The sequence below is a fragment of the Canis aureus genome, chromosome 19, assembly GCF_053574225.1.
Source record: "Canis aureus isolate CA01 chromosome 19, VMU_Caureus_v.1.0, whole genome shotgun sequence".
NCBI lineage: Eukaryota > Metazoa > Chordata > Mammalia > Carnivora > Canidae > Canis > Canis aureus.
This window is the reverse complement of record NC_135629.1, coordinates 41,830,752-41,967,423: the sequence shown is the minus strand read 5'-3', so window position 1 is coordinate 41,967,423 and position 136,672 is coordinate 41,830,752. Positions and strand designations below refer to the sequence as shown.

The 136,672-nt window shown below is 44.9% G+C and overlaps 6 protein-coding genes and 2 long non-coding RNA genes across 23 annotated transcripts in view; 4 read left to right on the top strand and 4 right to left on the bottom strand.

Annotated features, from left to right (window-relative positions):
- The first annotated feature begins 14,066 nt into the window (after nt 1–14,066).
- Nucleotides 14,067–16,126, top strand: CAMP (cathelicidin antimicrobial peptide). The gene is made up of 4 exons (XM_077859037.1): nt 14,067–14,405; nt 15,033–15,140; nt 15,278–15,349; nt 15,925–16,126. The coding sequence occupies exons 1-4, from the start codon at nt 14,208–14,210 to the stop codon at nt 16,063–16,065; spliced, it is 519 nt and encodes a 172-aa protein (XP_077715163.1). The 5' UTR covers nt 14,067–14,207; the 3' UTR covers nt 16,066–16,126.
- Nucleotides 16,127–30,696: 14,570 nt separating this feature from the next.
- On the bottom strand, nt 30,697–38,159 carry NME6 (NME/NM23 nucleoside diphosphate kinase 6). Of its 4 annotated transcripts, none has more exons than XM_077859035.1 (6): nt 37,881–38,159; nt 35,601–35,697; nt 33,718–33,820; nt 32,531–32,570; nt 31,747–31,907; nt 30,697–31,469 (listed from the first exon to the last, which is right to left on the bottom strand). In XM_077859035.1, exons 2-6 carry the CDS (start codon nt 35,688–35,690, stop codon nt 31,303–31,305), a joined length of 561 nt encoding a protein of 186 aa, XP_077715161.1. In that variant the 5' UTR covers nt 35,691–35,697; nt 37,881–38,159; the 3' UTR covers nt 30,697–31,302. The 4 variants fall into 4 exon arrangements, with proteins under 4 accessions (XP_077715161.1, XP_077715160.1, XP_077715158.1 ...); XM_077859034.1 differs by having other exon boundaries at nt 37,937–38,154; XM_077859032.1 differs by lacking the exon at nt 37,881–38,159 and adding an exon at nt 36,653–37,576.
- On the top strand, nt 37,937–76,419 carry LOC144290132 (uncharacterized). Of its 8 annotated transcripts, none has more exons than XR_013357955.1 (5): nt 38,091–38,202; nt 38,369–38,520; nt 52,870–53,199; nt 54,133–54,308; nt 75,969–76,419. It is a non-coding gene; the product is annotated as an uncharacterized LOC144290132 (long non-coding RNA). The 8 variants fall into 8 exon arrangements; XR_013357956.1 differs by lacking the exon at nt 75,969–76,419 and adding an exon at nt 73,835–73,853; XR_013357957.1 differs by lacking the exon at nt 75,969–76,419 and adding an exon at nt 70,252–70,270.
- SPINK8 (serine peptidase inhibitor Kazal type 8 (putative)) lies at nt 52,797–69,258 on the bottom strand. Of its 2 annotated transcripts, XM_077859036.1 has the most exons (5): nt 69,066–69,258; nt 62,202–62,248; nt 61,273–61,394; nt 56,016–56,058; nt 52,797–52,983 (listed from the first exon to the last, which is right to left on the bottom strand). In XM_077859036.1, the coding sequence occupies exons 1-5, from the start codon at nt 69,190–69,192 to the stop codon at nt 52,972–52,974; spliced, it is 351 nt and encodes a 116-aa protein (XP_077715162.1). In that variant the 5' UTR covers nt 69,193–69,258; the 3' UTR covers nt 52,797–52,971. The 2 variants fall into 2 exon arrangements, 1 of the variants encoding a protein (XP_077715162.1); XR_013357950.1 differs by lacking the exon at nt 56,016–56,058 and having other exon boundaries at nt 69,066–69,254.
- Nucleotides 76,420–77,419: 1,000 nt separating the features above from the next.
- On the bottom strand, nt 77,420–78,837 carry LOC144290128 (transmembrane protein 106C). Its single transcript, XM_077859031.1, has one exon. It carries the CDS (start codon nt 78,689–78,691, stop codon nt 77,942–77,944), a length of 750 nt encoding a protein of 249 aa, XP_077715157.1. The 5' UTR covers nt 78,692–78,837; the 3' UTR covers nt 77,420–77,941.
- Nucleotides 78,838–81,563: 2,726 nt separating this feature from the next.
- FBXW12 (F-box and WD repeat domain containing 12) lies at nt 81,564–111,123 on the top strand. The gene is made up of 16 exons (XM_077860841.1): nt 81,564–82,641; nt 83,763–83,849; nt 84,851–84,888; nt 90,410–90,478; nt 94,199–94,244; nt 94,740–97,228; nt 97,846–97,883; nt 98,095–98,252; nt 99,286–99,404; nt 103,430–103,639; nt 104,221–104,379; nt 105,269–105,479; nt 105,931–106,109; nt 106,188–106,321; nt 110,023–110,098; nt 110,903–111,123. The coding sequence occupies exons 6-16, from the start codon at nt 97,139–97,141 to the stop codon at nt 111,092–111,094; spliced, it is 1,566 nt and encodes a 521-aa protein (XP_077716967.1). The 5' UTR covers nt 81,564–82,641; nt 83,763–83,849; nt 84,851–84,888; nt 90,410–90,478; nt 94,199–94,244; nt 94,740–97,138; the 3' UTR covers nt 111,095–111,123.
- A 1,201-nt stretch (nt 111,124–112,324) lies between these two features.
- On the top strand, nt 112,325–114,998 carry LOC144290127 (uncharacterized). Its single transcript, XR_013357949.1, has 2 exons — nt 112,325–113,329; nt 114,343–114,998. It is a non-coding gene; the product is annotated as an uncharacterized LOC144290127 (long non-coding RNA).
- Nucleotides 114,999–123,362: 8,364 nt separating this feature from the next.
- PLXNB1 (plexin B1) overlaps nt 123,363–136,672 on the bottom strand; it is a 25,501-nt gene continuing 12,191 nt past the window's right edge. For all 5 annotated transcript variants that reach the window (XM_077859028.1, XM_077859027.1, XM_077859029.1 and 2 more), the window contains 22 exons: nt 135,184–135,289; nt 134,905–135,041; nt 134,442–134,618; nt 134,089–134,260; nt 133,662–133,904; nt 132,748–132,924; nt 132,522–132,670; nt 131,932–132,032; nt 131,611–131,828; nt 131,266–131,444; nt 131,052–131,118; nt 130,673–130,819; nt 129,648–129,816; nt 129,281–129,384; nt 129,121–129,205; nt 128,706–128,878; nt 128,342–128,502; nt 128,097–128,244; nt 126,395–126,459; nt 126,178–126,253; nt 125,256–125,330; nt 123,363–124,112 (listed from right to left, as the gene is read on the bottom strand). In XM_077859028.1, coding sequence (XP_077715154.1) covers nt 124,008–124,112; nt 125,256–125,330; nt 126,178–126,253; nt 126,395–126,459; nt 128,097–128,244; nt 128,342–128,502; nt 128,706–128,878; nt 129,121–129,205; nt 129,281–129,384; nt 129,648–129,816; nt 130,673–130,819; nt 131,052–131,118; nt 131,266–131,444; nt 131,611–131,828; nt 131,932–132,032; nt 132,522–132,670; nt 132,748–132,924; nt 133,662–133,904; nt 134,089–134,260; nt 134,442–134,618; nt 134,905–135,041; nt 135,184–135,289 — 3,034 coding nt within the window. In that variant the 3' untranslated portion in view covers nt 123,363–124,007. The remainder of the gene's footprint in view (nt 124,113–125,255; nt 125,331–126,177; nt 126,254–126,394; nt 126,460–128,096; nt 128,245–128,341; nt 128,503–128,705; nt 128,879–129,120; nt 129,206–129,280; nt 129,385–129,647; nt 129,817–130,672; nt 130,820–131,051; nt 131,119–131,265; nt 131,445–131,610; nt 131,829–131,931; nt 132,033–132,521; nt 132,671–132,747; nt 132,925–133,661; nt 133,905–134,088; nt 134,261–134,441; nt 134,619–134,904; nt 135,042–135,183; nt 135,290–136,672) is intronic.

Here is a 136,672-nt window from a genome sequence, read left to right as displayed (position 1 = left end):
AACTGTGCCACCCAGGTGTCCCTCAGCTCAGGTCTCTGTTTTAGGGCCGTGAGTTTAAGCTCTGTGTTCAAACTCTACACCCAGCATGGAGCCCACTTATGAAAGAAAAGAAAAGAAATCAGTTGATGCTACACTAGCCACATTTCAAGCACTTAATAGTTATATGTGGTTAATGGCCACCATATATATATTTTTAAGATTTTATTTATTCATGATAGACACACAGAGAGAGAGGCAGAGACACAGGCAGAGGGAGAAGCAGGCTCCATGCAGGGAGCCTGACACGGATTCGATCCTGGGCCTCCAGGATCAGGCCCTGGGCTGAAAGCAGTGTTAAACTGTTGAGCCACCGGGCTGCCCATGGCTACCATATTGGATAGCACAGACTCAATATTTCCTTAATCACAACAAGTTCTATGGACAGCCTGATTGAGACCCCAAACCCTTTCCTTTGGGAGGGTCAGTATTGTTAGAACATATCGACTGGACTGGGGCAGGCTCCATAGAGGTCAGAGGGCTTATAGCAAAGGATCCCAGTAGCTCCAGTGGGTAGAGTTCATCGTGAGAGAGCTGACTGTGCAGGGACCCTGTGGTTGGGTTGACTGGTGGGGGAGATGGCCCCTGGGATGGACAGATGGACGTGGTGAGCACCTTGCGAGGTAGAGGGGTAAGATTGGGGCAGGATGGAGAAGGATGTTGCTGGGTGGAGTGGATGCTGGGGGGGAAGTTTTGCTCTTGGAAAGATGTGGTAGCTCCATTCTAGTAATAGGCAATGGGTTTTCAGCAGAGTATAAGGGGCTGGGAGTGTCAGATATTTCAGGAGAAATGAGCTAGGCCTCATGAGACCATATCCTTGGCTAATGCCCTGCAAGGAAAAATTGTGGCCACCTCCTGCTCCAAGTCCAGCTGTCTTCAGGATGGTAGCACTCTGTTGGGTGATCTCAGCAGGACTCTCAAGGGTCAGTGTTGTGTGCAGGTCTCAGCCTATCAAGAAACAATGTAGTGGCTGGACCAGGCCTGTGGTTCTTATCATAATAGCAAGAGGCCCTTAAGCAATAACCATCAGGAAACTTTGAGGGGAAAAGGGCTTATTACTTACAAGACCTGGAAATTACACAGCACACTTGGGGCCACACAGCAAGATTGCAGGGAGAGAGAGAGAAAGAGAGAGAGAGTGAGGGAGTGACCTAGCAAGGGCTTGGGGTTCTGCTTTTATTGGAGTCAATGGTGGGGGCCTAGGGTTTCTGAGGCTCATTCTTTATTGCTGAATTTAAAGAGTAGAGCAGGAATTTAAATGACCGAAAGGGGAAAAAACGTTTGACCCAAAAGGCCAGTTATAAAATCTACCAAGATCTCTAAAACAAAAAAGCCTGTGGGGAGGAGGGGAAGGGAACCTGATTTTTTATCTTTGGTGTAGCTGGCCCTGTGTTTTATTCTTTTTTAAAATTTATTTCTTATTTTTTTGACAAATAATTTTTTCAATTTTTTTCCTGTGTTTTACTCAAGGTAGCTATCTGGTGTGGATGCTTCTTTGAAGTAGATTCCTCGGTAATGGGTGGTAATCTGCTAATCAAAAGCTTAAATTGGGCACTTGCATTATAAAAAAGAAAAAAGGGACGCCTGGGTGGCTCAGTGGTTGAGCGTGTACCTTTGGCTTGGAGCGTGATTCTGGAGTCCTGGGATCAAGTCCCGCATCGGGCTCCTTGCGTGGAGCCTGCTTCTCCCTCTGCCTGTGTCTCTGCCTCTCTCTCTGTCTCTCATGAATAAATAAATAAAATCTTAAAAAAAAAAAAAAAAAAAAAGAGAGTTGTATGCTCTACTGACTGAGCCAGTCAGGTGACCCTGGAACCTCTCATAAGGAATCTCAGATTGACCTTTTATTTGTATTTTTTTATTTTTTTTTAAGCTTCATTCCTTTAAGCTGCCTCGTCATATCTGAGTCTATATATATTTCTCTCAAATACGACATTGCAGTCAAAGCCTGATAGTACCACCAGTGTGTCCTAACACAAGGAGAACAATTCTTTTTTTTTTTTTTTTTTTAAGATTTTATTTATTCATGAGAGACACACAGAGAGAGGCAGAGACGTAGGCAGAGGGAGAAGCAGAAGCAGGCTCCATGCAGGGAGCCTGATGTGGGACTCGATCCCAGGACAGTGAGATCACACCCTGAGCCAAAGGCAGGTGCTCAATCACTGAGCCACCCAGGCATCCCAGGAGAACAGATTCTTAATGAACTCATGTAAATAACTATATTGCCCTGGAAATAAGAATACTTGTTGAGTTTTATAATTTTGGAGTTAATGGGTATGGGGAATAAAGGACTTGTTTCCTTCCTCTTTGTTGACAAAGATATACTTTACCAAATTGTTGTAAGTCATAGGTAGCTTAAGAGAGGTTTCCAGGGCACCAGGGTGGCTCAGTCAGTTGAACATCTGCCTTTGGTTCAGGTCATCATCCCAGGGTCCTGTTGAGCTCTGCATCGGATTCCCTCCTCAATTGGTAGTCTGCTTCTCCCTCTGCCTCTGTCTGCTGCTCCCTGATTGTGCTCCCTCTCTCTCTGTCAAATGAATAAATAAAATCTTAAAAAAAAAGAAAAGAAAAAAGAGATTTCCTTAAATCTGGAAAAAACCCAAAATATTAAAGAACCAATAAATGTTTCGAGCAAAAAAGTCATAAAAATTATAATCATCCTTACCCGTTCATTCTGTTCCATTATAATTAATTCTTGTTGATCTCTTGATCAACGATTTATTTATTTATTTATTTATTTATTTATTTATTTATTTATGATAGTCACAGAGAGAGAGACTGAGGCAGAGACACAGGCAGAGGGAGAAGCAGGCTCCATGCACCGGGAGCCCGATGTGGGACTCGATCCCGGGTCTCCGGGATCGCACCCTGGGCCAAAGGCAGGCGCCAAACCGCTGCGCCACCCAGGGATCCCCGATGGATTCTCTTGATCTCTTGTTAGCAATTTTTTTTTTTAAGATTTTATTTATTTATTCATGAGAGACACAGAGAGAGAGGCAGAGACACAGGCAGAGGGAGAAGCAGGCTCCATGCAGGGAATCCTGACGTTCGGGACTCAACGTGGGCTCGATCCCAGGTCTCCAGGATCACGCCCTGGGCTGAAGTTGGCGCTAAACCGCTGAGCCACCCAGGCTGCCCTCTTGTTAGCAGTTTTTGTTTTTGTTTTTAAGATTTATTTATTTATTTATTATTATTATTATTTTTTTTTAAAGATTTTATTTATTCATGATAGTCACAGAGAGAGAGAGAGAGAGAGAGAGAGAGAGAGAGAGAGAGGCAGAGACACAGGCAGAGGGAGAAGCAGGCTCCACGCACCGGGAGCCCGACGTGGGATTCGATCCCGGGTCTCCAGGATCGCGCCCTGGGCCAAAGGCAGGCGCCAAACCACTGCGCCACCCAGGGATCCCCTGTTTTTAAGATTTATTTATTTATTCATGATAGAGAGAGAGAGAGAGAGAGAGAGGCAGAGACACAGGAGGAGGGAGAAGCAGGCCCCATGCCAGGAGCCCGACGTGGGACTCGATCCCGATCCCGGGGCTTCAGGATCACGTCCCTGGCCAAAGCCGGTGCCAAACCGCTGAGCCACCCAGGGATCCCCTCTTGTTAGCAGTTTTATGAAGCCATCAGTTTCTCCATTAGAGCTGTGTACACTCTTATCTGTTCAACGGTATGACCTAAAAGTCATCAGAAACTTGTACATCAGAAAGAGCCTTTTCCATGAATCTCACCGAAGATGAAGCACTTTTGCAAAAGTTTCAGAATAAAACAATAACTGTAGATAACAAAAGACTTAAAAATAGTCATGGTTAAAGATCTTATCAGAGTTCATTAAATGCGATTGACTAAGAAATTTGGTTATTTCTGCGACACACATTTCAAGATAATAACTAGAATTATGACTGAATTTCATACAATTTCTCAAGCACTTATATACTTATACAAATATAATATCTTACAATGTTTCCCATATAATTTAACATATCAAATAAGCCTAATTAGTTTAATGTCTCTCTTTCTATAAGGAGAGAGAACAAATCTTTTGAGATGGTTCAAGGTAATCTCAGCTTAAAGTCTGTAAGTCTTCATTTGGAATTTGTAAAAAATACCAAAAATTTTGGATGCTCGATTAAATAGGATTGTAAGTCACTGTGAAACTATACTTATGGTTATACGTTTAACCAAAGTGACAATAAAAGATTTTGTAGGCAAATATAAAAAGTTACATTACTGTAAAAAGAAACAACACTTTACCTCTTTTTTTATCATTTAAATTTTATTTTAATTTTTTTAGAGAGAGAGACAGTAAGAGCATGTGTGAGTGGGCAGTGGAGTGGGGCAGAGGGAGAGAATCCCAAGCAGCCTCCACGCCCAGAGTGGAGCTCCACATGGGGCTCAGTCTCACCGCTCTGAGATCATGATTTTTTTTTTTAATTTTTTTTTTTCATTTATTTATGGTAGTCACACACAGAGAGAGATTGAGAGGCAGAAACATAGGCAGAGGGAGAAGCAGGCTCCATGCACCGGGAGCCCGACGTGGGATTTGATCCCGGGTCTCCAGGATCGCGCCCTGGGCCAAAGGCAGGCGCCAAACCGCTGCGCCACCCAGGGATCCTCTCTGAGATCATGATTTGAACTGAAATCAAGAGTCTGATGCTCAACTAACTGAGCCACCCAGGTGCCCTGAGTTTAGCTCTTTTTTTTTGTTTGTTTTGTTTTGAGTTTAGCTCTTAATAGGGAAGATTCAACTGTCTTAGATAACCAAAGATGGGATAAAGACAACGTGAAGCACAGAAAATTGTTTTGAGAAAAAACAAATTCCTTGCTTTCTAGTCAGATTATTCAAAAGATAAAGAAAAACCTTTCACGATCTCTTATTAGGAGCAGACTGGTACTCAAAACTTTGTCCTTTTAGCAATCAAAGAAAATTTCAGGGGTACCTGGGTGGCTCAGTCAGTTAAGTTTCTGCGTTTGGCTCAGATCATGATCTCAGGGTCTTGACATTGATCCCTGCATCAGGCTCCTTTCTCAGTGGGGAGCCTGCTTTTCCCTCTACCTCTGTCACTCCACTTGGCTATCTCAGTCACTATCTTTGTCTTTCTCAAATAAAATCTTTTTAAAAAACAAGAAAATTTCATAAGTATACTATTGATATTAATGCTTATTTAAAAAATCCTTATAATAGTAAATCTTTTTAAAAAAATGGCAGGGGGATGCCTGGGTGGCTCAGCGGTTAAGCATCTGCCTTTGGCTCAGGGAATGATCCCACAGTCCCAGGACTGAGTCCCACATCCGGCTCCCTGCATGGAGCCTACTTCTCTCTCTGTCTCTGTCTCTGCTTCTGTCTCTGTCTCTCATGAATAAATAAATAAAATCTTTAAAAAATCCTTATAAGAGCAAGTCAGTTTTAGCCAACTTGCCCACACAAAGTAAAATTCTTTTTCTCTCTTTTCTCAAATTTCTACTTTTTAATTTATTTTTAAAAGATTTTATTTATTTGGAAGAGTGTGGGCACACAAGTCAGCGGAGGAGCAGAGGGAGGAGAAGCAAGCTCCCCGCTGAGTAGGGACCCCCAACTCTGGGCTCAATCCCAGTACTCTGAGATTATGACCTGAGCCAAAGGCAGGTAGTTAACTAAGGAGCCACCTAGGACACCCCTCTCTCTTCCCAAATTTCTATACCATTTTGTTCTTTATTCTCCTTTTTCCCATTCTGAAATAACTAGCTTGATGACAAAATTAATTTCCCTTAAAAATTCATCTCCATACCTCATATCTTTTTTTTACCTCATATCTTTCTTACCCAAAAACATATCCTACTTTCTTTGTATACAGAAATTTTAGTTACATATATTAATTGAAATTCTTTTTTAAAAAGATTTATTTATTTATTTATTTATTTATTTATTTATTTATTTATTTATGATAGACATAGAGAGAGAGAGAGGCAGAGACAGGAGGAGGGAGAAGCAGGCTCCATGCTGGGAGCCCGACGTGGGACTCGATCCCGGGACTCCAGGATCACGCCCTGGGCCAAAGGCAGGCGCTAAACCGCTGAGCCACCCAGGGATCCCCTATTAAATGAAATTCTTAACCCTTAGGGGCACCAGGGTGGCTCAGTGGTTGAGCATCTGCCTTTGTTTGTTGTTGTTGTTGTTGTTGTTGTTTTGACCATCTGCCTTTGGTTCAGGTCATGATCCCAGAGTCCTGGGATCGAGTCCCAGATCAAGGTCCTCGCAGGGAGCCAGCTTCTCCCTCTGTGTATGTCTCTGCCTCTCTCTCTTCTCTCTCAAGAATAAATAAATAAAATCTTAAAAAACAAAAACCAAAAATATTGATATGCCCTAGCTGACCAACGGGTTACTTACACCCAGACACAGGTACAAAAAAAGGGAAATTCCGTATGTTCCCATTCCTCTTCATCTTCCCTCTTAACTACAGCCCCCTACCCCTGTCCTGTCCCAGGATCCCTTGGAGTATATTCAATTAACTTCTATCTCCTTTGTTCTGCCTTGGATGAATTCTTTCACCTCCTGCACCACTGGCCTCCACCCAATAGGGTCGCCCCACCTTTGGTGGCCCCCATCTGATCAGAGTGCACCACATTACCAACATTTTTAAAAAGTTTTATTTATTTATTTATTCATGAGAGACACAGAGAGAGAGAGGCAGACAGAGAAGTAGGCTCCCCATGCGGAGCCCATGCAGGACTTGATCCCGGGATCCCGGGATCATGACCCGAGCAAAAGGCAGATGCTCAACCACTGAGCCACCCAGGCGCCCCCCACCCCCCAACATTTTTTTTTTCAACATTTTGTTTTAATGACCCTTCATTCCTAATATATTCTTATGAATATTTTTTTTTTTAAGATTTTATTTATTTTTTCGGGATCCCTGGGTGGCGCAGCGGTTTGGCGCCTGCCTTTGGCCCAGGGCGCGATCCCGGAGACCCGGGATCGAATCCCACATCGGGCTCCCGGTGCATGGAGCCTGCTTCTCCCTCTGCCTGTGTCTCTGCCTCTCTATCTGTGTCTCTCATGAAAAAATAAATAAAATCTTTTTTTTTTAATTTTTTATTTATTTATGATAGTCACAGAGAGAGAGAGAGAGAGAGAGAGAGGCAGAGACACAGGCAGAGGGACAAGCAGGCTCCATGCAGGAAGCCCGATGCGGGACTCGATCCTAGGACCACAGAAACATGCCCTGAGCCGAAGGCAGATGCTCAACCGCTGAGCCACCCAGGTGTCCCTGAACATGGTTTTTGTAGTGACATTTTTCAGATATGTTAAAGAGATTGAATGCTGAGCTTGGGGAATTTATTCTTCTTACAGATTTGTCTTTTTAATATAGACCATAGTCTTTTTTGTGATACAACAAAAACTAGCTCTTTATAAATGAACATTTTAGTTCATTTGATGTCTCTTAAAAGTTGAGTAATTTTCCGATGTACCTTCTTTTAGTATCTTAAGAATATCTTGAGGCTGAGCAATTCACAGAATCTAGCAAGTTTAAGAATTATTCAAAGGTCTTCAAACATTTTATACCATTTACAGTAATTCATATTATAGGAGATTGGCTTGAACATTTTGAAGATTTACATGCAATTCGACTAGATCTGCTTTTATTTTCTCTTCATAATCAATTTGAGCAGACATGGAAACATAATCTGGGATGGGGAACCTGAAAGTGGGAGACCGAGATGTGGAGGCTGAGGACACAGTGAGGGTAGGGGTCCCTGGAACACTGGAGGCCAGGCCCCTCTAATACTCTCAGGCCCTGTGACTCCACTCCTTGCCTTTTTTTTTTTATTTTTTATTTATTTATGATAGTCACACAGAGAGAGAGCGAGAGGAATAGACATAGGCAGAGGGAGAAGCAGGCTCCATGCACCGGGAGCCCGACGTGGGATTCGATTCCGGGTCTCCAGGATTGTGCCCTGGGCCAAAGGCAGGCACTAAACCGCTGCGCCACCCAGGGATGCCAACACTCCTTGCCTTATCCTATATAAATCCATGATACACTTTTTGGACAAATCAGTAAATTTAGTCAACTGTATGAATGAGCCACTTGGAAAAATAATGTTTGGTCTTTGACTCTAAGAGATTTTTTTCTCCATTTGATTTTCTTCAAGCATCCCTGATACCTCTTGTGCTGGGTAATGTCCTAGCTAGGTTGGTTTTGTCCCAGGCTACCCCAGAGCTTAGGAGTCCCAGCCTCTGCAGCCTTCTGACCCACCTGCCTCCCCAAAATCCTGCTCAGATTTTGAACAAGCCGTTTCCTGCCTTGGGCCCCCACTGAATCTCTTGGGGACCACTGTTCTTTCCCCTCTGTCAGTGCTTCCAACACTCCCCATTCCCCTCTTATCTCTTCATATGGCCCTGGCTGACCGCTGTGCCTTTGCTCAGGCTGTACCTCTGGCCTTGGAGCTCTTTTTCAGTTCTGGGTTACTCTTTCCCAGGTTCTTCCTCTGATACTATGGTCTCTTTCACTCTCCGGGGTAAAGGATAAAAGATAAAGTATCACCAGTGAGACCATTTAGGGACAGTATGTATACTTTGGGCCCCCAGGGAGTGGCTGGAGGAATTCCCTCTGGGCCATTGACAATTAGGGAGGGCATCTTGGGGAGGTGTGGTTTGGGCTGACCTTGACAGTTGGGTTGGGTTCAAGTATGCCATGAGATGAACCTAGGACACCCAGGAGGGGCAAAGGGGAGGCCTTAGCAAGGTTTATAGGCAGAAGCCAGTGTGGTGTTCCAAAGTTTAAGGTGTTTGTTCCTCCTCAGGAAGTGAGGAAGGTGGACAGGTTGGCAGATGATGGACAACCTTGAATGCCCGGCTAGAGGGCTACACTCGGCCCCTGTGGTCCTGGGCTGGAGATATGGTATGCATGGTTCCACTTCAACACTGTGCTGTTGGCAAACATGAAGAGTTAATTAGAGGGGGACCTGGGTGACTCAGTTAAATGACTCTTTTTTTTATTTTTATTTTTTTAAAAATTTATTTATTTATTCATGAGAGACACACACACACACACACAGAGGCAGAGACACAGGCAGAGGAAGAAGCAGGCTCCATGCAGGGTTCCTGATGCGAGACTCAATCCCGGGACTCCAGGATCACGCTTTGGACTGAAGGTGGCGCTAAACCGCTGAGCCACCTGGGCTACCCAGGTGTCTGACTCTTGATTTCAGCTCAGGTCATGATCTTGGGGTTGTGGGATCAAGTCAGGTAACAGGCTCTGCACTCCTAGTGGGATCTACTCCAGAATCTCTCTCCCTTTTCCCCTCCCTCTCCCTCTACCCCTCTGCCTGCTCGTGCTCTCTCTCTCAAAATAAATAAATAAATAAAATCTTAACCTAAAAAGAGTCAATTAGAATTACTTGTAATAACCAAAATGTAGAAACAAGTCAAATGTCCACCCATTGATATGTGGGTCAACAAAATGTGGGATGACTGTACAATGGAATATTATTTGGCTATAGAAATGAAATAACCAATATATCCTGCATCATGGATAAATATTTAAAACATTATGCTAAGTGAAAGAAGTCGAACTGTTTATACGAAATGTTCAGAATAGAAAAATTCATAGAGACAGAAATTAAATTAGTGGTTGTCTAGGGCTAGGGGTGCAGCTTGGTGGGGGGGAGTGGCTGCTAACAGGAGGTTTCTTTTTTTTAAGATTTCTTTATTGGGAATCCCTGGTGGCTCAGCAGTTTAGCACCGCCTTCAGCCCAGGGTGTGATCATGGTGACCCAGGATCGAGTCCCACGTTGGGCTCCCTGCATGTAGCCTGCTTCTTCCTCTGCCTGTATCTCTGCCTCTCTCTCTGTGTCTGTCATGAATAAATAAATAAAATCTTTAAAAAAAATAAGATTTCTTTATTTATTTTAGGGTGAGAGAGAGCGTGCACATGTGTGAGCAGGAGGAGGGGCAGAGGGAGAGGGAGAGGGAGAGAGAATTTCTTTTTTTTTAAAGGCTGTGGAGCATTTAGATGACCACAACTTTTTTTTTTTTAAGATTTTATTTATTTATTCATGAGAGACACAGAGAGAGAAAGAGAGAGAGAGAGGCAGAGGGAGAAGCAGGCTCCATGCAGGGAGTGTGATGTGGGACTCGATCCGAGGACCCCAGAACCACACCCTGAGCCGAAGGCAGACGCGCAACCACTGAGCCACCCAGGCATCCCAAGAGAGAGAATTTCAAACAGACTCTGCTGAGTGCAAAGCCCAAGATGGGGCTCAATCTCAGGACCCTGAGATCCATGACCTGAGCCAAACCTAGGAGTTGGATGCTTCACTGACTGAGCCACCCAGGTGCACCTAATGGAGAGTTTCTTTTGGGGATGATGAAAATGTTCTAAAACCAACTGTGGTGCTGGTTGTACAACTCTGTGAATATACTAAAAATCATTGACTTGACACTTTAAATGGGTGACCTGTGTGGCATGTCAGTCGTATCTCAGTAAAGCTGTTACAACAGAAAAGAGTTGATTTGGGAGTAGACACCTGCTTCCCAATCCCTCAGCCACAGGCAATGAATATGAGTTACAGGCACATGCTGCCCTGCCTGTATGAAAGAAGGGAACACTGAGGTCATGGGCCAGTCCTGACTTGGGTCACATCATTCTGGGGACTCCCTGGGGTGCCAGGTGGCTGGAAGGGAAGGCTGAAAGAGGGAGGCTCATCAGGGGGCTGGCTTCTCTCCTGCGGCACCACCCCCAGCCATGTGGAAGTGCAGAAATGTTGGAGTTGCACAGGGCTTATGGATTGCTGCCACAGGAGAGGCTGGGAATGGGGAATGGAGCAGGACAAGGTCACCTGGCAAGCAGGAAGGGCTGCCCAGGTTAGGAAGCTGGAGGTTTCATCTTTCTCATGGGAGGCAATGTGGAGATGGGAAATCTGATTTTGCAATGTATCCCTGGCCCAGGGTGGGTATTCTTGCACAGGACAAGGTGTGATTGCTGACAGCTGCCTTGGCCTTTCCCAGAATGACACATACTTCAGTTTGACACTTCCTGCTTTAGCCCCCACCTTGCAACCACAACCAGAGGAAGACAGATGGGCCCTGGGAGCTGACAGCTGGGCAATATCTGGGTTTCCCCTTCCTGGCCGGACAGAGCTTCCATCTCCCTGGACACCATGTTCCAGGACCCTCTTGGGAATCACCCCAGGAAACAAAGTCATATTGCTAGAAATTACCCATCATCACCCCCATGATGTATAGTTTTTCTTTCAACAGATGTTTTCTTCTGGCTCTGTACCTGCTGGCTGCTGAGCCCCTTGGAGGGCAGAGTCCAGTGCTGGGTCCTGAGAGGGACCCAAAGATGAAACAGGTCCTGTCCCCTAGAGACTCTAGGGGATGAAGGAATGCAGAGTATTGTCCTCAGAAGCCTCTGTCTGTAGGACAAACTTCTCACATTTGGAAAGCCCTTGGTCAGGCAGAGGTTGGATAGAAAGGATGGCTTGGTGAGTCCCAGACTAAGGGGGCAGCTCAGGTCTTCATGACTCTTGCCTAAGGAGATAGGTAGTCCTATCCTGGGGACCAGTCTGAGATTAAAGGTAAGGTCGGTGAGCTGCTTCCCATCCTGGTGTTGGATGTGGGGTATATCATAGAGGATGCCAACTGGGGGTGACACTGGGACAGATCTTCTGGAGAGGCTGACCCTGAGTAGAAATGTAACAGGGGCCTGGGGAAGTGGGTGGTGTTGTTGGCAAGGAGGGCACAGCTCCCAAACTTGCATGTGGGCACATATCTGTTGGGGAACAGTTGAGCTAGAGTCATTGTAGAGCAAGGAGACTTGCCCCTGACTTCACTCACAAAAATGACCCGGGAGTGCAAGACTTGACAAGAAACATGCACTCGCTGTCACACGGTCCCCATGCAGACATTGCAGGGCAGGTAATCTGCATCCTAAGGATGAGGAGATTGAGGCCCAGGAAAACAAAGCAACTTGCTCAAAATCACACAGCTAGGAAATGACGGTGCCCAGGACCCCCATTCCAGGTCTTCTGGCAGAACAATCCTGCAGGTGAGAGGAAGGCACACAGTGGCAATTGCAGAGTGGGCAAAACTGCTATAAAAGGCCCTGATGTGAAGCCCTGCTTGACAAGAGGCCACTGGGGCAACAGCTGGTCTGTGAAACTAGGTTGCACAGCATCCCACATTTCCTTCCTTTTCCCAAGGCTGAGTGCACAACCAGCAACATGCATCCAGGCTACACCTTCCGAGGTGCCCCACCAGAGCCCCCAAGAGTCCCAAGGGCCTTTGGAGCCAGGAGCTACCCCCAGCCTCACAGCCTCATAGCCATTTCACAGGAGAGCTGGGATGAGCATTTGCCTCATGGCCTCTGGACCCCCCTGTCACTGTCACCCCTTTGTCACTTCTCCCAGTGGTGTTCTCTCCACTCCCCAGAACCAGCCTTCCCAACCTGGCATCTCAACTAGAGCATTGGACTTAGAGTCATTTGGGGTCAATTCAGAGGAGACTTTCTGGAGGAAGCAAAGAGGAGCAAAGAGGAGGAGGGTGCTGTGTCGGTTTGGAAGTCAGGGAAGTCTTCACAAGGTGGAAGGGCATGCCAAACAGAGGGATCCGGTGCAGAAGGCTTTTTTTTTTTTTTTTTTTTTTTAAGATTTTATTCATTTATTCATGAGACACAGAGAGAGAGAGAGGCAGAGACAGAGGCAGAGGGAGAAGCAGGCTTATGTGTGACTTGATCCCAGGACTCTAGGATCATGCCCTGGACTGAAGGCAGACGCTCAACCAATGAGCCATTCTGGTGCAGAGGTTGAAAAAGAGAAGGAGGCTCTAGGAGTCTGAGCAGTTGGAGTATATATAACATCCTGGTGCCTGGGGTGTTCAGGACTGTGGGGGCAGGGAGGTGGTAATGGGAAGCAACAAGATACCAGCCCAGGAGGCATGTGGGCTCCTAAAGGCAGAGGTTTGAAAGAGCCCTTGGAAAGCTGGTGTGGATGGTAGATTGTGGTCTGGGGAGAGCCTGGAACTCAGAGAAAGTGGAGTCTGGAGAATATGGTCACACTTCAGGGGAGAGAAGATGGTGGTAGGAACCAGGACAGGGACATTGGGGGAGGTCAGAAGGGAGTATTCCCGGGAAAAAGGAGCAGATGGGGTACCCCCTAAGTTTTCATCTCAGGGTTCATGCAATGGCACTGAGCAAAACAGCAGGCCAACAGGCCCAGGGGGACAACCAGGGGTGTTTATAGGAGTCTTGAATTTAGAGATACAGACCATAACTGTCTCCAATAACTGGTATCCTAAAAGGGGATGTCCCCAGGGAGATGGGAAGAGAAGCAACTCAGGATACAATTCTGCAAGCCTCACATATTAAGAGGGGTCCTTGGAGGAGACTAAGGAGTACCTGGGAGATGAGAGGGAAACCAAGAGGGTAGCATCAGGGGACAATGAAACAGGTGTCATCATGCCTGCACAGGTAAAGACAAGGCTTCAGAGTGACCCTGCCATCTAATGAAGGCTGGCCAGCCTGTAGTGGCCTGTGTTTGAGAGAGCGAGGAAGTGGGTCAGTGAAGGTAGAGGACCTCAGGTTCAGAGGGTAGCAGGGAGCCAGTGCAATGAGCCACATCTGATGGTGGCTGGGGCCATTTTTAGACTGAGAAGGCAGTGGAGATGAACTCAGGAAAGGAGGACAGCCAGAGCTGAGGGCTGACTGAGTGCATCAGGCTCTAGACCAGAGGTGGTAACTGTTAATCATTCATCAAACATTTGCTGAGTGTGTATTGAGCACGAGGCAGTGCCTAGAGCTGAATATTGAGTGGTGAATACACTACGTTGCCATGATTCCTGAGGAGGCCATCTGGGGAGAAGGATGTAGGACACCCGTCTGCCTCTCTTTCTCTCCTGCGGAACTCAACTCTCTTGAGCAACCTTGGCAATAACACTCCCCTGTGGGGCCCAGGAGAGACCCAAACCTTGCCAGGGAGATGGAGAAACTATTTCTCTAGTTGCACATCAGGCAGACTTGCGCACTGCCCAGCAAGCTCGGTGGGGCAACAACAGCCCACTGAGGCAAGCCTCGGCCCACATCCTGGCAGACACCCAGGGATAGGTGGATCAGGAAGGCTCCTGACTGGGTCTTTGCATCAGGCCCAGGCTGGGCATAAAGGAGAGACTTGCAGGCTGAGAGGAGGGAGACTTGGGGACCATGGAGACCCAGAAGGACAGCCCCTCCCTGGGGCGGTGGTCACTGTTGCTACTGCTGCTGGGCCTGGTGATCACTCCGGCTGCCTCCCGGGCCCTTAGCTACAGGGAGGCTGTGCTCCGTGCTGTGAATGGCTTCAACCAGCGGTCCTCGGAGGAGAATCTCTACCGTCTCCTGCAGCTGAACTCACAGCCCAAGGGAGTGAGTCGAGGAGGGGGCAGTGAGGAAAGAGGCTCTGCTCCAGCCAGCAGGTCTTGGCCATACTGTCCCTCCCTTTGTTCATGCTTTGCTCACGTCCAGACGGCTTTTCTCCCTTTAAGTGTAGTCCCACCTCTTCCAGGAAAACTTCCCAGATCTGTGTGCCACTACCTGCCCCCCAGCATGAGTGCTTCTTGCCTTAGAATCTTTACTGTATAAAAAGGTGTCACTCCCCATCAGCCTTCTGGAAATTCCAGGGATAAGAGTGGGATTTCGGGCTCTGGGGTGTGACTTCCCTGCCCAGGGATGGGCTCTGCTTGGCCTTGAGATTCCAGTGGCAATATCTTTCCCTCCAGGAGGCCTCTGCTTTCCCTTGGTCCCCTGAGCGGGAGACGTTACGCATTAGAGCCTGTCTGAGGTCCCCTCATGCTCTCTCATCTTGGTGAGGGCAGGAATGGGCTCTGTCTTCCTCATCTCTGTGCCTTAGCACAAAGCCAGTGCCAGGCAGATAGCAGGGGTTGTTAAAAAGCTGTTCTCTTAGCTGGGAGGCAGGTGGGGTGGGCAGGGAGACATATTAGAGAAGGTAAGCATGAACCTGACTCTCGTCTTCTCATTTCCTCTTCTGCCCAGGATGAGGATCCAAACATCCCAAAGCCTGTGAGCTTCACAGTGAAGGAGACTGTGTGTCCCAAGACGACACAGCAGCCTCTGGAGCAGTGTGGTTTCAAGGACAATGGGGTGAGGCTGGGGGCGCTGGCAGATGCCCCCCAAGGAACTGAACAAGAGGCTTCCTGGGACTGTTTCCAGCCGTGGGGGTGAGGCTGGGAGGTTATGGCACGGGCGTTCCAATTTGACCTGGAGCCTCCTCTTCTTAGCTGGTGAAACAGTGTGAAGGGACAGTCATCCTGGACGAGGACACGGGCTACTTTGACCTCAACTGTGATTCAGTGAGTGATCCCTTCTGGGTTGTAGGGGTTGATGGGGTGGTGGTGCATGGCCAATTAGCCACCTTCACATCCAGGCAGAGAAAGCCTCATCTACCCTTGGCTTCTCCCTCAACCTGAACCTCAGGTCTCCAGGACTGGCTCTACAATCCCCTAGAACAGCAGGTTTTCAAAGTGTGGTCCTGAGAGCCTGGGAATTTGTTAGAAATGCAAATTCTCAGCTCCTACTCCGACCTACAGAATCAGATTCTGGGGTGGAGCCCAGCAACCTGGAGTTTAACAAATCCTCCAGGGGATTCTGACTCCTGTTGAAGCTTGAGAGCCACTTAGAGTAATGAGTTTTAAGCTGTGAGACTCTGGGAAGCCCTCTGCCATCTCTGGGACAGTTTCTTCATCTGTCTATGGGTGTAGGGATTCAATCAACCACATACTCTAAAGGTTATAGCCAGAGGATGAACTGGAGCCCCAAGGCTCCTAGGGTGGCCCAAGAAGGGGGTTGTCTAGGAGGGGAGGGGTCTTGTCTTGACCCTGGATCCAGCCCAGCCCCCATAAAGAAACTGCTTCTTTCTGATGCACAGATCCTGCAAGTCAAGAAAATTGACCGGCTGAAAGAGCTCATCACGACAGGGGGGCAGAAGATTGGCAAAAAGATTAGGAGAATTGGCCAGAGAATCAAGGATTTTTTAAAGAATCTTCAGCCCAGAGAGGAGAAGTCCTAAGGGCCTGCTTTGCCCTGGCTTAGGCTTCTGGACCCTGAAAAATAAATTTTTGTGAAAGCAACTTCCTCTTCCAAGATTCAATTTTACTTATCTTGCCTCCTCCCACTTACCATGACCGAAGCCTCAATTCTGGGAGGACTTATGCATGTGTGTGCATGTGTGCATGCACCTGCCCATGCAAAACACAAAGGTGGGGGCAGCTAAGGGGTGAGGCTGCAGGGCCAGGAGCGCCAGGACAGTGTCTCTATTCTCAGGATTCTTCCCCATGCCCTTTACATGCCTCCCACCATCTTCATTGAACACCCAGTAGTGATGGAGGAGATCTACCCTGTGTGTAGTGGTAGTGGAGGTGCTGTAGAGCTGTTCCTGCTCATATAGAGATGACAGCTGAGGGAGGGGCCAGACATTTTGTTAAACACAGAGACGCAGTTCAGTCTCCTGGCTGGCTGGGTTCTATGGTCAGCCTTCTGGTATAATTCCCATAAAGTTCCAATTCCCTTTGAAAATCTTAACTCTGGAAAATCCCACCACTCCTGGCGTCTCTTCTGGCATTGGAAAACATCACTGTTTCTTTAGCTGGGTAGCAGATTTAAGTTGGGAGCTTTAATGTTGGGAACATTTGGTACCATTAAAAACAAGAATCATGCTCAGTAGGCTGAAGAGCTCTGGCTAGGAGAGACATGGGTGTTTCAGACACTGTCAATGTCTTGCCCACTTGCCATTCAGTAGCTGACTAGAAGCTCCTGTGGCTCTGGGCTAGGGGCAGACTGGAAGTTCTGGGGAATTGGCACTCCAGAGAGCAGTCTCAACCAAAGATTGGTGGGAATTGGCAGACAAATATTTTCTCTTTCTCTTCCTTGTTCCTTGGGTGGGCCCACTCTAAGATGTGTTATACATCTCCCAGGTCCCCAGCTGGTTGTGCCCCTGTTGCTCACAGCAATGACCTATTCATTAACACATCCTGTTCTGGCTTCTGTTCCTGTTCCGTCTCACTTCCTTATGTTCCTGCTGTTGCTTTCTGTATTTGCCTGCCAAATAAACTACTTCCACTTGCATCCTTGTCTTAGGTCTGCTTCTGGGTCAGCCTAAAATAAGACATAGATGTCCTGCTCTGAGAGCAACAGGAAGCAGGATATCACATAGCATTTACTTTATTATCTGTCATGCTTGCTTCTTCCTAGTGAGCAGGTCATATTAAGGTTTTCTGCTTTTCATGGCTCTCACTTTCCAAAGTGGGCCCATAGTGAGTGGGCTCTAACTTGACCCTCCCTTCTGTGACAACCACTGTTCACTAATTACTGGATGCCCTATCCAGTCATGGGCCATCGTTGTAATTACCCTGGAAATCAGAGTTAATTGTCTTAGTGAAGGGATGTGGCTTTCTCTGATTACAAGGATCTGAAAAGGCTCTTGCTTTAGGAAATAGGTTTCCTCTTCCATCAAAGGTGTTCATATTTGTGTGTACTTTATTTAGTTTTTATACTTTTCTAACTGTCCCTTGGATCATGACCTGAACCAAAGGCAGATGCTCAACCGACTGATCCACCCAGGTGCCCCTGCTTAGATTATTTTTGTAGTTGCTTTAGATTCAGTCCTCTTAACTGCTCCTTAGATGGCCTTTGCTCCTTGTGGCTAGCTTGGGGGCAAAAGCATGAGCTCAGGAACCATGCTTTTAGCTTGGTCTTTTTAGGGCAGGATGGCCCACACAGATGTTTGTGATGAGAGGAACCACCCCAAACAGACAAGATCAGAGCATCTAGTGATGTTAATGTTGACCTGTATCAGTCACCAAAGCTGTGGGCTGCTGCCTCCAGAGCACATAATAGGTGGGCATCCAAGGAATGGTAGTCCCTCTCTTCCCTTTAGGGGAGAGGTTTTGATGTATAAAACTTGTATTTTCTGGTTTTTCCGAGAATGACTTTGGTGGCTCAAGACTGGAATGTCTTTAAACACAAGGTGGAGGAAGCGTATTGTCTAGCTGTGATCTCATGGTGTAAATCATTGCTAGGAACTCAAAGTTTGGGGCCACATTCACTGGAACAGCCCCAGAATGCATAGCAGGTCAGGTGAATTACTTGGTGCCTTGTAACCAGCCAGATGCCACCTGTGAGGAAGATGAGTGGAGTTTGGCCTTGTCAGCATCTGCTCACCTAGTGCTGAATGTCACTGTGTTGCACTAAAGATGAACAATATTTTCTACTTGTGATCTCAATGCCAGTTTTGGGATTTTTGTTTGTGTGTTTTTGTTTTTAAAGCTCTTGATTGGGGGCACCTGGGTGGCTCAATCAGTTCAGTTGATTTCAGCTTGGATCATGATCTCAGGGTCGAGAGATTGAGCCCCCTATCAGGCTCCACATTCAGCATGGAGCCTGCTTGAGTTTCTCTCCCTCTGTGCCCCCCATGTACACTCACACACACATACTCTCTCTCTCTCTCTCCAATAAATAAATACATCTTTAAAACTTTTTGATTGGTATAAAAGCCTCTAAATAAATCAGTGTGGTGGATATTGAAATGTTTCTATGGGTCTATGTCTATCTTTTTGCTGCCAAACTGCCCCGTAGTAAGAGCTTTAGCTTTAGAGCACATGGGTTCATGGATTTTACAAAATAAGCATGGTGGAGCTGTGCTCAGTTGAGTAGGAGGTGTTTTTCCCCTCTTCCACATGTTGGAGCCAGTCAGCCTAATGGTTTTTGTGACCACCAATGATCCTCCCTGTTCACAAAGGTCTTTGTAGCATTTGAAAGACACTGAGCACCTGCATCTAGTTTGGCCGGATCCTGTTTTCCAGGACGAGGATGTGTACATCAGTGTGGTTCTGACGGGAATCTGTGGTCTGGTTATAGTACTGTCACCTTGCAGTTGGTTCCGGGGCCCAAGGGCAGGTCTGGCTAACCACCTCAGGAGCTTGGGGTACTGCATCTTTTGTCTAGGGTGGAAAACCAAGTTAGGGGAGCTTATAGAATCCAGAAAAACTTGAGGTAAAAAAGCAATCCAAACGAACCATTAGTATGCAGGGGGGTAGACCAAGAGGAGAATCCTGAAGAAGGTCCAGGGTGGACTGGACAGCTGAACCAGACGTGGTGGTTTCACAAGGAGCCAGAGGAATTTCTCAAGCTGAACCTGTAGTCCCATGAGCTTTGTCAAGAGTAGGGGGTGGGGGACACTTAGAAGCCTCTGCCAAAGTTAGCCACTGGCAATGTCTGCTCTTTTCCTTCCCTACCTCCTCCTTGAGGAAGATAAAGGGTAACCTCCCCATGTTGTTTGGTTGGGTAAAGCCAAAACTAAAAAACAGGAAAAAAACCAAAAAAACAAAAAAAAAAAACCCTCACACACACAAGGTAGGAAAACGTCAAATAACTTCCCCAGGATAGACAGATTTATTTAAATTCCCTGAAAAAGAGTTTGGTGAGCTAAATACAGCACAGTCTCACCCAACCATGGCACAATCTTTTTATCTCATTACCCACACTGTGTGCTAGGGAATGGAAATTTCATATGACTAGTCTGCGAAATCTGAATAGTGTGCAACTTGGCAAGCCTCAGCTACAATTGGTAAAAGAGAAGACAGTTTTCTTGCCCATTGCCAAACTCCGGCGTCAGAGCCATCCTAGGTCTTGCTCACCCTTCCTGTCTACCAGCATAGCCCCACCCTCTGTCCTGCCTGCTCCTAGGATGCTGCTAATTTCACCCAAGGAGCACAGCAGAGCTCAGACCCATCAATAACCTCCCCCACCAGGAGTGTTCCTGGTTGATGGTGCCGGATTCAAAGTCCCAGGGATGCAGAGAGGGAAGGGCTTTGGGAGGGTTGGGTGCACAGGAGAGGTGGCCGTGGTTATCCTTGTCTGGATAGATGAAGGAGGCTTCTGGGTAAGGCTGCCTCAGGCCAGAGCTGTGGGGCGCACTTTCTCCCATAGACACACTTAGTCCATCCAGTCCCTAAATACATTATTCCATTACTTCCTAGAATAATAATTCCATAGCATTTTCACAATAATGACAGTGTAACATCTGTAATTACAATCTGATTTTGAATATGATCTCTTTACCTAATGAATATTTAAATCAGAACATAAGAATATGCTGAATTTGTTAGAACCAGCCTAGTTTTAAATACTCAGCTTTATTTACAAAGGAAATCCCAGTTAAACTGCCTGAGAAGTAGTGATTTTTAAGCCTCCTTCCCTGTATCTGAGAGGAGGTGTGTTGGGTGGACATAGGAACCCCTCATTTACATTTTGCTGATGGGGAAACTAGGATGCTAAAGCAAGGAAATGGTGGGTTTTAGATTTTCCATCAGTTCTTTTGGATTGCAAATTCAGTGTATTCAACCACGATATTATATTGCTCAAGATGAGATAATCTGAGAGGATCAAAGGTCACTAAAAAACACGGAGAGCATAAAGGAAAAATAAGTCCTTCACACTCTCTCCCCAACCTGGCTAACTGCTCCGGGATCCAAGACCCGCAGGAGCCTCTCCATCTCACAGCTCAGAGCTGGAGGCTGCGGCCTCGGTCCGGAGAGCCAGGCAGAGCCTCATCTCGGTGGGGAGAATGAAGGTCACGGCCTCGAGCATGGGGACATCATGGCCCTGATCAGGTGGGCCAGGGCTCTGGTCACCTGTGGTTATGGCTCAAGAAAGTGGCATTAAGGGGCACCTGGATGGCTCAGTCGAGCATCTGCCTTGGCTCTGGTGGGGAGGCCTGGGGGTCCTGGGGTCCTGGGATGGAGCCCGCTGTGGGGCTCCCTGCTCAGCGGGGAGTCTGCTTCTCCCTCTCCCTCTGCCCCTTCCCTCCGCTCCTGCATAGTCTCTCTTTCTCTCCAACAAATAAATAAAATCTTTTTTTTATTTTTATTTTTTTTAACATTTTATTTAGGGACGCCTGGGTGGCTTAGCGGTTGCGCTTCTGCCTTTGGCTTGGGGCATGATCCCGGGATCCAGGATCAAGTCCCCCATCGGGCTCCTTCTGGAAGCCTGCTTCTCCCTCTGCCTCTCTCTCTCTCTCTCTCACTCTCTCTCTCTCTCTCTCTCTCTCTCTCATGAATGAATAAATTTTACTTATTTACGCATGAAAGACACACAGAGGCAGAGACACAGGCAGAGGGAGAAGTGGGCTCTTCAAGCGGAGTCTGATGTGGTACTCGATCCTAGACCCCGGGATCACGCCCTGAGCTGAAGGCAGACGCTCAACTGCTGAGCCACCCAGGCGACCCAATAAATAAAATCTTTTTTTTTTTTTTTTTAAATTTTTTTTTTTATTTATTTATGATAGTCACACAGAGAGAGAGGCAGAGACACAGGCAGAGGGAGAAGCAGGCTCCATGCACTGGGAGCCCGACATGGGATTCGATCCAGGGTCTCCCGGATCGCGCCCTGGGCCAAAGGCAGGCGCCAAACCGCTGCGCCACCCAGGGATCCCTCAATAAATAAAATCTTAAAAAAAAAAAACAAAAAAAAAGTGGCATTAAAATCTCTCTCACCCCCCCCCCCCTTTTTAAGATTTTATTTATTTATTCATGAGAGACAGGCAGGCAGAGGAAGCCCAATTTGGGACTTGATCCCAGGACTCGGGGATCACAACCTGAGCCAAAGGCAGATGCTGGACCATTGAGCCACTCAGGTGCACCTGGAAGTTCAAGTTTAAAGTGTAATTAAATACAGCAGTTCTGTGTTTCATAGGTTTTTTGGTATCCCAAATCATATTTTTGTTCATTTATGTAAAACCTAAAACTGGGCAGCCTGGGTGGCTCAGCGGTTTAGCACCACCTTCAGCCCAAGGTGTGGTCTTGAAGACCAGGGATCCAGTCCAACGTCGGGCTCCCTGCATGGAGCCTACTACTCCCCGCCCCCCCCCCCCCCCCCCCGTCCCTCATGAGTGAATAAATAAAATATTTAAAAATAAATAAATAGGAAACCCTGGGTGGCTCAGCGGCAAACCCGGGATCGAGTCCCGCGTCAGGCTCCCTGCGTGGAGCCTGCTTCTCCCTCAGCCTTTGTCTCTGCCTCTTTGTGTCTCTCATGAATAAATAAATAAAATCTTTAAAAAATAAAAATAAAAAAATAAATCCTAAAACTGATTATTTATCTAGGTTGACAAATACAAAACTATCCAGGATATTCTTGAGTTCTTTTTTTTTTAATTTTTATTTATTCATGGTAGTCACACAGAGAGAGAGAGAGAGGCAGAGACACAGGCAGAGGGAAAAGCAGGCTCCATGCACCAGGAGCCTGACGTGGGATTCGATCCCGGGTCCCCAGGATCCCGCCCTGGGCCAAAGGCAGGCGCTAAACCTCTGCGCCACCCAGGGATCCCTATTCTTGAGTTCTTAAGAGCTATATTTTCAGAGTTGCACACAAATTTCTATCAGAAGATTTTTCAGGATTTCTCTTCCTTTGGCATAGCGAAGAATTAGATAGTTCTGGTTTGTTTTATTTCTATCTAATTGGATCTGTTTTGAACTCTTTTCATCTGACTTGAATTGGCCCCCTTTTACTCCATTTGGGTTTTGACCTAGTTTCTCCATCTCTTTCAATGTAGATTCACCCATTTAAATTTGCTTTCAACTGACTTAATTTGGCCTTGTTTTTATCTTGTTTCATCTGGTCTTTTTTTTTTTTTTTAAAGATTTTATTTATTTATTCATGAGAGACACAGAGAGAGAGAGGCAGAGACACAGACAGAGGGAGAAGCAGGCTCCATGCAGGGAGTCCAATGTGGGACTGGATCCTGGGACCCCAGGATCACAGCCTGAGCCGAAGGCAGACGCTTAACTGCTGAGCCACCCAGGCATCCCTCATCTGGTCTTCTTATTCTCTATGCTCATACATTTTGATGATTCTGAGACTATGTTAAAATTGCCTTAAAATAACCTGATTCAAATTAATCTTCACACTGAGATTTTGGATCCAATTGGATCCATTTCAGGATTTAAACTGTTTTGCTACTCTTGATTCATCCTTTCCTTCTTCTCCATATTTTTTTTCTCTTGTTGCTGAATTTTTATTTTTATTTTTATTTATTTATTTTTTTAAAGATTGTATTTATTTATGATAGACATGGAGAGAGAGAGAGAGACAGAGACAGAGACAGAGACAGAGACACAGGCAGAGGGAAAGGCAGGCTCCATGCCAGGAACCCGATGTGGGACTTGATCCCCAGGCTCCAGGATCACGCCCTGGGCCAAAGACAGGTGCTAAACCGCTGAGCAACCCAGGGATCCCCTGTTGCTGAATTTTTAAAAGCAAGTCCCATATAATGTGACATACCACTTCTAAAAATATCACAGTGCAACTCTACTAAATAAGGACATTTTGCTTTACATAACCACAGTATCATTATCACATCTCACAAAATTATCAGTAGTGCCTTCATATCATCTAACACTCAGTCCATGTTCAGATTTACCTGAACATCTCAAAAAAGTCTTTTTGCAAATTTGGATCAGGATCCAGACAAGATCCACAAATTCCTTTTTTTTTTTAAATGTCTCTCAAATCTGTAACAATTCTTCCTTCTTCTGCTGGTTTTTCCCCATAGGCCTTGGATCTGTTTGTAATGCTGTGAATCTAGAATATAAATCTGTTTTAGATAATATCATAAAGTAATTTTTACAAAGATTGTAAATCGAGGGAAAATACTTTCAAACTTTATCAAGAACTATTCACCAATATAAAAAAAAATCATACCACCAATTGCAGAGCTGGTTGTAGTCTTTGAATTACCACCTACATAGCACATTTGTGTCTATAACCAATAAAATATGTGCATGCCACTCATCAGTAAGACACATCCTTGTCTGTCTGCATTTGTAACTGTCATGTCCACAATGAACTGCCTATAGCATCTGATTGCTTTATTATGTCTCTTAATGCAGTCCTGACAAGAAATTCATATTGAAATGCATAATGTTTTATTATAAATTCCTTTTTAAAATTCCTTTTTGATATTTTAGATAGGGTAGCACATTATTTTAAAAATATTCTTTGTATGGGCACAACTTATTAAATATAAATTTCATTTCAGGACCATAAGTGAGATGTTAGAAAACATAGACTATAAAAAGGAGACTTTGAGGGTACCTGGCTGGCTCAGTTGGGGGAGCATGTGACTCTTGATCTCGGGGTTTTGAGTTCAAGCCCTGTGTTGGGTGTACAGTACAGATAACTTAAAAACAAAATCTTTGAAAAAAAAAGAAGGAGGCTTTGATTTTGACAGTGTTGTCAACCTTTTATCTATCTTCTATCTAACCCTTTAGTTCTTTCTTATTTTTTTTTAATTTTTATTTATTTATGATAGTCACAGAGAGAGAGAGAGAGAGAGAGAGAGAGAGAGAGAGAGGCAGAGACACAAGCAGGCTCCATGCACCGGGAGCCCGATGTGGGATTCGATCCCGGGTCTCCAGGATCGCGCCCTGGGCCAAAGGCAGGCACCAAACCGCTGCGCCACCCAGGGATCCCTAGTTCTTTCTTAATTAACTCTGCTCCTATCACTCATTCATTCAAAAATATTTATTAACTCTCAAATGTTAGGCCCAGTTTTGGGTTCTTGGAACATACCACTGATATGTCTGGGAGAAAGGAGTTCATTACATAGGAACCAGCCAGTGCTAGGCTTCAAGAGGGGAGGTCAGTGTGGCTCTGGTGAAGCAAATGAAGGGTGGAGAATAGATGGAGTCAGAAAGGCAGCAGATCACCAGAGAATGTGGAACCTAGCAGGCCCCTCTGAGGAGCTAGTTTGGCTTTTACTCAGAACATTATAGACTTAAAAAAATATGATAAATGAAGAGTCCTATTTATTAGAAATGTAGAACAAAGAAGGAAGAGGGGTGCCGGACTGGCTCAGTTGAGCATCTAACTCTTGATTTCAGCTCAAGTCATGATGTCAGGGTGGTGAGACTGACCCCTGCCTCAGGCTCCATGAAGTCTGCCTGGGATTCTCTCTCCCTTTTCCTCATGCCTGTCCCCCAACTCTCTCTACCTCTCGAAGAAGAAGAAGAAGAAGAAGAAGAAGAAGAAGAAGAAGAAGAAGAAGAAGAAGGAGGAGGAGGAGGAGGAGGAGGAGGAGGAGGAGGAGGAGGAGGAGGAGGAGGAGGAGGAGGAGGAGAAGGAGAAGAGAAGGAGAAGAGAAGGAGAAGAGAAGGAGAAGGAGAAGGAGAAGGAGAAGGAGAAGAAGGAGAAGAGAAGGAGGAGGAGGAGGAGGAAGAGGAAGAGGAGGAGGGGGAGGAGAAAGAGAATTGCCTTTAGTCACCCACTTCCACTCCTTTCTTCTATTCCTGATCTCAGAGCAGAGCTCTCCAGACTTCAGGGAATAGTATCTTTTGGTTGGGTGAGGGTCCTGGTAGGGTTGGATTCAGTAGCTCCTCTGGAGCAGCATGATTTAGCCACGCCTGATTTTGTCCTTAGAGAGTCATGCAGTTGGGTTGGGTGTCTGGAAATCTCCTGATCAGGATATCCTGGTGGTAGCTCTGCAGCCTTAGACTGCTTCCAGATTTAGTTTATATACTAAATTGGGTTAGCTTTTCCCCCAGAAGATATTGCATCTGTGTCAGGGGCTTAATTCTCATGGGCTTCTTTTCTCCAAAAACCTAGTCTTTGCTTGGAAGCTTTTTTTTTTTTTTTTCTTTAAGGACAGATTTAGTAGGATATAAACCTTTGCATCCTAATTAGTCAGCGTTATCTGTGGTTTGTTTAAGAGCATATCCTGTACCCTGTTTTGTTTCTTGTTTTGTGACTACGGATAAGTTACTTAACCTCTCCACCTCAGTTTCCCCATCTATGAAATGATAATAGCAGGATTAAATTTGATTTTCATGTGTAGCAAAGTCCTGGGCCCATAGGAAGTGCTATTTATTATGGCAAATACTAATGGTAATAACAATATTCTTAGAATCCAAATGTTAGGTCATAAAGCAAACACCACCAAAACTTAGTTTAAAAAAATTCTGAGTTTATTTAATTGTCAGTTAAAGATGTAAACCAGTAGACAAACTTTTACCGAATAGTTTGCAGAGAAATGTCAGGGATGTTTAAGGACTAGAAAGGCAGTTTTATGGCATTTGTGCTAATAAAAGATAAAAAATTAGCATTCCAAATGGGATGGAATGAATCTATGGTCTGTACATATATGGTGAAAGCAGTCCTCTTAATTTTTTTTTAAGATTTTATTTGTTTATTCATGAGAGACACAGAGGAGAGAGAGAGAGGCAGAGACACAGGTGGAGGGAGAAGCAGGCTTCATGCAGGGAGCTGGATGCAGGGCTCGATCCCAGGACTCCAGGATCATGCCCTGAGCCAAAGGCAGGCACTCAACTGCTGAGCCACCCAGGCGTCCCAAACATTCATTTTTATGAAAAATAGATTATACCTAACCTTGGAACTAGAACTTAGATCTGGATCTTGTAGCTGGAACTCAACATGGACTTTAGACATGGATTTAATCTGGATCTTAGATTCACCTTACACCTGGGAAATGGGCCTAGAATTGGACCTTGGATCTGGTCCTTGAACCTCTGCCTTGGATCTGACTGTGTGGATCCAGACTTTGGGTCTTGACCTGAACCTGCACTTTGGAAGTAGTTGAGTGTACCTCAACCTTGAACATGGGCCTTGAATCTAGACTGTGAATCTGGACCTAGATTTGACATTAAGCACTAACCTTGGACCTAAGCCTCAAATATGAACATAGATGTTGGACCTGGACCATGGATCTGGATCTTAGATATAGTCTTTGGAACTGAACACTGACCTGCTCCTGAACTTTGTTGTAGATATTGGATATGGAACTGGTCTGTAAGTTAGTCCTGACATTAAACCTGGTCCTTTGGGCAGCCCGGGTGGCTCAGCGGTTTAATGCCGCCTTCAACCCACGGCCTGATCCTGGAGACCCGGGATCGAGTCCCACATCAGACTACCTGCATGGAGCCTGCTTCTCCCTCTGCCTGTGTCTCTGCCTCTCTCTCTCACTCTGTATCTCTCATGAATAAATAAATAAAATCTTAAAAAAAAATAAACCTGGTCCTTGAACTTGGACTTCTATATTGATATAGAATAGTATCGTGGATCTCAGATTTGAACACTGAACATTTGAAACTTGGATCTGCCCTTTGGGCTTGAATGTAGGGTGTAGATCTGTGTTTGATCTTGGATACTTATATTGGTCTTAGGCTTTGGAAATGGGACATGGATCTTGAACCTGGCCCTTGACCTAAATGTAGACTTAGGGACCTTGTTCTCAAGCTCTGGACCTGGACCTTGACCTCAGATTTGGGCCTAGATCTTGGAGTTGGCCCTTAGATCTCAAACTGGCCCTTGGACATAGAACTGGACCTTGGACTTGAACATCAAATCTCATCTGTGGAACTCTCTTTGTCTGTGATGTTGGACCTGTCCTCAGTCTTCAGTGATGGATCTAGCCCTTGCAACTGTTACTTGAATGTCAACATCTAAACTGAGACTTTGACCTCATGTCAAGACCTCATACCTAGACATCAGACCTACACTAGGACATTGACCTTGGACCTGGAATGTTGATCTGAACCAGAACCCTAGATCTAGACTGGGGGACCTGGGTCTTAGACTGGAACCTTCGTTTGGGACTCAACTTGTCCTGGACATTGAACTCAGACATGGGATTGACTTGGATCTTGGAACTTACTTTTGACTTTGACTTAGATGTCTAACTTTGGTCACAGAACTTGGACTTTGGGCACTTGTTTTGGTCTCTTTTATGTTACTCCATCAGCTTATTATCTTTCCATGGGGGAGGGTAGCCGCAGACTTGGCTAGGAAGTAGAGTACTTCCCCTAGTTATTGATAGCTGGCACTCCTGATCAATCCTCCTGTCAGTTTGCCGGGTGTTTTGAGCTGGACTTTCTATTTAGTCTGTTTACTCATGGGAAAGAATAGGCCATATGGGCTGCCATCTATTGCTGGGTTAGGATTTGGGAAATGCCTAGTCTTGCTCACCTTGTTCTGTTGTGTGGGGAGACCTAAGATGCCCTGCTGCTGTGTTGTTCCTCTAGTCTGGAAGTCTCAAACCAGTTCTACTTCAGAGAACTTTTCAGAGTTCCCTTTGTTTTTTTGCATTCTTTTCAGGTTTATGGTTGTACTCAGCAGGGAGGAGCAAAGATAAATGGGTCTACACCATTTTGTCTATACTGAAAGTCATTGGTCATTGCTGTTCTAGGTTACTCTGTTGAGAGTTTTGCTAAAGGTGAGAAGAGATATGGGACAGTGGCATGAAGGAGATGTGGTGTGAAAATTTGCTTTTATTTATTTTTTATTTCTTAAATTTTAAGTAGACTCCATGCCCAAAGTGGGGCTTGAATTCATGACCCTGAGATTACAAGTCACATGCTTTACCAACGGAGCCATCCAGGAGCCCCTACTTATTTATTTTTTAATGAGAGGAACTGCAGCATGTTTGTAACATCTCTCTCCTGATGATGCAGGACGCATAGGCAATAATTACTGGAGCAATGCCTTGAATAGGTGGCAGACAATAAGATGTCCTGCACAAAATGGGGAAAGCTTTAAATAGGAGGTTGGAAGGTTTGTCTATTGTTTATTCTAACAGGAGTGATGCAGAGTACATGAGCACAGATGCAGGTAGGTGCTCAGTAAGGTCTTAGAAGTCTATGGAGTTTCTTTCCTGGCTGTTAACTTCCTGAAAGAGGAGGCAGGGTTAACAGTTGGGCAATGAGGAAGAAGAAAGAAGCTATTGGAGGTTTGGAGAGAGAATATATGAAAAAGTTACATAGGAGAGTGAATGAGCAAATAGTCTAGGTCTAGAAGACATGAGAGACGAATATAGAAGACTATGATTTAAAAATAGGATTTCAAGATTTTAAAGATGGAGGGATCCTAAGCAATGTCAAAGACCACACTATGGATAGCTTAGTGCTATTTACAAAGCAATGATACCTATGTCTGGTGCTGAACTGGGCAACAGTGATAAAAGCATGAGGAAACCAGTCTCCTCTGGAGTGGTTAGTGTGCAAGCCACACTGGAGTGGGCTGCTGGGAAAAGGGGGATGAGCCTGTTAGAGCAGACAACTGGTGTGGGTTTGTTTGTATAGAGATGAAGAAACAGAGGTAGCTGAAGAGGAAAGTGGAGTTAAAAAGATTTTGAAAGATGGGAGACACCAAAACATGTTTGAATTCAAAGGGAAGGGACCCAGCAGAGAAAGTGAAAGTGCAGTAGAGACTAGAAAATCAAAAGAACAAGGTGGGATTCAGAGCACATGGAAAGACTGGCTTAATGGGAAGCAGGACCCTTCCTGTATTGTAATAGGAAGAGAAGAGAAGGTGGGAGCATATGCAGATACATTTATAGATTTGGATGTGAGAAGATTCTCTAAGACACTTAGATATTTCACTCTAAGCCCAAAGGTAGTAGGACACTATAAATGCTTCAGCCCATCATCTTCCACGCAAGGTAACCCCCCTATTGGCACAGAGGACCTGCTCTCGCCAAGGTCACAGTGACCTCCATGCTGCCACATTTAGAGGGTATTTTTTTTTTTAATTTTTTTTTTTTTTAATTTATTTATGATAGTCACAGAGAGAGAGAGAGAGAGGCAGAGACACAGGCAGAGGGAGAAGCAGGCTCCATGCACCGGGAGCCTGAAGTGGGATTCGATCCCGGGTCTCCAGGAGCCTGACGTGGGATTCGATCCCGGGTCTCCAGGATCGCGCCCTGGGCCAAAGGCAGGCGCTAAACCGCTGCGCCACCCAGGGATCCCTAGAGGGTATTTTAAAAGCTTCATCTTTCTGGACTTCATAACAATATTCAACATTGCTTCATTCTCCAGAAAAACTCTTCTTTTGACTTTCCTGATCCACACATCCTTGTTTCTTTCCTTCCTTCTCTATTTCTTTATCTGCTTTGTTAGCTTGTGCAAATATTTTTCACAAATTCTATATAAATTCAAGGTTCCTCACTACTCCCTGTATGGTAAATTGTCATAGTTATGGCACCCCTCCTCCTTCCCAATGATTCACACCTCCCAGTATCCATGCCCCCCTTATAGTTTCGTCACACTTGGACCCTGGGCTTGGCCACATGACCTGCTTTGGCCAATGAGATATTAACAAACATGATACAAGCAGCAGCTTAATAAGCTTATGAATGGGGGCCTGTCCTCTTGGAACCCTGAAACAATCATGCTATGAAGCAGTTCAGGATAAAATACCACATTTGACCCACCTGTTGAATGCAGCCACATGAGTGAGTCCAAGTGACACCAGCAGAATCACCCAGCCAATCCAGAGACACATAAAAATAAACTACAGTTTTAAGTCACTAAATGTTGAGGTGATTTGTAATGTAGCAATGGTTAACTTTCATTCTCATCTATAACAGAGACATGGCTAACTTTAGTGGCTTTGTGCAAAACAGAAAAGTGAGTCATAAAAACATGCTTCTATTGGGCAGACACATCCTTGTTCAAATAAAAGTTGCCCCTTCCCCTAGGATGCAGCCCTACCCCTGGTGCACAACATGCATTTGGGCCCACACTCAACTTTGTCACTGGGTTCCTTTATGCACTAGACAAGCTACACACATGTGTGAACCTTCTGGGAGATTTCTACACAATCCTCTCCATTTAGCATAGACCAGAAACTTGGCTCCAGGACAGTTTTTTTCTTAAGTTTATTTGAGAGAGAGAGAGCAAGATGGGGGGCAGATGGAGGAGAGAAAGAATCTCAAGCAGACTGCACTAAGCACAGAGCCTGATGCAGGATTCAATCCCACGACCCAATCAATCATGACCTGAGCTAAAATCAAGAGTCTGATGCTTAACAGACTGAACCACCCAGGCATTCCTGGGACAGGTTTAATTATTCCACTTAAGGAGAAAGAGAGAAAGCACCTAGAATAGTGCTCCTAGTCTTGAAGATTCAGTAGAACACTGACTTTTATTGAGGAAGACAGGCCAAGTGGTGCTTATAGTCACTGCATTTTTCAGGCAAGTCAATTAGGCAAACTCCTCCTTGAAAAGGATGAATAGTTCTTAGAGAAAAGAGGAGCCATTACTGCTCTGAACCACCCATGAACATTCTGGAAAAGAGGTAGATAGCTAGATTCTAGAGCAGGTGGAAGTAAGGAGCTAGATCCTCAGGTATGTGTGGTGCCCAGCAAAGATGGTGCTACGATCCCCAGGCCTCCCTGGTCCTAGGTCTCTGAGAAAAGGCTGGGCAGTGCAGCCAGTCTTCACAGACCAACAGGCTTGCATCAGGCTGGTCCTGGGCCTCCTGGTCCGGCTGCACAGTGGATGCCTCCCTCTGGACTGTAGTGCACAGGGCCACAGCGCAGCTGGGGCTCCTCTTCCTCATACCAGCGCTGTTCACTGAAGTCAGGGAAGAAGGCTGCAATCTCTCTGCTGGCGGAAATCACAGAGTCTGCAAGGAGAGGTAAGAAAGAGAAGGAGTTCTCATAAGGAGTGCCAGTTGGAGGCAAGAGACAGTTATAATCAGATTCAGAAACCTGAGCCTCTAGTTCTGCCTCCTGACCCTAAGTCCTGAGGCCATGTCTGCGGAGATGGCCACAAAAGAAGAGAAATGTATTTGGGAGGAAAGTTTATGGCAGGGTTACCCCTTAACTCCAACATATGGCCTGACCACCAACCCCAAACCATCCTCTCTTATTGGTGGCCAAGGACAGGGGAGGCGGACTCACCAGAGCCATGGGTCGTGTTGCGGGTGTCAGTGAGGCCGAAACTTCCACGAATTGAATCTGGAGCCACATGACGTGCTCGAAACACTCTAGTGGGTCCCATCAGGGTCCTCCAGAGTTGGATGGCATCCTTGCGGGCAAGGATGTAGGCTCGGATTGGTCCGCTGTGTACAAAAGGAGCACATGTCAGGAATCTGGCTATGTGGTTGAGGAGGGCACACTGTGAGCAGGGCATGAATAAAGGCATACTATGTCCTGAGAGTTACCCTGCCTTTCTAGCTAAGGACTGATGCTGCTTCAAGTAGTAAGTGATGGAAGGCCACTCCGTGTATACATGAAAGGCCACAGAGGTCAGCATAGTGGCTCAGTAGCATTTAACAACACTCTTCTCTAGCCATTGGACCAATAACCATCATGGGACAAGTGGCTACCAGGTCAGTGTTGGCTTAGTCATAGCCTCAAGTCCATGTATCTTCAGACACTTAACACTGATTACAACTTTAAAGAGTGTCAAATGAAACTTAAAAATTTAGGGAGCAAGAGAGATAATTTTTTAAAAGATTTTATTTATTTATTCATGAGAGACACACACGCACACAGAGAGAGAGGTAGAGACACAGGCAGAGGGATAAGCAGGCTCCATGCAGGGAGACTGACGTGGGACTTGATCCCAGGTCTCCAGGATCACACTCTGGGCTGAAGGTGGCATTAAACCGCTGAGCCACCTGGGCTGCCCCGAGAGATAAATCTTGGTGGATAAAGATGCCAAAACGAAAATTAGAAGTACCTGGCCATGTACTCCACCAGCCGCTGATAGAAAAAACGCCCTGCAAGGAGAGAGTAACTTCATCAAGACATTGGTGCCCAAGAGAACGTTTGTACTTCTGCCTCCTTACTCAAAATAACAAAAATTGTTTTATTTTTAAAAAAGATTTGGTGTACCTGAGTGGCTCAGTCAGGGTCCTGGAATCGAGTCCCACATTGGGCTTCCTGCTTAGCAGGGAGTCTGCTTCTCTCTGCCTCTCTGGCCTTCTGCCCCTCGTCCCCTGCTCCTCTCTCTGCTCATGTTCTCTCTCTCTCAAATATTTTTGAAATAGATTTTATTTATTTATTCATCCACTTTAGAGAGAGAGTGCAAGGGAGAGGGGCAGAGAGAGAAAGGGAGAGAGTGGAGCCTGATGGGGGGCTCAATCCCATGACCTTGAGATCATGACCTGAGCCAAAACCAAGAGTCATATGTTCAACCGACTGCACCACCCAGGCACCCCAATAAAAACTGTTTTAGAGAAAAGAATAAGGACATACCTGGGTCTGAATCTAGGCACTGCCACTTACAACCTGTGCAATTTTGGGTAGGTCATTAATTTTCCTAACTCAGGCTCCTAATCTTTGTACTGGAGACATAACAATACCTACACCCCATAGGGCTCTAGGGAAAATTCAATGAAATCATGAGCACCAGGACAAGGTCTGAAATAGTAAACATGCACTAACTACTAACTACTGATATCATCAGGACATAAAACTAAATTTTTGGTTAGGACTACGAAGTGGAACCCTCCTAGAAAAAAAATTTTTTTTAAAGATTTAATGTATTTATTTATTTGAAAGAGAAAGAGAGAGTGCAAGTGGGGGGAGGACCAGAGGGAGAGGGAAAAGCAGACTCCAAACTGAGCATGAAGCCAACACAGGGCTCGATCCCATGGCTTGATCCCACGACACGGAGACCACGACCTGAGCCAAAATCAAGAATTGGACACTCAATTGACAGCCACTTAGACACCCCCTGGAAAATATTTTCCGAAGATTGATGATCATGAAAAGTTTGTGTATCAAGCGAGACTTCAGAAGAATGGCCACAGTATTACAGTTGGTAGGTCAGAGACAGCCTGCTATTGTGCATCCAGGTGAAAATCTCTCTTGCACACATCTTGAGACAGAGAAGTCTCCCATTCAAAGGACTGTTGATCCTACCTTCATGCTCTTGGTAAAACTTCTGGCATTCTTCTTTTCTCCACAGAAGTTCTTTCATTCGTACAATAAGGAACTTGTTGCTCAGAATCTGCTGATGAACAGCCTGGATAAACAACCACATCAAAGATAAAAATTGGTCAAAGGGACCTCTGGAATGAATAGGAGACACAGACTGATCAAAAGAACCATGAGGACCCACCAGAGCCCAGGACTTGAGAGTCTGTCCCATAGTTGGGTAGGAAGAGAAAGAAGGTGGAGTGAGGTAAAGACTTTCAGTCACATGGCCAGAGCATGAGCCTCGGGTGCAGGGGGCAGGAAGTGCCATCTCTGCCCTTCTGTTCCTACAGCCCACATGACCCGCTTCTCGAACCATCCTAAAAATATTTTGATAGTGGTCCTGCCTTGAGTTTGTCCCATTCTCTCCAAACTATCACACTCAACAGATTAAGAACACCATAAAAATATATGTCACACTCTGGTCAGAACCTTACTTATGGAATGAGGTACAACTACTCTAGCCCAGTGTTCAAGGCTGTACTGTCCTTGTCCTCCACCTCTTCCAATTCTCTAGTCCCATCACCCCAGCCTGCCTGTGGCCCTCAGATCCACCATATGTGTTCCTGTTTCAGTATCTCCCTCTAGGGAATACCTGCCCTCCTGAACACTAACTGAAGCCCATCCTTCCTTTGAGCCTGGCCAGGTCCCAACACTTGCAGGCCACCATTTCTGACTGCTCTGGTCTTCCTCTGCACCACAGTGTGCTTACCTAGCAGAATTGCTCAGCTAGTACTTATCCAACTATTGTAGGCAGAACCCTACAATGACCCTCCCCTAGTTCCACCCAGGTTCTGCACCCTACTCTCCAGGACTGTGAATATGATGCAATATGATTATATCATATGGCAAAAGGGATTTTCAGGTGTAATTAAGGTTGCTATCAATTGACTTTGGTGTATTTATTTTTAAAAATTCATTTTAGAGAGAGAGTGAGAGTATGTGGTAGGGAGGGGAGAGGAAGAGGGCAAGAGAAAGAATCTCAAGCAGACTCCCCACTGAGCACAGAGCCCAAAATGGTGCTCAGTCCAATGACCCTGAGATCATGACCTGAGTTGAAATCAGGAGTTGGATGCTCAACCAACTGAGCCACCCAGCCACTCCATCAGTTGTCTTTGCTTTAATCAAAAGGGAAGTTATCAGGATGAGCCTGATTAATCATATGAACTTTTTAAAAGCAGACTTTTATCTGGCTAGCAGCTAAACGAGAAGTCAGATTTAAGCATGAGAAGCACTGAACACACCACTGCTGTCTTGAAGATGGAGTGAGCCATGTGATGAGGAATGTGAGTGGTCTCTAAAATCTGGGAGCAGTCCTTGCCTGAAGGCAAGCAAGGACATGGGGACCTCAGTATTATAACCATAGGAATCAAACTCTGTCAACAACCCGAACAAATTTGGAAGTGGATTCTTTCCCAGATCCTCCAGCTAAGGAGCCAGTCAGCCAACACCTTAACTTTGGCTTTGTGAGACCCTAAGGAAAAATCCAGGAAAGCCTACTGAACTTCTAAATTCTAGAATTGTGAGATAAGAAATGTTGTCTTAAGCTGCTAAGTTTGTGGTAAGTTGTTACACAGCCAGAGAAAACTAATATACATACATTGTCTTGAGGTTTGGTTCTTCTTACTGTATTGGACCCTTATATTTTTTATCTGCCCCAATTCTCCAGTAGATTTTTGTCTTCTTAGAGTCAGAGTCCACAGGTCCTAGCTTTGCCTCCATAGCATCTTTCATAGGACTGTGCTGTCAGTCTTCACAAATGGCTCTGCAGCCCCAGAAACAGAAGCAGTGCCCAGGGCATACAGTAGAGGCTTAGGATTCCTTCTTACCTCCAGAATCAGGGGGTGAGCAACAGCATCAGGCTTGATCAGGGCCAGAGTAAGCTGGAGAGCCTGAGGGCTTCGCAAGATCGAGGTCATCTCACTCCTGCCATCAGAAAGCTGGATTAAGGACCCCTCCATGCTACGCTCCCCACCCTCCCTACTCTGGAGCCATGTAACCTTGAAAGCCAACAGCCATCTCACTTTCAAGGCCTATGGTGGTTACATACAAAGGAGTTACCTATTCAGGAGAAATTCAAGATTAAACATTACTTGTCTCTGCCAATGGTCCCTTCAATTTCTAACTTTTCATTGTGTTTTAGAGGATTTACAATTTACATTGCTAAACAGCCTGGCCCCAAATGTACAGTAACTGTTTCCATTCATAAGGCTTTCTATCCCATAGGGTGCTCCCATCAATTCTAGAAGTGGAAGATTGGATGGACAAGAATTGGGATGTTGCCAGGATACTCTTAAAGAAGTCTGCTGGATACATACCATCTCTTATCTAATCTTACATAGAGATCAGGATCTCCCCTGCCCAAATCAATTCTTTTTTTTTTTTTTAAAGATTTTATTTATTCAGGAGAGACTCAGAGAGAGAGGCAGAGACACAGGCAGAGAGAGAAGCAGGCCCCATGGAAGGAGCCCGATATGGGACTTGATCCTGGGACTCCAACCGTTGAGCCACCCAGGCGTCCCAATCAATTCTTTAATATACGCAGCTGTCCTCAATGGCAAGGCCTGTGGATATGCAACTCCAAGGTCAAGGACCACTTGTAACCATTTTGTATCTGAAGCAGCTGAAACAATGCCTAGGACAAAGGTCAGTTTAATTGACTAATGGAACCTATACAGTCTTGTTCTGTCTATCTTTGTATTTCTAGAGCCTAGCATAGCATAAGAGCTCAATAAATAATCATGGAAATGATATAAGGAACATAAAAGTATTTCTTAAACTGGACCAAGAGAATGTGGGGTATCTCTCAACTGTGAAATTCTATTCACATGTGAGAAACCGATCATCTGATCAGGACTAAGGACTAAGTATAAAAGATTACCTAGTGGAGCTCCTAAATTTGCCAACAAATATGGAGAAGACTTCCATGAAGACACACAGGAATAGTCTGGACAACACTTATTTCTTTTAGGCTGAAAGTAGCCTGACAATCATGTTAAAGGCAGTGCTAGGGTCTCCCCTACTCATGTCCTTTCTACAGCTTTCAGCTGGATGCTCCACTCAAACCACAAAATTAAGTCCAGCCAACCCACTCTCCCTAATATCCCAGGTTGTGAGTAACTGAAAGCAAAAGGAAGCTTCACCATAATCTAAGGAGAGACAGCCTTAACATCTCTCCCTCACCTTCCATATCCATGTTATCACCAAGTTCTGGCAATTTGACCTAAGCAGTGTCTCTCAAATCCATACAATCCTCTCCTCCAGGGCCACCACCCTAGCCCAAGACTTCATCAACCCTCATTGGATTTCTGCAACAGCCTCCTCGATGGCCTCTCAATTTCTACTCCTGCCAGCCTCTACAATTTCCACACAGCAGCCAGTGTACTAAAAATGTAAATCTCATCATGTGAGACATTTCCACAGTCCAAAATGTGCTTCCTCTGGTTACTGCCTATCCATCTACTAGATTTTAGTTCACTTCCCCTATTATGGCTTCTCGGACCTTTTCTTCAGTTATGTCTTCACTCATTAGGTAAGCTCCATGAAAGCATTAAAAGATGCTCACCTATGCAGAGTGTCTAGTACATAATTGAATCTCAACAGTATTTGTTGAATGAATGAATGAATGTGTCTCATCCAGCTATTGCAAGGCCAAGCTGCCAGGGGCCCTCTGGGGAAGGATGTGGCTCCTTTCCGAATGCCAGCCAAGTAATGATGGTCTTGGCCCTTGATTTACAACAAATGTTGACAGATCAAGAAACTCGCTCAACTTCAAAGTTGCTTTATCAGAGAATCACAAATTTCAGAAGTTGCCAGGGTATTCGCCCCCTCACCTGAGGTGCCCATTCCTCTGCTTCAGGGAGCGGGGTGGGGGTGGGGGTGGGGTGGGGCAAGCCCCTCATCCTCCCAGGCGCCACGGGGACCCGCAACCCCCTAACTCTGTCTCGGCTCCCCGTCCTCTACCCTCCCCCGACACCTGAGGCCCAGCTCCCCAACACCCCAGGCTCTCAGCCCCAGTTCTTGACACCAATCCATCTCCTTGCTGCCCCTCATTTCTCTAGGCTTGCAGCCGCGGGACTCCTGCCCCCTGCACCAGGGCCTCAGCGCACCCCGGATTCTGAGCTGTTCTGGCTCCCGCCCAGCAGGAGTTCAGGTCTGGATTCACCTGGTTCTCCACCGCGGCGCCCGGCCACCAGGCACCGCGGTAGCTAGCCTGCGCGGCCCAGGCGGGGTCTTTCGGGCGTTCGGCCGGGCAGCCCTTCCGGGGGTCCTTGCCGGGAAGCCGCGGACCCGGCCGGAAGTGGAGGCGTGGTGTGTGAGGTAAGGGGGAGACGGCGCAGTGGGAGTGGCCGGGCGGAGGCTAGACGGCCTGCGGGCCCAGCGCCGGTGCTGCGGGTGGCCCTTGTCTCTCCGCAGCGCCTGTCCCGGGCTGTACGAAGGGACGGGCCGTCTCGGGCGGGAACTGCCCCTCCGCGCCGGCTTGGGCGCCCTCAGGCGGGAGGGAGGCGGGCGTTCCTGGGCGGCCCTGCGCGGGGGAGGGGGCCGCCTGGCAATGGGACGGAGCTTGCTCGACTCGTTCTGTTACTTTTCTCTCTAGGGTAGTGCCTGGCTCGTGGTTGCTGCCCGGTACTTGTCGGAGCTACGTGGAGGGCGAAGAACTTGGGCGCTGCATCGCGAGGGCCGTGGCAGCCGTCCCAAGTCTCGCGCTCAGGCGATACCTAGACCCGAGGGAGCACAGCTGAGGTGGAGGTGGTGACCGAGGGTTCTTACCTGGGCTCTGGGTTTCCGTAGGCCGTGAGGGAAGCTAGTTGGAAGGGCCTTGGACATGTCGCTAAGGAACGTGGGGTAGGGTGGGTGGGTTCTCCAGCAGCCTGTAGAAGCAATGCAAAGTGAGGTGAGGACTGCGGGTATTCCTGGTGTGTGGTCTAAGTATGGAGATGGGATAGTGTGGCAGGTTGAAGAAGGGTGGTGACATTTTTTCTTGGAGTCACTGAATTTGAGAAGAGTGAAAATAAGCCATAACTGTCATCTATATCTTTATATCTACACACACACACACACACACACGCATATATATATATATATTAACTGATTCTAGTGCCAGGTATACAGGTGTTGCACTTCTGGAAAGTTGGAAGGGAGGTCTGTGATTCTGGTAGCTTGTTTCCACACGATGTCTTTCAGAAAGTCCAGTCCTGCTTGGCTGGTGAAGGCACATGTCCCTTTCTTCTTCTTCTTCCTTCTTCTTCCTTCTTCTTCCTCCTCCTCCCTCCTTCTCCCTCCTCCTTCGTCCTCCTTCTTCTTCCTCCTTCTTCCTTCCTCCTCCTTCTTCCTTCCTTCCTCCTCCTTCTTCCTTCCTCCTCCTTCCTTCTTCCCTCCTCCTCCTTCTTCCTTCCTCCTCCTTTCTTCCTTTCTCCTTCTTTCTTCCTCCCTCCTTCTTTCTTCCTTCCTCCTTTCTTTCTTTCTTTCTTCTTTTTTTTTCTTAAGATTTTATTTATTTATTCATGGAAGACACAGAGACACAGGCAGAGGGAGAAGCAGGCTCCATGCAGGGAGCCCAACGTGGGACTTGATCCTGGGTCTCCAGGATCACGCCCTGGGCAGAAGGCGGCGCTAAACCTCTGAGCTACACGGGCTGCCCCACATGTCCATTTCTGCCTTCACAGCATTAGAGTAAACTTAACCATATGCTACTGACCAGACATCAGGTTTTAGTCTTATTTTCCAGGTGTTTCAGGTCCAATTTTATTTTCTATTCCCTTTTTTTTTTAAGGTTTTATTTTTAAGTAATCTCTATACCCAACATGGGGCTTCAGCTTACAAGCCTGAGATAAAGAGTGACGTACTCCATTTTTTTTTTTTTAAAGATTTTATTTATTTATTCATAGAGACAGAGAGAGGCAGAGACACAGGCAGAGGAAAAGCAGGCATCATACAGAGAGCCTGATGTGGGACTCGATCCAGGGTCTCCAGGATCACGCCCTGGGCTGCAGGCGGCACTAAACCCCTGCGCCACCAGGGCTGCCCTACCTTTATCTTCATTAACATACGTTTGCACTATAGGGATTTTGCCGATTTTTAGACCATGGTCATTAGCTCACTTTTCTGTCTAACCCACACACACTGGCGAAGGCTTTAGTTCCATATTTTATAGTTGTTTTGACTACCCTGAGCAACAAGCCTATATAATGAAAGGAAGGGCAGATAGGATTTTAGGAGACTCAATAAATAACACCTTTTTTCTTTTCTTTTTTAAAGATCTTATTATTTTTTTTGAGAGAGAGTGCACTCGAGAGCACAAGCAGGGGGAGTGGCAGAGGGGAAGAGAGAGGGAGACACAGACTCCCCACTGAGCAGGGAGCCTGACTCAGGGCTTGATCCCAGGACCCTGAGATCATAACCTGTGCCGAAGACAGCCGCTTAACTGACTGAGCCACCCAGGTGCCCAACACCCTTTTTCTGAACTTGGGCTCAGAACCAACAGAAATAGAGTAATGGCAGGCAGGTAGAGACCAAATGTCAGCTTATTTAATACTGGTAGAGCTGTTGGAGAACATATTGTGAGAACCAGATTCGCCACCTTCTAATTCTGTGCTGCCAGACTTCAATGCCAGGTCTCCTAAAAGCCTTAAGTAACACCAAAAAGAATCTAAATCATTAATAGGACATACAAAGTTATGACAGCATTGCTTCACATTCACTGAATTTAGGAAGCAGATCACCTTGAGCTTGTAGTAGATTTTGTCCCTAGAAACCTTTTCAAAGACTCATACTCAATGTGAGGGAAGGTGAATAGGCTGAAAAGGTCTTGACTCAATGTCACTGTGGCTCTGGTAATTCTATAACAGTTATTGAGTCTCCTAACTTGTGAATCTAAACTCGGGAGAATCACCTATTATGAGATTAATTATGACCTGTGTTGATTATATTCTGAGGGGCCTCTACCTGCGTCTTGTCTAGTCTTTGTTTTTCAGCTAGTGGTATTTAAGACGATGCCACCTTCTTACAGTGTTAATTTACAATAGTAGCAGCCCCAAACCATGTCTTTGAGGTGTCTTTCTTTTTTGTCCAATATATTCAAATTTCTTAATACCGTTTCTCTTTTGGGTCCTGTGTTTCTGGCGTCCCCAAGCTGCATTGAGGGTAAGCTCTATGACATGGCTTACCCAGCCCCACTGTGAACAGCTCTCAGTTGGCCACTGTTTTCTTCTGTAGAGTTGGTCAGGCCCAGGACACATGGCTCCTATGCGTGGGGGACAGGAGGGTGGTCCTTTACCCCGTGAGTTTTAGTTGAGCATTACTGTGGCAGGTGTTTTTTTATTTTTTTATTTTTATTTTTTTTTACCTGAAGCTACTATTCTAAAATTTGTTGCCTCAGGGACCCAGTGAGAATTGAGACCTTTGCCATTCCTCCAGATCCTGTCTCAGCTTCTGAGCTTCTGGATGTGCCACGAGTAGTATTTCTTTCAGACACTTCTCTTTGGGCATTTTCTTTTTCTTTTTCTGTATTCCCCTACTCCTTTTCAGAAGGCTCATTGAATTTCTGACATTTTTATCGTTGGAGAGAAGGAAGACCCATGGAACCAGCTCTTTGCTAGGCTACAGAAAGTGGGGAAGGAATGAATTTACATAGCCATGCCCTAGAGATTTGTCTCTCAGTTGTTTTCCAAGATATCAACTTGCTTTTTAAAAAATCTCTCAAAAAAAAAAAAAAACCCCAAAACCTCTTTTCCTTTATTTTCGTTCTTGTACTGCTTCTGATCTTATGGAGCAGGTTTCTTTTTTTTTTTTTTTTTAATATTTTTTTTTAGGGATCCCTGGGTGGCGCAGTGGTTTAGCGCCTGCCTTCAGCCCGGGGTGTGATCCTGGAGACCCGGGATCGAGTCCCACACGGGGCTCCCTGCATGGAGCCTGCTTCTCCCTCTGCCTGTGTCTCTGCCTCTCTCTCTCTCTCTCTGTGACTATGATAAATAAATAAATAAAAATTAAAAAAAATATATATTTTTTAATTTATTTATGACAGTCACACAGAGAGAGAGAGAGAGGCAGAGACACAGGCAGAGGGAGAAGCAGGCTCCATGCAGGGAGCCCCGTGTGGGACTCGATCCCGGGTCTCCAGGATCACACCCCGGGCTGAAGGCAGGCGCTAAACCACTGCGCCACCAGGGCTGCCCTGTTTTGTTTTGTTTTTTTAATCTTATTTATTTATTCATGAGAGACACACACACATACACAGAGGCAGAGCCACAGGCAGAGGGAGAAGCAGGCTCCATGCAGGAGCCTGACGTGGGACTCGATCCCAGGTCTCCAGGATCAAGCCAAGGGCTGAAGGCGGTGCTAAACCACTAAGCCACCCAAGCTGCCCCATAGTCAGAGTTATTGACAGACCAGCAAGTGGGGAGTAAACCATGAAGGGGAAAAAAAACCACACATGAATTCTGGTTTTGTCCTTTGGCCTTGAGTCTAGCTCAGGATATAAGGGATGGAATTTGGGACAGCCCTTCCATTCTGTCCGCTGGGCTGGGCCTAACAAAGTCTGGAACTCATACACTTGTGCTCCTTAGCATATGTGGAATTTTTTTTTTTTAAGATTTTATTTATTCATGATAGACAGAAAGGCAGAGACACAGGCAGAGGGAGAAGCCGGCTCCATGCAGGGAACCCGATGGGGGACTCAATCCTGGGACTCCGGGACCACACCCTGGCCAAAGGCAGGTGCCAAACGGTTAAGCCACCCAGGTGTCCTGCATATGTAGAATTTAATTGCAGTTTAAAGGCCCTGGCCTCTCGAACTAGCTAAAAGACATAGTAAAGGACCAAATACTTGTTTTACCCCAGTATCTAAAAGGCGTGTATGGGGAAGGACTTCCCTGTAGTTAAATTTGTGGCTCAGTAGACCCTGTTCACCGAGGTCTTCCCTGCTGCTTAGGCTTTGCAGATGCCCCACAAGGGAAGGCAGTGGGTCTCTGCTAATAAGGCCAAGGTCAGTGCCCACACCTTAGCCCTTATGTGCTTCCACCACAGAGATTGTGTTAAGGACTGGCTTTACTGAACCATGTGACTGGCATTTTGCTAAGGTACTCCTTCATCCCAGCCTGTACATAAAATCAGTTAGAAAAACACTTGCCTGTGAACAAAGTGGCCTGCATTTCAACATGGCCAACTTGAAAAGTGAAATGCTTCAAGTGGTGGTCCCATTGTAGCCTCAACTTGTATGTGATATTTTACTCTCCACATTCCTCACCAGATCTCTCTTTTCTGTTCTTTGCCAAATCATGAGATCCTAACATTCCTTTGAATGAAACATCCCTCCACCTCTGTCAAAAGGCAGAGCCTATGCCTGTGAAACTTACAAAATAGAGCAACAGAACCTGTGGGCAGCTGGTTCCCAAAATAAGGGAAGAAAGGGTCAAGCTACCCTTAATCTGGCTCTATGTCCCTGAAGCTTCAGCCAAGGGAGAAGAGTTATGAGAAGAGATCAGGAGTATTTAGAGGAAATCTTCCTCTTGGACCCAAGAAACCAGTCCAAGAAACATTTGCTTTCTAGTAAAGTTGAGAATAACTTGGTTTCAACCTGTGTGTTTGGCAATTGGTTGAGAGGTTGGCTTAGAGAAAAAAGTGAATTCATTTGGGATGTGAGTTTGGAGTGATGGTAGGACATTCAAGCAGAAGTAGCTTGGTGGTAGTTGGATAAAGTTAGGTTTGGGAATTGTCAAAGGGGTGATAGAAATACGTCAGTGAAGAACTGACCATGGGAAAGAATGCAGAGAGAAGACAAGGTCAAAGACCAATCCTTTCCCTGTCTAAGAATAATTAAAGACTTGTTTATAAAGGGAATGCCTGGCTAGGTCAGTCGGAAAAGCAGTGACTTGATCTCAGGGTTGTGAGTTCAAGCCCAATGTTGGGTGTAGAGATTACTTAAGTAAATACATAAACATAAAAAAAAAAAACTTGTATATAAGGGAAAACAATGATTGATTAAATCTAGCAAAAGCAAAAACAGTATTTATATATGAGAAAGAGTAGAGAAGGAAGAAGGAAAAAACGGTTTTATGTAAATGGTGGCTTTTGTTTCCTGTGGGTAGACTGCTGATCAGCTGGCAGCCAACAAAAAGGCCAGTATTCTTTCCTGCAGCAACTGAATAGATTATAAAATAATACAACTTCACTTGCTTATGGGTTCCCCAGAAGACCTTTAGAGTTCAGGTGAGATTTAGGTGTCAGGCTGTCTCTGGATAAATAATGTCTATCACTATCCACCTTCAACTAGGCCAGGTCTGTTATTTCCCTTGTCAGAATCTCTGACCTCCCTTTTAATCAGACTCCGCTCTAGTCTAAATTAGCCCTGAAAGTTTCAGTCTCCTGAAGTAGCAACGTGAGTTGAATGTTGTTTTGGGGGCAATGTCTGTATAGTAGTATTTAGACTCCCAAATATTAGCAATGCCAAAAGAGTAAGTGAATCCTAGATACTGTTAAAAATACTTGAAACCCATTTCATATCCAGTTTACTCACTGGCCTGTTTAATCAGGAGAATAAGACCCAAGGATTGTTTAGTCACGTTTAGCTAATGAATATTCATAAACCAAGTGGATCATGACTGAGTGAGCATTTCCTTTTTTTTTTTTTTTTAAGATTTTATTTATTTATTCATGATAGTCACAGAGAGAGAGAGAGGCAGAGACACAGGCAGAGGGAGAAGCAGGCTCCATGCACCGGGAGCCCGACGTGGGATTCGATCCCGGGTCTCCAGGATCGTGCCCTGGGCCAAAGGCAGGCGCCAAACCGCTGCGCCACCCAGGGATCCCGGGCATTTACTTTAGAGAACAAAAATCCTGATAGAAGTTTCTAACTTTGAATTTTTTTTTTTTTAAATTTTATTTATTTATGATAGTCACAGAGAGAGAAAGAGAGAGAGGCAGAGACATAGGCAGAGGGAGAAGCAGGCTCCATGCACCGGGAGCCCGACGTGGGATTCGATCCCGGGTCTCCAGGATCGCGCCCTGGGCCAAAGGCAGGCGCCAAACCGCTGCGCCACCCAGGGATCCCAGAAGTTTCTAACTTTGAATCACCATCTCTGCTCACAACTGCTAAAACAAATATTTTCCATTAAAAAAAATACATTTAAATACCTTCACACTTGCTTTTTAGATGAAGTGTGTATTTTTTTCTTTTGCTGTAGATGTTATAAAGAACTTTTAATCTCCTGAGCTCCACTTCTGCCATTAGCTACCCAGTTTTCCAAAAACTCAGGCATGATTCTTGGTTTCATTTTTTGCAAGATTGCGCTCAACGATCCTTCAGCAAACCTCTGTCCATTTAACCTTCAGCTGTACCCTAAATTGGATCACCTCTGGCCATCTAGCCTGAGTCAGCCTCATCTCTTCATGTACTGTCATCTCTTCAAGCCTTCTGTGGCTTGTTTTTCATACAACCATTAGACTGATCTTTTTATTTTAATTTTACTTTTTAAAATAAATATATATTGGGATGCCTGGGTTGCTCAGTGGTTGAGCATCTGCCTTCAGCTCAGGTTGTGACCCCGGGTTCCTGGGATCAAGTCCCACATGAGGCTCACCACAGGGAGCCTGCTTCTCTCTCTGCCTATGTCTCTCTCATGAATAAATAAATAAAATATTTGAAATATATAATATATATATATATTTAAAAGTAATCTCTACACCCATCAGGGGCTCAGACTCCACCCTGAGATCAAGAGTTGCACGTTCCACTAACAGCCAGGTGTCCCCATATTGATCTTTTTAATGCATAAAGCAGGTCACATCACTCTACTGCCTGAAGCACTGCCATGTTTTGCTGCTTTACTAAGAACAAAAGCCAAACTCCTCACCATGGCCCTTAAAGCACCATGTGACTTGGCCTTTGCTGACCTCTGTTCTTCCCGAACCACTCTTCCCTCACTCCTACCATTCCACCATCTTGTTCCCACCTCAAGGCCTTCACAGGAGCTATTCCCTCTACCTAAAACCCCTTCTACCCAATATTTGCTCCAGTCACTCCACACTGAGTCACCTCCTCAGGCCTGGCCAGATTTCATGATCTAAAGCAACACCCTCTCCCAGCATTCTCTTTCTATTAACCTTCTCTGTTTTTCCTCAGTACCTGTACCTATCTTTGTTGCTCTAGCCTACCTTTTCTTCTGGCTTTATTAAAGAGAGGAAAATCTGGGCAGCCCAGGTGGCTCAGTGGTTTAGCGCTGCCTTCAGCCCAGGGCCTGACCCTGGAGACCCAGGATTGAGTCCCACGTGGGGGAGCCTGCTTCTCCCTCTGCCTGTGTCTCTGCCTCTCTCTCTCTCTCTCTCTCTCTCTGTCTCTCATGAATAAATAAAATCTTAAGGAAAAAAGAGGAAAATCTAGCTAACAGCTCTCCAGCTCCACTTGCCTCCTCCCTGCATGTGTGGGTACTTGAGAGTGTGTGTGTGTGTGTATTCCCCTGAACCAAGTGAAGGGGATTCCAGAGTCTGACTTTCAAATATGGGGAAGTACCTGCAGAAGGAGATTGGCCTCTCTCCTACTCATCCCTTGAACCTCAACCCAGTGTTTCCATGGTCAAATGGGGTGTGCAATGGAATAGTTAGTGTGAAACCTTGACATGTATCCCCTGGGATTTAGGGCGTACGTAACCATAGAACCTGATGCCTTCTGTCTTCCTGGAGAATCTGTCCACAGCAAGGAAAAAGAGGAAGTTACCCTTGCTCTGTTTCCTTAACCCTAACAAATTTTAACCCCTACTATCGAGCCTCTTATTCTAAATCCTATACCTTGGCCCCTAACCCCACCACTGATGGTGATCTAACTCTTAACTTGTAACCTAGCCTACCTTTTCTGATCCTGACTCATTCTCTTCTGACACTGACCTAACTCTGGCCCTTGATCCTTTTTTTTTTTTTTTAAGATTTTATTCATAGAAACACAGAGAATGAGAGGCAGGCTCCATGCAGAGAGAGCCTGACATGGGACTCGACCCAGGGTCTCCAGGATCACGCCCTGGGCTGCACCACCGGGGCTGCCCTGGCCCTTGATCCTTAAACTGAAGTGCTAGACCTTAGACTTTTGCCACAGCTCTAACATCTAACCCACCCTAGTTCCCTAATCACCACTTTAACCTTAACTTTCTAACCCTAGCCCAAGCCCTAGTCTCTAAACTTCTAACCCTTTAACCTTAGACCTGGTTTCTAGATCCTGAGATCCTGACATTTATCTTCTAACCTGGTAATCCTGCCCTAATCTCAACATTTAATCCTTAAATCCTGACCCATGGATTCTAACCTCTAAACCCTCACCCATACTGCTAACCTCCAGAACCCTGGAACCCCAGAACCCCAACCCCAACTCCACAAATGACAAGCCAGTACTTCACTCTACTGTGGACCATAGACAGGGGAATTGCAGCAACTCAAAGTGCATAGGTCAGAGGACATAGTGAATGCCAGCAAATTAATCCACCAGACACAGAACATGAAACAATAGGACTTCTAAAGAGCCAGGAGAAAAAAAGCCAGAAACACTTCCCTAAATAAAAGATGTGGTAGACCAGCAGCAAGCCTGAATAAGCCTTCAAATCTCTAAAGACAGGCAATGAAAGTCAGTCATTGTGACCATACCTCTCTGTCCCAACACAGTAGACTCAGCAGGTCATACTAGAGCCATGATGGAAGAGAATTGTCCTTCCTGGTAGAGCTCTCAGGCACAGATGGATGGCTCAGTAAAGCCCTTGCCCTAGGACACAGCAGAAGAAACCTTGGTAATACAATGGCTATCAACCCCAGGAGATAAGAGCCATAGCCAGCATTACCATTCCCCCAATTTCCCTAGCATAATCATTGGGACTCCAGGAGAAGCCCAGAAACCAGCTAACAATCTAGTTGAACAAAAGACAGGAACCCTATATGAAACCAGCTATTAAAAAGAAAAAAAAAAAAAACCAGCTATTTCCCCAAATTCCAGGCCCTGACCTGGATGGGATTCCCAGGATCCAGTGTTCCAACATGAACCAAACTTCAAGAAACAGCCACAAATCTCCCATGGAGAGGACAGAAGGGGAAAAAAAAAATTCCATGCTCGGAGTCCCTTCTCCCTTTTGTCTCATTCCCAACCTTTACCTCCACCACTAGGGTGCCCATACAAAAGAGACGAAGGGCAACAGACAGTAGTAATAGAAAACATTTGCTAACAGGACCGAGGAGGTGCTTTATCTTGCTTATGCTTATGTGACTTCTGTATATTCATTATACTTAGGTATAATTTGCTTTAAGTTGGAATACTGCTGAAACCTAAAATAAAATAAATCTTAAAAAAAAGTATCAAAATATGTTTATTTCAAAATTTCTTTTTTTTTTTTTTTTAAAGATTTTATTTATTTATTCATGAGAGACACAGAGACAGAGAGAGGCAGAGACACAGGCAGAGCGAGAAGCAGGCTCCATGCAGGGAGCCTGACGTGGGACTGGATTCCGGGTCTCTAGGATCACACCCTGGACTGAAGGCCGCACTAAACCCCTGAGCCACCTGGGCTGCCCATCCTTAGTGTTTATATTCCATTTTGAGTCCTCCACATCCTGGCTGATTTTAATTGTTTATTTTTGTGTATGTGAAACAACTCTGATTTTAAGGGAACTGTACAAAAATGCCCAGAGAAGTGCTGCTCCTCCCTCATTCTTACTATCTTGTTCCCATTACCCATTTCTTTCCATCATTTCCCCAAGTACTCCCTACAGGTAACCATTCTTTTTTGTTTCTGGTTTACCTTATGTTCCCTTTGTATAAATGAGCAGATACAGGTGTAGTTTATCGTATCCTCTTCTTTGTTACACAAATGTTACATTACACTCCTGGGCGTTTTGCCTTCTCCACTTTCAGAATGCCCTGGAAAACACTCTGTATCAGCTCATAGAGACCTTTCTACCTTTTTTTTTTTTTTTTTTTTTCTTTCTTTCTTTCTTTCTTTCTTTCTTTCTTTCTTTCTTTCTTTCTTTCTTTCTCTTTCTTTCTTTCTTTCTTTCTTTCTTTCTTTCTTTCTTTCTTTCTTTCTTTCTTTCTTTTACAGCTGCATTGTTCTTTATTGTGTATGTAACCATTCCCATATACATGGACATTTATTATTTTTTATTTTTTTATTTTTTTTATACATGGACATTTAGAGGGTTCTCAGTTATTTGCAATAGCAATGCTATAGTGAATAACCTTGCACTTACATACTTTTGTATAGAGGTGTGTCTTCAGAGTCCTAGATTCCTAGGAGTGAGATTACTGTCTTGAAAGTAAAGTATATACATAGGTTTGCTAGGTATTTGTCAATAGTTGTGTTAGGTCTGTCTTAGCTATTTCCTTCTGCTATTGGTTTCTAATTTTAGTCCGTTGTGGTCAAAGAAAATACGTGGGATGATTTCAGTCCTTTTAAATGTATTGAACGGTTTTTTTTAAGATTTATTTATTTATTTATTCATGAGAGACGCACACACACACAGGCAGAGACACAGGCAGAGGGAGAAGCAGGCTCCATGCAAGGAGCCCGACGTGGGACTTGATCCTGGGTCCCCAGGATCACATCCTGGGCTGCAGGCAGCGCTAAACTGCTGTGCCGCCAGGGCTTCCCGTATTGAACATTTTTAATGGTCCAGGATATGGTCTGTCCTGGAGAATATTTTACATGCATTTGAGGAATATATGTAATTCTGTTGTTGAATGGAATGTTCTATAGATACTTAGATCTGTGATGTTTGTGGAGATTTGATAATTCCAGCCTTCTGTTTACTTTGAATCTTCTGCTTAGTTGCTCTATCCAGGATTGAAAATGGGATGTTGAAACCTCCAGCTATTATTGTGGAATTGTCTATCTCTTTAATTTGCCTCATGTATTTTGAGGCTCTATTTTTAGCTGCAAAAAATGTTTATATGTCTTCTTGCTGGATTGACTCTTTGATCAATATAAACTATCCTCTATCTCTAGTAATAATTTTTGTCTAAATTCTACTTTTGATATCAGTATAGCCGCTTTAGGTTTCTTTTTGTTGCTATTTACGTGATTTTTTTTAATCCTTTTTTTTTTTTTTTTTAAAGATTTTATTTATTCATGAGAGAGAGAGAGAGAGGCAGGCAGAGACACAGGCAGAGGGAGAAGCAGGCTCCATGCAGGGAACCCGATGTAGGACTCGATCCTGGGTCCCCAGGATCATGCCCTGGGCCAAAGGCAGCGTGAAACCACTGAGCCACCTGGGCTGCCCTTTTTTCATCCTTTTATTTTCAGTCCATTTGTGTCTTAGAATTCAAAATGTGTCTCTTATAGATGGCATCTAATTGGGTCATGTTTTTATTCATTCTGTCAATTTCTGCTTTTGGTTTTAATGTGTAATCCATTTCTGTAGTTGTGGATAAAGTAGAATTGTCCTCTGGTCATTTTGCAATTTGTTTTCTTTTTTTTTTTTTTTAATTTTTATTTATTTATGATAGTCACACAGAGAGAGAGAGAGAGGCAGAGACATAGGCAGAGGGAGAAGCAGGCTCCATGCACCGGGAGCCCGATGTGGGATTCGATCCTGGGTCTCCAGGGTCACGCCCTAGGCCAAAGGCAGGCGCTAAACCGCTGCGCCATCCAGGGATCCCTCTTTTTTTTTTTAAAGTTCTTCCCTAACATATTTTTATTTTTATTATTTATTTATTTATTTTTAAAAATTGTATTTATTTATTCATGAGAGACACAGAGAGAGAGAGAGAGAGAGAGAGGCAGAGACACAGTCAGAGGGAGAAGCAGACTCCATGCAGGGAGGCTGATGCGGGACTTGATCTTGGGAGTCCAGGATTATGCTCTGGGCCGAAGGCAGGCGCTAAACCGCCGAGCCACCCAGGGATCCCCTGCAATTTGTTTTCTATTTGTCTTACGTCTTTTTTGTTCTTCTGTTCCACCATTGTTGCCTTTTCTTGTATGTTAAATATTTTTCAGAGTACTATTTTAATTCCCTTGTCTTATTTATTTATTTAGAGAGAGCATGTGCGAGTAGGAGGGGCAGAAGGAGAAAATCTCAAAAGCCAGATCCACACTCAGCATGGAGCCCAACATGGGGCTTAATCCCATGACCTTGAGATCATGACCTGAGCTGAAATCAAGAGTTGGATGCTCAACTGACCGGGCTACCTAGGCACCCCTCTTTGACTATATGTTTTAGTTATTTCCTTAGTGATCACCCTGGGGATTATAATTAACAACATATAACAATCTAGTTCATGTTAATTCCTTTTTTTTTTTAAGTTTTATTTATTTATTCATGAGAGACACAGAAAGAGAGAGAGAGGCAGAGACACAGGCAGAGGGAGAAACAGGCTCCTTACAGGGAGCCCAATGTGAGACTTGATCCCGAGACCACCATCACTACCTGAACCAAAGGCAGATGCTCAACCGCTGAGCCACCCAGGCATCCCTCTCTAGTTCATATTAATTCCAACTTAATTTTAATCTTGTACAAAACTCTGTTTCTATATAATACTCTGCCCACCTCCTCCTTTGTGGTATTATCGTCTTACAAATGTCATTTTATGCGTGTACGCAGGTCATGTAGGAACAGATTCAAGCCCACTAGCATGAGTTCAGTGGAGATTTCTACTTTGCCCCTTAATCTCATCTCCTCTTTGCCCCTTAAAAAATTTCATCCTTGGGCAGCCTGGGTGGCTCAGTGGTTTAGCACTGCCTTCAGCCCAGGGCATAATCCTGGAGACCCGGGATCGAGTCCAATGTCGGGCTCCTGCATGGAGCCTGCTTCTCCCTCTGCCTATGGCTCTGCCTTTCTCTCTTTCTGTGTCTCTCATGAATAAATAAATAAAATCTTAAAAAAAAAATTTCATCCTCATATTAAATCTCTGTCCACTTCTTTTATTTCTATAGACATTTTCAGATCTCTTATATCTGAGGAAAGGACATATTCACACTGACCAACCAGTGCCATCATATATAAACAGTTTTCTCCTTAGAACTGTAGGATCTCTTGTTGCATGGGACCTCAAGAAGATAATTGAGTCACATAGTTCCTAATTCTAGTTTCACATCAGAATTTCTGAGTTTGGGAGGCTTTTCTTTCTTACTGGGTGTTGCCTGGGGTTCATTTCAGAACTTCTGATAACAATCTCATTCTATTCTTTTTATTCTTTTTATGCTTTATCCTAAGAATTGAGGAGAAATTGGATTAAATGACTATAACTTCTAGATTGTGTTGAGTAAATGTTCTTAGTCCTAAATCCTACATGGTGTCATTAGTCTGCAGCTTATAATTTTGGGAAAGAAGAAAAGCATTAAAGCATGTTAAGAAATAAACATATTAACACAGGCATGTATTTCCTCATCCTTTCTCAGTTTAATGTGTGCATGTGTCTATATGTGTTTCCCTAGGACCATAAGTATGTTTATTCATGAGAGACACACAGAGAGAGGCAGAGACATAGGCAGAGGGAGAAGCAGGCTCCCCACAGAGAGCCTGAATGCAAGACTTGATCCCAGGATCCCAGGATCATGACCTGAAGGCAGATGCTCAATCGCTGAGCCACCCAGGTGTCCCATGTGTGCAACTTTCTAAGCCTCCATCCCTTTGTCTATAAACTGAGGATGTACTTCTTGAGTTTGTAGTGAGGCTTAAATAAGTTAGTGCTTGTAAACTATTTGGAAACCTTACCGTGGCCAGGCATTACTTCAAGTAATGTGCTTAACACATTTTCTTTGGATAAAATTCTCTCTTTTATGGTCTGATTGAAATTACTCAAATCAGATCCTGGTATATTGAAAACCGTGTTACTCACATGACACATATTCATCTCAATAATGACCAGAGCCCTCAGGTTGTAAATATAGCTGCTCTTAAGGCACCCATTGTCTTGTTTAGATTTCTGGGGTCATTTGCTCACAATCTGTATGAGAACAGATGGAATCTGTGGCATAAGTCATGTAGTTTTGGGATGAGAACACAGAATAGTTGATATTTTTAAGAGATTCTTAATAACCAAGAGAAATGTTTGCCAGCCAGAATTTCTACTGAGAATCATTTATTGAAGAAGCAAATCTCAAGGAGTTTGATCATCTAACCATTGGTTTCTTCCAGCATCAGCATTCTCCTCCACAGAATGATACTTGAAGTGACAACCATTATGTTTCCCTTAATCATCTGGGGATTCAGCAAGATCTATAATTCTTCATGGTAAATTCAGGAGTTTTCCTGCAAGGGAAGTATCTGCTTAGAGAAATCAAATTTGGGAAAATTCAGAGAAAACCCACCACATTGATAACCACACCCATAGTCCTGCTGGAGGAATGCTAAACAATTATTCTATGAATGAGAAGGCAAACTAGAGACGTTCTAATTTCAGTGAAGAACAAGAGCACAGAGTGGACTTGGGAAGAGAAGAGGAGAGCTAAAAATGCAGATGCCTATGTGAGTCTTTGAACCCCAGGAGAACCATGAGGCAGAAAAGGTGGAGGATAGAGGCACTGAAGTTGGTGTAAAACAGAGTCTGGTCAGAGGCATATGAGGTGCCATGGGCAGCATAGAAAGAGGTGATAAAGAACGGTCTGAAGGCTGACCAGCCAGGTCCAAGACTCAGCCCTGCCTGCTCCTAGCTGTGTGGTCTTGGGCAAGTCACATCCCTCTGTAGACCTCTCCATCTTTCAGTATGAAATGTAGCTAATAGCAACACCTTCCTCATGGTGGGGGCTGTAGAAACATGGCAGAGGAGATACAGGCAAAGCATGTGGCACAGTGCAAGGTACACATACCTTAATCAGTGTATTGATTGGCAGTCAATCAGTGATAATTGTTAGTCCTCCCATCAAGGATATTGTGTTTTTTGTTTTTTTAAGATTTTACTTATTTATTCATGAGAGACACAGAGAGGCCTCCCATCAAGGATATTGTGTTTTTTGTTTTTTTAAGATTTCACTTATTTATTCCTGAGAGACACAGAGAGAGAGACACAGACATAGGCAGAGGGCAAAGCAGGCTCCATTCCATGCAGGGAGCCCGACGTGGGACTCAATCCCCAGTCTCCAGGACCACACCCTGGGCCGAAGGCAGGGCTAAACCACTGAGCCACCCAGGCTGCCCCTAAGGTTATTGTTATTTTCTTTGCAGTCTTGTTGGAAACCATGTCCATTGTGCTTTGGTAAAGGGCTTCGGGAGGGGCCATTGTTCATTCATTCATTCATTCATTCATTCCCTTTCTCACACTATAGCCACCCATTTTAATGAGCTTAGCGTCTCTTTTTTGCTTATGTGTTTATATAAACTATGTATTGTTTGTGTTTATTTTTAATTTACGTAATGGTATTGAGTTACTTGAATTATTCTGTCTCTTGCTTTTTCTCTCAGTGCAGTATTTTGAGACCTACTCATGCTGCTGAATGTACATCTGATTTATTCTGAGAGCTGCATGGAACTCCATGAGGACACCTTCCACAGTTTACTAGTTGATTTCTGGACTAGTCTCACCCAGGCTGCCCCCGAAACCTGCCACTTGCCACCATGAATGACACTGCAGTAAACATGTATGTCACTTTACAAAGTTACGAGAGAATTGCTTTGTGATTTCCTAGGTTTGGAAATGCTGTCCCAGGAGATATGCATGTATCTAATTTCTTACTTTGCCTAAGAAGTGGTAGATTAGTCCTCAAGAGTGGCTATAACAGTCTTCTCTGTTAACACATGTTATGAAGCTATAGCATTGGACATGACCCAGCTTTCTGATGTTTGCTAATATAACAAGTACAAATTGTTCTCTTGTTTCAGTTTGAACTTGTTTGGTTACTCATGAGGTTTTGAACATCTTTCTTATGCTAATTAGTCTTTATCTTTCTTGTATAAAACCATAGCCTTTGCCTGTTTTCCTGTTGGTTTACCTTATATTTTCTTGCTGCTTATTTGCATACACATTCTCAATATTAACTTATTGTTGTTTTTGGGAATGGCAAATATCCTCCAGTTCTGTCAGCTGTTTACTAACTTACCATAATGTCCTTTACTTATCAGACATCATCAGTCCAACAAAATATATATATATATTTTTTTAGTCCAACAAAATATTGACTGGGAATGAAATGAATTTTTAGAATAGTTTAGAAAAAACCAAATCATATTACTTAAGTTATAACCTAGGAGTATGGACTGCCTCTCTGTTATTCATATGATTTCAAATATCCTTTGTCTGAGTTTTAAAGTTTTTTTCTTTGGAAGTCCCGAGTATTTTTATTCTTATATAGTTAATTTTCAGATATTTCATAGCTTTTGTTTCTATTTTGAGTGATGTGTTATTGTTGACTGATCTTGCATCCAGCACAATTGCAGGATCCCTTTAATAGTGTTAATAGTTTGTGATTAAGCCTGCCTTCGGATTGATGATTATAGTGCCTTCATTTTTGTCTTAGGCAGGCTCGAGTGCCATTTAGTAAACAGACAAACATGAAAAGACTTGAACAAAATAAAAAGTTCATTACTTATACACATAATGGTCCCTGGGGCAGGTGCTCTGTATTGGAGAACAGCTGTTTTCCAACCAGTGCCTCACAGACAGGCTTTGTGATGATTGATTTTATGTGTCAACTTAGCTGGGCCATGGTGCCCAGATACTTGATCAAACATTATTCTGAATATTTCTCGGAAAGTATTTTTGTGTATGGTCAACATTTAGTATTTAATCTCATGGCCAACAGACATATGGGAAGATGCTCAACATCACTCATCATCAGGGAAATGCAAACCAAAACTACAGTGAAATATCACCTCACACCTGTTGGAATGGCTAACATAAAAAACTCAAGAAACAACAAGTGTGGCAAGGATTCAAATAGGAACCCTTGTGCACTGTTGGTGGGAATCCAAACTGGTTCGGTCCCTGTGGAAAACAGAATGGAGGTTCCTCCATTTAAACGTGAAATACGTACTAGAAGATGACAGGGAACTAATTAGATGTGATAACAGCATTGTGGGCATGTAAGGAAATGTCCACACTTCTTAGTAATATGACATGATGTGCAAGACATGTGTTAATATACTTAGGAAAAGAAAAAAGAAATGAAGGAAATGTGGCAGACACTTTATACTTCATTGGTTTGATATGATAGACATATGATATTTTATTGTATCTAGTTTATAAATTTATAAACTAGAAATTTTTTATAACAAAGCATTTAAAACTCTATAACATCAGTATATCTGGTTTACTCCTAAAAATGAAAAATGAAAGTGACTTTACTTACACATGGTCCATCATACAGTTTAGTTATATTAAGCCCTTTGTATCTGAAAGAAATTATATTTTGAAATGATTATTTTTCTTTTAAGGCGTATTATAAATTATAACTAAATTTCACTTGATAGGGGTGCCTGGGTGGCCCAGATGGCTAAGCATCTGCCTTTGGCTCAGTTCATGATCTCCAGGTCCTGGGATTGAGCCCCACATCGGGTTCCCAGCTTGGTGGGAGTCTGCTTCTCCCCTTTCCTCTCCCTTTACCTCTCTTCCTGCTTGTGCTCGCTCTTTCTCTCTCAAATGAGTAAATAAAATCTTTATAAAAAAATAAATTTCACTTGATAATCTTTAATTAAATTTGAGAAGGAAACACTCTGCTTATGTATGGTGAGTTCTTTTTTTTTTCTTCAAGATTTTATTTATTTATTCATGAGAGACACAGATTGAGAAAGAGAGGCAGACATAGGCAGAGGGAGAAGCAGACTCCATGCAGGGAGCCTGATGCGGGACTCAATCCTGGGAATCCTGGAACTCGATCCTGGAACTCCAGGATCACACCCTGGGCCAAAGGCAGGTGCTAAACCACTGAGCCACCCAGGGATCCCCATATGGTGAGTTCTTACATAACAAATATTTTAAAATACCTATTGTTATAGATCTTTATTTGTCAAAGATATTGGATATATGAAATTATGTATTTTATAGAATATAAAAAATTTAAAAATAATCTTGAATATTTAAGTAGAAATGCAGAGTACATATAATACAATTAAATAATACAATAAAATGACAGTATAAATTTTATGAAAGATGAGGCATTACTATGACCTTATGGAAATAAAAAAATGATTAGGAATACTATGAACAGTTGTATGTGAACAATTAGATAACCTAGCTAAAATGGGCAAATTCCTAGAAATACACAAATTACCTACACTCTCTCAAGAAGAAAGAGGAAATCTCAACAGACATATCAAGTAAAGAAATTGAATCAGTAATAAAAAACCTCTTAATAAAAGTTTGACCTGGTATCTTCATTAGAATACTACCAAACATTAAAGAGTGCATACCAATGCTTTTCAAACTCTTCCAAATAATAGAAGAGGAAAAAACACTTTCTAATCATTCTGTAAAGCTAGAATTACCATGATAGGAAAGACAAAGACATCACACACACATGCACATGAAACAATAGACCAATATACCTTATGAATATAGATGTAAAAATTCTCAACTAAGTTATAGCAAACTGAATCCAACAGCATATTAAAAGATTTATACACTATGACCAAGCAGGATTTATCCCAAGAACTCAGGGTGGTTCAACCCCAAAATATCAACCAATGCAATACCATCACATTAATTGAATGAAGGAGGTAAAAAGTACATGTTAATCTCAATTGACATTAAAAAAAAAAACCCAACCCTCATTTGACACCTTTTCATAATAAAAACTCTCAGAAAACAAGGGATAGAAGGGAACTTCCTCGACATGATAAAGAACATTTATGAAAAACCCATAGCAAATATCATATTCAGTGGTGAAAGACTAAAATTTCTAAGATTAGGAACAAGACAAGGATACCCACTTTCACCACTAATATTCAACGTTATGCTAAAAGTTCTAGCCAGAGCAAGAATAAGAAAGGCATCCAAAATTTCATTTGTTAATTTTACCTCAATAAAACTGGAGTGGGGAGAGAGATCCAAATTGGAAAGGAAGAAGTAAAACTATTTGAAGGTGACATAATTCTACATATAGAAAATCCCAAAGAATTCATATAAAAGCTACTAAAGCTAGTTAATTCACTGTTTCAGGGTACAGTGAAAACATGAAACACAACATGAAAATCAGTTGTGTTTCTATTTAGCAGCAGTGAACAATCTGAAAATAAAATTAATAGGACAATTCCTTTTTTTTTTTTATTTATTTTTTATTGGTGTTCAATTTACTAACATACAGAATAACCCCCAGTGCCTGTCACCCATTCACTCCCACCCCCTAATAGGACAATTCCATTTATAGTGGTATCCGTTTGGCTCAGTTGGTAGAGAATGCAACTCTCGATCCTGAGGTCGTGAGTTCAAGCCCCACGTTGGGCATGGAGCCTACTTAAAAAACAATGACAATTCACTTTACAATAGCATCCAAAAAATAAAATACCTCTGAATAAATTTAGCTCAGGAAGTGAAAGACTCGTACATTGAAAACTACAAAACATTTCTGAAAGAAATTAATGAAGTCTTGATAAATAGAAAGCTCTCCCATGCTCATGGATTGGAAGACAGTATTGTTGAAATGTCCATACTACTCAAAGCAATCTACAGAGTCTATGTAATCCCTATCAAAATACCAATGGCTTTTTTTTTTTTTTTTTTTTCAGAAACAGAAAAGTTGTCTTTCAAATTCATATGGAGTTGCAAAAGGTCCTGAGTGGCCAGAACCATTGAAAAAAAAAGTTGGAGGACCTCCAAATCCCAATTTCAAAAATTTACTACTAAGATATAGTAACTATGTGGCATTGGAATTAGGATAGACATATAGAACAATGGAATGAAACTGAGAATGTGGGATAAATTCAAATATCTATGACAAATTGATTTTTGACAAGGGTGCCAAGGCCTTTCAGTGAGAGAAGGAATAGTCTTTTCAACAAATGGTGCTGGGACAAGTAGATAATCACATGCAAAAGAATGAAGTTGGACCTCTGCCTCACACCATAACAAAAATTAGCTCAAAAATTGATCTACAACCTAAATTTAATAGCCAAAACTATAAAACTCTTAGAAGAAAACGTATGGGTGAATTTTCCTGCCTTGGATTTTACAGTGGATCCTTAGGTATGACTCTAATAGCAAGAACAGTAGCAGCAGGGAAAAAAAAAGATACATTGACTTGATTAAAATTCAAAACTTTGTGCATTAAAGTACATTATCAGGAAAGTGGGAGACAATCTACAGAATGGGAGAATATATTTGCAAATTATATCTAGAATTCAGAATATATAGAGAACTTTTACAGCTCAAAACTAAAAAGACAAATAATGCAGTAAAAAAAAAAAAAAGGAGCAAAAGACTCAGACATGTCTCCAGAGAAAGTATACAGATGGCCACCAAGTACATGCAAAGATGCTTACATCATTAGTCATTAGGGAAAGTAGATTAAAACCATAATGAGATACCATTTCACAACCACAAGGATGGATATTTTAAAATGTTGGGGAGAAAGTAAAGAAATTGGAACCCTTAATGTTGCTGGCAAGAATGTAAAATGGTCCAGTCCCTGTGGAAAATATTTGGTAGTTTCTCAGTAAGTTACATATATAATTACTATAAGACCCAGAAAAATTCCACTCCAAGGTTTATACCCTAAACATTGAGAACAGGTACTCAAATGAATACCTTTACATAAATATTCACAACAGCTAAAATGAAGAAACAACCCAAATGAGGGAATGTGTTGCTTCAAAATACTGCAGACAGTCCTTCAGGCTGAAGTGAAAGGATACCAGACAGAACCTCAAATCCACATGAAGAAACAAAGAGAACCAACAAAGTTAACTATATAGGAAAATAGTATAAATGTGTTTTATCTGTAATTATTTTTTCCTATCTAAGAGATAACCACATAAAGTGATAATTATGAATCTATGTTGTTGGGCATACATATATTAAGGTATAATTTGCATGATAATAATATGCAAAGAAGGGTGAATAGGAGCTATTAGGATCAAAGTTTTTATTTTTAAAAAAATTATTTTTTTAAAAGATTTTATTTGAGAGAGAAAATGAGTGGAGGGAGGGAAGGGGCAGACACAGACTCCCTGCTGAGTAGGGAGCTCAATATGGGACTCCATCCAAGGACCCTGGGATCATGATCTGAGCTCAAGGCAAATGCTTAACCAACTGAGCCACCCAGGTGCCCCAGGAACAAAACTTGTAAAATACTTTTGTAATTAATGTGGTATCAATCCAAACTAAGTTATTATACATTAAAATCTTTTAATTCCATTATATTAACTACTAAGAAAATATTTCCAAAAATTTGGTCAATGTGAGTTCTTTGGAAGCTATCTCTCAAGGATCTCCTGGTTTTAGCATTCTATGAGTCTGATGTTTTTTGTTTTTTGTTTTTAAGATTTTATTTATTCATGAGAGACACAGAGAGAGAGGCAGAGACACAGGCAGAGGGAGAAGCAGGCTCCGTGCAGGGAGCCTGAAGCAGGACTCAATCCTGGGACCCCAAGGATCATGCCCTGGGCCAAAGGCAGGCGCTAAACTGCTGAGCCACCCAGGGATCCCGAGTCTGATGTTCTAAGTTCCCCAGACTGTGCATTCTGATTGTCAGCTGTCTGTAAGGGTGATTGAGGCTGACACTAAAGTTATTTAATTCTAGTGTAAATTTGTGAGTTCTAATGTAAATTTTGGTATTTATGCAGCAAGGCATTCAAGAAAATCCAATCTTGCCCAGCTTGACATCTCTTATTGTGACCAGAATTATCATTTCTTCTTTTAAGGAGAAGACCAGAGGAAGGACAGAAAGAAAGTTTTATCTACTCTCATGTCTTTGCTTTTCTCTCTCTTAAAATATTGGACTTAACCTCTAAATCTTAGTTACCCAAGGGTATTGCTTTTCTCCTTAAAGGAGAAAGCAGATGTCAGAGGAACCCTCCTCCAACCTCTGTAAGGCAGCCTCCTTGATAAAAAGCTCTGTGCCCCACTGTTCCTCTCAGACGAAGGGTTGGGCATTTCACGTGGGTGTCACTTAAATCTTCTAACATGTAATGGGCCCAAAGATTTAAGCATATTGCTAAAGCATGAAAGCTAAAAGAAAGCTGGAAGCTAAAGAAAGTTGCTTGAGAGAATAATACCCATTCAAGGATCAACAAGCCATCCGCTGGGAGGATTTTTCACCCAGTCCCTTCCTCCTCTTCCTCATCAGGCTTTTGTTCTTTGGCCTGAGGGTAACCCTCATCTGTGGTTATGTGATCTGAATGCTGTGGCTACTTGATACTGAGAACTTTCCACCTAATACTTGCCCAGGCCAGGAAGAACACTCTCCCCTCAGTGGGTTTCTGTTCTGCAATTGTGTGAATGGCATCACTTCTGGGAGTATAGGGAGGGATGGAAGAAATGGAGGAGCAAATAGTGGAGGAGTCCCTGGAGGGAAGATCTAACCAGGAGGAAGCATTCTGAGGAGGTTACTCCTATCTTGGCTACCTTCAGCCCCCTGACTGAGAGAAAGGAGAATAAAAATCAAGACTTACAGAATTTCGGAGCAGAGATGGCATTCACTGCTGTAAGTCATCTGGTCACTGCCACATATGGGTTCACTTGGCTTGATGTAAGAGAAAATCCAGCACTTATTTATATTCTCACTGCACTCCACCTGAAGGTGAGACACAGATTAAAGATGCCTTCCTCTAGATCCTCTGACCATTGTCACTGGTAGTGGGGTAGGGGAATTGAAGAAGGAATGCTAGATCAGGCATTCAGAGGACAGTCTTTAGCAGCTTCAGTGTTTGGCCCCTGGCACTTATGCAACAATATGAATATAATATATATCATCACCTAACATGTGAGCTGTGAACTCCCCAGTCTGAGCTCTAAGTTACTCATTAGGATGAAAATCTCTGCCCAAGCAACCACAAAATGCGATCGTTAGATTACAGAAAGGAGAATGTCTTTATGGTTAGACTTTTCTTATGAACATTACTGAGTGACTTGTATGTGGTGTTTCACACAACAGTGGCATCAAGCTTGTCACAGCAGAGGTGGGATGTAGAAGGAAGGGGACAGAGAGACTATTTGTGAAGCATTAGTATGTGGGAGGCAGGATGGACATATTGGCATATCTTGACTAAAAGAATGTCCACTGCCAGCATAGGACAGATATGAACTTGAGCCATGACTTCAACACCCATTTAATGATTCAAAATACTCAGCTTCAGAAAAAAAAAAAAAAAACTCGGCTTCTATCCCACAAGAGAGTATGAGCTGATTGGGATAATGCATGGGAAGAGGGCTCAGGAACATATGAAATGTGCTATGTAACTGATGACCCAACTTTTATTGTGGTGTTATTCCCATACAAGCCCCCTCTGCCTCCACCTCTCAAAAGAAAGATCTGGGGCTATCAAGGAAACTGGCTTTGCTCCCCATTCTTGTTCTTAGGAACCAAGGAGGTAGAGCTTACCTTCGTCTCTTGGAGGTGAGCTCCTGCGCCTGTAGGAAGAGGGAAATCTGGAAGACAAAAACACATTCACAAGAGTTGCTCCTCTGTCTTCTGACCTTAGCGGGGAAAGCTAGGGTGAGGGAAACCCTGGTTGGCACAGAGAAAGCATCACATCCCATCAGGAGGGGCTGTGGTTCCTCTGTGATGCATGCTGCCCTCTAAAGAAGTGAAGAAATGGGAAACTTCTGCCCTGTCCCTCATGTAAAAACGGAGATCTTAATCCCGGCCCTTCCACAGGTAAATAACAACTTCTATAATCCTTCTTAGTTGTTTTTAGAAAACACTCTCTAAATGACAAATTACCATGAAATAGTTAGATGGAAATACTTTAGAAGATGCTGAGTTTCATTAAGGCTTCCACATATTTTCTTTCTTTTCTTTCCTTTTTTCCTTCCTTCCTTCCTTCCTTCCTTCCTTCCTTCCTTCCTTCCTTCCTTCCTTTCTTTCTTTCTTTCTTTCTTTCTTTCTTTCTTTCTTTCTTTCTTTCTTTCTTTTTCTTTCTTTCTTTCTTTCTTTCTTTCTTTCTTTCTTTCTTTCTTTCTTTCTTTCTTTTCTTTCTTTCATTTTTAGATTTTATTTATTTATTCATGAGAGACACAGAGTGGCAGAGACATAGGCAGAGGGAGCCTGATGCGGGACTCGATCCTGGGACCCCCGGGGACCACGACCTAAGCCAAAGGCAGAGCCACCCAGCTGCCCCCATATATTTTCTTTCTTTTTTTAAATTGTAGTGTAGTTAACATACAATGTTATATTGATTTCAAGGGCATATATATTCTTGATCCAAAGCTGTCTTTGCAATTATTCATATACAGTTGACTCTTGAACAACACGTGTGAACTGTACAGGTCCACTTACGTGTGGATTTTTTCCCAATAAATACAGTACTGTACTATAAATGTATTTTCCTTATGATTTTCTTAATAACATTTTCTTTTCTCTAGCTTACTTTATTTTAAGAATATAACAGATAGGGGCACCTGGCTGGCTCAGTTGGTTAAACATCTGTCTTTGGCTCAGGTCAGGGGATCAAGCCCCGCATGGGGCTCCCTGCTCAGCCGGGAGCCTGCTTGTTCCTCTTCCTCTGCTCCCCACTGCCCATGCTCTTTCTCAAATAAATAAATAAAATCTTAAAAAAAGAATACAATACATAATACATATACAAAATATATATTATATTAATCGACTGTTTATGTTATTGGTAAGGCTTCCAGTCAACATTAGGCTATTGGTAGTCAAGTTTTGGGGAGCCAAAAGTTATACATAGACATTTGACTGTATGTGGGAGTGACCCTTGCCTCACATTATTCAAGGATCAACTGTATATGTATATAATACTTTATTATATATAATTACCTGATAACATGATTATTATATATAATATGTATGATACATTATCAGCTGTTTACATATAGCAGCCTTATTAAGATATAATTCACATACCAGAGAATTCACCCATTTGAAGTGTACAGTGGTTTCTAGTATATTCACAGAGTTGGGCAGGATTACCACAGTTTTAGATCATTTTCAGCACCCCAGAAAGAAACCCTGTACCCATCAGCAGTTACTTTTCATTCTTCCCTCAACAACCCCTCCATTCCCCTATCCCAGATAACCACTAATCTACTTTCCATCCTTTCTGGACACTTTATATAAATAGAATCATACAATACATAGTCTTCTGTATCTTTCACTTAGCACCATGTTTGAAAGGTTTATCCATGTTACAGTATGCATCAGTACTTCTTTTTTATGGCTAAATTTCATATTCCATTGGATGTATATACCATATTTCACTTCTTCATTAATCAATTCATAGACATTTAAACTGTTTTCACTTCTAGGCTATTATGGGTAGGGTTACTAGGAACATTTATACACATTCTTTGTGTGGTCATGTGTTTTTATTTCTCTTGGGTATACGCCTAAGTGTGGAATTCCTGGGTCATATGGTTACCTTTTTTTTTTTTTTTTTTTTTAATTTTTATTTATTTATGATAGTCACACAGAGAGAGAGAGGGAGGCAGAGACACAGGCAGAGGGAGAAGCAGGCTCATGCACCGGGAGCCTGATGTGGGATTCGATCCCGGGTCTCCAGGATCGCGCCCTGGGCCAAAGGCAGGCGCCAAACCGCTGCGCCACCCAGGGATCCCATATGGTTACCTTTTGAGAAACTACTAGACCATTTTCCAAAGAACCTGAGCCATTTTGCATTCCCAGGGGCAATGTACGAGGGTTCTAATTTTTCACATTCTTGCCAACCTTTGTTTTCTCCCTTTTTTATTATAGCCAGCACAGTGGGTATGAAGTGGTATCTCACTGTGGTTTTGAATAATATTCCCTAATGACCAATGATGTTGAACATCCTTCCGTGCACTTATTAACCATTATCTTGGAGAAATGTCTGTTCAGTTACTTTGGCTTTTTTTTTTTACTTTGCCTACTTAAAAAATTGGCTTATTTGTCTTTTTATTATTTTTTTTAAAGATTTTATTTATTTATTCATAGAGACAGAGAAAGAGAGAGGCAGAGACTCAGGCAGAGGGAGAAGCAGGCATCACACAGAGAGCCTGACGCGGGACTGGATCCCGGGTCTCCAGGATCACGCCCTGGGCTGCAGGCGGCGCTAAACCGCTGCGCCACCGGGGCTGCCCTTGTCTTTTTATTATTGCATTGTAAGAGTTCCTTATATATTTCTGGATACTAATGCATTAGCACTTGATGGGTCTCTCCAGCCACATTTCTGTCCCACTGCTGGACCAGGGACCATGCCTGCCATATATCCAGGGTCTAGCCCAGTTTCTGGCCCACTCTCAGCAGATGGTATGTAGTTATTGGATGTAAATAAGTGGCTGCTAATGTCATAGGCGGGTCCCTTCCCTAACTCAGCACCAACCTCAAGTCTTAAATTCAGCCTAGAGAGAATTCAGAGTCAAACTCGCAAGTAAGCAAGAGTAGAATGGCAGTTATGGTTAAATACGCTGTCAAAATACTAGAGCAGGAGAACCCAGATGTCGCAACTGCACCAGAGTTAGGGGTGTTTTTCTTCTTTTTTTATGTTTGCATAGGTTAGGGGTCAACTAGGGAGCACTCTGACAGAGGTTGTGTCCAATCACCTAAGGGACTCCTCCTACCAGTCAGCAGGGGGAGTTTTGGGTCCTATATAGTCCTTGTCAGATCTGTTCTGACAGCAATCCTCCACAAGGGGGGGGGGGGGAGGTCAAGCCTGCAATGTAAATAATAATGAAGCTACAGGTTACTGTAGTGCAGCGGTTTTAGGGAAGACTGCACGCGTATCCCTGGAGTCTTTTTCTAGCTGTTTGTGTTCTGGGGATGGTTGGTGGTTTCTTGATTTTTATCTTTTTACTGGTCAGAAAGTCTGGTTCCCTGCTCATGTATCACTAACTGCCTACTCTCTCATTAGGAAACCCAGCATAATGGTAAGGTTATTATCACAAAGGCTTTTGTGTTTATTATAGCAGAGTTAAGATAAGATTTGTGCTAAAAAAGGGCAAATTCTTAAGCAGTATGGATGACAGATTAAAGGAAGTCAAGGCAAAGGAAACAGGAAGAATATAAACATTCTTTCAGGGAACAATGATGAAAACCTTCACTAAGGAAGAGTCATTTCTGTGAGAAGGGCATGCATTTACGTGATGTATGAAGTGTTTTATCAATTGAACAATGGGTGAAATGGGTATGCAGGATAGAAACAGAGGGAAAATATAAGGCCATAAAAATGGGAGGGAATGGACAGAATGATTTTCAAGAAAGATGAAGTGATCTACCTTGGTTGAATAATGGTATGTTCCCCACAAAGGGTCGGCCCAACACTTAGCCAGAAGGTCACATGGTGTGCCTGCAGGAGGGCTGATGCCAGTGGGTGGTGTTCTCAGTAGCAGTGGGAATGAAGATGAAGTGAAAGATGAGAAAGTATAAGAATAAATCTGGATTTCTTTAGAGAGGATTAAGTGTAATAGGAAAGAGGAGATGTGATATAATAAGAAATAGATATTTGGTCTCAGTCTCCAATTCTTGGCACAAAACTCCAATAACTCTTGTAATTTCCTGAGTGATGGGGAGAGGAGTATCTTTTGTTATTCATAATAAGCCCCTTTCCACCACACCTGGGTTTATGATCATGAGGTGGCTCTTTTTTTTTTTTAATTTTTTATTTATGATAGTCACACAGAGAGAGAGGCAGAGACACAGGCAGAGGGAGAAGCAGGCTCCATGCACTGGGAGCCCAATGTGGGACTTGATCCCAGGTCTCCAGGATCGCACCCTGGGCCAAAGGCAGGCGCCAAACCGTTGCGCCACCCAGGGATCCCTCATGAGGTGGCTCTTGAAGATGGGGCTTGTTGCTAGAGAAGCAAACCACATGATTAGAGAATTGGAACCTTCAGCCCCACCCCTCAACCTTTGGAGACAAGAAGGGCTGGAGATTGAATTAATCACCAATGGCCATTGATTCAATCAGTCGAGCCTTCGTGGAATTATATAAAATTTCTAGACATGAGACACTCCATTTTGAAGCTCTCCTTTTCTTTCTAATTCCTGAACTCTTGAACTGGGCCAGAAGTGGTCATTGTATTGCAAATAGTTGCTTATAAAACCAACAGAATTAAAAAAAAAATAAATAAATAAAAAAAAATAAAACCAACAGAACAAACTGGTCCTTGGACCATAAAACTGTTTATATTACCTTTATGAAGACAAACGTTAACTAGTGCATCCCCAGAGGAAGTTTGTTTGATAACACCTATAAAATAATCAACTAGGTAGTAATCAAAGGCAGCTCAACCAGTTAGCACTGAATTAAGTTTTTTTTTTTCTTTTCTCGCCTGTATCTATGTCAAGTAGTTACCCTCCTTCTTTCTCACAATGACCTTTTATGTTCCCATGTGAGCAGGACACTTTTCTGGTCACTCTGGAAACCATGCTTGCCAAATTGCAATTCTGAGATCTCAGATGGAGGCCTTTGTTCTTTTTCAGTTTTCCCTCTTTTTCTCAGTTGACACCTTCATAATGGAACCTCCATAAAAATCCTAGACCAAGAGGTTTGGAGAGCATCCCATCCAGGTTGAACACACTGAGGTGCTGGGAGGGTGACCACCCAGAGGGCATGGAAGCTCTGTGCCCCTTCCCACACACCTTGCCCATTGCATCTCTTCCATTTGGCTGTTTCTGAGTTGTGTCCTTTATAATAAATTGGTGATAATAAGTAAAGCACTATCCTGAGTTTTGTGAGCCATTCTAGCAAATTAATGAACTTGAAGAGGAGGTCAAGGGAACTCCTGACTTATAGCTAGCTAGTTAGAAGTACTGGAGGTCCAGTCTTGTGACTGCTGTCTGAACTAGGGGCAATCTTGTAGGACTGAGTCTCTTAACCTGTGGTGTTTAGATGAATGCCAGGTAGTGGTGTCCTAATTGTATTAAATTTTGGAATACTCAATTGGTATCTACAGAAAATGGGAGGATTGCTTGGTGTGGAAAACCCACATATTTATATTTGGTGTCAAAAGTGTTGGCATAGAAGGAAATAGCTTTTCCTTCAATAGAAAAAGAAAAATATTTTCCCCCATAAGATATGAGAGGCATGAAGAATAGTTTTCAATTTGTTACAGAGCATCTTAAGATGTGAGAGGCTTGGGAGGCACCTGGGTGGCTCAGTGGTTGAGTGTCTGCCTTTGGCCTAGGTCATGATCTTAGGGTCCTGGGACCCAGTCTTGCATTGGGCTCCCCTCAGGGAACCTGCTTCTCCCTCTGCTTATTTCTCTGCCATTCTTTGTATCTCTCATAAATAAATAAATAAAATCTTAAAAAAAAAAAAAAAAGACGAGAGAGGCTTGAAAAAAATGTTTTAAGTGAGAGAAAGCACCAATAAAAAGTAAAAAATTGAAGGTAAATGAGAGTTTCAGAATCCAGATGGAAAAAGGACCTGTTGAGTGTATTGGAGTGTAGAGGCCACTCTTAGGCAACAGGCTTGAGCAATGGAAATCTGAAGAAGGCAAGAGGGCCCATAGTGACCACTGACCACCAAACTGACACAAACAGGCTCATTAAGCAATCCACCTGAAATAGCCATAGGCCCTAAGTGACCAATTACAACCAGACACAGTTCCTAAAATTACCAAAAAAGGGAGGGTATATCCCCATACCTCCTCATTCTGCCCTGTAACTATAGCCCCTCACCACCACCTCCTGGCAGTCTCTCCTTCACTGTCCTGCCTGATGCTTCCTTGAGGTGTATCTGATAAACTTTGATGTCTTTTTTTCTGCATTCGTTGAATTCTTTCACCACTTGTACCTCGCCCCTGACCCAATCAGAATGTACCACATTGAGGCCCTCAGAGATTCCCCACAGTTAAGCCTGAATACTGTTTACTCTGAGGCCCTCAGAGATTCCCCATAGTTATGGATGAACTGTTTACTCGAAAACCAGCCATTGACCAAAATAATATCTGACTCTATTTCTACAGAGCCTAATCAAATTCTTTTGGGGTTTGAGAAATGTAAATATACAGACTCTGGAAATGAATGTTCCAGAGTGACGACTGCCCTTTGGTTTAAATGCTTCCATAGTAATCAGGTATTGGAAAGTTCAGTGGTCCTGGGTCTGGAAGGTTTGGATTTGATTCCCAGCTTTGATACCAATGACATTGAGGGAATACTTTCTTCCTCTGGATTTCAGTTTGTACATGTGTAAAAGAAAGAGATTAGGATTAAACAAAACTGAACAGCACTTCCACAGATACCTCTGATTTTCCTGTAACCCTGGATATACCACAGAAAATGTGAGCAGAGCAAGGATATGTAACTCACCAACTGCAAAGGCAGCCCACACGGAGATGACCAAAACAAGGACGACCTCCTTCATGGTGGCAGAGGAGCTATGAAAATATGCAGCCTTAGATGGTAGGATAGAGAAAGTTCCGTGTGAAGGCCACATTCTCACAGAGATCCCTCACTGACCAGGAAGTGAAGTCTAAATCCTTCAAGTTTGTTCTTTCCTCAGGCCATTTGGAATGAATTTTGTCTGATGCAATTAAATTGCTTAATTTATTTCCCTAGAATGATTGGACATTAGAAGAAAATGATCTTAAAAAAAAAAAAAAGGAATTTTAGAAGATGCCAGAAAAAGAGCTAGTAAATGCTATCTGTAGAGGATCATTTGGTAAAGAATAGGCATCAAAAATGTTTAAAAGTTGATATTTATCTCTGAGGTAAGAAGGGCAGTCTCTAGGAAGTTCGGTGGCACGTGTTAATTCAACAAACAACAAAAGACAGGAAGGGACAAAACAATACTCACTTTCATTTCTTAATCTTCCATATTATTACTTTGGTGTTAATATTTAGTAATCAATAACAGTACTGAAAAGAAAACCATGGAGTATTTACCAACAGCTTACTTGCATTATTGAAAATATTATAAAACAAGGCAGTTGACATTATTTGTCTGCAGGTTTTTATACATTTTCCTATACATTTTCCAGGCAAATTATATATTTAGGTCATTTCTTCCCAAGACCCTCCTTGTGTAAAAACAAATAAGAACTGATATAATCTGTTTCCTACTCAAAAGGTTGCAAATTAGTATGTCCACTTTACCTGCTGTGACTCCCTTAGTTGCTGTGAAAAACAGGCTGGACGAGATATTTTTTATTTCCAGTTTGTTGATAATGAAATGATTTGTGTGGGGGTGGGTGGGTGAGGGAGTAAATGTCTTTTCAAGACTGAGATGCCTGGCAGTAGAAGAGAATGAACTTTTTTGTTTTTAAAGATTTTTTTAAAAAAGATTTATTTATTTATTCATGATAGACACACAGAGAGAGAGGCAGAGACACAGATGGGGTGGTGATGGTTGTGGGGGGTTGGGGAGTAGGCTCCCAGCAAGAAGCCCGATGTAGGACTCCATCCCGATCCAGGATCACGCTCTGAGCCAAAGGTGATCAACAGCTGAGACAGGCGTCCCTGTTTTTAAAGATTTTTTTATTTTATTTTATTTTAGAGTTAACTCTATGCCCAGTGTGAGGCTCACACCCACAGTCTGGAGATCAAGTCAACACACTCCACCGACTGAGCCAGCCAGGTGCCCTGAAGAGAGGGGACTCTGAAGTTAGGAATTGTGGTCACAACACATACCTATTTCTTCCAACTCCAAGTTCTGTAATGCCTAAATCTGGTCAGTTTCTGTTTTAATTTTTTGAGGGTGGTAAGTACTGTCCACTACCACTCCAGAATCTAGCTGTTCTTTTTTTTTTTTTTTTTTTTTAAGATTTTATTTATTTATTTGACAGAGGGAGAGAGAGAGAGAGCACAAGCAGGGGGAGCAGTAGGCAGAGAGAGGGAGAAAAAAGCTCCCTGCTGAATAGGGAGCCCAACAGGGGTTCGGGGCTCAATCTCAGGACCCTGGGATCATGACATGAGCGGAAGGCAGACGCTTAACCAACTGAGCCACCCAGGCACACCAAATCTAGTTTTTGCCAAACCTGGACCTAGGAGTGTAGAGAGATGTCCTGCCCAAATTTGAATTCCTGTATTTTTATCTGTAGGCAATCACTGTATTCAAGACAGCTTTGGATATGTACAGAGTACTATAAATGGCCACATCTGCATATGCAGTTACTTATTTTATCAGTAGTCAAAACTATGTATTCACTTTATTGAAACCTTTAATTTAGAATGTTTCTAATACTGACTCAGAATCTTAAAGTGGAAAGTTACCTTATATGGAATCTGCCATGTTCAGCCTTATTTAGTGGAGTTGAGGAATCTTAGGATGGAGTGCCAACTCTTTCTACCACTTGGAACAAAAGTCCCTCAAAACACCAGCTTTACAGGAAAAGTTCAGAGGTTACTGGTTATCATAAACTATTCTGTAGGTCCTAGTCCTGAATGAATGGCCTTAAGTAGGGACATGCCACCTAGTTCTGGGAGGTGGAGTATACTTTCTCAGTATTGGTTTTTTGTTTTGTTTTTTTAAGTAAGTGTGGAGCCCAACCTGGGATTTGAATTCACAACCCTGAGATCAAGACTCAAGCTGAAATCAAGAGCACTCAGGTGCCTCTACTTTCTCAGTACTGTTCTGATTGACCACAGTGTCTACCATGATAGTCTTCAAAATTTTTGCTTTCAATTCCTCTATATTTGGTGCCCACTTAGATTTTTAAAAAATATTTTATTTATTTTATTTGACAGAGGGAAGGAGCAGGGGGGGAGAGAAAAGGAAGGAGAAAGAACCCCAAACAGACTCTGCATTGAGCATAGAGTCTGACTTGGGGCTTGATCCCATAACGCTAAGACAACAACTTGAGCTGAAACCAAGAGCCTGATGCTCACCCACTGAGCCACCCAGGTGCCCTCACGTCACTTAGACTTTTTTTTTTTTTTAACTTTCTCTCTTTAAAAAAAAAAAAAAAAAAAGATTTGGGATGCCTGGGTGGCTCAGCAGTTGAGTGTCTGCCTTCAGCCCAGGGCGTGATCCTGGAGTTCCAGGATCGAGTCCCACGTCAGGTTCCCTGCATGGAGCCTGCTTCTCCCCCTCCCTGTGTCTCTGCCTCTCTCTCTTACTCTCTCTGTGTCTCTCTCTCTGTGTCTCTCATGAATAAATAAATAAAATATTTTTTAAAAATCTTTAAAAAAATAAAAGAGTAGTTTTTAAAAAAAGATTTTATTTTTCTTATTTGACAGAGAGCACAAGTAGGAGGAGCAGGAGGGGTAGAAGCAGGCTCCCCACTAAACAGGGAGTCCAATGTGGGTTTCTCTCCCAGGACCATGGGATCATGACCTGAGCTGAAGGCAGACACCTAATTGACTGAGACACCCAGGCACCCCACTTAGATATTTTTTAAGTGGCATGTAAAATTTTTCATCCTAAGTTTAAATGGTTGACTTACTTTAAATATGTTTTAAAATAAAAATGTTGAAAATTAAAGTCATTCTTTAAGATGTATCCGGTGGAGGGATCCCTGGGTGGCGCAGCGGTTTGGCGCCTGCCTTTGGCCCAGGGCGCGATCCTGGAGACCCGGGATCGAATCCCACATCGGGCTCCCGGTGCATGGAGCCTGCTTCTCCCTCTGCCTGTGTCTCTGCCTCTCTCTCTCTCACTGTGTGCCTATCATAAATTAAAAATAAATAAATAAAAAAAAGATGTATCCAGTGGAATCTACATTCTATAGTGATTTGAGGACACCATGATAATATGAAAAACACATGGATGAGCTCACAGTTTGAAATTTTACGTATTTTTTCTCCTTGAATGAGTAGAATTTTCATTTTACTTCCCTACAACTTTATATACAATGTTATGTTACAGATATTTTTTTTTTAAGATTTTATTTATTTATTCATAGAGATACAGAGAGAGAGAGGCAGAGACACAGGCAAAGGGAGAAGCAGGCTCCATGCAGAGAGCCCGACGTGGGACTTGATCCAGGGTCTCCAGGATCACGCCCTAGCAGGCGGCGCTAAACCACTGCGCCACCGGGGCTGCCCTATGATACAGATCTTTACTGGTCAGTCTTTTCTAATTTTCTTCAACAGAAATATGCAAATGAATTGATGCTTTCAATTTCTTGTGACCATAGGATATAAAGTGTTTACAATTCTTTTGGGTTGAGTTATCACAAACATTGGTAGTACACATTGATCAAAACAGCATACATTACAACTTTTTATAGTTATTTATCATAGAAGTTTCATTAAAAATATAGTTCTCTGTCTTTTTAAAACGTTTATTTATTTAAGTAATCTCTATACCCAATGTGGGGCTCAAACTCGTATGACTCCAAGATCAAAAGTCACACACTCCTCCAACTGAACCAGCCAGGCACCCCTAAGTATACACCTCTTAATGTGATGCATGGTGCTGATGTTTTCCAGTTATTTGTGTATGTACCCTTGAATATTACTTGTTGCTAGAATTACTCGGGATCCAGCATCAGTTCTGTATTTATCCTTTGTTTTCACAGTTACACACTGAAAAATCATGTTTACATGAAATAACTAGATGGGGGGTGTGCCTGGGTGGCACAGTCGGTTAAGCACCTGTTCGACTTAGATCATGACCCTGGAGTCCCAGAATCAAGCACTGCATCAGACTCCTTGCTCAGTGGAGTGTCAGCTTCTCCCTCTCCCTCTGCCCCTCCTCCTGCTTGTGTTCTCTCTCTCTCTTTCTCAAAGAAATAAATAAAATCTTATAAAAAGTTTTTTTTTTATTAGTGTCACTTACTTCTTGGAAGTCTTTCCTAATTATCTATGAAAAGTTACATCGTGATACTAAAAATAATTTTCATAATTTATAAGCCATAATCTTGATTATATTTTCCTTCAGTTTTGATGAAATAAGAAAATTGGAAGTCACCTGACTACAAAGGGAATTATGACTTAGTCTCAGAGTCATTTCCATGGTCAATTTTTAATAAATGCTCTGTCCAGATTTACCAAGTAAAACTATTAGTGGTCTCTGCCGCTTCTTCACTGAGATGCATCTTGTTCAACCTGCTATGCACAGAAAGGGTTGAGAGAATAAAAATGTCATTTTCTATATACCTTTGCCAACATAATATTTTAATAATGTGTTTACATTACAGGAGTACACGCTTTTATCAAAACCTTAAAGTGGCAGAATCAGTTTGGTTGGTTGACAAGAATGAACACTTATATTTTGCTTACTAGTTCCAGGTATTATTTTAAAACTTTATGCACATGATCTATTTTAACTTTCAAAACAAACTTACAAATTAGATATAGTGTTATCCTCATGTCACTGATCTGGAAAATGAAACATTGTCAGATTAAATAACTTTCCAATATTCACATATTTGATGAGTAGCAGAACTGAGATTTGAACTGGCTCTGAAAAGTTAAAAGTCTTTAACTTTTACATCTCACAGTCTCCCATATTAGTAGACTCATTATATTTTTTACTGAGTATATAAGAACCTAGATGTTTGCTTATTGCAGCTTTGCAACAAGCTTATTCTTGTTTCTTTTATTCTTATGGCAGATTCAGACTCATGGGAGTGGGATTATTTAGAGAAAGGAAGGAGAGACAGATGGAAGACAGGAAGAAAAAGGGGAAGGAGATGAGGGAAGAGGACGAGGATCATGAATTCCCAGGTAGGTAGGAGTGTGTTAGTCTCCTTAATTCCCAACAGCATTAGTAATTTCAGCATTTCCCCCAGTTTGGTAAGTCAAAAGTGATATGGCATTGTTACTTTATTATTATTATTTATTATTATTATTATTATTATTTATTATTATTATTATTAAAGATTTTATTTATTCATTCACGAGAGAGGCAGAGGGAGAAGCAGGCCCCATGCAAGGAGCCCGTTGTAGGACTCTGTCCTGGACCCTGGGATCACGCCCTGAGCCAAAGACAGACGCTCAATCACTGAGCCACCCAGGTGTCCCAGTTACTTTATTATTTTTAAAGGTTTTACTTATTTGAGAGAGAGAGCATGTGAGGGAAAGAGAGCATGAATGGAGGTTTGGTTTGGGGGAAAGGGTTCGGAAGAGGGAGAGGCAGGGGTTTGTGGCGGGGCTCAGCTGGGGCTCAGCCTGGGCTCCATGCAGGGCTCTATCCCAGGATCCTAATATCATGACCTGAGCCAAAGTCAGATGCCTAACTGACTGAGCTACCCAGGCACCCCTGCCAATGTTACTATAATTTGCCTTTCTTCACCCAAATGAATTTGAATATTTTTCTAAGAGGTTATATCTTTTGGATTCATCTTTGGGAACTGAAAATTTTATACCTTTTCCCCTAGTCTTTCCTCAGAAATTCATAAGAATTATTACTTTTGTGTGACTAGTCAAATGTTAGAATCTGCAAAGTACATTTTTACTAGATTGATTATTTTTGTGCTAATTGTATTAATTGTTTATAGAATATATTATCACACAAATATTTTTACATGATAGTCAACTAATCCCATTTTATTATTATATAGTTTCTGCTTCTTTGCTATGGTTGTCCCCACCCCTAAATTTTAGATGTAGTCACGTAGATTTTTTTTTGCAAAAATGTATTGCTTTATATTTTTAATCTAAATATTTAAGTTGTCTGGATATTTTATTTTACTTTAATATTTTTTAAATTTATTTATGACAGTCACAGAGAGAGAGAGAGAGAGAGGCAGAGACACAGGCAGAGGGAGAAGCAGGCTCCATGCACCGGGAGCCTGACATGGGATTCGATTCCGGGTCTCCAGGATCGCGCCCTGGGCCAAAGGCAGGCGCCAAACCACTGCGCCACCCAGGGATCCCTGTCTGGATATTTTATTTTATTTTATTTATTTTTTTATTTTTTTCCTGTCTGGATATTTTAAATTTAAATGTTTAAGCTCAGACTTAAATGGTGTAAAATGAGACTTTATTTATTTTATAAAGATTTTATTTATTCATTTGAGAGAGAGAGAGAGAGAGAGAGAACACAAACAGGACAGAGGGCCAGACGGAAAAGGAGAAGCAGACACTCCACTGAGCAGGGAGCCAGATGCGGGGCTCCATACCAGGATCCTGGGATCATGACCTGAGCCAATGGAAGATGCTTCACCTATTGAATCACCCAGGCGCCCCTGAAATGGGACTTTAAAAAAAATATTTTGCATATACAGAGAGCTACAATGAAGCTATTATCACCAGCTAGACCCCAAGACCTAACCTTTAACTGCTCACCTGCTTGTACCCAACAACCTTTGTCCCACCTTTTCTCTTAAGCTCTTCTTTCCAGCTTATCTCTTAACTCAGGCAAAAGACCCAAGGAGCATAGCATCCAGGATTGAAAATGAAACTACCTTTCAAGCAATCAGGACTGCCCTGATGAAGAGCTCTGGCAGCCAAGACCACCCAGACCAGTTTGAGCTTAACTCCTGACTTCCGCCTCTGCAGATAGACCATGGAGTGACACATGGAGTCGCTGACAGTTACCTTTACCTCATCATAATAGTATGATCTCCACCTATGGAGGAGCACAAGCCTCATTTACAATGTGTGCATAAGCATGACTCGGTAAGGTGTGTAAGGTGCATGTACAACCTTATGCCCTCCTCTTCATACGATGACAAGGCTCCCCTTTCTAAATAGTCAACATAACTTTAAATAAAAGAAACCCATTCACCCTTGCCCAGGGAGTCACTGCTTTGGAAGCTATTCTCCAGGATCTCCTTCTTTGCTGCAAATAAAGTTTCCTTTGTGCAACAACTCCACCTGGTGTAATTGCTCTCTGTGCCTCACCAAGAAGGGAAGTCACATTTGTTAGGTCATACTCTCTATCAAATTAAGTATCTTTTACTAGAAACTAAAACTCTGTATTTTTTATTTTATTAAAGATTTTAATTATTTATTCATGACAGAGAAAGAGAGAGAGAAGCAGAGAGAGAGAAGCAGTCTCCGTGCAGGGAGCCCGACGTGGGACTCGATCCCGGGTCTCCAGGATCATACCCTGGGCTGAGGGTGGTGCTAAACCCCTGGGCCACCAGGGCTGCTCAACACTCTATTTTTTAAATTGTTAGTTTCTTATGAGTATAGGGAAATGCTTGTTAATTTTTCATTTTTTAACTATTTTATTCTATTGTCTAAATTTATCTTGTATATTCAAGATTTACAATATAAACACATTTCACTATTAATCATGAGAGATTAAAACAGATATTATGGTGGAACCTGGGTGGCTCAGTCGGCTAAGCATCTGACTCTTGATTTCAGCTCAGGTCATGATCTCCTGGGTCCTGGGATGGAGTCTCATTTCAGCCCCGCACTCAGCGGGGAGTCTGCTTAAAGATTCTCTCTCTCTGCCCCTCCCCCTACTCATGCTGGATCTCTCCCTCTCTCTAAAATGGAAAAATGAATCTTTAGAAAAAATTAAAACAGATGTTATGAAATTATATTCAATTGAATATTAAAAGTACAATAACCCAAAACTAAACTATGTTTATTCCTAAACCACATAGGTCTTGTGATAATAGAATGATAAAGAAATAATTTACCTTTCAGGCAGAAACAAATCTTATATGACAATTATCACTGCAATTTTTTTTTTTTTTTTTTTTTTTTGAATCAAAAGCAGGATTTATTTTTCTACCAAATCCCCAATCCATGTTCCAGCCAATGGATGAAGGGTAAATCAAGCCTCACATAGACTCTATGTAAAAACAACTGTAATTTTCTACAGGAAAAAGGTTTCTGTTAAGTTCCTAGACATTTGCGAGATGAAAAAATTTCCCGTATTAGACAGTCTGTGCTTTCTTACGTATTCAAACATTCCCACCCGCTGCCTCTTCTGCACAGATGAGGGAGACCCGTTCTGGAGCTGCCCTAACAGTCCAACCTCCATGTCACTCTCCATGGTCTGATAACCTAGAACCGCGGTAGGATTTCAATGTGTAATGCCCAAGAACAGCTGAAAAGATGGGAATTCAATTCTTCAAACTTGCTCTGAGTGCCTACTATTTGCCAGGCACAAGCGAGGCACTGGGCAGTGATTCTGCTGGTTCTGAGAAATACAGATGGTGCTACACAGAGGAGCTCTCCCCACCCCCACCCCTAAATGGCAGGAGGATGTTTGCTGGGGATTAAGAGAACCAATTTCTCCTCTACTTCTACCACCTGGGATAGGTCTGTAACTCAGGCCCTGGGAACAGGTGCTGTGTCTCTTCTGGCAGGTGCTGCCATGGAAGAACCAAGAGCAGTTTCTAAACAGCTGTGGAATTAGCTCCACAGTCCACATAGTGATGGGTTTCCAAGGAGCTCTGGGTCATGTGGCCAATGTATGCAATCTTCACTGAAGTTCGCATGAAGATCACTATGTTGTGCACCAGGATATCGGGCAATGTGCAGAAGAAGTACACATAGGAAAATGGTCCTCCCATCTCAGCCTTCGCAGTAAAATTCACCAGTTGTTCGCTCCGAGGAGGAATGAGGGAGACGTTAGTGGTCACATATGTGCCCACCACTGTGTTCATGTACTGAACCTGGCTGGACAGGCTGGTCACTGCCACCGAGTAGAAGTTGGAGTTCCTGATTTTCAGGGTAGCCGTGATGGCAAGGATGACAAGGGAGTCCTGCTTATTAAATGTGACTTTCACCACTTTGATCCCGTCATCATCCACAAGGACTGAATGTGGAAACAGGAAGAAAACCACCAAACCAGATGCCAGGAGACAGAGCAGGACAGACAGGAGGACGTACTGCTTAGTTCTCTGAGGGCGCAACCTCTGATCACTGTGTGGGATCAAAGCCACCAACTCATTTACTTGTTCTGTTGGAATGTAGCCTGTCCCCTGGCACGTGAGACAGGTGATGCTATCTCGACCGGTGAACTCCACATATGGGAACTGAGCAATGGCTTCTTCTTGCTCCCTTTCTGCCAGCAAATCCTCCCTGTTCTCTTTCTTTCGCTTGCAGTAAGAGGGGCGAGCGGAGGTGGAATGCTGGGACCCCATGGCCGGGATGTGCCACTTGTGTCATGTCCTGCAGGGCGCCGACTCCCGGCAGCTCCGGTTCCGGCCGCACCCGCCGCCACCTGCCCGCTCCGCAGGTTGACCTGCCTCTCCGCTCCTCGCAGCTGCCGGCGCTCACTGCGCACGCGCCGAAGTATCACTGCAATTTTTAAAATTATTCTTCTGATCTAGCCAATGTGAGGAAAGAGAAAAAGAGAGGAATGAACAATGAGTAGATAAAAAAGATATGAGATATATATATGTATGTGTGTATGTATATATATAGATAGATATATATGGATATATCTATATATATCCAGATATTTATATATATCAGAATATATCTCAGAATATTATTCAGCCATGAAATCTTGCCATTTGCAATGACATGGATGGATCTATGTCTTATGTTGGAATCCCTGGGTGGCGCAGCGGTTTGGCGCCTGCCTTTGGCCCAGGGCGCGATCCTGGAGACCCGGGATCGAATCCCACGTCAGGCTCCCGGTGCATGGAGCCTGCTTCTCCCTCTGCCTGTGTCTCTGCCTCTCTCTCTGTGACTATCATAAATAAATAAAAATTTAAAAAAATAAATAAATAAAATGTCTTATGTTAATCAAAATAAGTCAGAAAAGACAAATACCATATGATTTCACTCATATGTGGAATTTAAGAAACAAAACAAATGAACAGTGAAGGGAAAAAAGGAGACAGAGGCAAACCATAAATCAGACTCTTAACTATAGAGACCAGGCTGAGGGTTGCTAGAGGGGTGGTGGGTCGGGGGTAGGCTAAATAAGTGACGGGGATTAAGAAGGGCATTTACTGTGATGAAGACTGGGTGTTGTACATAAGTGATGAATCACCAAATTCTATACTCGAAACTAAAATTACAATGTGTGTTAGCTAACTAGAATTTATTTATTTATTTTTTTGTTTTTTTTTTTTTTTGCTAACTAGAATTTAAATAAAAACTTGAAACTAAAAAGAAAAAGAAAGAAACCAAGTAAAACATTCACTAATGAGCGATAGTTGTCTTAAGACAAAATTAAACGAAAACTCCTAGAATTAATAGAGTCCAATAAGAGCATGAGTAAATATAAGGAAATAAATCAGGTCGCCTGGCCAGCTCGGTCCATAGAGCATGTGATTCTTGATCTTGGTATTGTGAGTTCGAGCCCCACGTAGGGTGTAGAGATTACTTAAAAATAAAATTCTTAAAAAGAAATAAATAGATCTTTATAAACCAACAAATAGTTTTGAAAATGAATTAAAGAATAGGAAAACACACCAATAAAACAAAGGTGAGAGGCCAATATTGGGAGTTTTATCTTCTAAGAAAAGGAAGCAATCAGATTGCTTAGTCTCCTCTGGAGATGGTGTCAGATGGTGCACATGTAAGTCCACTGGAGGGAAGCTGTTTCACCAGACCAGATGGCAAAACAGGGAACTCCAGACCAGAGCGAAGAGGATGGAAAAGCTGAATCACAGCACTTCCACGAAGTAGGGAGACATGAGTGATGTCCAAGCAAAGCACAGAAACAGGCTTTAACATATCCAGAAATGCAAAAAAACAGATATAACCATATGTGAGCTATTTCTAGTAAACCAAGCATTAGAGACCAATTCTCAGCTGAGTCACAAATAGCCTCTCCTTTCAGGCTTCTTTCCATGATAAGTGATTGTCACCATTAAATACTTCCTTGTACCACCCACCCACCAGCTACCCAACTCACCTCTTCACTTCCATTCAGCGGCTAACTCATTCAAACCACCCACACCCTGAAGAAATTGATGAAGAATAGGGAAGAGAGAATAAAAAAAAAAAAAAAGCAGGGGTGGGAAATTATATTTAGGGGCAGAAATAACAATTAAAAACTATCCAAAAGGATCATTTGAATCTCTGTTCCTCCAAACTTACATCATTACATGTTCAATTATATACTGAAGAAAAGAAAATGGGCGGATTCTCGCTGATCACAAGCACTTTGAGTGTGAGAGACACTTACTGTATCCTTAATTTATCGGGCTCTGAGACAGAGAGAACAAAAAAGAATCTCCCAGTACATGCTATCGAAGTATGAGAACGCAAAGATTTTATTCCTTTTAATATGAGCAGAAAAATTATAAAGTTTCTAATATTTGTACATAAAAGCAGACATTTTTGTAAAAGATGACACAGGAAAATTGTAGAATTCTAAAATACTTTTTTTTTTAAAGGTTTTATTTATTTATTCATGAGAGAGAGAGAGAGAGGCAGAGACGCAGGCAGAGGGAGAAGCAGTCTCCACGCAGGGAGCCCAACGTGGGACTCGATCCTGGGTCTCCAGGATCATGCCCTGAGCCGAAGGCGGTGCTAAACCCCTGAGCCACCCGGGCTGCCCCTAAAATACTTTTAAAATGGGTATCCCAGGGGGCCCTGGGTGGCTCAGCTGTTTAGCCCCGCCTTCGGCCCAGGGCGTGATCCTAGAGACCCGGGATCGAGTCCACGTCAGGTTCCCCACACCGGGCCTGCTTCTCCCTCTGCCTGTGTCTGCCTCTCTCTCTCTCTGTGTCTCTCATGAATTAATAAAATCTTAAAAAAAAAAAAAAAAGAATAAATAAAATCTTTTTTAAAAAATAAAAAATAAATAAAACAGGTATCCCTGGGGCACCTGGGTGGCTCAGTGGATTAAATGTCTACCTTTGGCTCAGATCATGTTCCCAGGGGCCTGGGATCAAGCCCGGAGTCAAGCTCCCTGTTCAGCAGGGAGTCTGCTTCTCCCTCTCCCTCTAACCCTCTCCCCTACTCATTCTCTCTCTCTTAAGCTTTCTCAAGTAAATTTATTTTTATCTTTATTTTTTTATTTTTTTAAATTTCTTTATTCATGAGAGACAGAGGGGGCGGGGGCAGAGACACAGGCAGAGAGACAAGCAGGCTCCATGCAGGGAGTTGTGGGACTGGATCCCAGGATCACCAACACCCCCCCCCTCCTCCAGCCAAAGGCAAATGCTCAACTGCTGAGCCACCCAGGCATCCCTAAAATCTTTAAAACAAAACAAAACAAACAAAACAGATATCCCTAGAAAAGTACCCCAAATGAAATCAAAGTAGTTAGGAGCAGAAGGGTCCAGCATATCTGAACCCCTTTCTGAGTATACCCATCCTGCAGAATATCCCATTCTCTCTGTGTTCTCAGAAAGTGATAGGACAGGAATGCCCAAATGTGTGTGCTTATTGATAGGAATTTATCCCAGTCCCAAAGCACACATTTAATGGAATATTTAACATGATGAGAGATTCTGAATCAGAAAATTGTTGAAGTTTGGGACATAGAACACAAGGCACAGAGCTAAGAAGCCTCGGTTTTGCCAAATGGTAGTATATTTTAAGATATTTGAAGACAGTGGGTATTCAAATATTTAAACTTTTCAAAGAAGTGGATGAGAGGTTGGGAGGAGAGAGAGAAGTGAGCAGATGGATGATGGTTAAAACTGCACAGGCTGCTAATAATAGAGACAATCAGAATATGAAGAGGTCTTGGTTTTCTGTCAAAGAGAGATACTTGTAATATGTGTCTGAAAGAGGATTTCAAGCACCTCCATTTTGACTTCAGTTGTACTTTCTAATTGATAAAATTCTTTCCAGCGTATCTTTTAATTCAGGCCAAAGATGCTGTGTGCAAAGCATCCCCCATGGGAACTGAAACTACCCCCGCAAGCAGTAAGAACTGCCCTGAGCCAGCAAAACAATGATGGTGACTGACCCCAAGATAGTGATCAACCTGATCTTCACTGGCCACCTGCAAGTACCCATTGACCCACATTTCCCTAATATAAACCTGGAAGTGTTTCCAGCACTTTAGAGATAGTCTCTGAGATGCTAATCTGCTGTCTTCCCCGTGTAGGTCTCACTGAAAGAAGTTCCTTTCTTGTTTCACCACCACCGGTCTCTCTGCCTTTGGATTTTGCCAGCAGTGAGTGTCCAAACCTGTTCTGTTTGAGACCCTAAAGCCAGGTGCTCTTGCATCCTGTGGCCCTGTTATGTTTCTATTGTAGGATGTTTTTTACAGTGAATCAGTGCTTCACTAACAGTACATGAAAGAGTAGGTAATAAATAATGACAAGGTAATAAATCATGATAAATAATGAAAGTGATAAGAATATCTCAAAAGTTTAAGAGAAGCCTACAGAAGTATCTATATTGAGGAGGGAAGGCAGGGTAGCAGCCCTGAATAAGAGAAAAGGAGCTGAAGATAAATAAATAAGCAAGAAAAATATAGAGCCAGGAATCCAAAACTGAGAAATTGAAATATAACAAAATATCAAATTATTATTAAATGAAAGACAATGACTCAGCATATAAGTTTAACTTCCAAAGGAATTGGTTTGGTAAAAGTGCTCCAGGAGAAATGACATGTGTGTGTTTATTATACAAAACATGTTATTTGTCTAAGGCAGTAAGTCATTGAATGCATGTTGAGCGCCAAGGTGATGGCAGATTGCTTGAAACAAAGCATGAACACACCAGCCTACGTGAAGTCTGGATGAATGTGTTGCTGTCCATATGGTCTTTGGACTTAATTAAAAATTGAGGATACAGGGCACCTGGGTGGCTCAGTGGTTGAGCATCTGCCTTTGGCTCAATTGTTATCTTGGGGTCCTGGGATCAAGTCCTGCGTCAGGCTCCCCATAGGGAGCCTGCTTCTCCTTCTGCCTATGTTTCTGCCTTTCTCTGTGTATCTCTCATTAATGAATAAATCAAATCTTTTTTAAAAATTGAGACAGTCTCTCTAAAATCTATATATACTGTCATTCTTCAAAACTTGACAAATCTCTTGTGTAAACAACACAGCACTGGCTGCCGTGATTGGCATGACTCTGATATGGCACTTCTAATGTTGCAATATCTGAGATCCCTTTGAGCTTAGAGAAGATGATGAGGGGATGATTTGGATGTGCGATGGGATAAGAGTGATTATAAAAGCCCAGGTACGAAGCCAGAAATTATCAGCTTTATAGCCAAAAGGGTGTGTGGTGAGGAGCAGCTAAACTCTGCATTGTAACTTCAGGAATCTCTGACCTCATCTCTTTCCAGAGCTGTGATTATCATGCCACCTGCAGCAGGAATGACAGTGGCTTCAAGGGAATATCATGCTAATTACCCAACAAAGATTTGTTCAAGGTATTATTGTAAATGATTAATAGCTGTTAATGAAAATGCCCAACAAGACAGTCAAAATTAACTAGAAGAGAAACTTTCCAGTGATTTCCAGAGTGATGGGAAGCAGATATCCTCAGACACAGTAAATCAGTGTAGAGAATCTAATTTCACTTTCCAGAGAGAATTATGGTTCCTTTGAGGAATCAATTTCCCTGAATGTGTAATTCCATATACTTTTCTTCACAAATTTTAGATACTCAGGCATTTATGATATAAAGAATGAAATAGAAACACCAAAAAAATAGTGCATAATGGGACTGCCAAGGAGGAAGAAGTAATAAGAACGCTTTTATCCCCCTCCTCATGTCAACTTAACAAAGATATAATGTTTGATGAAATCCAAAACTGTTTAGAGGAAAACTAATATTACTACATCAAAGTAGCTCCTGAAGGAAACACAAAGTTTTGGGGAGATTGCTAGTTCCAGCAGCCTCGGTGGAATTATGGTTCTGAAGAATCTAGGAATGAAGGCAAACTGTTGTGTAGACAGCCCTATTAAATATGTTAGATATGAAAAGAGGGATGGTTTATCCTATCCTCTGGTGCCCATTTGTCTTACCTGATTATCCAGAGAATTTTCTGTGTCTTGTTCCTGAGAACCAATTAACATGATGCCATCATGTCATGATAATCAAAATCCCTTCTGATTATATTGTGACATAGAACAGAAAAGTTGTTGTCATAGCCTCACGGAAAGAAAGTGAAGGTGAATGCTTTCTTATCCAGGCAATTGAAAATTGCTTTTACTCTTCTTTCCTGGTAGAGACAGGACAGACATACTGCTTCGACAGTGAGCTGCTCCTATTATATAGAATTCTATTGTCCCCACTGACACTAGGGAGCCCACTTTCTTGGTCACTTTCCTGTCCTCACCAGGACCTTCAGAGGACAAAAGCTCACCACTGAGTTTCTCAGTGATGTTGATACCTATTTTGCTAATGCATTCTGTATTGCTTTTGTAGAGGAGTGATCTCTGAACCCTCTCCAGGACCATACTCAGGTGGGTTATAGTAATCCTAATCAGCTCCAGGACCATTCTAGTGGGTTCTCTGGAATTACACAATAATTCAGTTCTTTTTGTAAAAAGAAGTTTTATTTATTTAAGTAATCTCTACACCCAATGTGGGGCTCAAACTCCCAACCTCAAGATCAAGAGTCACACACTCTTCTGTCTGAGCCACCTAGGCTCCTCTGATATTTCAATTCTTATACATCCCTTTGCAGAAACTCTGACTTTCACAATTTGCCAAGGCAATTCCAGCATTTCTGCCTCATTACTGTGGCAACATCATGTCAAATCTTCAAAGAGCTCTCCCAGTGGGGTCAAGGGCCAGTGTCATGTGTCTTTACAATGACTATCTTGAGTCATTGTGAGTACTCTCATATCCATAAACACTTCTGTGCCCAGCCATTTCCATGGCAAGTGAAAACCTTCACTATGCTCTTCTGCACCTGTTCCCCCAGTGCCCATCAATACAAATGAGACATAGCATACAGCTCATTTGGTAAATCAGCTATTTCCTCACCAAGGCTCTACTGAGATCTGAATCTAGTTACTGGGCTAGGGGTCATGAAGGGTGCAGAAGTGGAATTTGAGGTGGGCAGACATCATCTTGTGAGGCAGCCATTTCAGGAGGCCTTTGTATAGCCTCAGGATAATGAGAGCCTGGTCTCTTCTTATAAAGGTAAGGTGACTGCTTCTATAGACCTAGAAGTTTTTTTTTTGTTTTGTTTTGTTTTTGTTTTTGTTTTTGTTTTTGTTTTTAGACCTAGAAGTTTTTAAGGGGAATCTAGAATTCAGTGGTCTCAGGAAGATCCAAATATACGTTCCTATGCTTGGTATCAGGGTCTTACTCCTTCAGCTTTAGTGTCCTAATTTAGCAGAGAAGAACTGTAAGGTCTGTGCATTGACATCCTTTTAATTCCACTGCACTTATAATTAAATCCTGGCCTTAATTTTAGCAGTCTGCCTTCTTGCTACAAGAAAGAAGGGTCCAGGGGCACCTGGGTGGCTCAGTTGGTTAAGGGTCTGCCTTTGGCTCAGGTTGTAATCTCAGAGTCCTGGGATCAAGCCCTGTGTTGGGCTCCCCACTCAGTGGGGAGCCTGCTTCTCCGTCTCCCTCTGTTTCTCCCCACTGCTTGTGCTCTCTCTCTCTCAAAATAAATAAATTAAATCTTTTTAAATTTAATTTTATTTTTTTAAATATTTTTTTAAAAGAAAGAAAGAAAGAGAAAGAAAGAAAGAAAGAAAGAAAGAAAGAAAGAAAGAAAGAAAACAAAGGTCTGTTTAAATGCTGCCATGGTGGGATTCTTGTTCTCAGAGCATGTCCTTAGGTTGTGATTGGCCACTCTCTCAACTCTAGGGCCTTCCAATCATTTTCTTCATGTTACTGTTCAAAATCTAGAACTAATGCATAACTCAGTGCTTCACTTTCCATCTGTACCTCATCCCAGTTCACCACATATCTTTCTAACATTCCCAGCATGGCACTCCACACTAGCAAAACAGTCCTCACTATTATCTGGCCTATACTTGACCCGTTACTATACCAATGGTCTTAGAATTGGTTCCCCCAAAGGAGATCCCAAGACAAGGACTTAAACAACATGCTTGATTTTGAAGATGGCCCCCAGGGGGAAAAAAAGAGGAAGTGGGAAATGAGACAAGAAAGGTAGAAAAGCCATCCACTGTGGCATTAACTAACAGGTTTATGCTCACTCCCATTGAGGGAATCTCTGAGAAGCTGTGTGGAACAAACTCAGAATCATCCCAGTTCAGTATGTGAGGCTGCAGCATTTACCCACCAACTCCCATGTCCCAGCACTTCAGGGGTACCCTCAGAAACTCCTCCCATCTCCCTGCTACGTGTCTGTGCAGCCAAGCAAGTTCATGTGGTACTTCTCGAGTACCAGAAAGTCTTACTCAGAGAAAAGATGCCCATGCCTGGGATATGAAGATAACAGCACATTGGGAAGCCCTCTTGCTTTACAGTTGTAGGTGAACTTGGGTGGGCCACGGGGGTGTAGAGGGGGAGACAACAGTGTATGTATGATACACATCTCAATGCAGTCAGTAGACGAATCACAGGTTCCGTTTCCAAAAGGACTATCAATGGAGCTAATCTAGTCCTTTTATTGGGGACCTAAGAAACTTGCCAAATTGCTTAGGGCAAGTTCAGAGAGTCACGTTTTCTCCAAATCCTTATTAATTTTAGGATAGGTATTTGCCCATTGAAACGTGTTTAACAGGACTCTTTAAGGTTATGAGATCATACACATTAGCAGTGGGCATTTCCTCCCATATGGTGCAAGAATTGCTGATTTTCTTTCACCAGGAGGGTGAAACTAAGCAAATTGAGATAGATGGAAACATCTAATTATGGAGAGAAAATTATGAGTTCTCAAATTATTTTTTTATATGAAAGAAAGTATATCAATCATAAAGTACAATTATAATTTTTAAAGGCTGATATTAAGAAAAAAAGAATATCATAGGTAGCTCCAAAAAAGATTTAAAAAAAAGATTTTATTTATTCATGAGAAACATAGAGAGAGAGAGGCAGAGACAGAGGCAGAGGGAGAAGCAGGCTCCATGCAGGGAGCCCGATGTGGGACTCGATCCCGGGATCGGGATCACGCCCTGAGCCAAAGGCAGATGCTCACCGCTGAGCCACCCAGGCATCTCCAAAAGACAGTTTTTAAAAAAGATTTTATTGATTTATTTTGAGAGAGAGAGAGAAAGAGAGCACGCACATGAGGGGGGGGGGTGCAAAAGGAGAGGGAGACGCAGCTCCTCACTGAGCAGGGAGCCCGACGTGAGACTCCATCCCAGGACTCTGGGATCATAACCTGAGCCAAAGGCAGATGCTTAATCAACTGAGCCACCCAAGCGCTGCTCAAAAGACAGTTTAAACACCAGTTTGTTATGGGTTGTCAGAATTTCCCACCAGGAAAACAGTGACATTACATTTTCACAGCGGAGTAGGGCAGCCCGTGTGGCTCAGCGGTTTAGCACAGCCTTCAGCTCAGGTTGTGATCCTGGGGTCTCGGGATCGAATCCCACTTCGGGCTCCCTGCATGGAGCCTGCTTCTCCATCTGCCTGTGTCTCTGCCTCTCTCTTTCTGTCTCTCATAAATAAATAAAATCTTAAAACAACAACAACAACAACAGTGGAGTAGATGCCATATGGAGAAATATAGCAAAACCATCTTCCCCTTCCATAGCATAGAGGTATCACTTCCCTTTGCACCTAGGTAGGGTCATCTAAATGCCCATGGGCTGCCACACACACCACATCCTGTGTGTGACTGTGAACCAAAGGAAGTCACAAAGCCCAGAAAAACTGACCCATCTTGGTGGGCGGGGCTACCAAGTCTCACTGTACCCCCTTACACCAGGCATAAATAATCAGACTTGTTTTGCCAACCTTAGGCTTTTCCTTTCTCTCCCCAGAAACAACCACTCATTAACACTCAAATTTCTACCAGCTGTCTATAATTAAGCCCTTTCCTAATTTGCCCATCTTACCCCAGAATAGCAAAAGTCGATTTTCTTCATAGAGTTGTTAAGTAACTGGCAGTAGTCACTTGAGAAAGCCCTGTGGAGGCCTCATCTTGAACTCAATGTGCCATCAAATATTTTTCTGGAAAATGTAGATCTGTTCAGAAAGACAGGAAATAAGTAGGGATTGCACAGCAATACATATTATACATTCTTGGATATTTTGTCTAATTCTATCAAGAAAAAATATCTAATTCTACTGTGTTTTTCTCATGAAAGGATGGGAAAATATAAAACACAACTAAACCTCTTCCAACTTATAGATGGATCTCTGATTGTTACTTCATTCTTCATTTATGTTGGATGTGATTCATGTTTATCTTGCCTTTTGGCTGATTGCTTCTGAGACAAAATGAGCGTGTTTGGAATATGTCTAAAATTCACATACCCTCAAGAGGAGTAATTTTTCCCTAGCTTTGTCAGCATCAGAGAAATGTAATTAAAAACAAAATCTCCGGGGATCCTTGGGTGGCGCAGCGGTTTGGCGCCTGCCTTTGGCCCAGGGCGCGATCCTGGAGACCCGGGATCAAATCCCACATCGGGCTCCCGGTGCATGGAGCCTGCTTCTCCCTCTGCCTATGTCTCTGCCTCTCTCTCTCTCTCTCTCTCTGTGACTATCATAAATAAATAAAAAAAAAAATTAAAAAAAAATAAAAATAAAAATAAAAAATAAAAACAAAATCTCCCAGGGCGCTTGGCTGGCTGGGTCAGAAGAGCATATGACTCTTGATCTTGGGGTCATGGGTTTGAGCCCCATGTTGGGTGTAGAGATTTCTTAAAAATAAAATCTTAGAGAAAAAAAATCTCTCAACCCAGGAAACCTTTACACAAAGGTAGAAGAAAAAGAAATTTCATTATTGAATAAGCATCAAGCCAGAATGTGATAGGGATCACAGGCAGTTGCAGAGAGATTACAGACAGAAAGGAATCTCACTGTTTTAGATGATCAAGCAGCTACAACCCATTCTGTACATGTTCCCAAGATAGACAATAAATGATTAGTCATCCGGCAAGAAGAATTGACAGCATGATTTATTACATAGTTCTCCCTGAATTCATCTGATAATGGGGTGACCATCTGTGTCAGTTCATTGGTTTTATACAAAGGAAAAATAAACTCTTATCTTCATGAGAGGAGATGTTTTTTCAACCAGGAGCAAGGTACCCACTAAAGGTAGGTTCCTGCCCTCCCACAGAAACTGAGAGATAGGGGTGCTATCTCTCTGAATATTTACATTTTAAAGGGATGGCTCCCAGGTCTTTGAAAAAGACATTCCTGGGTCATAAAGCTGGCAAGAGTCTTATTTATTTGTTTGTTTGTTTCCCAGTATAGTTAACATACGGTGCTATATTAATTTCAAATGTACAATAGAGTGATTCAACAATTTTATACATTACTCAGTGCTCATCGCAGTACGTGTACTCTAGCAAGATTCTTATTTAGCTTCTAAAAAGATTTTATACACTTTGGAGAGACAGAGAAAGAACTTACAATTGCTAAATTTCTAAAGTTAATGCTCTAAAAGGAAAGGGAAGGAAATCTCTTCCTTTATCTTCAACAGGGAAAATTAAGCCTTGTTTTTCATTTGTATTTGTCCTTACATCAGGACATGTGTTAGCCATGGTTGTTAGCAACCGTGGCATTCAGAGTACTTGCAGTTCTCATCAGCTTAAAATGGATTCATCCATTCCTTCATTCATCGGGTTATAATTAAGTCTTATGTTTCCAGAAACAAGCCTGGACTTTGTTGGTTCAGAAGTGAGTTAGACAGATTCCTTTTATCAAAGAAATTATATTCCTTTGAGGGAGAGAGACAATAAAGAGATAAACAAATAAATATACTTAATTTATTTACAAGTGAATTATAGATGCTGTTAAGGGTATGGAAACAAAATAGCAAAAAGGACCAGACTTGATGGGAAGTGTTATTTTAGGAAAAACTTCTGTTTTAAATTTTAGGAAAAACTTCATGTGGAGGTAGTATTTGAGCTGTGATGTGAAGGAAAAGATGGGGTACTACAAGAGAAGGTGAGAGTCACAAGCAAAAGAAATTGAGAAAAATTTTGAGATTTTTGGCCTGAGCAAGAGAATGAATGTAAGTGACAGTTACGCACGGGGACACAGGGAAAATGTACATTTGAGATGTACATTTGAGTTTGAGATGCCTTTAGACATCAAAGTATAAATGCTAAGAAGACAACAGGCGACATAGTCTTAAACTCACATAGATGCCTGGGAAGGATATATAAACATGGGAGTCATGAGTATATAGACATCGTTTAAACCAGGAATCCAGACACCCTTTTCTGGCTATGACAGAGTGGTTGGTGGAAGGCTCATGCTCCCACAAAAACAAGATTAAAAAGGAAATAAGATTTTAAGAAATGAATTTGCATGACATCATCAGAAAGCCGCCTAGGGAACTAGGTTTTGAGTGGGCAGATGTCAAAAGGAAGTGAACCAGAATGAGAGCCAAAACTCTTTATCTGATTTTTGTCTATTGGCACGAGGCTGTTAATAGCATGAGGGTGCCTGAAAACCCCGGTGCACAGAGGTCTGGGCAGTGTTTTGCTAAGGGTCAGGGGAATAAGCATAAAAAGTGGTGAGATTGAAATTTGTGGATGGCAATTTGTGGATTCGGGTGGCCAATATTCCAAGGAAAGGAGGAAGAGGATGAAACCCCAACATAGGATCCCTGGGTGGTGCAGCGGTTTGGCACCTGCCTTTGACCCAGGGCGCGATCCTGGAGACCTGGAATCGAATCCCACGTCGGGCTCCCGGTGCATGGAGCCTGCTTCTCCCTCTGCCTGTGTCTCTGCCTCTCTCTCTCTCTCTGTGTGTGTGACTATCATAAATAAATAAATAAATAAAAATTAAAAGAAAAAAAAAAGAAACCCCAACATATGATTTGGGTTCTCCTTCCTCTTGAGGCATTTGCCAAATTCTTGGACTATATTGAGTAGAGGAATAGAAATTGGACAGAAGGCCTCTAAAACAGATCACAATCTCTCAAGGCTAAAGAGGAAAACATCAAATTTCAAGACCAAACAAAGCATAGGGACCCTTATAAATGCACTACACTTTTAGTTGGGACATCTCAGGGTGCACTCCACAAGTCACCAGGTGATCCAGAAGTAGATGGAGCCTTAAAATATGGCAAATCTGCCTCCTGTCATCTCAGTCCCTAACCAGATTAGGATAATCTTCCCCTGGCTCTGTGAGAAGTGAATAAATATATTGCTTAAATAGATTGATGGAACATAATACTGAATCCAGAAATAGACCCACATATATTATAATCACCTGATTTTCAACAAAGGTGTCAATCAACTGTAATAGAGAAAGAATCACCTTTTCCACATGTGGTGCTATGTCAGATGGGAATCGGATGCATGGAAACATTATTTCACAATGAACCATAGACTTAAATATGAATGGCCAAAACAACAAAGATTCAAGCAAAAAAGTAACTTTATGGTAGGCAGATGTACCTGAAAAAGGAAAAGAACAGTTTATTAAAGAAATAACTGATGAATTGGACTTCAATAAGGGCTTCTGTTTATCAAAAGTCAGCACTGAAGGGCACAGGGGAATTTGGGGCAGTAATGGACCTGTTCTGTACCTGATTATAGTGGTGGTTATACAGTTGTAGGGGCAATCAGGTGAATTCACTGTCTTGGGCAGAGAATGCTAGCTGTACTAAAAGAGGAAAGGGGGACACCTGGGTGGCTTAGCAGTTGAGTGCCTGCCTTCAGATCAGGACGTGATCCTGGAGTCCCAGGGTCAAGTCCTGCATCGGACTCCCTGCATAGAGCTTGCTTCTCCCTCCTATGTCTCTGACTCTCTCTGGGTCTTTCATGAAGAAATAAATAAAATCTTAAAAAAAAAAATAAAAGAGGAAAGGGATTATATCCCCCAAAAGTCCCAGATCCTAGTTGGCTTGTACCATGAGGATCAGCAGGTTAAATATCCCACATACCTCAGCTCTCTGAGCCTCAACGTATCCTTCTTCTAGGAAGAAAATAGAATAGAAATGCCCTTATTGGTCACTGGTAAGATTTAATGCTTAGAACAGTGGCAGTCAGGTGGGAAGTTTTGAAAAACTCTTAAAGCTCTTGAAACATCTGGTGGATGAACAAAGTGACAAACCATGAACTGTCTTTGTGTATTTTCTTTGCACAGTTCCAGACTCTCCCAATCAGGAGAGTCCCAGCCCGGCATCGGGGCCCTCAGCTTTCCTGTTAGACTACCATAGCTCTGCCCCAGTTGTCTCTCTCCCTGCCTGGGTCTGCACTGGGTGCCCGGGTGTGCATGGTAGATACCACAGGAGCCACCTGTCTTCCACCTGCCCAGCACCACACCCAAGACAAGGGCTCAGACATGTGAGAACCTCAAGGTCCATGGGTCACATGCCTTTTCCTGAGCCCACCCAAGGGCACCAAACACAGGATTATTTAATGAACACAGAAAGTTTCCATTTTCAAAGCCCTTCATGTGGCTTCTTTTTTTATTTAAAAAAATTTTTATTTAAAGAAATTATTTTATTTGTTATTTATTTGAGAGAGAGAGAGAGAGAGATCATGAGCAGTGGGGAAGGGCAGAGGGAGAAGCAGACTCCCTGCTCAGCAGGGAGCCTGATATGTTACTTGATCCCAGGACCCTGGGATCTTGACCTGAGCCAAAAGCAGACACTTAACTGCTGAGCCACCCAGGCACCTCCCTCTGTGCAGCATCTAGACTCAATGCGTGCAGAACCAATGTCCTCCTATTCCTCAGACCCATGTCTCCTGCAGAACACCTGATCTCATCACCTCGCCTTCTACCTGCCCTGCCTCAGCACCTCTGTCTATGGACCTCTCTGTGGACCCAATGCTCTGCATAAAAGTGTTGGGGCCTACAGATCTGCTTCCCCTTCTGCTATGACTCTTGGCCTTGATCCTCACTCCCCATTCCCAGGATTCCTGCCTCAGTCCATGGCAGCCCTGTTGTTCCACCAGGATCATTTGAGGGCCTACCCCAATCCTCTGGCAATTCTACATACTGTTCAGACACACATGATTACCCTATGCAGTGCTGCCTGAGATCTCCTGTCCAGACTTTATTCCCATCCCATGTTTCCAGGTGCTCCCATTGCTTCCCCCTCCCCACCACCCCATTCCTGTCCTTTACCTTGTCTTTACTGGCTCCTGTGTGGCCTTAGGAGATCCATGACCATCCTGTAAAATGAGATTCAGTATGGGAGATTCATTCCATGCTTGGGTAGAATGCAAGATGAAAAAAGACCCTTGGGTGGCCCAGGGTTTGGTAAGACAGTGCAAGGACTAAGACGTGTTCACAGTGGGTAGGGGAAGGAGGGAGTAGTGGCACTCATGCCCTGGATTTGCTTGCTCTGCACCTGCTAAGGCCCATTCTGGCATGAAACAGCCTCAGATTCCTCACATGGATGAGGAGGAGAATCCCATGTTGCGTGACCTCCCCAGGACATAACTGGGTGGGGGCAAGGCTCCCCGCTGATGCAAGGCTGCCATACTTTCTTTGTACTCGAAAGTAGCCCCATAAGTTGGCAGGCAAAAAACAAATATTTACTCAATGCCTTCTGGGTGCCAGGCACTGTGCCAGGTCTCTGGACATATCAGACAAAACCTCAAGAGGCTGGGAGCTCAACAGAAAGCCAGAGAGCTATTGCCTCATCTCCCTGGAGCATGCCAACCTAACCCTACTTATACTTTCTGTCTCTTTCTCTTCTAGACGAGTCAGAGAAATCAGGAAAAGTTAAGCCCGAGTTCTCTCTCTGGTGAGCCCCAGTGCTTAGAAAAGGGACCACAAAGAGTAAGCACACATTCAATATTTGCTGAGTGAATGAGGTCTTACAGAGCTGAACCTGTGACCAGAGGGATGCAGTTTAAAATCATGAGAGACTTGGGGCATAATGGTTTGGGGGAGCAGGGGCCTCCAGGGCATAAAACATGAATTGCAAATCTTAGGTGCCATCTGTGCTCTCTCTCTGTCCCACCCCAGATCTTTGGTCCCTGAGGAAAGAGATTTTGCACATGTCTTGCACCCTGGCTTTTGTGTCTGCTGCCCAGAGGACACGCCTCTGGTGATAGCCTGGCTCTGGTGGCCAGTGGGGCTTGTGTTCACAGGTTCAACAGGAAAGTAGCAAAGAAGGAAACAGTTCTCAACTGGCTGGCACCCTAAGACTCAGCACAGAGGAAGCAGATAGAAACACTTATCTTCCCCTGAAAGAGGTATATTTCCACATTTAAAAATTTTTTTAAATTTATTTTAGAGAGAGCGCATGCATGCGAGTGCAAACAGGAGCTGCAGAAGAAGAGAGAATCTCAAGCAGATGCCAAGCTGAGCACAGAGCCTGATGTGGGGCTTGATCTCATGACCCTGAGATCACAACATGAGCCCAACTCTGCCACTCAGGCACCCCTATTTGTACATGTTTGAAAGTTGCTGCTGGAGGTTCAGACTTCCAATTAGCCTGAATCTATTACTGACTGAGATCCTCCCCTTTGGGATACTGACAGGTTATGGCACACCCTCAACTACTAGGAGCCCCTCAAAAGAAAGCAGCCTACTTGGATAATCGCCCGAGTTTGAGAGAGAACCAAGAGATAGGGCATGGTTGATCGATAAGGTTAATCTCCTACATGAGGCCTTGCCAAGACTGGCAGAGGTGGCTGTTTTATCTGATGCTTAAAATTAACACAGGGAGTCAAGGAAAATAAAGAAACAGAGGGATATATTCCAAATGAAAGAACAAGATAAAAACCTCAGAAAAAGACCCTAATGAAACAAAGATAAATGATTTACCTGATCCAGAGAAGAAAGGATGAACAAAGCGAGAATACCTCATTGCTTTCAATGTCAATTTTAATGCACATTTGTTGTATAAACACAGGGACACCTGGGCTGGAGGCAGGCAGAATGAAGAACCTTGAAGTAATTACAGGAATGTTCAATTGGGGGTGCCTGGGTGGCTCAGTCAGTTAAGTGCCTGTAGCTCAGGTCATGATCTTGGGGTCCTGAGATTGAGCCCTGACAGGGAGCCTGCTTCTTCCTCTCCCTCTGCTGCTCCCCTTGCTTGTACTCTTTCTCTCTCTGTCAAATAAATAAATAAAATCTTAAAAAAAAAAGAAAAACCCACAGGATTTTTAAAAAATTTAAATTCAATTAATTAACATATAATATATTATTAGTTTCAGAGGTAGAGTTTAGTGATTCATCAGTCTTCTATCATACCCAGTGCTCATCACATCATGTGCCCTCCTGAATGCCTGTCACAGCAGCTTCCCCACCCCCAAATCCACCTCCCCTCTGGAGACCCTCAGTTTGTTTCCTGAGATTAAGAGTCTCTTATGGTTTGTCTCCCTCTCTGTTTTCATCTTGTTCCCTCTCTTCCCCTGTGATCCTCTGTTTTGTTTCTTAAATTCCACACATGAGTGAAATCTTATAACTGTCTTTCTCTTATTGACTTATTTCACATAGCATAATACCCTCTAGTTCCATAGGATTTTTTTTCTTTATGACAATTTCTTTCACTTTAAACCATATTCTCTTCAAACCACAGAATGAAAAATGTGTCCTCCCATAGTTGTCAGGTTTGTACTTTATGGGCCTGTCAATGTGAAAAGTTTTCCATTGCAAATTCTGAGGAAGAGGACATTTATCCCTGAAAAGCCCAGTCTGGTTTTGGATAATGGAGTAGATAATGTTATAGGGAAAATGAGGCTTCCAAGAACCACTATTGTGGATTAGGCTGGAGGCAGCAGTTTAATGAAGGGGTTGTCACCACTGAGCCTCACATTGGAATTCATAGAGAATACTGGAATCTTTCAAGTTCTCGGAAGAAAAGGATTGGGTCATGAGAGAAAGGCACTACTTGTGGGAGCCATCTCTGAGGCGCCTTGTGCCCTTAGCATGGGCCTCTATAGGGAAGTCTGTGTGGCCCATGCTTTCTCCTTCTGTCAGAAAAAGGAATGCACAAAAGTGGAAACCCCAGGACTGTGTTAGTGCTAGGAGATAGGCCCTGCTGGCCCGATTCCACATCCCAAACTAGACCTATAAAGATGCCAAGTGGGGCACCTGGGTGACTCAGTTGGTTAAGCTTGATCTTAGGGTCCTAGGATCGAGCCCCATGTCCGGCTCCCTGCTCAACAACTCCCTCTCTCTCTCAAATAAAAAAAATTAATTGTTTTTTTTTTAAAGATTTTCTTTATTTATTCATGAGAGACACACAGAGAGAGGCAGAGACACAGGCAGAGGGAGAAGCAGGCTCCCTGGACCCCGGGATCAGGCCCTGAGCCAAAGGCAGACTCGGAGACTTGAATTTAATGAATGTGAGTGTGTCCGTCAAAATTTCCTAGAGTTCTGACAAGTTCATCAGCACCTAGAGCTGCCCCAGGTCCTGCACTTTTGTTCAGATCACAGTAGCAAAGAGAGGTCGTGTTAAACAGTGACCAGTAACAGGCGAGTGCTGGGAGGGATGCCCTCCAGCGTGGCTCTGGCCCCAGGGAAGAGGCGAAGCAGAGGGCAGCCTGCAGCTGTGCACACCTGCAGCCTGTTTCCATCAGAGCCAGATGAGCCTCGGGTGGAATCCTCCCGAGTGCTGCAGACTTGGGCCAAGCCTTTAAATTCGGAGCCAGAGAGGAGCCTGAACGTAGGTTTTGCCCGTGTGAGATGGAGTTTCAAGTGCCTGACGTGCCGCTGTTGAAAATCTTCTCCTTCCTGGATGCATTCAGCTTGCTCCAGGCTTCCCAAGTGAACAGGGTAAATGCCATCCACGACCCGCTGTGGGATCCGCCCCGCCCTCCCCCCAAGTCCTTGCGCAGACTCCTTTCACCTCAGTCCCTGGCATTTCACCAAGTCCCAGTTCTTGGCGAACCCAGCCTTGGACCCATAGAGCTGCCCTCCCTGCTCACATTTGCCCTGTTTCAGGCTCATCCAATCAGCTCCCATAAATCCAGGTCCCTGGATTTCCATTGCTTCTCTACAGTACGTTGAGCACCCATTCGCAGAATAGCAGGGTGATGCACTGGGTGTTGGGGGTTAGTATCCTCCACTCTGAGGGCCTCACGTTTCCTTAAATGAAAAAGACAAAGGGATACACAGGAGTCCCTGTGCTGACTAAAGGGTCCCATAGTTCCTGTGTCAAGTCCCCAAGTTTCTCCTGCTGAAACCCCAAGGGATTCCGAGGGCCTGTCTTAGCCAAGATGGGCCTCTGCTGTCCTCATGGTGTCCCAGTCCCCCCCAGACTGGGAGGGCTTTGAGAGCCCAGATGGTGGCTGATTAACCAATAGGTGCCTTGCTCCTACAAAATGATGGCAGAGGAGGAGCCAGTGTTTGGGTATTGACTGCCTGCTTACCTCTTCCTTTGTCTCCCTCAGTGTTGGAATAGGGTTGCAGAGAATGATCACCTGTGGAGGTAGGTGAGCACAGGAAGGGAAGGGTGGGAAGACAGGTGGCTCTCATGGGAGGCGGAGGGCATCCGAGTGTGTACCAGGAAGGCCTGTAGGCGGCTGTCCCAGGAGAGGCCTGAGTGAGACTTACAGTGAGGAAAGGGTTCATGAGACCAGGGCTCTTGAGGCGGTGAATTGACCGGGGGCAGCCTGGGGGGATGATGACTCTGTTTCCAGGAACCTGTGTCTGAAGAAATGGAGCTTCTGCAACTTCTCCCAGTGCCTGGGCTCACTGACGTGGAAGCAGTTCTTCCTCAAACAGAGAAAGCAGGAGTACCGGATGGCGTTGGCGAAGCCAGAAGACTTTACCTTCAGAGAAGCAAGTGGGAACCTCGGTACAGGGAAAGGGCTACCTTAAAGGAACGGGACAAACTTATTTTAAGAAATGCCTATTCTTTTTTTTTTTTTTTTTTTAAGATTTTATTTATTCATGAGAGACACACACAGAGGGAGAGACATAGGCAGAGGGAGAATCAGGCTCCACGTGGGGAGCCTGACATGGGACTCGATCCCGGGTATCCAGGATCACACCCCAGGCTGAAGGCAGTGCTAAACCACTGAGCCACCGGGGCTGCCTGAAATGCCTATTCTTGAGGTGCCTGGGTGGCTCAGTGGTTGAGCATCTGCCTTTGGGTTAGGTTGTGGTCCTGAGGTCCTGGGATCGAGTCCCTCATCAGACTCTCCACAGGGAGCCTGCTTCTCCTTCTGCCTATGTCTCTGCCTCGCTCACTCTCTGTGTCTCTCAGGAATAAAAATCTGAAAAAAAAGAAAAAAACAGTATTCTACACACACACACACACACACACACACACACACGTGTCTTCATTCAGTGAAGAGAAAATTAAAGCTTAATGGGACCAGGTTGCTGTGATAGCTGTCAGGGTCTCCCTGCATCTTCTCTTGACCCCCATGGTCTATGGTGCATGGAAAAACCAGAGTGATCTTTTTATGAGATCCGATCAGGCTCCTGACTTCTTTTCTCCAAAGGCTTCCTGTCCCTCCTAGAATAAAAACTTTAAACAAAAAGGAAACTTAAATAACAGAGCTTCTACCATTCACTTTACTCCTAGTACCTCTTCTAAAAACTCTGAACAGTTCTCCTATGGAGAGCTCTTTATCCCCATCTTATATGTATGGAAACTGAAATGAAGGAGGAAAGGCAAGTCAGCCAGCGTCTCCCAAATGGCTAATCTGCCATTTCCATGTTTGGATGACTCTGGAGCCAGATTCTTCTCTTCTCCATAATTGTTTCCCAAACTCTAAGAGAGCGCAGGAAAACCCACAGTTATCTTTCCAGAGTCCTCTTTAATTTGATCAGATCATCCCTCAATCATCTGGTGGCCAAGTGTTGTCTGTGTTTCCTTCTAGGAATCTTAGGACCTATGGCTTATCTGTCAGGAAATGACCACACAGTGGGTGGACAAGAGAAGTCAGTCATTTGCACGGTGTCATCAAAACACGTGCTTTGTACCTGGGACGTGCAGGAGGTGAGTCTGGCCAATGAGGAGCACAAGTAATGCATGGTCGTATCCATCTTGTTCCACACAAGAAACAAGTGCTGGGGTGGGGGGTGGAATGATACTTGGAATTGGTAACAGAAGCAGAATTTCAAATCAGGTCTTCCAGCTGGTAATCTGTGACCTTTCCACTGAAACTGTAGACAAAGAAAATTTACTTTTTTATGTGTTTCTATATATAAATCTGTGCAAGGATTTATCTTCTATCAGTAACGTAGAATGGCTGTGAAATAAACTTTGGGTGTTGTGCATCTTTGTGACCTCATTGTCTATGGTTGGCATTTGTCACGTTGGCTTTTTCAGAGAGTGGTCTCTAACTCAGATCACTTCCAAGGCACATGAAAGTCTTCTATCATCAGGACTAGTAAATGTGGTGCAAGAATCACTAGATAGGGAATTGGAAGAAAGACTCCAAAGTGAGTCCCGAGTTATTGTATTTTCTTGGCTTTCTCTGTTTGGATTTTTCTTCTTTCCCTGTGAAAATTATGTAATGACACTTTTTCACACCAGATCTTCTGAAGTATGATAAATATCCCTTTATGAATATATGAGGTGGCAGGAGAATGATGAAATAAGTCTAAAAGGGACACCTAAAGTCATGCAATGTTATATGTCAATTACATTCACTAAAGCTGAGAAAATAAATCAGAAAGGTACTACTCTCTTGGGTAACCTACTCTAGGGGAAACCAGTCACCATGTCCTTGAGAACATCCAAGCATCCCAGTGGATGATCCACTTGGTAGAGAACTCAGGCCTTCTGCCAACAGCCAGCACCATCTTTGCAGTCATGTGAGTGAACCACCTTGAAACATAACCTTCAATCCTTCAGATTATTGCCTGGAGGAGAGGCAGCTAAAATCTTACCAGCTAGAAGACCTGATTTGAAATTCTGCTTCTGTTACCAATTCCAAGTATCATTCCACTCCCCACCCCAGCACTTGTTTCTTGTGTGGAACAAGATGGATACGACCATGCATTACTTGTAGATGTATTGATTATTGTCAGCATGCTACAACCTAATGAGGAACCCTAAACCAGAGTCACTAAGTGAATCATATATGTGCTTCATATAGGAAGTGAGCACAACCACTCAGTGAATCAAATTCTGAATTTGGGCCAACATAAGCTGTGTGAAATAAGTGTTTATTGCTTTGACTACTCAGCTATGGTGTTGGGCCACCATCTATGGGCAGGATAATTCCAAAGGCAGAACCAAGAGCCTAGAGCCTAGAGAGCCTAGAGAGTGGAGCCAAGAGTCCTGAAGAGTCTTTCCCAAGCCTTGAATCCTGATCAACATTCTACCAGCACATTCTCTATTAGATCTTAAGTTCTCTGGGTAGCAGTGGTTCCCATCCTCTACTGTCATTCCCCCTCCCTCCCCTTTTTTTTGGGGGGGGGGAAGAGTGTCTATAATGTTATCCTTACCTATGTTGTAATGCCCTATCCATGTATTTTAGGGATAACAGGTCAGACAACTTGTATATTTTCTTGTATAGGTCTATTTTCACATCTAGATGAACTGAATCTAGAGAACTTCATCTCATTAAACAGTAAGATCTAGATTTTGAGATAGTGCCATAATGGTGAGATATTTGGGGGCATTGGGAGATGGTGAATGTATTTTGCACGTGGGAGGGACTGCAGGGTGGCTGTGTCAGCCAGTCTCTAAAATGGCATCAATATTCCTTGTCCTATATTCATGATCTTAGGTCATCCACTCCTACTTTGCATAGGGCTGACCTTTATCACCAACTGACATTGTGGAAGTGATGGTGTGTAACTTCCAAAGCTATGTCCTGAAAGACTCTTTCTTTCCCTCTTGAGTCACTGGCTCCTAGAAACCCAGCCATAGTGTTATGAGGACCTTTAAGAAGCCCTACAGGAAGGTCCGTGTAGCAAAGTACTGAAGACTGCCAGTAGCCAGCACCCACTTGCCAGCCATATGAGTGAACCATCTTGATTGAGCCTCATCCTTATGAAGCCGACTTCAACCTCATAAGATACCCCAAGCCAGAACCACCTAGCCAAGCTATACCTGAATTTCTAGCAGAAACTGAGATAAGAAAAACTCCAGTTTTTATGGAAGGGTTTATTATTTTTTTATTTTGCTTATTTTAAAAAAATCCAGTATGGTTAACATACAGCATTGTCTTAACTTCAGGTGTACAATATAATGATTCAATTTTGTATATCACCCAAAATGAGTGCTCATCAAGACCAGTGCTCTTCATCCCCATCACCTGTTTCTCCCATTCTCCACCTCCTGCTCTCTGATAACTGTTCTCTATAGTTGAGACAAACCAAAAACCACTTTTCTGTCTTGTTTCTTAAATTCCACATATGAGTGAAATCATATGGTATTTGTCTTTCTCTGATTTATTTCACTTAGCATTATACTCTCTAGATAAACCCATGTTGTTGTAAATGGCAAAATCTCATTCTTTTTCACGGCCAAGTAATATTCCATTGTATATGTATGTTTGTGTACACACACACCTCAATCTTTTTTTTTTTCAATCTTCTTTATCCATTAACCTATTGATGCATACTTGGGTCACTTCCATATCTTGGCTATTGTAAATAACGCAATGAACATAAGAATGCACATATCTCTTCAAGTTAGCATTTTTCCTTTTTTTGTTTTTTTTTTCAGCTAAATATCCAGTAGTGGACTTGCTGGACCATGTGGTAGTTTTCTGTGTAAATTTTTGAGGAACTTCTATACTGTTTTCCACAATGGCTGCACCAGTTTGCATTCCCACCAACAGTGCACAAGAATTCCTTTTTCTCTGCACCCTTGCCAACACTTGTTGGTTGTTGCATTTTTTATTTCAGCCATTCTGACAGGTTTGAGGTCATATCTCATTGTGGCTTTGATTTTTAAGCCACCCAATTTTGGGATGACTTATTGCAGAGCAATCTGTTGGAGTTATGAATCAAAATGGTGACGGATGCCTGGGTGGCTCAGTGGTTAAGCATCTGCCTTTGGCCCATAGTGTGATCCTGGAGACCTGGGTTCGAGTCCTGCATCAGGTTTCCTGCATGGAGCCTGCTTCTCTCTCTGCCTCTGCCTCTGTCTATGTCTCTCTCTGCCTCTCTCTGTGTCTCTCGATCAATAAATTCTTTTTTAAAAAATGGTGATTACATTTGGGGAGGGTGGAGAAGTTAATACAGCAAGTACAAGTGGGCTTATAAGTAGTTATATGATCAATTTATAATTGAACACATTATATAACACATTACTGTGTTCTTTTCTCTTTTTTTCCCTTTTTTCGTTTTTTCTTTTTTTTTTCTTTTCTCTTTATATTATATTCTTCACAATTTTTTAAAGGCTAAAGAAAATCTAGAAACTGTTTCTTCTGTCTTATTTGCAATGTACACGATTGATGATGGAATAACAATTATGATAGTTGACGTGCTCTGAACTCCTGTGAATTAGGGAGAGTTGTTTTTTTAAAGATTTATTTATTTGGAGCGGGGGTAGAGAGAGAGAAACCCAAGCCGACTCCGTGCTAAACACGGAGCCCAACACGGGGCTCAGTCTCACAACCCTGAGATCATGACCTGAGCCGAAATCAAGAGTCCGATGCTTACCCAACTGTGCCACCCAGGCACCCCTAGGCAGAATTCCAAGAATGTTCCATGTGCTGTGGAATGTAATACAACAGTTCTATAAGAAGCCAGGCTGGTAAGTAACTTGTTGTATGTAACACTGCTATTAAGGAGCAGCACTGATTTGAGCCCAGAAGCCTGACCATTCTTTATGCCCATCACATAGTGAGATCTTGCCTGTGAATATACTGCGTTGTTCCTTTTCTGTGTTCACTATCCCTTAAATAATTGAGATGTTTAGAGTTTTCTCATTCTTTTCCCGGAAGTAAGAAATGGATCTGATTTGGAGGAGACTTCCAAATAAACTCTGGCAGAATGAAAGCACAGAATGAAAGCACAGCGAAGAGTTCCTTGCACATATACAGTGTTCCTCTCCTCTAGGGCACTATGATCTGGTCCAGCCCAGTCCAGCAGTCTAGCATCATGCATCTGGCGACCCTCCCTCAGATGCATCTCGCATTCACTGTGGACTTGGAAGGAACTGTCAAAGTGTGGAATTGTCAGGATGAGGATGCCCTGGCTACTCTTGCCATGCCTCGGGCCTGTTTTTCTTTGGAAATCTGTCTCACAAATGATGGCCCATTCCTGATGGTAAGTGAGCCCTGCACCAAGACATGGCCCACAAAACGAATGCCTGCCACCTTGACAGATGTTGTGGCCCTGTGACTGTCACATCACCATATATCTTCTTGGAGTCATCCCTACCACATACCCTGAGAGTCAAAACATACTAACGAATGTTGGCCATACAAACCGCACTAGCATCTTGGCCTTTGATCTACCACAAGTACATTTCCCTATTCTTCCAAAAAAGAAAAAAAAAACCCTCACTGAATTATTTCATGTCCATGTCTCTTCTTTCAAGTGTATATTGTACAGTACTTGATTGTGGGCAGGGGTTACGGGGAGTGAGAGCTAAGGATTTGGGAAGACATTGAGGGAAAAAAAGAACAGTGTTGATGTGCTATGTATAACTATTATTGAAGACAGTGCTTTGGGGCTTAGAAAGTTTTATTCCTTGGGATCGTTCTTGCAACACTGAGGCAGCTTTTCATCTCCATTATGTGATTGAAGAAACAGTGGTATGTTTTGCAGCTGACAGTGCTGCCTTCTGTGTGCTTTAGGATTTGCTGTCTCTTTCCATTGACGTGGTGGTGGTGCTTTGGTTTCAGGTAGGCAATTCTGAAGGTGACATCTACACACTGACCGTGCCTGAGCTAAGGGGTGTTTCTAAAGTCAATGCATTTAAATATAGTGTTGACCTCCTACACTGCTCTCCTGACAGGAAATGGATCTTTGCATCTGGGACACATCAGAATATCTTGCCAATGGTATGTGTTGCTCTGTGCTTTATCTTTGGGAGGAGAGGGTCAAGTATTAGGAAGGTGGGGTTTCAGGAAGTGTTGGAGAACCTGCAGGACTCAGGGAGGACCAGATGTAGTGCTCCCCCTGCTCAAAGGCCATATCACTCATAGAATCCATTGCTATAGCCAAGAAACAATGTTCTTTGAAGTGATAGTGTCTAGTTGCATAAACAAATGTTTGTTAAAATTTGCTCATGAAACCTGAATCAGCCAAAGAGATAGAGGAAGGTGAGAGATCTCAAGAAAGGAGGATCTTTGGTATCTTTACTTTAGCTTTCCTTACTTTTATCCACATTGTCTGGAAAGTACAAAGAAGTCCAGAAGTAAATAAAAACGTACCAGCCTCTGAATGTCCCTCTGGGAAAGTCTGTGGCCTTTGAGCCAGCCATTTTTATCATGTGGTATATGTGGACCAGGCACCAGAGTCCAGGGAGCTGAGAGGAGGCAACAAAAGCAAAACAGCTCTTGACTAGTTATCCAAGGAGGGAGAGATCTGTTGAACCAATGGCAACTTGATCTGGGCTCCAAAGTGGCTGGATGATTTTTGTAACTCTGTGGTTTGCCAGAAGAGCAGCTTCAGGGGCCTTGTTCTCTGCAAGACCATTACAGGCAGGATAGGAAGACATTCCTTGGATGTCAGAGGACGAGCAGGGACTTACTCAATGTTTCCTAAGATTCAGAATAAAGTTTTGGCCACAAAACAAGAACTTTTTTTGAGTCACGTCTCTACTGACTGAGTCAGCGAGGTGCCCCGCAAAACAAGGACTTTTAAGGAGGCTCTTCTGGAGTCCCTCCTATACTGACATGCTGCAACTTCTCCCTTCACCTGACTACATGTGCAATAATCTCTCCATAGGTGTTTCTCACAGAGTGCTTGCTGAAACCGTCAGAAGGCAATAGCCCTCTGTGCCTCTCTATCCCATTTTCATCATGCTGCAGAGCTTGCTGGGCCCCAAGGAAGACAAGCAGGGTAACAGTGATGTACCGAAGAGGTTCTTTCAAAAAGACAGGATTTACCACCTTTGATCTAATGGCTAAGAGGACTGGGGGCAGGACAGACATCCAAGGTAGGCTGTGCCACATCAGAGACACGGTTTCTAGTTCCTTTCACACATGCATTCTTTGGAAGCTATAAATCTGTGGAAAGGGGGAAGGGGCTTTCTTTTCCTGGAGAATAACCCATGCATATGTGCCTTTGACCCCCGTGCTCTACCCTCTACTATGCTCCACCCCGCTCTTGGACAGATATGTTTAGATCCTATCCTGCTTTAGGGCCTGGACCCCATGCGTGCTCCATGCCTGAGCTGGTGGCTACTGTCCACGGCCCCTGTTCCTGGGGCCTAGCACCTGTTACCCTGGTTCGTGATATGTATTTATCACTGACCTACCCTTCATTTTCCTCCCCAGATTGAGGTCCTGTGAAAGGAGGGAGCATGTTTTTTTCATTCTGTGTAAAGATGTTGTTCTGACTGATCCACAGTTTGCCTGCATGTGTGTGTGTGTTTTGCATGAAAACAGCCCATCAGGTTGCAACTTTCCTGTTGCCAGTTCATATGGAGAGTCCTATTTGGATGGGAGTTGGTGATGGCAATATGATCGTGTTTGAGAGTGGGCCATACTTGTTCCTCTTCACCATCAGTGGCCACCTGCTGCAACGATTTGAGGACCACCAGAGGACCATCAGCAACCTATGGGTGGTATGTATGAGCCTCTTCTGCCCCTGCTCGTTGCTCTGACTTTGACTCTGGGGCATTCATCCCGGCTATCCTTTGAAGGATTCTGTGCACATCCTCACCACATCTATGGATGACTCTCTGCATTTGTACATGTGGGAAGACGAAGGCCGTTATCCATACCTCAAAAGCTGCTGTCACCTGGAACACATAGGGAGTGACCTGGCACCAAGCTGGTAAGCTCTGCTTTGTGACTTAAACTTCCCTTTAAGATTTCAAATTTTGACATAAAAATATGAAGGGCTAATAAGTGAGATTTTTTTAAAAGATTTTTGAGGATATGTATAAATAAACTTCTGTCCAAAAAGCGAATTGCTAGTTCTTGGAATATGTTCACAGCCCTTGCAGTAGATTTCAAAAGCCTTTCCAAAGGGGCTCCCATTTGTTTGCCCAGTATCTTCATCAGAATATCCTCAATATTTTGTCATTACCTTTTTTGAGTTCATTAGTCATTTGGGTTACTTCTTTTTTTAAGACTTTATTTTTTTCATTTGAGAGAGAGAGAACATAAGCAGGGAGAAGGGGCAAAGAGTGAGGAAGAAGCAGACCCCCCACTGAGCAGGGAGCCTGGTACGAGACTTAATCCCAGGACCCTGGGATCATACTTTGAGCTGAAGGCAGACGCTTGACCTACTGAGCCACCCAGGCACCCCTGGGTTGCTTCTTTAGTGAGCTGTTTTTATCTCCATTTTAGTTTTCTTCTAGATTGCTTGCCTTCATCTAAATTGTTTTTCTCAAGCTTTTATATACTGTAGATAGAGGTCTTGTCTTTGTATATACCTTGTTGCTTGTCCTTATGGGTTTATTCTTGGTAATATCTAACACAATACAAATACATATATCCTTTGAACTGCCTGTACCACTAGCAGGAATTTACTTTGATAGTAAGCCTCCAGCAATTAGAAATACATTGATTGTCTTGCAACATGAGTTGTGATTGCCAAATGCTGGAAACTAATTGCCCAAATGTAAGAGACTATTTAAATTACTATGGCTTATACACATAATGGAGTACTGTGCAGCTGTAATTTATATCTTTATGTTCCATTAAATTATTTCCAGTGTTTTTGAGGCAAAAAAATTAACTATATATAACTGATATATAATTATGCTTAGCAGATTTTTTACATTCATCATCTAATATATCTTAGCCTACTCTGAGTCATAAATGCTTTTTTTCTCCTTTCAATAATTTAAAAATTTTATAAAAAGATTTACTTAGCCCAAGCAAGGGGAGGGATGTGGGGGGGAGAGAGAGACAGAGAGAGAGAAGCAGCTTCCCCACTGACCAGGGAGCCAGGTGTAGAGCTCAATCTCACAACTCTGAGATAATTTTTTAAAGATTTTTACTTATTTTGGAGAGAGAGACAGAGACAGAGGTAGTGCACAAGCAGGGTGAGGGCAGAGGGAGAGGCAGAAGCAGATTCCCCACTCAGCAGGGAGTCCAATTCAGGGCTAGATCCCAGGACCCTGAGATCTTGACCTGAGCTGAAGGCAGACACAACCAACTGAGCCATCCAGGTGCCTCCAGTGATTGACTTTTCTGAGTATTGAAACAAAAAAAAGATTTTATTTATTTATTTATTCATGAGGGACATAGAGAGATACAGAGACACAGGCAGAGGGAGAAGCAGGCTCCACATAGGGAGCCAAAATGGGGCTCAATCCCTGGAGTCCAGGATCACGCCCTGGGCCAAAGGTGGGCACTAAACTACTGAGTCACCCAGGCGACTCAGATGATCTCTTTAATGCTGAGTGAGTTTTGGTAGTTTGGTTTTCTGGGAATTAGTCATTCATCTAACTTGTTCCTTTCAGTCTTTTATATATCTGCGGAATCTGGTGATTTCAACTCCTTCAATCCTGATATTGGTAATTTGTCTTTTTTTCTTTGTCAGTCTTAATAGAGGTTTCCTTATTTTAATTATTTTTTTGAAGAAATAGCTTTTCTTTTGTTTCCCCCTCAGTTTTATCTCTGTCTGCTCTGATTTCCTTCCTTCTTGCTTTGGTTTATTTTGTTCTCTATTTTTTTTTAAGATTTTATTTATTCATGAGAGACACAGAGAGACAGAGACATAGAGGGAGAAGCAGGCTCCCTATGGGAGCCCAATGCAGGACTTGATCCCAGGACCCTGGGATCATGCCCTGAGTGGAAGGCAGATGCTCAACCACTGAGCCACCCAGGCGTCTCTGTTCTAATTTTTGAGGTGGAAACTTAGATTATTGCTTTGAGACTTTTTTTTTTTTAAATTTGAGTGAACACATGAGTGAGCCAGAGGAGGGGCAGAGGGAGAGAAGGAAGAGAATCTCAAGCAGACTCCATGCTGAGTGTAGAGCCCAAGACAGGCCAGATCCCACAACCCCAAGATCACTACAGAGCAGAAACTAAGAGTTGGTCACCCAACTGACTAAGCCACCCAGGCATCCCAAAACCTCTCTTTTTAAATATAAGCATTTGATACTCTAAATTCCTCACTAAGCACTGCTTTGGCTGCAACTTACAGATTTCAGCTGATTGTATTTTCATTTTCACTCAGTTCCCTATACTTTCTATTTCCCTTTTCCTCTTTGACCCATGGATTATTTATTTTCCAGTTTTAATTTAAATTCCAGGGCCCCTGGGTGGCTCAGGTGATGATCCCAGGGTCCTAGGATGAGCCCTCAGTTGGGCTTCCTGCTCAGCAGGGAAGTTGCTTCTCCCTTTCCCTCTGCTCCTGCTTGTGCTCACTCATTCTCAAAGTCTTTTTAGAAACTCTTATTTAGGGCAGCCCGGGTGGCTCAGTGGTTTAGTGCTGCCTTTGGCCGGGGATATGATCCTGGAGACCCAGGATCAAGTCCCATGCCATGTCGGGCTCCCTGCATGGAGCCTGCTTCTCCCTCTGCCTTTGTCTCTGCCTGTGTGTGTGTGTGTGTGTGTGTCATGAATAACTAAATAAAATCTTTAAAAACAAACAAAAAAAAACCTCTTTTATTTAGAAATAAATTCCAGTTGGTCAACATATAATGTAATATTAATTTCAAGAGTAGAGACCCATGGATTATTCAAAAGTGTGTTTATTTTTCAAGTGTTTGGATATTTTATTGCTTTTCATTGATTTCTAGTTTGAATCATTTATAGAGAGCATACTCTGTATGTTCTTCTTTTCTGTTGAACTTTCCTTTATGAGCTAAGGGGTAATCTATGTTGGTGAATGTTTGGTATGTGCCAAAGAATGTGTACCCTGCCCTTGTTGGGTCAAATGTTCTGTCACTGGCAATGGCGTCACCTTGGTTGATTATCTGTTTCAGTTCCTCTATAGCTTTCCTGATTTTTGACCTAGTGGTTCTATCAATTATGAGAGAAGATTGTTGAAATTTTTGACTATGAATGTAGATCTATTTTTCCTTTAAATTCTATCAGTTTTTATTTCATGTATTTTGCAGCTCTGTTATTTGGTATATACACATTTAGTATTACTATGTCTTTTTGGTTAGTCGGCCCTCTTATTTTTGTGTAATGTCCCTCCTTGTCCTTGGCAATTTTCTTTGCTCTGAGGTTTACTTTACCTGTTATTAATTTAGCTACTCCTACTCTCTCTCGGCTAATGTTTGTATGTGACATTGTTCTCCTTTCATTTACTTCCAATCTACTTATACCATTATAATTGAAGTGAGTTTCTTGTAGACAGCATCTAATTGGGTCATGTTTTTATCCACAGTGTGCCAAGATCTGTCTTTTAACTGGTATATTAACTTTTCTTATTTCAGCATTTGGGAAATGTTATTTCCTTCTGGCTTCTATGGTAGCCAATGAGAAATCCACTGTCATTCAAGGTGGTGTTCTTCTGTAGATAAAGTGTCATTTTTCTTGGTCTGATTTCAAGTTATTTTCTGTCTTTAGTTTTCAGAAATTTGATGTGTTTGATGTAGATTTCTTTGAATTTAACCTGCTTGGGTTTGATCAACTTTTTCACTCTGTAGGTTTACCAAATTTGAGGAATTTTAGCTATTACTTGTCTCTGCAGTGCTTGAAGGGAAGAGGAAGGCGTGCCACCTCTACTCACTTTAGTGCAAGGGAGGAGATAGTCAACAGGGCTCTACCTCAGTCTTTGCTGGGGGGTGGGGAATGGGGCAGGGAATGGTAAAAGCACCACCTTTGCTTGGGTTAGTGCAAGGCAGGGATGGTCAACAGAACTCTACCCCCAGTTTCTGGACTCCTGAAGAAAAGGAGTATTACCTCAATAATACAGGATGGGAATGGTTGACAGGGCCATGCCTCACAATCTCTACATCTCCCCCATGGGGAGGAAGGCATGGCCTCTTTTGGGTATTCACCTGGAATAGGGCAAGTGTAGTCAAAGGGAACAGAATTCTAATTTAAAATAAATATATTCTTTCTTGGGGGACCTGAGTGCCTCAGTCTTTTAAGTGTCTGCCTGCGGCTCAGGTCATGATCCCTGGGTTCTGGAAGTGAGCCCTGTATCAGGCACTCTGCTTGGCAGGGAGTCTGTTTCTCCCTTTCCCTCTCACCTTCCCCCCTGCTTGTGCTCTCATTCACATTCTCTCAAGTGAATAACAAAAAAATCTTTAAAAAAATATTCTCCTTCATCATTACTAAATAATATCTCTGATTTGCTAGATTATCTTGATCATTCTGTTGATGCTATCTCAGAGCAGTTTGAAGTTGCTACTCCTACAAATAGTAATCAGCATGACTGTGCCAGATCTGTGCAGTCAAAACCAAATCTAAGAGTAACTTCAATGATCAAAGGACCAATTAATTTGCGAAGAATACTCATATCTTTGTTGGGGTCAAATTTAGTATTATCAACTATGTCCCTTTGTCCACTGATTTCGTTTTTTCTGTTGGCAGCTATGTCTCCAAAGCGATATGTGATAACATGAGCATAGTATGTGTGGTGTCAAGAATTCGTGAATCCAGCATTCTGGTGATGTATTCTTTGCATATGTAATGTGGAAACTAATGGAATTAACCCTACATCATTTCCCTCCATGTAGTAAAGAGATTTCTGTTTGCAAACCCAGAATGATTATTTTAGTAATATTAGGAAAGAAGCAATGACTTAACTACTGACAGTAAATCAGACACTATAATGGATACTACAGATCCAGCACTATAGGATAGAATGCAGAGCAACATATCCTTTGTCCTTGCCAGTATAGAATACCAAGGTAGTAAAATATAACTGGTCACACAAATCAATTCAAAGGGAGCCTATAACTGGGGAAAGCATGACTGTAGATTAAGGCTGGTTTAAAAACAAAGGCATGAGGATGCCTGGCTCGGTTGGTAAAGCATGAAACTCTTGGATTTCAGGGTTGTGAGTTTGAGTCCCATGTTGGGCATGGAGCCTACTTTTAAAAATTGTAAAAGTGAAGGTCATCTGTATTAGTGTTCTCTAATACATCTATTTTTTGCTTACATTTTAGAAAAACAGATGGTAATACTTAAAGGTAGCTACAAGAGACTCAGAATATGGATGGTAGGAATATGTGCTCATGAAGACTAGGAAATAGGAAATATAGCAAAAGCTAAATCACATGAAAATTTGGATTTGTATAGCATCACAGCCACTGTAAGGGATATGATAAAGCACTGCCCCCTAGGTTTGTATCATTGGCTCAGGAGAGAGAGTACTGAAAAATCAAGCCTAAGATCCACAGGTCTACAGTCCTGGCTTTGAGAGGAGGGGAGGACTGGAAGAAAGATGATGTGAAGGAGTAGACTGTACTCTAATGGGAATGTAATCTAAATGGGAGATTTCTCCAAGGAGCAGTGTGGGTTTCCAGGCTGTTAAAGTGCCCACCATTGCCTTTTCCTCGAAATAAACTTCAAGCTCTGACCAGGAGGATAAAGGAAAGGAAGTCAATGAAGGGTCTCTGGAAATGGACAAGGCTGGGAGGAGAACCTGATGTGAGATGCTTTGTAAACAGCACCTGAAAATTCTGGGACATTTGCATGTTTGGTTTACGTCAGAATCAAAGTCAGCCAGTAGGAGTATATACTAACACAAGAGTGGAAAGTCACATAGACATTTGCAGGATATAATCCAAACATTTTGTTTCTTAACAAAGGGGGGAAAAAGACCCACATTGTGTAGATCTATGTTTTTCAAAGATCTTTTTTTTTCTTTTTAAAAATTTTATTTAAAAAAATAAAAATTAAAATTAAAATTAAAATTTTATTTATTCATGAGAGACAGAGAGAGGTAGGCAGAGGGAGAAGCAGGCTCCATGCCAGGAGCCCGATGTGGGTCTTGAGCCTGAGACTCCAGGATCACACCCTGAGCCAAAGGCAGACGGTTAACCACTGAGCCACCCAGGTGTCCCTCAAAGATCCTTTTAACTGTCATATAGAAAACTGATTTAGAAGGAGCCATTGCATACACTTGAAACTAATATGTCATATGCCAATTTTATCTCAATTTTAAAAATGTAGCCATCATGACTAAGGAAAGCCAGAGAGGCCACGGTCTTGCTTAGAATCTCTGTCATAAAGGGACTATGTGGTGGTGGACATGGAGGTAGAAGATGAGATAGAGGAAAAAAATCTGCGGACTACATGTGCATGAGCACAAAGACTGTAATCTGTCATAGGAAACAAGGCTAAACAGAATCCCCCAGAGCCTGTGATTTCTGAATAACTTAAAGAGAGACAAAACTGAATTGATGTTGGGCTTTCATTTTCCAGAAAAAGGTGGTCAAGACATGCAGAGAGAACTTTCTACATACAGCACCAAACATTGTTCAAAACTGCACATACAAAAGAAAACCTTAAAACCCATGGGTATAAGGGGGGCTGGAATTGAAGAGAAACCTTCTAAGTTGGGGAATGAGAAAAGAGGGTAAACCCAGAAAAGTCAACAAGTGTTGCATGCCTTCTTCATAGAATATTAAAGGACTCCATGATGGAATACAGAGCCCCTGCCAAGGTCAGGTCACAGATCTGCAAGGTCTAAGACCCTCAGAAAAGTAACCATCCTTTCCTTTTAGGTAAACTGAAGGGGAAGTCTATCCATTGGAAAAGGATGATGGGGAGAGCTGCCTCTCTCAACTTCAGGTTTGGGTGGAATAAAAACAGAAACCACTCTCTCCAGAGAATTCCTAACATAACAATAATCTCCTTGGAGGTGGAGTTGACATCAGTCAAGGTCCCAAGACTAGAAAGAGGTCACAGCCAAATTAAGGTAATTTGACCTATCTTTAATGAAGGGATGACTATAATTAGGATTTGTGGTGAAAAGCATTCAAGAAGCCACAGAAGTAATACACCTAGTGGTATTTTAGCCTCTCCTTTTTGTACACTTCCCTACAGGCCCCTGGCAGTCCACTTTTGACCTGTGCTTGCTAGTCTAGTCCAGGTTTTGTTTCTGTCTCAGCCACAGGAAACTCCTGTTGGTGGGCACCAGCTGGTGGGAAGAGTTCATCTTCCCTCCCAGAACCTGGGGTCCAGAACTGCCCTAAGGGTGCCAACCCAGCATAGCTGACTTAGTTACCAAAGGGGTACTGACTCCCCACTCCTTTTTCTTTCTTTCTTTCTTTTTAAGATTTTATTTATTTATTCATGAAAGACTGAGAGGCAGAGACATAGGCAGAGGGAGAAGCAGGCTCCCGGCAAGGAGCCCAATGGGGCACTCATCCCGGATCCCAGGATCACGCCCTGAGCCAAAGGCAGACGCGCAAGTGCTGAGCCACCCAGGCTCCCCCACACACACACTCCCTTTTTCATCCCCCTGGGCTGGCTTACTGTAGACAACAGAGAATTAAACAGGGCTCTTCCTTTAATTAGAATGCCTCTGCCATATCATTGCTTGAATGGATACATTCAAAAAACAGGAACAAGTGGTTGATATATTTGACTAACACGTTCTATTTAGTAAAAACTTTACCAGAAAGAGAGAAGTGTCCTCCCTATCACGCATGTACGTTGCCCCACTACAGGCTATGGAGCAAACTTGGACCTGCTCCTAACACCCAGGAGACAGAGCTGTGGAAAAGGAGACCACATTTGGCTGTCTTGGGGCCTTGACCTAACTGCAGTTTCAGCCCCCTAGAAATATCCTCTTTACCCAGTCAACATGGGATGTTCCTGGTCAGCACTGGGAGATTTACTGCTATGCCCCTGCTGTTCCCCTTAGGGGTGCAACCTTTCCTAAAACAATGGTTCTTTACTAATGATTTCCCTTTTTCCACTCCCTAGGAACTTTTCCTTTTCTGTAGCCCTTTGGAGCTCCCCTTGACTTGCTAGATGGAGATGGATCTTTAAAATTTACTTGGTTGAGGGGTGCCTGGGTAGCTCAGTCAGTTAAGTTCTGCCTTCAGCTCCGGTCATGATCCCAGGGTCCTGGGATCAAGTCCTGTGTTGGGCTCCCTGCTCAGTGGGGAGTCAGCTTCTCCCCCTGTCTCCCCCCCCCCCCCCCGCTTGTGCTCTTTTGCTATCTCCAGCAAAGAAATAAAATCTTTTTTAAACTAATTGAAAAATTATGAAGATTTACTTGGTTGAATTTTTAACAGAATTAATTGCCCTGAATGGGAGAGCATCATATGGGTGATTCCCAGAAGACCAACAGCTTCCCTGCAACTTTAACCCCTACTCTATGACTATGCCTTTTCCCTATTACCTTCACCAGTGCAACTGATGAGGGATCAGAAGGCCAGCTGAGGACAAAGCACAAGCTGACACCCAGCAACCTCTCCAACTCCTGGGTGGGATATGTGTGACATTCCTCCAGGAAGCTCCCAGCTGTCTTAATGTTAATGCCTTGCTAGAGGGGAAAAAAAAAAACCCAACTTGACAATGGCGATGCCCCCAGTATTTGGTAGGTCCTCTTTAGCCTATTAAAGTTCTTTTCAAAATCTCCCTTTTCCTTATATCTCCCACCTCCCAAGTATACAATCAGCCACCCCTCACAACCCCAGTGCAGCAGCTGTTCCTGCCCACAGGTCCTGTCTCCGTGCTTTAATAAAACCACCTTTTTGTACCGAAGACATCTCAAGAATTCTTAGTCATTGGCTCCAAACTTCACCCCACCAAACCTCACCTACATTGCAAAACTACATCACAACTACACATTCTGTGGCTAGTCACCCTAGCCCCACATGGCTGGGGTGGAGGGTGTCTAGTGCTTGTTAGCACATCCTGCTGCCTGTGGATGAACAACACTCACCAATTTTACAGAGTACAGGACAGAGATCAAAGGTGCCACAATACTAACTAAAAAAATTTATCTGCTAACTAAGATAAATTTTGGATCAATTCACTTGGCTCTCAACTACTAATGGGCAGACTGGCTGAAAAGGTTCTGAAATCCTAGTTTGTGACTTTATAGGATTCTGGGATCCTAAGGATGCTTTATCATTGGATCCAAAAACAGGCATGAGACCTGCTACCTCAAGAATGTGCTGGTGCCAGGGATCCCTGGGTGGCGCAGCGGTTTAGCGCCTGCCTTTGGCCCAGGGCGCGATCCTGGAGACCCGGGATAGAATCCCACATCAGGCTCCCGGTGCATGGAGCCTGCTTCTCCCTCTGCCTGTGTCTCTGCCTCTCTCTCTCTCTCTCTGTGACTATCATAAATAAATAAAAATTAAAAAAAAAAAAAAAAGAATGTGCTGGTGCCAAATTCAAATTTTAACATATTATTTTGAAATACCCCAAACAAGCACATTTTTAGCCATTGAGAGCCTGCTTTTCATATCCCCACTGAAACCTTACCTTACCTGACAGCTCTTGCCAATGACCACTGATAAGCCAGAGCCCTATGGCTATAAGCCTCAGGTTGCTGCGGTTATTGGTCATGGGGGGTGTCTTTGACCTGGAGCTCCCCAACCCAACACAAGCTGCGCTGTTGAGCTATATACCTAGACACAGAAATCCCCTTCTCCCATCTCCATCTCCTCTCTCCCAGAGTACCCTAGAGTCCTCCCCTCCTGGATGGTGGCCCCCGCACCACAGACCTCCAGCCAGCTTCATGAGATGAAGAACTTCCCCTCCACACAACGCTCTCCAAGCACCTCTCAGTAAATATTGTGTATTACTGCCTCTTGTGGTTTATCCTTTTCCTTGATGAGCCCCAGATCCTTTGAGCCCTTATAGATATATTCCAAATATATAAAGAACTCTTAAAACTCAATATTCCAAATATATAAAGAACTCTTAAAACTCAACAAGAAAACAACTGGGCAAAAGATTTGAACAGCTACTTCAGCAAAGAGGATATAAAAGAGGCAAACAAGTTCATGAAAAGGTGCTCAACATCACTAGCCATTAAATAAATCTAAAAACCATGATAAGATACTAGTATACACCTATTAGATTGGAGGGCGCAGGTGGGAAGACTGGCAATGCCAAGAGCTGGAGGATGTGGAGCCACCAGAACTCTCCTACGTTGCTGGTGGAAATGCAAAATGCTATAGCCGTTTTTGTAAAGAGTTGGGCAATTTCTTATTAAGTAAAATATGCACTTACCACATTATCCAGCCATCCCACTTCTAAGTATTTACCTAAGAAAAATGAAAACTTTTGATCACACAAAAACTTGTATATAAATGCTTATAGCAACTGTATTCATAACCACCCAAAACTGGAAACAACCCAGATGTCCATCAACTGGTGAAAGATCTACCTGGGTGCATTCATACAATGGGATACTACCCAGCAATAAGTATAAATCAACTGCTGATGCACACAAATCTCTTTGACGTCAGCCTTAAGCAATATTTTTCTAGATATGTTCCCTCAGGCCAGGGAAACAAAAGCAAAAATAAATGAGGCTACATCAAACTAAAAAGCTTTTGCACAGCAAAGAAAACCATCAATAAAATGAAAAGGCAATTTACTGAATGGGAGAAGATACTGCAAATGATATACCTGATAAGGGGTTAATATTCAAAATATTAAAGTATATCCTAATAATATCCCAAATAAAAGAAGTTGTATAACTCAACACCAAAAAACAATCCAATTAAAAAAATGGACAGAGGGCTTGACATTTTTCCAAACAAGACATCCAGATGGCCAACAGACACATGAAAAGATGCTCAACATCATTACCCATCAAGGAAATGCAAATGAAAACCACAGTAAGATATCCCCTCACAGAATGGCTAGAATCAAAAAGACGAGAAACAACAAGTATTGGTGAGGATGTGGGGGAAAAGGAACCCTTGTGCACTGTTGGTGGGAAGGTAATCTGGTCCAGCCTCTGTGGAAGACAGTCTGAAGCTTCCTCAAAAAATTGGACATAGATATACTATATGATCCAGTAATTCCAGTTTGGGGTGCTTACCTGAAGAAAACAAAAATCCTAATTCAGAAAGATATGCACCCCTATGTTTATCGCAGCATTATTTATTAACAACCAAGACATGATAGCAACCTGTCCATCAATGGATGAATGGATAAGATGTGATGTGTGTACAGACACATATACACACAATGAATTACTCAGCCATAAAAAAGAATGAAATCTTGCCATTTGCAACAACAGGGATGGACCTAGAGGGTATTATAAGTGAAATAAATAAGGACAAATACCATATGATTCCACTTATAACGTGCAATCCAAAAAATAAAACAAATGAAAGTGAGAAACGCTCAAACACAGAGCACTGGTGGTTGCCAGTAAGGGGAAGGGGGTGGGGAGGACGGGAGTAAGAGGTACAAACTTCCAGTTATAAAATAAGTGACGGGGATGGAAAATACAGCATAGGAGATAGTCAATAATATTGCAATAACACCATGGTGAGAATTTCGTAATGTGTAGAATTGGTTTGGGGGGGGGATTTTTTGTTTTTGTTTTTTGGATTTTTAAAAAGATTTTATTTGAGAGAGAGAGAGAGAGAGAGAGAGAGAGCGTGTGCGCATGAGCCAGGGGGAGAGGCAGATGGAGAGGGAGATGCAGCCTTCTCTGCTCAGCAGGGAGCCTGATATGGGGTTCAATCCCAGGATCCTGGGATCATGACCTGAGCCCAAGTCAGATGCTTAACCCAGGTGCTCCAATAATGTGTATAATGGTTCAATCACTATGTTACATGCCTGAAACTAATTTAATGTCTTCTATACTTCCATTAAAAATAAATTTAAACACAAAGATTTAAAAATACTAAATAGGACCCCCTTCAAATATATGAACCAAAAAAAAAAAAAAAAGAGAGAGAGAGAGAGAGAGAAGTGAACAAAACTATTGGAGGCACGTGGAAGGGGAGCAGATGGGAAACAGACTAGATGACGTACAAAAAGCAGAGAAGAATCTGGGCCGGGCAGGTCCCCCAAGAGACCCAAGGATCTGGTCCAATAATAGAGCTGGGGACCCAGGGGTGAAGGAGGCGACACAGGGAACCCAAGTGCCACTCCTCACCAGGCAGGAGCAGGGTAGGAGGTTGAACCCGGGCAGTATGGAGCTGCAAGAGGCCTAGGTTCCATCTGGGAGTCAGGAGAGGCTGGTGCTAGTCCTCCTTGCTGCCTGATGGTGAGCAAGTCACTCCCTCCGGATGGAATCAATCTCCCGGCCGCCCCCACTCCCCACCCCATCCCTGCCACCCAAGGACAAGACACTCTCTGTGCCTCCTCCAGCTGAGCTCCCAACCAATGGACAGTGCCAGAGCAGCACCTCTCACTTGTGGGGATAATGCGTGCTTCGCCACTTGTGGCTTCGCCAGCAAGAGAAGACAAAGGCGGGGCCTCCCTGCATCGCCAGGAGCCTGAATCCATTGTGCAGGCAGGGGAGACCCCAGACAGGAACCTGGGCATGAGGAGTCAAGAAACCTCCTGGGCTGCACTGCCTGGGAGTCAGAGCAAGGAGGCCACGCAAGGTGTGCAGCCTGTTGCGAGCACCTTCTGCTTCCTGTCCTCCTCCAACAAGGCGCTGGGCAGCCTCCCAGCTCCCTGCCCTCCAGGCCATGGAGGGCTAGCTCTTGCCCTGCAGGCTTTTGTAGCCCTCAGGGTCTCCAGGGGCCTACCTTCTCCAGTGACACTTTTCACAAGACACCCCTCTGGAAAGGTGCTTTGGGACCCACATCTTACAGAACCTGAGGTGGATGTTGCAAGATGGTCAAGGCCAGGCCAGAGCCCAGTTCTGGAGCTCCAGGTCCATGGGGCTTTCCACCAGGATGGCATCTTTCCTCAGGGCCAGAGCATCTGTCTGCCCCCAGTGCCACACACACACAGCAAACATACACAATACGCAGTGACGGCGAGCACTGCTGCCTTGACTCCAGGTCAGTAGGTAGGAGGCACTCCCTGCCTGGGAGATTGGAGTGCCTGCACGCATTTCAGTGGGTGTAAGGAACACGGATACACGGGCCTCCTGCCTCTCTGGGTGGGTCTCTGCCCTGCCCTGGCTGGATTCTTCTGGCCTGGGATAAATGCATCCTACACAGCCTGCAGCTTGAGTTTCCCTTGGGTCCCTATTTACATACCCAGCCTCCCACGCAGCCTGCAGAGGCGAGGAGGCCAATCAGCTCTAGGGAGGTGAGGTATCTGAGGCCCTTCCAGGGGAAGGGGCAGCAAGTCATAGGGCGTGGGGGGCAAATCCCTGGGAGCTGGGAACCAAGCCTCACTGTGGTGTTAACCCTGCGGCCCTGAATGACAAAACACCTTGCCTCTCAAGGCAAAGAGGTGCTCGTGCTGGATGCTCTGTTTTTCCACCAGGCCCGTCCTGATTTTTCACCCAGCTCTGCACTCAGAAGCCAACCTCCCCATGTGCATCCGCCAGGCTCCCCGGCCCTCTGGTTCTCAGGCAGCTTGGCCAACAGGGGGAGCTGACAGGAGACTGGGAAGTGGTCAGAGCAAGGGGCCAGGATAATTACTCCGCCAGTGTCCTTGCTGCCGTGGGGCAGGCTGGGAGGCACTGCCTTCCTCCTCCGGAGGCTTCTGTGCCTGTGGGGTGGCCCCTCCGTCAGCCTCAGCTCCCACGGCTGCTGCTACCCGCTTCATCCCTGCCCCCACGCAGGGCCAGTATCTGCGCTCCACCACCCTTGAAGGCTTCCCTGAGGCCCGCAGCAGCTCGGTAGTTTCTGCGCTGACCCCACTTCCATGACCTCTTTTCTGGGAAGCCATCAGCCTCCCACCAGGAGCTGGATGGACCCAGCACTTGATAAACATTTCCTCATTAAATCCTGTCAGGTGCCAATTTGGGGTCCTGTGATATCCTGTGACACAGGATGGCTCCCGCCACGTACCAGAACGGTTGTGCCCTTCTCCCCAGAGTCCCAGCAAGTCAGAGGAGGAGAAACTCAACCTAGAATCCAGATCTTTGGCCTTCCTGGCTTGAGCTTTTGGGGAAGAGATGAATTGCGAGTGCTGAAGTTTTATAGTAGGTGCTTAGTGGGGAAGTCAGGTCCAAGGGTTTCTACAGCATTAGCAAACACCCAGCCCTGGCGCAGCCCGTGGGCACCGGTCACAGGGCTGTGCCCCTGCCAGTTTAGGGGCAAAAAGGCCTCAGGACCTTTACTCCCTGGCTTTGCCCTCCCAACACCTTGGTAATCGATGGTCTGTTTGAGACACCCTGGTTTATTTTCTGGACTAGTCCACTCACTGTTACAGGATTAACTACCTCCTTAGACATACCTCACGTCTAAACCAGAGATCAGAGCAGAGACAAGACATGGCAAGGATCCCCCCTGAGCTCCAGCACCACTGAAAATCACCATTGTGATTTTCTAAAGAGCTCCAGACACAGAAATACCCATAGCAGCCTCTGATAAAATTCCACACTGTGACCAGAAGATGGCAGTACGCCACCACCCACCCCAAGTTCCAAGCTTTCCCCAGGGGTCCAGGCACGCACTCCTAGACCTGCCGCCACTGGGCCAGCCCACAGATCATTCTGCTTCAAGTGCACGTATCAGCCAGGTAATCCAAGCACTTAAAAGTAAAACCCCCAGGAACGTCTGGGTGGTTCAGTCGATTAAGCAGCTGCCTTTGGCTCAGGTCATGATCTCAGCGTCCTGGGATTAACCCCCCCCCCACTACCTCCCTGCCCCACTGTGGCAGGCTCCCTGCTCAGTGGGGAGTCTGATTCTTCTTCTCCCTCTGTCCCTCCACCCTGCTCATGCTTTGTCTCTCTCTCTCTCTCTCAAATAAATAAAATCTTTTTAAAATGTTTTAAAAAATAAAATAAAACCCCCCAATTGCCATCATGGAATAAATTCCTTTCAGATACCAAGATGTTATTTTTGCCTTAGATTTCTGGTAAATATTTGCAATAGGATAAACCATCATCCTTAATTAGAACAGGATACTCTTAAAGGGAGATCCACGAGCATCACCAGATGGTCTGGGTCTGAATTTGTTCTGCTATGTGTTATCCTAAGGAGAAGCTGGGGGGATGAAAGGGCACTGGATACACCAGTGTCGGCACCCAACAGAGAAGCCTGGGGCAGCCAGGCCTACCCTATGGCCCCCAACACAGTCGACAGTCACCTGTCCGTGCTGGCCAAGAGGATCTAGAGTCCTTCTGCCCACTCCCAAGGTTTCAAGTGGCTTCCAAGATGATACTACCATTTATCAGCACACATTCAGCTGTCGCACCGATTAGCACCGTCTTTTGAATACTAAAAAAGTTAACAAACACACACAACTCTCAGATCTTGTCTGGACAATTATTCCAATATTTAAATTGGAGAAAGTTCATTTACTAAGGCAAGTCACTTCATAAACTCCTGAAGGCGCCCCCAGCGAGAAACAAGGCTCTTTGCATGCGAATACGGTTGTGGGAAATTCAGCCTGGAGACCACACTTTTCCCACCTTGGTGGGAAAAATTAGGAAGGAAGAGACTGGTCTGGTCAGCCTGGATGACAAGTGTGTGACACTGAAACTGGCCCAGACCCAAGTGAACAATCACAAAGAGCTGCTGGCGTTGGAATCTCTGTTCTCAGCTGCGGCGTTTGAATGAGGCCTTAGATATTCCTACATTATCGTGGTAGATTTTCATTCTCTACCTTTTTCTAGAACAATGTTGAGTCAGCTGAGATGTGAAAGTGAACAACTCAGAGCACGGTTCAACACTCAGCCTTCTTAGGCACACAGGTACCTGGTTTCCTTCTCTCACCTCCCAGCCTCCTGGAAGCTGTAGTGGCCTGGGCCTGGAGCAGAGGTGAAGGGCCATTGTGACCGAATCCACCCCACACTGAACTCCCCATTGGGCCTGCTCCCTGAGATCCCCTCCTTGGGCTGGACAGCCTGTGAGGGAGTCTGAGCCATTCTAAAAACCTGACTGGAGCACCCATTTGAAGCACTAAAGCGCCCATGCTCCCAACTTATGTTGCTGGACCCCTGACCTCTGTGGTTCCAACTTTGGGTGGAAATGGGGAAGGGGGGACTTCAGGACAGGGAATAGCAGCTGTGAGCATGGTGGACAGACCAGTGTGGCTCCTCCTGTCGGAGGCAAAAGAACTCCAACACAGCTTTATTTAGGGCCACTGAGAAGGAAGGAAGGGACTCCTCTTGGAATGCTACCAGCCTCTATCTCTTCAAACCCCATGAAGACCTCTGAGTGGGGGGTGGGGCCTCTGGTCAGAAGGGAAGGGGGGCTGGGGTCTTTGGGCGTGGGGAGTAAGCAGAGAGCCAAGGGGGAGAGCCTTGTCAAGATTCGAGGGTGCTTCCATTTGGCAGGCTGGCCTCCTGGGGAGGCCAAGGGTGGTCTCAAAGGGGCATCAGTCCACAGCCCTTCAGGCCCAGCCAGAGAAACAAGACCCGACCGAGACAATCTCGATGCTCACTCCAGCTTCGAATCAGGAACACCACCCAAGGGGGCCTCCACACAGGCAGACAGTAGGGTAGGGGCCCCTACCCCGGATGCCTGGATTGAGGGTACAATCCAGTATCTAGGAGCCCCTTTGATGTCCCAGGCAAGAGAGGTGTGGGGAGCCCAGAGAAGGGCCCCAAAACTCTGCCTGGAGACGCCTGTACTAGTGCCCTCCTCTCCCAGTTCCTTCCAGATGACAGCGGCCTTAGAACACTTGCGTGACAGACACACAGGGCCCCCAAAGGGGTTCAGACCCCTCTGCCTCAGGTTGCAGGTGCCCCAGCCCATCCTGGATGGGATTCTCACTTCCTTCCAGAAGTGTTTGCCCCAGCAAGCCTGCCCAGAAGCCAAAAAGAGCTCAGCCAGCCCAAGGGTCACAAGGTACAGGTCGCACTCCCTCCAGTGCCTGCTAGGTGCAAGCTGCCACCCTCCTACCAAGGGAGGGGCTGGGCCAAGCCCACACATCAGACACCATTCAGAGTGTTATCCTTTAATGAAGAGCTGAGTCAGTGGGGCCACCACTCTCGTCCAGGCCCCTGCAGCAGGTGCCCCTCACCACTGGCTGCCTCTGAGGCACGGTGACCCCGAGGCAGCCAGCCCTGCAGAGGAGTCAGTCTGCAGTGGCCTAGCAAGGGCATTCATCTCTCGGACCTAGGGACGTGGCAGCAGCAAGGCCGGAGGCAACTAAATTGAGGTCAGGGATGATGGAGGAGGATGGGACAGGAAGTGGGGTTCTCCTCCTCTCTTTCCGAATCCCAGTGGGATAAAGGCCAGTGTTCAGGAACAGTACAGTCTCTCCAGGGGCTGGAGGCCCTTCCAGCCACTCTCCGGAAGCCCTTAGTCCCTGACTCCCCACACACAGACCTCGCATACAAAACAGCCCACAGGGTCACTGGGCTCAGGGAGCAGGCTGGGCACCACCCGGTCAGCCTGAAGGCCCCAGGCCGGCGAGGTAGGTCCAGCAGGGCCCAGGCCAGAGGCCCCAGGAGACTGGAAGCCACCTTCCACTAACTCTGCTTGTCAGGCACTACAGGCATCTAAGAAGGTGACTTCTCCCTCACGGTTCCCGGGCTGCTCAGGCAGGGCTGAGGCAATGGCAAGCCAGGGCTAGCCAGGTCCCTACAGGTCTGTGACCTTGTTCTCCACAGCAGCAGCGATCTGCTGGAGCCGGTAGCCCAGCTGCATCTTCTGAGCTGCGCCGTCCTCCTCCAGGGCTGTGATGATCTGCAACAGAGAGTGGCCGGTCAGGGGAGCACGCCACCACCCTCACCCGCAGACGTCAGCTGGCCACCTCAGACACTGCAGCACAGCCAGGGGAAAGGAGCCCCAGAAAGCCAATGAACTACCTCACTTCCTCAGTGCCTGGCTGGTGAAGTCAGCATAGGGTTTTGGGGATTAGAGAGGAGAGAACTTACTCAGTACTCAGTACTTAGTACTTAGCACTCACGGTAACAAACATTCATTTCCACTGGTAAAATTGTTTTGCACCCACTATACCGGCCTGGTCCCCGCGAGCCCCCTAGAAGCCCTGTTCTAGCCACCCTGGCTCCTCCTACCCACCCTGCAAGAAGCAGGGACCCCACGATGATGGGACACACGTGATCCTGCCCTCATGGAGCTCACTGATGGCAGGACAGATGCTAACCAAATACCAGCAACTACAGAAGGACACATGGCAGCTGTCACAGGGCAGATGGGGTCGGGGGGGTCCCTACCCTGACTGCATGAGAGCACATGACGCACCACAGACCCCTGCCTCCCTCCCTCCCTGCCTGCACTGCTGGAGCAAGACCGGGGTGCCTGGAGTTCACATTTCTGTGTCACACGTTTATGGAATGACTGTCCTCACTCCAGGCCTGGACCATGAGGCAGGCACCGCCTCATCTCTGAACAGCAACGGCCATGTGGCTGGTGGACAATTCTGCAGGCACTTAGCAGGCTGACTTGTGGGCACTTGGACCCGAGGCCCAGTCCAGGGATCCCCCAGACAGCCCCCTCACTGGCTGGTTGTGCCCGTGCCCACCCTGGCAGGACCCTCCTCTCTGGCAGCGTGTGCATCCCACAGAGGAGGCCGCGCACGGCACAGTGCCACTGTGGACTCGGGGAGGGATGCAGGCCAGGGCGAGGTGGGGGCAGAGGGGGCAGCTGTGTGTCCCTCCCAGCACATCCCCCACACCACCTCCGGGCCCTGGCAGATGCCCCAGGGGCCCTGCCCCAGTGTCTGGGATCCCTGCCGCTGCTGAGGAGGTAACCCGAGGACAGGCTAGAGCACAGCCAGTTCCAGGGCCCAGGCCCACAGAGTGCTTCCCCAGCCTGCTCTGTGCCTGGGGGGCCCCGGCAGGGGTCAGGGCCCAGGGTTCTGCCCACCTGGTCGTAGTACTTGTTGATATACTTGTAGAGCTCATGCAGGGCCACTCGTGCCCCGAGGTCCCCAGAGTAGTTCTAGGGAGGAGACAAGAGATGAGAGAGAGTAATGTGTCACCAGCCACAGGACGCCTGGGAAACGGGGGAGGAGGTGGCGGAGGGGACAGGCCCTGCGGCAGGCAGCCCCATCTACACACCAGGGCTCCCAGGTCTGCAGCGTGAATAGGGCCCCAGTGGTCACAGGGCTGAGCAGGGACGGGTGCCGCTTACGGGCTGTGACCCAGCATAGGTCAGCTCTGATCTCCCTCACGTCTTCCGTGAGGTCACACCAGGCCCCTCCACAGAGCCATCTCTGAATCTGCACCTCCTCGTCAGGACAAGGGCGCTGATGCACCTAACCTGTGGAGCTCCCCTGGGGGCCAGGCGAGTGGACAAAGCACCCCCCAGCAACACCACCAAATTGTAGCTGCAGTTGTTACTGCGTGTGCTTGTGGTGTGCATCATTGTTTCAGATGCACTGTTTATAAGTTCCCCGGGGCTGTTTAGGAGTAGGTGGGGGCACATCTACACCCCCGAGGGAAGCAGTACGGAGACATGGACAGGCCTGGGGCTGAATCCCAGCCACCTCGCTGCCTTGGATGCACTGTCCCCAGATCCCAGCACAGGCTGTAGGCACCCAACTAGCCAGGTGAGTCAGGTTAGGTGGCAGCTGCCAGGAAAAGTCTCTGCTGCTCTGCAGTGAGATGTTGGGAGCCCTGGCCTTTTATAGTGGCCAGTGGAACGTTCTGCATTTATGATGATGATATGTGTCCTGCCCCAACCAGCTCATGGGATTGCTGAGGCCCCAAGGGCTTCCTTGCAAAAGAGCAGGACCCTCACGGCAGGACACCTGTGCCCAACCCAAGAAGCAGAGGGAGGGCCGTACCCGAGACAGCTCAGCCAGGATGGAGTTCATCTCTTGATCACTGGCAGGGACAGTCTGCCTGATGTCTGCGTAGTACCTGCCAGAGACCAGATACGGCAGCTGCCAGGTAAATGAGCCACTCCTCACCCCACCAGGGCCCACCCCTAGGCTGCAGCCATAAACATCCATCAATCTGTCCACTCATCCCTCTTCCAGACCCATCTCCTCGCCCTCATACCTTTCCACCATCCGTTTATAACGGGGAATATCTCGAGCATATAGAAGTTTGTTGATGGGGGAGTCCTGGGCACCAGCAGGAAAGAAAGAGAGCCCCCTTAGGGTGACCAACTGTCCCAATTTTCCCAGCACTGTTTCAGTTTTAAATATCCCAGGAAACCCCTCAATCCCCAGCAACTGGGATGGTTGGTCCCTCTGACCCATTTCTTTCTACAAGGACCTCCTCTACCCCTTCGCCTCCATCGATGTCCAGTCTCGGCTTTTGTCACCTGGAGCTTCTCCCCAAATTGTTCCAAGGTCACTTCTCAGCTCCCCATGCCTTTGCCTGCGTCCAGCAGGGAACAGGCATGGGGGTGGGGGGGCAGTGCTCTGTGGAATCCTAATGCTGCTTCTCCACATGCTGCTCATTCCCCACATAATCATGTTAAAAATCAGGAAACTGATCCAGAAAATTAATGTAAATAGCCCCACATCACTTCACCCTGAGGGGTAGAGCTGGTGCCTGAAGCAGGTCTCTCAAGTCAGAACCCACGTCTTAACACACACAGACACATCCTCCACCAAGAGGTGGGTTCCAATCCCAGCTCGGCCCCTGAAGCAGTGGGTTCTGGGCAGTACACTTCCGTACTCGGCACCTGCTGCCTCATCCTACAGCAGCCAGGAGGGTAAGGCAAGATGGCACCAGCCCTGTGTGGGCAGTGTCACAGTCCTCGGCCTGAGTCAGCATGCAAGCCTCCTCACCAACACTCCGTGAGGGGGACCTTTGGCATTCCTAGTTTGGACTATTCCTGAGCTACTCAGCAAGCATTTGCACTTTTGCTGGGAAGGGCGGGGTGGGGGATGGGAGGGGTCGGCAGTGTGAAGGTTGAGCAAAAACCCAGCCACCACACAGCATTCACCTGAGGTGGCCCCTGGATCCTGGTGGGACCCTGTGCTTCTCAGCTCATTATAGGCTGACAAGAACGCACAGAACAAAAATGGGCCTCAAAGACAACACTACAGAGTAGAACTTAACATTCTGTTTCTCCACAGAGATCGAGAGATAGATCTCTCAAGAGGTAACAGGTTCCCTTCATGGGCCTGAGGAGCCACCAGCCCTGTCTGCTGAGGGCCTGAGCAGTTGCAGCAGTGACCCCTTATCTGTCATGCGACTCTCTTGGCTCTTACCACTGTGACAACACTCCACCACCACCACCACGTGCTATCAGACAAGCCCTGGCCTCTCCTATGTGCTCCCAGCTCCCCTCCCCAGCACCTTGCTCCACGCCTGGCACTCACTGCCCTGGCCTCTCCTGTCTACTGCACTGGCAGGCAGACACCTCCTCCACCTCTGAGTGTGGGGGATGAGAAAGAAGCAGGGGTCACTTCTGATCGCTGGGCCTCTGGCTACGATTTGGAGGAGGGGGAGCCTGAGGTGATGCGGGGCCACCAGGTGGTTTCCAGGTGAACAGGTGGATTCTATGGTCACAGAATAGCTCCAGGCCACCTGCTGGATTTGGTTCCTGAGGGGTCATCTCTGAAGACTGAGGCACTGCCACATTCCAGGGAGCTCAGGGACAAAGCCTGGCCTGGCGCTGGAGTCAGAGGCCTCCCCAGCCCTCCTCCCTGACATTCCGGAATCTGTGCACACACAGCACCACCCATCCCTGACCCATTACTACCCCACCCCATAATGCCCTCCGTATTCACCCTGACCCACTCACCCGGCCCAGCTTGTGGTCGGCCAGAGTGCAGGCATCCATGAAAGTCTGTGCGATGACCAGGAGCACTGCATCCATGTTATCAGATGTCTGCACGTCGAACACAAACTGCGGGTTTTTTATTATATTTATCCAGAACCTTAGCGGCAGGCTGTGGGCAGGGCAAGCATGGCCGATGAGTGTGCTGGGGAGGCAGGAGAGAAGACCCCACACACACCTGGCCCAACCAGCTCCAGCCCCACCCTCACCTGTTGGTCTTCCAGATATGGACAGTGTCCTGGTCAGAGATGCCGTGCTGCTGGGCCTGCTCATCCAGCAGGTCGAAGAAGTACTTAATAGCAAGTGGCACGGGACGGCTGGTGCTGAGTATCACCTGGAATAAGTCGTCCACAAACTTCTGCAGGGTGCCCTGGGGCGGGGGTAAGCACAAGAGGAGGTGCACTCAGCAAGGGGACCTCAGCCCCAGCCCAGCCCCAGATGCCTTGGGGTACTACACCCATGCCCACCCCACACCATCCTCAAATCCTATAAGTAGCCATCCTCCCCCACAAGCCAGACCTACTGCCTGTCCTGTCCCTGACCCCAGCCTCCAACCCATCCCTCCTGCCCCACCTTCATGGACAGTAGGCGAGTCAGGTAGATCTCAGGGATGGCCTTGGCTCGCTCACGCTCCCCGCCCCGAAGGCTGCCTCTCCGCGGCCTAGGAGGCTCCGGCTCCTCACTTGGCTTCACTAGGTGCCAGGGTCGGATGCCCCCCTCATCCACATCCTCCAGCATGGGAGTCCCTGTGCCAAGACCCCACAGCTCATCACCCCTCATCAGGTACCACTTTCCCTGGGCCCTCAGGCTCCTGCCAACTTCCAGGAGTGGACGCATGGGTTGAGGGCTTCTCCAGGTGGAAGGGAAGTAGACACAAGCCCATCCTAAGGTCCAGAGGGCTTTCCCCATTACTGGGGACTGGGCGAAGCAAGGGCAGAGGATGGAGATTGGGTGGGCGCTGGGCCGGGGGTGGTGGGGGAGTACTCACTCTCTCCAGGGACATAATCCTGGTTTTCCCGGAGAACATGCTTGGTGAGGCAGGGGACCAGGGCCACAGTTGCTCCGTCTGGGACCTGCTAACCACAGCTCGTGACCCCTCCACCAGCCCCACCCCACCCTACCCCTCCTTCCGCTCTCACCCCTCCCACCTTGTAATGCTGCAGGGTGTTCAGGCGCCTCCACAGACCCTGGACCTCTGAAGTGACATCCTCATCAGAAAGAATGAGATGCCCAGCCACCCCAGACCGCCACTCTGCAAGAGCAAGGTGGGACTTGGTCTAGGGCTCCTGGGACACCCTTCCTGTGTCCCTCCACAGGGTTATGAGCTCCACCATCAGGGGGCAACATCACCCAACCTCTGCAAAAAGTAGGAAGGGGGGGGGTGCCCTCACCATGGGAGAGGTTCTGTATAGAGGTATTCCACAGCCCACCTCTGCCCCTGTAGGCCTGGGCCAGGGCGAGCCCAGCCTTCACTCTGGCTCAGTCCCCCAGGTTACCCTTCCCCTCCACCCTCACCAACATCCAGGGTGCGAGGATCTGGCCGCTGGGTGAGAGGCACTCCTTTATAAAGCTGGTCCAGCATCTTCTCTTTGGCCTGGGAGATGGTGTCGCAGTCCAGGACCTTCACAGGCACACCCTGGGCCTCTCCCGCGGCAGGCCCCACAGCCAACAGTGCATTCAGGGTCTACCAGGGTATCCACAGGAACAATTAGGGCTCATGCCACACGCGGAATGACCCAGGCGCAGACAGCCCAGGAGGAAGCCACTGCCTCTGACCTCCAGGCACCAGAGTCCCTAATTCATATCTCTTTACCCACTCGCCCCCCACCTCCCTGGGACAGCAGCTCCCTCCTCTGTGACCCCAACACCTAGCACAGTGCACTAAGAAAATGTCTATGGGCTGAACAGCAGAAAAAACTCAGGTCCCCAGGTTCCTGGTTCAATCGGACAAGCTGAGACACCTGACAGAAGCCTGCATGAGAAGTGACAAGTCCCTACCAGCCTGAGAGAGGACCAGGGCTGGTGCAGCCTGAATGAGATTTTCCCAGGGGTACCCCATGTGGGTCACTAAGGAAGGGATTCCACCAAGGGAAGGCAACCCAGAGGAAGAGACGTAAGGTCTGACAGAGCTGGCGCCCGGCTTGGTGGGTGCATCGCAGCATTGGCATGACACCAATCAGGCAAACACTCAGGCCCTGGCTCAGTGCAAGGACCTGGACTGCTCCCCAAACCCTGGCTGTGTCCACACAGACCCCATCCCAAGCCTGAGGTCCTATCCTCAAGTCCCTCTGCCTCAAGGACTGGTCCTCAAGACTCTGTCCTGCTAAGCCCACCTAAGGGCCTCTTTCCAGCAGCCAGCCAGAAGTCAGGCTATCTGCAAGCCAGACACATACATTCATAATGACCACACACACTCATTGTCTTCATCCTCACCAGGGGCTGACACCATTGTGCACAAATGTGTTCATGCAGTCTCTTCCTCCCTCCCTCCCTCCCTCCCTCCCTGTATCCCTTTCCCACTCGCTTCCTCCCTCCCTCACCAGGGGACGGTACTCCACATCCTCTCTGAGAAGGCGGTTGTCATTCAGGGTGTATTTGGCTTTGCCAGTCACGCTGTCCACTGGTCCCTTGTCCACTTGATGCTTAATTCCACGGAAAAGCATGTACAGAGGCTCCCCTACCGAGTCCTAGAGAAGTGACGTGGCAGTGAGGACCCCCAGGGCAGGTAACAGGCATGAAAGGAAGTTGTATGGGACATGGCCCACGATGAGGCAGAGGACAGGCTACAAGGGGCCCCAGGTGACATAGACAAGCTGGGTAGGAGCAGACAAGCTGCATGGGGACTAGAAGCCGAGAAGTTTAGAGTCCTGCCCCAACCTGGAGCAGAGCCCAAGCCCCATCCACCTCTGTCTTTCTCACCCTCACGAACGTGTATAGGCAGATGGACATCCAGTTGGTGAGCAGCTTTTCCACCACAGTCTCTGTCCTAGGATGACGGGAAAGGTTGGGGCAGGGTCAGGGCCTTGGGGCTCTGAGCAGCAGCAAACCCCCAGAGGGTTAGGAGCTCTGCCTCAGCTCCTAGCCCCAGCCCTTACAGACACCTAACCCTACGGCTTTCGACAGCCATACAGACCTGCGCAGCATCAGCTTGGGGTTCTTGGCCACGTACTGGGCCACCAGGTCACTGAGTAGGGTGCGGAGGATGTCGGTGAAGTACTCAAGCTTCCCATGCAGTGCGACGGTGAGCAGAGATGCCACATAGGCGCGGTCCCGAGCTGAGAAGGTGCGCTGGCTCTCCAGGGTATGGATGAACTGGTGCCAGGGAGACAGGAGGAGGAGGGAGGGTCTCATTCAGAACTGGAGGGACAGAGAAAGGGCAGGGGGCGGGGCAGAAGGGGTGGGGCCAGGAGACGCTTCTTCCCCCCCCCCACCAACCCGCTTTGTCCTGTGGAGAGGTCTGTGGGGGGCCTCGTGGCACCTTGGTGAGGAAGAGCTTGCTGTTGAGCAGGTTGGAGAGCTGCCCCAGGCCTTGTTCCACAGTGGGGCGCCGGCTCTCAGGTACACCCAGGTCCCGGTGCAAGGGTGACTCCTGGTGCCCAGGGAAGAAGACCCTCTCAGCATACACCTTATAGTCAAGGAAGGGGATGCCACTGCCCAGAAGGTCACTGGTTAGATCGGTCATCTCAGTCATGAGGTCTGTTGAGCAGAGGAGGCCAGGTTTGGGTGTGGATCCCACACTGTGGGAACAGCCTTAGGCAGAGCCCCGGAGGGTGCTCAGGCCCATTGCCGGCGGCCTCACCTGTGAACTCCTTCTTGCAGCGGTCCCGCACACTGCTCTCCAGATTCTCCAGCTGGATCTGGACCTTCTTATAGTCCCTCAGGGCCTGCTTGCTCTTCCTCCTGCTCAGCACCAAGGTTAGGAAGGGGGAGGCCAGACAAGGCCAGAGCCCTTTCTGGTGCCCCTGGCCCAGGCCTATCTACCCCAGCCTCACCCTGGACCAGGCTGATACCGTCCAACATGGCCATGCCCAGCCAAGCCAAGACTTAGCCCAAAAATAATTTAGACTGTCCTGTCCTGGGCAAGTCACACCCTCTCCGCAGGCTAGCCCCGGGGTTAGCCTAGAAATCAAGGAACTACAACCAGGCCAAATCCGGCCCACGGCCTGTTTCTGCAAAGATTTGTTGGCACACGGCCACATTCGTGTGTTTACATATCGTCTATAGCTGCTTCTGCATGCTTAACAGCAGAGCTGAGCCACTGAGGCCACTCAGCCCACAAAGCCTAAAATTGGTACCCTCTGGGACTTTACAGGCAATGTGTTTATTGACCCCTGGCCTAGTCTCCCCTTCCCATCCAGCCTCAGCCCAGCCACATCCAGCTGCACCCACCTGTATATGAGGACAATGATGATGACACCCAGAGCCAGAAGAGAGGTGCCCACCCCCAAGCCCACCTGGGCTGCCATGGGAAAAGCCACAGGGCTCTCGCCATCATACTGCACATGGCCCAGGGAGAAGCGCAGGTTTCCCATCTGCACCTACACAGGAAGGCACCTGTAAGTAAGGTTTCAGCACGTGCCCAGTGCCTGGCCCAGCCCACAGCCCACCTACTGACCGTGAACTCAGGCAAGGCGTCCGGTGCCTCTCGAAGGGCATGGTGCTGGGGCAGGGGCTGCTCCATGGGGGGCTCACAGTATAGGTGGTGACGGGTCAGCGTCTTCACCACGCAGAGGCCATCCCCTATCATGGCCACCACCTCCTCCTTAGACATTGCAAGGTCCAGATTCTCCCCCTGGAACACGAGGTCACTGATGGATCACTCAGAACTCTTCCCTAAGGGGAGTTGCTGGTGGTCACTCAGATCCTTTCCCCCTAAATGTGGGAAGGATGGTCCTGACACCCATCCCTAGGGGCAGGGCTGATGGTGCCTCAGCACCTCTTCCCCTGCATGAGAGGTGACAGTCCATGGGTATCTTCCAAGCTGTCCCCTGACCCTCCTCTGCCCTTCCCATCCTCCTGCCTCACACTTTTACTTCTCCAGAGCTAAAAATCCAGACAGTTATAGTTGCCCCCGAATCCCGCCCAGTTACCTCACAAAGCCAGATCCCCTGCTGTGTCTGCTGGCCCACCCGGTGCATGATGATGGGTTTCAGAATGCCCACCTACTATATGTGTCAGAATCCATGCCAACTGTTTGTCCACATTGAGTCAAGCTGCCAAATGGGCATTAGCCCAGGCGCCTACTGTGTACCGTGCCACCCAGCTACTACGTGTGCCAAACCATCTACATGCAGCCATTCAGACTCCTGCCACAGAGTGTGCTGGGACCCAGGCTACAGGACCCAAGCCCCGGGCAGATGTGTCAGGCTGGGCAGCCCACCACTGGTCCCTTAGCCCTCACCACATTAAGGGTAAGGAGCCAGGTCCATGCACAGGTCCTTGCTCTGCTGTCATGCCCCTACACACAGCAGTAGTGCCCAGCAAAGTGAAGGGTCATGTGGCCCCACCACGTGTGAGCAGGAACAGTACCTCCACAGACAGCACACTCCCGGGCTTGTGCCGGAACGGCATGGTGGGATCCTCGGGGTTGAGGGGCTGCAGAGTGGGGTCGGCCTCATAGGAGAAGGGTGTGGGGTTCAGCATTGCGAAGTCAAAGACCAGATTGTCAAGGATAAATTCCACCTGGACCCAGGGGTCCTCAGGCAGGCCTGGGAGGGCAGGCGTGTGGCACATGATGAGCTGAGAGGAATTCACATGGCACGGCTCCTCAAACTGGGGCAGAGGGAGGAAAAACGGGGGAGGATCAGTTGAGAGCCATGCAGGAAGGAGGTCACGCAAAGACTGAAGGATAGCCTCTTTGGTACCCGCCAACCATGGCTGTGCACAGGGTGGCATGTGGGGTGATGTGGGTGATGGCCAGCCCAGTGCACATGGGGGATGCCCACGGATATCCTACGTGATGACCGCCACAGGAACCACCGGGGGAGCATGCGGTTTCCGGGATCACACGGCGCCTCCGCCCAAGCCCCTGGTAAGGCTGCAGGGTTCTTGGGGCCACAGTCACTCGGATTCTTGGTGTCTGGACCGCATCCAAATTCTGGCCATGGACCCATACCTTACGTCCTCCACTGCAACACAGACCATGACCCATGGGTGGCTAGGAGAACCAGGCTAGCCCAGCCCCAAGCCACATGCCCCCCACTCCCAGTACCATAGGAGTCAAGCCTCCATAGAAAGCTCCGCAACCTCCCCACATCCTAGAGCTGCAGCCCCAGTACATGCCATGCAGCCATGCCCTTGGCCCAGCACCTGAGGAAGCTCTTGGCAGGGCCAGCAGAGGTGACATTGGGGTTTGACGTGTACTCGAATTGGCTATACAGAAGCCTCCGCTCAGTGGCCCCAAACCACACGGCCACAGGGAGTGTGGCAGGTACAGGGTATGGGCTGGTCTCACACCGCAGCTGCTCAGCCTGCTGCTCCAGGAGCCTAGGGCAGGGAGGGACGAATGGAAGGCAGGGCCAGGAAGGGGAAACAGAAGATTCTGGGCCACAGGACCCACTCAGACCTCAGCTTACTTCCCTCAGCTGACTGAAAGCTCCATAGGTAAGCTTGGAGGCCACATTCCCATGACAGCCCCAGCTTAGAAAGGGTCTGGCCTCTTTCTGACAGAGTAGACCTGGCCCTCTCCCCTCTCTGTTCTCCCCAGCATCCCACCCCTCTGTCTTCTTCCTAGAGCACATGGATTTTGGCAGAATGAGGAAGCAGCCCTCACAGGTGACAAGGCTGATCTCCAATGACTACTCTGATGTCCTCCAGCCGCCCAGTCAGGAGCTTGGAGCCGTGCAGGGTAAGGTGGGTGCCCCCGGCTCTGGGGCCCCGGGTCGGGAAGATGGAATGCACCTTTGGGTCCTGTGGGAAGTGGAACAGGGAGAGACAGCCAAACATGAAGCCACCAACAGAGAGGCAGGAGTAGCCTGGGGCAGACAAGAAGGCCTTAGAGTAGGAAAGCCCAGGAAGGCAAAACTAGATGCACTGAGGAAAGCTACTTCACCTGGTAGGCAAAATCGTGCTCTGAGACACCGCGTCCTCTTCCTGGCACCTCCACCGTCACTGCCCCAGCCACCTCCCCATCACTGGCCTCAGTGATACACACGAAGCTGTGGGCACAGGGCAGGCTGGAGTGCCAGGCTGCACCAAGGGCCCCTCAAACTGACCGGCTGCTCCCTCCCTGCCCTACTAAATCACGTGTTCTTCCCACTCCCAAGGTTGACAGAGACCTTCTTGCATTGGAGGAAATTCTTTATGGCACACCAGAGGGCTTTGGCATCTAAGAATTAACATTCATAGTTTCAACCATCCAAGTCCAACCCTAAAGCCCTCTAACAAAGAGGACTTTACCTCTCTGTGTGGCACAAATTTACAAGGAGCCCTGCAAGGCAGGCTGTGGGGATGAGGTGCTCAGCTAATGAATGGCCTAACTGGCTGCCATTGCCACATGCACCACACCATTTGCAAAGGGGTGGAAACTTGATTTCCTCGTGGAAAAAAAATCCCTGGAAGCCTCTAGTCAGGTCTGGGGGTAGATGGAAAGGGAAAGTGAGCAATCTAAGAAAATGCTGGTTCTCAGCCAGAAAACAAAAGCTTGGGGCAAATTAATTTCCCCAATGTGAACCTGGCAGTGGCTCGATTCTGTGACATTGTCACACTCACTGCCAACACTTCAGAAAACAGAACAAGTGATATGTAAAGTACCTAGGAGGGACTTTAGCAAGAGAATATTTTAATCTCTTTATAAATCACTTTTCAAGTTACTTTAGTCTCATGGTTCTAGAATCATTAACAATCTAGACAATCACCTAAAGGTCTTGGCCATGACTCAGTGAGGGGGAAACCACATACTCTAACAAAGTCTGGTTTAAAATACAGATTATGAGGGGTGCCTGGGTGGCTCAGTCAGTTACAGTGTCCAACTCTTGATCTCAGCTCAGGTCATGATTATGAGATCAAGCTCTGTGTCGCTGAGCATGGAGCCTGCTTAAGATTCTCCCTCTCCCTCCCCCCCGCCCCTCCTCATCACCACCCTCACCACAGCCACTCTCACACATGTGTATGCTTGCTCACACTCTCTCTCTCAAGATAAATAAATTAAATCTTTAAAAAAAAAATGTAATACAAATTACCAAAATAAATAAATTAATTAAATAAGATATAGATTATGGGGCCCCAGCACAGGCCTGCTGAGAATTCAGATCTCTGAGGTGGGTTCCAAGGACCCATTCCTTTGGTGGCTTTGGAAAGGCTCTCCAGGTAACTCTGATATTCAATCAGGTTTGGGATTTGCTGATTGTGGATATTTCCTTGGGAATATCCTGTGTGGGCACCTCTGGGACCCTGTAGCTGCCAGCCAGGCTACCATGACCAGAACCTCTATCAGCTATAGGCCCTGGGAAGGCAGCCAGGATCCCAGGGACTGGACAGAGGAGTCACACTCAGCATGCGGGCCACAAGTCCCTCCTCCTAAAGAGCCCTCCTGAGGCAAT

Coding starts and splice junctions, on each gene's coding strand:
- CAMP (XM_077859037.1), top strand. CDS start 14,208: ATGGAGACCCAGAAGGACAGCCCCTCCCTGGGGCGGTGGTCACTGTTG. Junction 15,141..15,277: donor GTGGTTTCAAGGACAATGGG/GTGAGGCTGGGG, acceptor TCCTCTTCTTAG/CTGGTGAAACAGTGTGAAGG. Junction 15,350..15,924: donor TTGACCTCAACTGTGATTCA/GTGAGTGATCCC, acceptor TCTGATGCACAG/ATCCTGCAAGTCAAGAAAAT.
- NME6 (XM_077859032.1), bottom strand. CDS start 36,699: ATGGAAGTCTTCTCCATATTTGTTGGCAAATTTAGGAGCTCCACTAG. Junction 32,571..33,717: donor GTTTTACCAAGAGCATGAAG/GTAGGATCAACA, acceptor CTCTCCTTGCAG/GGCGTTTTTTCTATCAGCGG. Junction 31,908..32,530: donor CTGGTGGAGTACATGGCCAG/GTACTTCTAATT, acceptor TTTTGTACACAG/CGGACCAATCCGAGCCTACA.
- SPINK8 (XM_077859036.1), bottom strand. CDS start 69,192: ATGTGGCCTTCACACGGAACTTTCTCTATCCTACCATCTAAGGCTGCA. Junction 62,249..69,065: donor GTGGGCTGCCTTTGCAGTTG/GTGAGTTACATA, acceptor TTTGTCTTCCAG/ATTTCCCTCTTCCTACAGGC. Junction 56,059..61,272: donor CATCTCTGCTCCGAAATTCT/GTAAGTCTTGAT, acceptor AATTTCTTTCAG/ATACAAAGGGCTTAATATAA.
- LOC144290128 (XM_077859031.1), bottom strand. CDS start 78,691: ATGGGGTCCCAGCATTCCACCTCCGCTCGCCCCTCTTACTGCAAGCGA.
- FBXW12 (XM_077860841.1), top strand. CDS start 97,139: ATGGAGTTTCAAGTGCCTGACGTGCCGCTGTTGAAAATCTTCTCCTTC. Junction 97,884..98,094: donor GAGAATGATCACCTGTGGAG/GTAGGTGAGCAC, acceptor CTCTGTTTCCAG/GAACCTGTGTCTGAAGAAAT. Junction 99,405..103,429: donor GTACCTGGGACGTGCAGGAG/GTGAGTCTGGCC, acceptor CCTCTCCTCTAG/GGCACTATGATCTGGTCCAG.